The sequence below is a fragment of the Plectropomus leopardus genome, chromosome 11 (genome assembly GCF_026936395.1).
Source record: "Plectropomus leopardus strain MGB_pleo_1.0 chromosome 11, ASM2693639v1, whole genome shotgun sequence".
Classification (NCBI taxonomy): domain Eukaryota; kingdom Metazoa; phylum Chordata; class Actinopteri; order Perciformes; family Serranidae; genus Plectropomus; species Plectropomus leopardus.
In genome coordinates, this window is record NC_142186.1 from 29,265,381 (window position 1) to 29,403,860 (window position 138,480).

At 39.8% G+C, this 138,480-nt stretch overlaps 1 protein-coding gene and 1 long non-coding RNA gene across 2 annotated transcripts; one reads left to right on the forward strand and one right to left on the reverse strand.

The window, feature by feature from the left end:
* Window positions 1-2,777: 2,777 nt before the first annotated feature.
* On the reverse strand, window positions 2,778-31,170 carry dgat1b (diacylglycerol O-acyltransferase 1b). The gene is made up of 17 exons (XM_042489757.2): window positions 30,664-31,170; window positions 28,125-28,212; window positions 27,394-27,434; window positions 26,608-26,693; window positions 20,837-20,889; window positions 19,275-19,380; window positions 12,543-12,671; window positions 11,624-11,692; window positions 10,614-10,717; window positions 9,079-9,117; window positions 8,821-8,862; window positions 8,660-8,704; window positions 7,315-7,427; window positions 6,871-6,936; window positions 5,844-5,931; window positions 5,598-5,660; window positions 2,778-4,153 (listed from the first exon to the last, which is right to left on the reverse strand). The coding sequence occupies exons 1-17, from the start codon at window positions 30,903-30,905 to the stop codon at window positions 4,004-4,006; spliced, it is 1,524 nt and encodes a 507-aa protein (XP_042345691.2). The 5' UTR covers window positions 30,906-31,170; the 3' UTR covers window positions 2,778-4,003.
* Window positions 31,171-32,693: 1,523 nt separating this feature from the next.
* On the forward strand, window positions 32,694-119,147 carry LOC148188300 (uncharacterized). The gene is made up of 4 exons (XR_015778042.1): window positions 32,694-32,813; window positions 34,130-34,266; window positions 84,117-84,194; window positions 119,045-119,147. It is a non-coding gene; the product is annotated as an uncharacterized LOC148188300 (long non-coding RNA).
* Window positions 119,148-138,480: the final 19,333 nt, after the last annotated feature.

Here is a 138,480-nt window from a genome sequence, read left to right on the forward strand (position 1 = left end):
GTCCTGCAGCAAAGGCTTACTTTTTGGCAGCGGTGGCGGTTATGAGGACAGATGTGAGGAATCGATTGCGAGTACAAATAATTGCACACATCCCTCTTGTTGAGATGCAAGCAGAAATAATCACATTGCTTGCTCACATCTCTTGTAAACCGTTACCACAATTTGTGTGCAACAGAGTGAGACTTCGAAGGGTCTGTATGTGACATTCAGAGCATTATTATAGCGGCAAACAACAAAGATAAAAACTGGGTCTAAGATTAGCTCTTACTAGAGTTTAGTAGAATTAAGTTTAAAATGAGTAAATCCAGATTTTTAGAAAATTAAGGAGAGGTCTGTTGCACCATTAAAAACAAATCTTGGTTCAGTAAAACCAACTTAAAACTTTAATTTAAATCAATAAGGACCATGGACTGAGAAATACAACGTTTCCCCATTTACCCCCACTATGTTTTAGTGAGGCTAAAATATCCCCAATACAGTTGCTGCGATCTTTCGCTGGAGCTGGAGTGTGCATAGCAGCAATATCCATGGTGGCCAAAACACCCGTCCAACCAATTGTGACCAGCTCAATTGAAATGCGAGCACATAGACTGGCTGTCACAATTGACAATCATGGTGAGAAATCCCCTTTTTGTATAACTGAATAACTCATTAACACCAAACTTATCATAAAAACAGACTTGAACAAACATCAGGGAGAACTACCTTCAGTGACTGAAACCATCTTTAGGAAAAATGTATTTGGCGTTCCTTTGAGTTTTTAGTTTTATGTCCCATTCACTAACATGTAGGGCGGGCTTTAGGACCTATACTGCAGTCAGACACCAGGGGGCGATCAGGACTGAAAAGTTACACTTTGTTGCACAATGTTATTACAAAAAAGTTATTAGTTAAAAGTTATTACATCATTTAGGTAACTAGTTATTACATTATTAGTTGGCTTAAATAAGGTAATTAAAACATAATAAGTGGAGAGGATAATAGTTTGCACTTACATCAGTATGTGTTGTTTGTATTTTAATGTGTCACATTAATGGTAATTATTTATTTATTATTATATTTATTATTGGCTGCTACAGCGGCTAAGGCAAAAGTTAGCCAATCGGACAGTGAAAATTAGTCACTCATATGGTGAATATCTGTAGTGCGCCTGCGCTTTGGGCCCAATGATGCAGAAATAGAGGGGCAGATCACAGTAATGTTACACATGGAAATCAAACTTTTTTTGGGTTCATGCACCACTGAGCAACTTTCATAGGAATCAGTGAGGCCCTGTCTGTGACGCTGTATCCATTTCTCTTTATACATCTATGATAGAGCCCCTATCATGATCCCTGAATAAAAGGACATAATTTTCACATAATGTGCTGTCTTTTTGCCACAAATAAAATAAATCACCTTATTATTGCACAGTAGGTCAGCATTTCCGAAACCTTGACAATAAACAGTCATATGCTTCTCTCTGGTGAGTCCAAACATGAGCCAGACTCCCACACTAACTTTGCACCCTTTGCTCAAACAGTAGATCAAGTCCTTTTTGGGAAATAATTAATCTTAATTCTTGGAAAAAAAAACAAAAAAGATTTATGGAAAAAATAAAATGTAGGTTTTTGCTGTGAGCTGATTTTCTATATTACATGGTGAATCCTGCAAAACCACGTCTCCACTGTCATCCACACTCTAATCCCCGCTGACGATTGTTTAGCCAAATGTCACACTCTCAGAGCACGTACACACGCCTACAGAAACTTGTGATTTGCCTCAGACTTGCTGTTTAATTCACTGTCAGGCTGACAAAATACAGGTTCCCAGTCCTGTCCTCCCATATCGGGATGACAAATCTACACACACACACAGACGCTGCATGCCACACACACACACACACACACACACACACACACACACACACACACACACACACACACACACACACACACACACACACACACACACACACACACACACACACACACACACACACACACACACACACACACAGCTTGTGGCACAGTTTTGTGCCCTGGCTGAGATGCCCAGTAGCAAAGTAGTAAAAAGATGTTAATCACAGTCTTCAGTTTGAAATTAAGCCTGGTAGGTGGCCTAATTATGATGAATATCACTGACTAATGGTGGTTTTAAGTCATTTAACTCGTGGTGTGTTCAATGTCTGTGAGTGAAACTAATACAAGAGAATGTAAGAATTAAAACTGACTGTATGGACACAGAAAAGGGACAAAACTGGCTGAACAGTAGTGACCTGATCTCAGCATAAGAACGACAAAAAATGGTCACAACATAAAGGGTGAAAAAGGAGATTGAATATGAGCCATGATTTGGGATTAGGGAGGAAGTGAAATATTTTTTGAAGAGTCCCTTTGATGGTTTGACTGCAGCACAAGTTAACTCTTTGAATCCTGGTTTTTCAAAAACCTGAAAAGAAGGCAACAAGCAACTTAAGAAATGGCCCAAAAGTTATGAAAAAATAAGCCTAGAAAAAGAAGTAAACAAAAACAAACAAGAAAACGTCTGTAAGAATGTGATTTATCTATCTATATGAATCTAAACATAATAAAATCAAAAGCCTGATAGACAAAAACACACATACACTTAAAAACAAGACTTGAACAAAACCGAATTCTGAACATTTATTTTTTACACACACACACACACACACACACACACACACACACACACACACACACACACACACACACACACACACACACACACACTGTATTTAAACAATTCAGCAGTTCAGAGAAGCAAAAACACACTAATTCAGTGTGTTTATATCTCTTTATTTCTGTTGTAAAAATAAAATCAATACCAAATAAAATGCTAGCGTGACTGGATGTGTGCTGTATTATTATAATGGCACTTTAGGTAAAAAGAAAAAAACGGACAAACAGTAATGCTGGCCTTTTCATAACTGACAAGTAAAACATCATTTGAAAAAAAATATTGTACATCAATAAAATCCTACCTGCATGCATTCATATCTCTCACTGATGTTCCCTCAGAGCAGACACTTTAAGGCCCCTTTGGCTCACAAAAAGGAAACACAGTAGATCATAAAACTCTATCAAATTTTTACAAAGGCACTTGTTGTCAACTTGACAATTGATAAAATTCAGCCACAGTCATTGTACTGTGCATGTGCACAGCTGAAGAGGCACAGAGCTTCTCTGGTTTAAAAAAAAAAAGAAAAGAGTGCCTTTCTGCAGTACCACAAGCAAAAACCTTTATCAGTTAGACAAACTGGCAGTCAGAAGTTTAAAAGGGTAACTTTTTAACTTTAACTTCAACATTTTTCAACCTAGACCCTATTTTTCCATGTTTGTATGTCTATGTGCTCCATCACTGTCTGGCCAATGAAAGTGTTTATTTTTTCCACAGAGAGGCTCAGATCGTTTTAGTACGTGTCTGAAGTGATTCTTTGCCTTTCGCTTGATCTGATCTGTTTGTTATTGTGTCTAAGTCTCATTCTGAAAACTTAAGAGACATAGTATGCTCCTGCTCAAACAAATAACAGGCAGCCATCAAATTCAAAGGCCACATCCGCATTGCTGGTATCAGCTGAATACTCATCCATGACACTGAAAATCATTAGATAACATGCCACCACAGGAAAACAGTGTCCAGGCTGAAAAATACCAAATTAACCCTTTTAAAAGGCACTGGCAGAAAAATCACCTGAGTGAGATGCTACATGACCTCAAAAGATTTCCCCTGTTAGCTCTTCTTAACTTTCCAAACTTGGAAAAAAATATTTTTCTTTTTATGGAAGAAAAGCTGTTTTATGTAAACCTGCTCTGATCAGGATGTGATCACTTCATCCCGACATGTAGAGTATGATATCCTTTAACCTGCACTGGATGCAAAAAGTACCTTTGTGTTTGTTTGTGTGTACAAGAGACAAAAATAGAGTGAAACAAAGTGACAGAGACTGTAGATATGTATGCTTATGCGTGTGTGTGTGTGTGTGTGTGTGTGTGTGTGTGCATCAGTCAGCCTCCTGCCTGTAGTGCAGGACATAATAGTCGTGGACGTACATCAGGACGGCGAACGGCTGACCAATGATGAGTGAGATCCACACCGCAGCGTTGCCATAGTCGCCACGCAGAAAGCGACTGACAAACCAGGCTAATGGAAGCTGATGAGTAAATAAAAATCGAAAATAAATAAACACAGTGAGTGATTGGGTTTTTAATAACTAATTACAATCTCACATTTTCTGTTTATTTGTTTTTGATTTCTGTTGTCTGAGTTTCAGCTCGCTCTAATGAAAAACAAATTACCAAAGTCAGCAAAGACCAAGAGGCACTTATATTCACTGTGATATATCAAATATGCGCCGTTGTGTTAATGAGGTTATTAATTAGGTTGATGACACTGCAGCCAAGGCCAAACACTGAGAACAGCTTTTAAAATGTCCCACAGGAGTCAAAAAGAACATCATACACGTATCTTTAATCTGACTTTTACTATGACTGGCTGCACAAATAAACTATGCATTAAATGCCTCACTACCTCTTTCCTACTTACACCCATTTCTTTCATCCTTTTCAAACATTAAAGGAATCTTTCACCTGCAAAATGACCATCTGCAAATGAATTACTCGCCCTATGTTACGCTGAATTTGTGAAGAAAACATTATTTTGTCTCGCATGCCTCCAGGATGAACGAAGAATCAAAAAAAATAGCAGACATTCTTCATGAACTGAAGTCACTGGGGTCCGCGTTTAACCACAGCAAAACTAGCAAAAGTCTTTTATATTGTAATATTTTAGCATAAATGTGTGTGTTTGGGAAATACTGAACATACATTTAAAGACGGGAGACTTGGGTTATACTGCACAAGTTGTATGAGAGTTTGCAGACACATGCAGGGTTTCCCACACATTCCTATTTCGGCAGACCGCCACCATAATTAATACATCTGCTGCCACAAATACATTTTCTATTTTTGGAGCTGAACCGTTGAGCTTTCAGAGCACAGAGCGTACTCTGGGCACAGATGGAGCAGCACAACTTCAAGCGCATTGAACATGAAACTTAACCGTTCAGCAGCTGTCCCTCCCATCCATTGATCTGATCAGATCTGATCAGCCCTGAACGGATTGACAGATCAGTTATTCACCCTGCTAGTCACTAACTGCTGCTGAGGAAAAAAAGAGCTTCTGAAGAGCTCCACCTGCTCTGCCTTTAGGGACCTGCAAAATCCACCGTATTTAGAGAGGGATTTAAAAGAAACACACACACACACACACACACACACACACACAAAGGTTTGCTGTTGGAAATGTTGACCCTGTTGACGACAAATTCATGAAATCTTTGCCTTTTTTTCAATTCTCCGTTCTCCATGGAGGTATGCCAGAAAAACGAGTCCTCTTCATGGAGTCAAGGTTACACCAGTGAGAAACTGACAAATAGTTATTTTGCAGGTGAAGTATTCCTTTTAGAAGGATAATCTTGCAAAAACTGTGTACCTCAATCACAGTGCATATTATGCAGTTTAAAATGAAATAATATATGCTGGTTTGTGCCGACCACTGCTGTAAGTGTATCATTTGCAACATGTGTCTGTTCTTACCTGTGCCATCATTCCCATGAAGGCCCAAAGTCTGAACATCCTGAGAGGAACACTCACCAAGTACTGAAACCGAAACACACATGGAAACAAAAATCATTATATAAAACAAATTATGTTCTCTGTGGATTTGTACGAGAACATTTACCTGAGAGAGGATTTTTGAGGACACTGCAGATTTGAGGTACAGTGTATTCTACCTACACTGTCAATATAAACAGAGAAAGTAGTCTTGGTCTCAGCTCTTACCTCATGAAAGAAAGCCGACAAGAAGAAGACAGCTGATTGGCTGACTATTTTACTAAAACCTCTCCTCAGCAGCGGCTTGTAGAAGTGGCTGCAAGACAGATGAAAGAACAGATGTTGAAATGGGAACCAGAACATCAAATAATGTGTCAGTCATTCAGTATGTTTTCTATATGTCAGTGATACTCAACTTACTGCCAGTGGGCCAAATCTGGCCCCTGATAGGATGCCAGGTGACCCCCCAATCATTTTCTAATTTACGATGTAAATGAAAGTGACTCACACTGAGAATTGATTTTGTACTATTAGTATACATGAGGTATCATATTGTATAAAACAGCATCAAAATAAAGCTTGTTTATTGAAAAAAAGTGCCAGTTAAGAATCCCCAGCACCCCGACAGAGGTCCTCGCTAAGCCTAAGCCTGGCCTAAGTATCCTAAAATCCCAGGAATGTCCTAAAATCCTAGAAACATCCTAAAATCCTAGAAATGTCCTAAAATCCTGGAAATGTGCTAGAATCCTTAAAATGTCCTAAAATCCTAGAAATGTTCTAAAAATGCTTGAAATGTGCTAAAATCCAAGAAATATCTTACAATTCTAGAAAGTTCCTAAAATCCAAGAAACGTGTATGGAGCTGCAGAAACGGGCCCCTGTTCTCCTGTCAATTTCTGTTCCCCAAGCAAAGCAAGTACAGAGTCCCTGCTGTATGTTGAAATTTTGCTGATTTTCCCTCCCTGAGAGAAAATTCAAAGTAAACAGGCTCTACAAGCATTTTATTTGCTTTGTCTTGTTTAATCTAACCTCACTGCATTTGCTCCTGCTGCTGTGTTAGCGTATGTGGAACTGGCTGCAGGCGTCGTATTTATTACCAGCACTTACTCTCTCGCAGCCAGATGAATCAATTTCCCAAATACATCAGTGTGCCTTGTTAAGTCTGTCTCCCTGCATCAGACCCGCCACTGTCCCTTGTGTTCACTTCTATAAATTTCATCGCTCCCTCTCAGTGTGTTAGCGTGCGAATAACTCACCGGAGACACCACTTGTGTACGGGGATGTTCCAGTTCTGCCAGAAATATGTCACCGTCTCAGAGTTCCTGAAAGAAAAGTCAGCAAATAAGAGCGCTGGAGCACTGCCTGGTTTAAACATCAGATCTAAGGCAGTTTCATCAATACTGATGCACATGAAAAAGTCTAAAATCTTTATTGTCACGCAGGCAAAGAGTAAATGATGAGTAATTATCCTACAGTACACTGAGTGATGAAATTGATTTACTACTGTCAGAAAAGGTGCGACACATAAAATGACTCCTTCCTCTACTAGTTTTGCAAAGTACTGAAATGATCTACCACCTGCCCTTACATACACATACATATTTTTTCATTCATGACTATGCACACAAATCTATTCCCATACACACAGGTGCAAAGAAATGAAGAACTACATTCATGCACAAACACACACAGACACATACCACCAGTCCTTGTAGAACTGTCTGTCTCCAAAGCGCAGCAGCTCCGCGGTGAAGTTCATTGACGAGTGGAAGAACCAGTAGAAAAACATCAGCCACAGCAGGTGATTAGGAACCTGGAGAAAAGTTAGAGGAATGGAGGGACCCAAATCAATAAGAACAAAATATGATGGAGAGACATTTTAGAGAAGATGTCCAAACTAACTACAAGTAAAAGCCTGATGAAAAACTGAAGCATGTTTTCTAACCACACTCTCGAGTCATTGCGAGCTAAAGCATATTCTCATTACAGTGATTAATCGCTGCAATTAGCCTGACAACAAGCATTGTGTTACTCGCATAATCCCTAAATTGTGTAAAACTAATAGCAGTTACCTACTACAAATGTAATACTAAATTTCAAGCAAATGTCCAAAAAAGACATCTATACTATGTCCACAAAAGACATCTATACTATATCCATAAAAGGCACCTACTCTATGTCCAGAAAAGACATGTATACGTACCTCATATAGATTTCTTTTCTGGACTTAGTAGGTGTCTTTTCTGGATGTCATGTTGGAAATGTAGTATTACGTTACGTTTTTAGAAAATGTATTACATTTGTGGGGTTATTACATTAAAATTGCAGATTGCAGAACATTTTCGGGCTGGTACACATCCTCTAATCGGAGGGTCAGCAGTTCGGTACCTCCTCCAGGCAATATGTCCAAGTATCCATGGACAAGATACTGGACCCTCCTTATTAACTGTACGTGTGTAAGCATGTTGTGGGTTGTGTAGTCAACACAACACTGTTAGTGCAGTCTTATGTTACCTTTCTGGATAACATTAATGTCAAAATATTAGAAACCAAACCCAATAATTAAAAAAATAAAAATTCCATCTTTTATATATATATATATATATATATATATATATATGTATATATGTATATATATATATATATATATAATTTTTTTTTCTTTAACTCTTTTTCATCTGTGTTTTCATGTGTGTAAAAAAAGGAAGGTTTGTGTCAAAATCTATAAATAACTGTAAATGTACTTTTGATTTGTAAAATAATGACACAATAAAGTATCAAAATATTAAAAAAAGAAACCAAACCCAAGCACAGTGTGTCACAGTGCTAGGATAAAGCACTCTTCAGCACCCTGCCATCACTTTTTTTTACCATGTGGACACACACCCTAAATAAATAAATCTGAGTTATAGTTTAAATCCAAAACAAAAGATAACAAAAGTGATGTTTTATTCTGTGCTGGTCATCAACTCATAGCAAACATGAAAAACAGCAAACAGCATGAGTAAAGGTTTCTCCATGTATATATGTTGTGTTTTTACTCACAGCTAATCTTAGAAGTCTCTCAGTCATCCTGCTCAGATCCATGTCCTACAGAGAGGAGAGACGCACAGATCAGCAAACGATTGATAAACTGCATTTTATAGCAGCATAGCAGCATGTTATTTTGTGCAGTATCAGTATCAGTGTTAGTCTGTTTTCCTCACCTCAAGTGGTTTCATGGAGCTCTGAATGATGGGAATCATCCACTGATAGAAAGAAGACAAGAAGTGGTCAGTCATGCACCGTAAACTGTAAATTTTACATATAGGCTTAATTTTTAGAGTCATTTTTCCATAGTACTTCCAATACCAGTCGTACAATCGCAGGAACACTTTATATCATGAAATTCAAATCTTGAAATGTGAATGGAAAGATGAACACAGCACTGCACATCAGTTTAGGTTTAAATTATAAGACTGTACCTGTTGAGTGAGACCAACTAACATCTGGATGAGAAACAGCTGGGGACAAAAACAAACATCAATAAAGTGATTGACTTCATTTCACAGAAATAAATATTCACCAAACACTGACAGAGAATATATGGAGAGCAACATATTAGAAGCAATGAAGCTTTTTGAACTTCTAAGAAACTTTTTCCTAATTTATACATCATTACCTTACAGTAATATACTGTTTAAAACAGAGATGGTTTACATGTCTGATTGACTGCTCAAGTTACTTGACTTGTTGGACTGGTGTCATCATGTCCCCAAAAACTCAGGAATTAACTTTATGGGTAAAATATGATAATAGTTGCTAATAATGATGGCAAAAACTACAAACATAAACCCAATATTTTAAAATATGAACAGGAGTTGAATATATTATAATAAGAATATTTTTTTTCCTTAAACATTCGAACGCGTCTTCATTAATGGACGATCCGCCACCGCTATGTTTGTACAGTCAGGGTTCCCACACATTTTTATTGACAAAAAATTCAAAATTTATCCATGGCTTTTTGAGGACCCATAATAAAATGTAATGACTATTTAAATGGTATAACACAAAGAGAACTGTGCAGTATATGTCATGCCAAATATTAATCATGGTATGAAAATGAAACAGCAGCCTTTAATCTCTAAGGCGATCCACAAAAGATCACCGCAACGACTTCATTACACATATAAATAATCTCCAAAACTTTTAATGAATTTGAATAAATCCATCACTTTTCCAGGCCTGGAAAAGGAGATTGTATAATGCCATGACTTTTGTGGGTTTTCCATAACCGTGCAAACCTTGTACAGTAGCCCAGAATGGACAAACCAAACAATTGCTCAAAACAGGGTTGTATGCAACGAACATGAGACCGCTTTATTCAGTGTTTTTAAATTGCCAGATCCATTTGTTTTGGAGATAAGGAGACCGCGGCGGTTAATTCGGCTCTGGGTTAAAACATCGTGAGCAGGAAAAAAAAGGCGAGCACACATTAAATTATCAGAGAAAAAGGGTGAGCCGCCGTATCCGACATGCCAAACAGCATTGGAGAAACACTGATTTGTAATGTGAAACTGCATTAACTGGTCTGGTTACTTTGGAGAAGAGGAGGCCTTAATAGGATAATTTGTCTCCAGGTAAAAACCACATGAACAATAAAAACTGAAGGAATTCTAACCAGGAGAAATTTCAGCTGGTTGCAATCTGCAATCGTCACTGCTAGCTGCCCCTGAATCTTACACACTGAACCTTTAAATGAGCAAAATAACTCAAAAATCTGTATCCACTATAGAGCAAACATTCGGTTCTTAAAGCTGTGCAGGTGTTCTTTGCTCTTAAGTACTTTTTTTTTTTTTAAAGAGATGCTTGTAAAAATGTGAGAGCAGCGACAAAAACACCCCTGAGCACTCAGATCGATCACGATCAGAAACATGGAGCGGATTTTTGACTTGAACACACAGCTACGGCAAAGGTGTTGTTTTCCAGCTGATGCTGACATGAGATATTTCCTCACCATCTCAAACAGTCTCCTCAGCAGGAAACCCATGCGGATGCTGGGAGAGCGGGGGAAGTTCAGCTCGTAGCACAGAGTCGGAGCAAAGACAAAGTAGTACATGTCTACAGAGACAGAGAGGACGGTGTGATGAGTTAAAGCATGTGACCGAACGAAACATGTAAAACAGAGTAAGTAAGTTTTATTTACATAGCACTTTTTAAAACATGCAGTTACGAAACGCTTCACACTAGGGGTCGTCCATCATGGTTTTTCAGGGCTGATGCCGATTATTAATATTAAATAAGACCGATAATTGATATTTGAACCAATAGGCAATTTACACATTTCATAGCAAGTTACTCATTGCCTTTTTCCCCCAAATTTAGAATATAACAAACTCCCAACACAAAACTTTGCTTAAATGCCTTAAGCAAATGTTTAATCAAAACTGAAACTTTCTACATCATGTACAGCAAGTTCCCTGCAACTCTTTTTTAAAAAGTTCAGTTAAAATTTAAATAAAAATGTATAAATCAAAATAGCTCCTTGAGGTTTTACAAAGCAAAAGTTCCTCCATGCTGATGCTTTCTTTGCATGTATTGCAGACCGCCTTCCCTGGTGTTGGTTGAGTGTAATACGCACACTTTTTCATTAATTAATTTTAATCTGCAATCATAAAAATAAAACGTAGATATAGATAATTGGCAAAATGCCAAATACCAGCTCCGATAATTGGCCAGGCCAATAATCTGTTGACCCCTTGTGCACACACTTAAAATAAATGAGTGAATAAATGACTTGAGTTTTAAGAAATTACAATATGTAACACAGAACAATGAGAGCCAAAACAAACAAGCCCAGAAAACAAAGAAAAACATCACACATGGAGTTGCTCTACAGGAAGGCCTATAAAGGTGGGATTTTAATAGATGTTTAAAACAGCGAAAGGACTCTGCAAATCTGGTAAAAAAAAAAAACAGAGGCAGTGCATATGGTAAAAACAGAACTTGAAAGATGTATTTCAGTACCTCTGATGGTGAGGTTGCCAGGGTAACACACCTCACGATTGCCCCCGTTGAGGTGCTGTGCTGATGGGCCTGAGGGCAGAATTAATACACAAACAAACATGACATTGCAAAGTATTAAGTAGCATTTTATCTAGTTTCTGTGCAGAGTATATTAATAATGCATATATACAAGGCCGCATCTTAGCCATATGTGCCAATTTTGCAGATACTGAAGCTCCAGAAGAAAAGTTAACTTTTTGTCTAACTCTTTCCTCCACAAAGGTAGTTTTTTTTTATATTGGGCATCTGTTTAGGTGTTTAAATTGTGGTTTGTATTATTTTGTTTTATTATTTATTTTTTATACAGAATTTGAAACTCACTCAGACTTATTGTTGTTGTTTATAAACTCAAGAAATGAGAGCTCATTTTTTTCTGAATATTTGAAAGTAAACTGTTATGACATATAAAATTACAGGACTTATTTTTTTCCAATAGTATGTTCCTGAAATAAATAATACAATATGTTTACAGTAATTTGTCATATCATCAAGAATATTGTTATTGCAAAAATACCCTGAAATATCAAGATATTATTTTATGGTCCCAGCCCTGGTTGATACATACAAAAACAGAGAAAATTATTCAAATGTGAATGTTAACATGCAACAATTTCTGTTACACCATCAAAATTTCCACACAGTACTGTGACAGTTCCTGTATGTTTAACAGTCAAACTTCCTTTTTATGTATTAGAGCTGCAGTAATCAGTATCTGACATAAGATGTCACTGTAACAGCATGAGGAAGGAGCTGAGAGTTCATTTTGGGTAAGACCTTTGAAACACACACAGACACTGACCTTAAAAACAACATAGAATTCACCTTCAATCAGGCCTTAAATTTAGTATTGCCAAAATATATTTGTGTGTTTGTGACTTACAAGACAGTGACCGAGCCAGTTTCTTAGCTTTGGCGGTGCTCAGCTCTCTGCACCACATGTTGACATCTTTATAGGAGTAAAGCTTTAAGAAGAGGATGGTGTAACTTCCAAGAGCGAAGGCCCCACCAACTGACATGACACAGAGAGATGATGGTTAACATGGTGATGTGGATAAAGCTGTAATGTCACAATATGTAACCATCTGATATACTGCCTACAATCAAAATCAGAAATTGATTTTTTACCAAGCAGGTTTTCACTTACAGGGAATTTGCTTCTTTAACAGTCACTGTAACAAGTTTTCTTTTTTTGGTGCATACATGAAACATGTTAAGAGGAATAAAAATAAGACAAAGCACCTGAACACTCAAGAGAATATGACAAAGATACAATTTAACAGTCACTGTAACATGACAAAATGAAAAATGTAGCTGTTTTAGAATAAGCTGTACGGTTTGTGCAGGATTTGCAAAAAATATTAAACGGGACGTGCAAAAGTTGGGGGTTTGGGGTCCAGAAGTATGGGAAGATGAGAGGCAGAGATGAGGGAAAGCCAGCTGAGGGAAGAGAAAAGTGAGCAAGAAGGGAAGAGGGCACATAGAGAGATGAGGAGACCAAGAGGAGAGCACACATTACGCCTGTTTTAGAGGTGTTTAGCGCTGTAGGAGATATGAGAGGACATTTTAGTTTTTAGTTGATGCACCTAAAAATAACCTGACAATTAGCTGCACTGGTAACATGCATGCTGCAGTAACATAAAGTTTGACTGATTGATCAAAGATGAAGTGGTGAAAAGTGTGAGATAATAATAATAATAATAAAATATGACTACAACTACTACTACTTATAATAATAATAAATACTATTTGCAAAGAGCTTCTCTTGATCAAAAGTGCCAGATGCAAGAACAAAACAACAGCAACTAAAATTTAAAGCAAAAATGATTGGGCATAAAATCATTAGAAATTGCAGACAGATACAAACATGGATACAGAGCAAAAACATAGAAGAGGTGCAGACAGTGTAAGATCATGGAGCGCAACAGAAAAATGAAGAGAGAGAGATAGAGAGAGAAAGAGAGGGATTTAAAGAGTGGAAAAAGAAAGGGAAGGAGAAAAAGAAAGGTCGTCATCTGATCTTGAACAAACAGCAAAACAAGCCCAGTAAAATAAATCATCTTAGCACAAAGTATGAGAGCAGCCTAACTATGCCAAGGACATTATTATACAGTATAGTCACCATGTTTACCAGTTTGTGTGTGTGTGTGTGTGTGTGTGTGTGTGTGTGTGTGTGTGTGTGTGTGTGTGTGTGCTCATAAAACTGTGTCAGTGTTAGTGTGAGTCAAAAGCAAAAAATACTTGATGTTGGATTAATTAACTTATTCTGACACAGTTTTATGAGTGTGCACGCACGCACACACACATGCACGCACACGCATGCGCGCGCACACACACACACACACACACACACACAGACACAGACACAGACACACACACACACACACACACACACACACACACACACACACACACACACACACACACACACAAGCCAACTGCACAGTTTGCCTACCAGGTCTTTATCAATAATCACCATATGCTTGATAAGCAAAAGGATCATGCTGAATAGAGAGGGGAGACACACACAACAACAAACATATTGCCACACACAGTCATACATGTGCACAAACAAACACACTAATAAAAACTGCCGGTTGTGCCAACAGGGTGAGGTGGAGGTCAGCACACCTGGCATCAAACCACAGCAGATCTTATCCATTAACCATCTGCCTCTCTGGCTCTACGTGGCTTCCAGACAACTAGATTGGCTCCAAAAACTGTAAATAATAATCATAGAAACACAGATAGCTGGAGTGTAAAAAAAAATAACATACCAGAGGAGTCCACCAAAACATAAATTTGTCAGTGAACTCACAACCACTTAAAAGTTTCAAAAATATGACTGTGTTTTTCTCTTTCAGCAGACTCTAGAATGGCAAAGTCATGAAGTGAGGAAACTTCAGGGTTAACTCTGGCTTTTCACTACAAAGCTGGTTCACTTTTTGTAGAGAAAAATCACCATGGTAACTTCTGCTGACAGGTGACCAGATCCGGTTTAGATTGACTTCAGAGGATCAGATCGCAACCTGTCAACACACCGGCCATTGACCAAACAGATCACTGAAAAAACTAGAATTACCGCCTCGTGGTTGTTTGCCTTCGCAGACCGTCAGGCTGCAGTTACACTTTACATCCGTGTCTGTCCAGACTCACGTGTAGTCAAGACAGCAGACTTCAAATACAGATGATGCAGCATATGTTTATGTCATAAAGGAAAAACTTCCCCCAAAGACCCGTTAACAGGGAAAGAATGAACTACAAATGCAAGAACAATGCAAGAACTACAAATTCTACAATATGGATGCTTCACACATCTTCAACCTCACAGCACAGAAGATCTAAACAGGCAGTTTCAACGCTGACCGTGTTTTAACGAGAACGGCCCCACTAACAGAAAGTCTTTCCTTTGTGTTTTTTTGAGAAAAAAAAAGGATAAATAACAGCTATAGTAGTAATACTAAAATAAACCCATCCCACACCTCCCTCAAGGAAAAAAATAAAATAAAATAAAATAAAAACAAAAAAAATATATATATATATATATATATATATATATATATATGTACAATTATATATAATAATTTATTTATTCATTTTTTCCCTGTTAACAGGTCTTTGGGGGAAGTTTTTCCTTTATGACATAAACAAATGATGAGGATGGTGGCTCAGTTTTAATTGTGTAGTTCACTTTATCCCCGCAGTAATATCTGACTGATTTTATACTCTGATTCCATCGCTGCAGCTCAGAATAACATGACACCTGTGTGACAAGAACTGGAGGAAAAAAACAAAAAAAGTTAATTTTTTATCCGATAAAGAATCCACACTTTTAATTGGCTCCAGTGATTATAAATGCAACACTTCAGTCAGACAGACCTCATCAGTTATTAACTACTTCCCCACTCTTTAGGTAGCAGAAACAGTTTGCAAATATTCACTCTATACTTCCGTCATATGAAATTATACTAGCATGTTTTTTTTTTAAGATTTGGTCTTCTTTTTGCATTTGGAAATATTTCTGTTCTCGCTCCTTCCCCTTTTCGCAAGAATGGACAGCCCGATTTGGCGGGGGAGGATGTAGTCTGAACAGACGTACCTCCCTGGCCCTGCTTCCTCTCTCTCTTTCTCACTCGTCCTGCGTACAGACAGTAACCTCTAATCTCACAGTTTATCCCGACCATCCCACAGAATCTCTGCAGCGTGCTTCAGGTATGCCATTAAGGGATATTAACAGCCAGTCCTATATCACAAAACTAGTGTTTCTACACCTTCTTATTCTGTTTTCGGATTTTAGATTATTGTTTTCATTTCACTATGATGAATTTGACTTTTGGCTGTTTCTAAAACAAAACAGTGACACAGGTATTTCATTTATGAGATTCTGGTCATCCAGGGTTAGCAAAGCCAGATAACCAAATGGTGTCATAAGTTTGTTAAACTTGCTTTATTGTACAGGCCTCAGAAGTTACCGACAGATTAAAATCAACCTTCTTCATTCTCTGTGGTAAGATGTGCCTCTCCTCTCTGGGGAGTGCTTTGACCTGAGTAAAAATGTCAAACTTTTTTCATTGGTAGACATGCAGACATAAGCTCATTCAGGTGACATGTTCGTACCTCTGACACACCTCACCCTCAAGCCTGTGCAATATGGATAATCATCTATGTTTGGATCTGAGATGTGACCTTAGATGCCCCAAAAGAAGTGCAATGACTGACAGCACCTGTCTGAATTCTTCTGCTGCGCAGAGAATTTTCTCATTTATCACACTGACTACACTGGCATGCACAAAATATCGTTAAAATAGAATATATTTAATTACTTTTAGTATAGGTTTACATGAATAAGGAAGCTAGTTAATTAAAATTCAATGACTTATGGGGAAAGGGTGGGATTTATTAAATTTTAACTTCTTCTCAATCCTTTTCAGATAAGTAAAGAATGTCATGATGTATTTGGCCGTTTCTTTTGCTTCATATTTTTCACTGTCTGTAATTATTACTCTTTTTTTACTCTGTGTTTATATAATATTTTCTTTTCCTTTTTATATATGTTCAAAATAAATAAAAAAATCTAATCTAAAATGATCAAATCAAAATATAATATATACATGGATAATATTCCACTAACACTCCCGCTAACATGCAGCTGTACATACTGCAATTAACGTGCCAACATGCCATTCATCATGTCGAAATGTAGCAAAGTGAAAAGGCTGGAGCGCCTGGTCGATTATTGGGGCCCATATTTGGCATTTTGCCAACTATCTGTATCAGCGTTTTATTTTATTGATCCCCAAATGATCACTCATTGCCTTCTTTTCCTGTCTGAAAGAAATCAAGCCAATGTGCTCAGGTTTTTTAAGGGTTAATATACAATTGCAGAATAGTGGTTGCATAAGCAGAGTGTTACACTGCATTTTACACCTATTTCAAAACACACCAAATATGCAGGTTTTACTGTAAATGTGGTCTAACTGTATTAATGTGTATAGATGTGTCTCAAACTCAGATAAACTCAGCTGTTCTTTTAATTCTGAACCCAAGAATTCCTTGCAGCGGACACACAATAAGGACATCAAATACGGTGGAAATATTAAAATATTTAAAATAAAGAGTGGAGAACAGTTTCTAGTCCTCACTACAGTATTCCTGAAAGAAAGTTAATACTATTTGAAATTAAACTTAATATCAGATTCCTGCACTCGGATTTATGTAGAATGGCTGAATAACGGTTGCATAAGTAGTGTGCAGAAGATGCAAAAGCTCAGTTTACGTGTGCGCGCGCACACACACACACACACACACACACATATCTGTACATACGCACACACACACATAAACACCTGCCCTCTGTCTCTGCCCTTCCTGTGTGAACAGCAGCGCAGAGAGGAGAGCAGACAGACAGATGGACTGACTCCTTTACTCCTTCACCTCCCAGAGAGAGAACAGATGAGAGGAGAGGAAATATACCAAAACAGGACATGAGCTGAAAATGAAAAACAATCAGCGTCTTGGACCAAATAAACATTGAGATGATTGCCATCATCATCTGTCTGTCTTGTGAATTATGACAAACGTAAAGTTAGAGGTGATGTCCCAACTAAAGCCTGAAGAAAACAGTGTGACTGTTCCAAAAAAATCTGAGCTAAATGTATTATTACTGTGGAACGTTTGTGAGATAAGTGAAAAATACGTCCTAAATATGCATCCTTGTTAGAAGATTTTACTGTAACCGAAATACTCAGTTCACCAGTCTGCCTGGGGAAGACTACTGTTCACATCAGATGTGTGCACTTTTGTAAACATTTTACTACTCCACAATGAGTATTAAAAGACAATATGTTTGCTACGATACATTTTCCCCAATGACAGTCAAATTTCCTGATGAAAACAACTGAATGCCACCTTGAACCTTGATATCATCTTGACTTATTTACCAATCCAAAAAAAAAGTATATCCTTTTTTTTTAAAAAAAAAAAACATAACCAAAGCACATCAGCTGTGTTGGAGAGCCACACCTTACATTACAAAATTAAAGTCATGTTCTCTTGGGGCGCCCAGTGGCTCAGTTGGTAGAGCGGGCCCCCACGTGTCCTCGCCGCACCGGCTGCGGGTTTGATTCTGGTCTCGGCCCTTTGCTGCATGTCACCACTCTCTCTCCTCCTTTCACTCTATGGCTGTCCTATCTCAAATAAATGCAAATGTGCAAAAAAATAATCTTAAAAAAAAAAGAGTCATGTTCTCTAGAACAAATCACCCAAAACAACACCAACAGAAATCATTGTTGGATTTTTTAAAGTTTAAAGTTCCAACAGTTTTTGGACACATCGTGTGTTTTTATACAGGTTTTAGAAATAAAATTCCATGACTTTTCCAAAGGTATATATATATACTTTTTTTGTGAGCACAGATATGGGACTTACTTAAAATGCCCATCTCAAGTAACTAGTAATTATGTAACCTATTACATATCAAAAGTCCTAACAACATACATCAGACAATTTCTGTCAAAACTGCTTCTATAATGTTTTAAATGAACCTTTACAAAGAGTACAATGTGCTGGAGTATCATGTTGTGTACAGTATTGCTAATTTATCACGGCTGAACTGTCATTTGTGGAAGGTGGCCATGGTTTCTGTCAGGCGGCCTGATGAAGACAGGAGAAGGTGACCCTTGGATGACCCTGTGCTGCAAACCACACCTACTTTGGCATCTCTCCTCTCCTGTCTTTTCCTCTCCTCCCCTCTCTTCTCCTCCCTTCTCTTCTCCTCAAAGCCAGCTGGAAATGATCCAGTCATGACCAACTGGTCCATTACCACTAACCGACTCCAATTATGGCTCGGTATAAGGGATGCCTTTTACTGCACTATCAAACTGGTCGACTGTTTCTCTGAAGGGCAAGGGTGTGAATGTCCTCTTAATCTTTATTACGATTACATTATTTTCTGTTTTATACACATGGCAACACTGTTAACTACCAATGGATGGATAATGGTTTGGGTGCATAATACCTGCTACTATTTTAGGCAACTACTTGTCTCCGTTATGAACAGCAGATAGTAGCGAGGCTGCAGAGATGGTATTTTGATAACAGTAAAAAAACATTTTACCTGGGGTCACGGAGGGGACCAGCAGGACCACTGCAGCGGGGAATGTTAGCATGATTGCCATGTTTATGCAATGGACCAGAAGTCCCACAAGTTCAGTGAATGAACCCTGAGCAGAAAGAGAGGAAAAGAGAGTCAGCAGGAGTTCTTTTTTCTGTTTTTTAAGACATCCAGGTTATTTTAATCCATGAAACCTGGAGCAACATCACTTTTCTTGTGCTGCTTTCGGCACCTTTCACAAATATGTGAACCTTTAAACACTGAGCAATTTTGTAGGATTTCTTTCAAAAAAACATGGGAAAAAAGAGCAATGAGCAATGTTCCACAAACTGAAAGAAAGCAGTAGATTTAGAAAATTATTTGTAAAAAGCTAGGGAAAAAATGTCAAGAGGAAAAAAAGAAAAGGCAAGGAAAAACCATACTTATAATTTTCCTAATTAAATATATAAATTTGTTACAGAATTATTATAATTCTCAAGCACTTCTTCCAGGTCATTTATTTGTTTGCTTATTTTTTTGCTTTCTTTTTTACAGGTAATTTTCTTGGACCTTTCACTAATTTCAGTGTCGGCAGTTCAATACGAATATTTGACCATTTGGTTTTTTTTCTCATATAAAGTCTTAAAGGAGCTCAGTCAGACGCTCAGTGTGCCATTCATATAATACAGTAAACAAGCAAACAGCACTAATGACTGCAAATGCGCCACAACAGGTTCGTCCACACTAGATATCAAACAAAAGCCAGAGAGTGTATCGTATGAACTTGCTGTGAGCTGCAAATTCACCTCTTCTTCACCTTATGGTGCGGTCTCGCTCTCCCTCTGTGTCGCTGCCTGCATGTCTGCAACTGCTTGTATCAAAGAGTATGATGAAAGTCAAGAGCGCTCACTCCACAGCAAAATCTGGAGGCCAAAATGTCCCCACTGCACAGCAGAATGACCAGCAAAAGCAAAAAAAGAAAAAAGACTGCTCTTTCAATTAAGGCACTAAGGCGTCTCTAACAGATGATCCCCAATCTGTGATTTTCAAGGGGCAGCCTTAACTAATCTCTTTCTAATTTTTGGGTTTCTTCTTTTGTCGCTCATTGCCTTCTTCCCATATTTTGACAGAAACCAAGCCAATTTACTCAGGTGTCAAGATTAAACCATCATCACCTGACTAACTGTCTTTATTTCATTTTCATTGCGAATAAATGAGAATAAAGCAGCTGAACACAAACACTGTAAGTATTTCTTTGCTTTTGAACAGATCTCTGAAATAAAACAGAACCACATTTCAAGTTATGGTGGCCTACTAAAGTTTTAAAAAGCTCTCAATGTTCCATATTCATGCCAAACAGACAGAGCATAACTAAATATGCCCTAAATGCAGATGGTGAAACTAATTCCTCATTTTACCATTATACATTGGCAGTTGCAACTGGGGAGGGTCAGCTAGTCAGTCAGTTTTAGAGAACAGTTTTAGAAAAATAATCCCTCCTGGGAGTTGTGAAAGTGCTCAGAATTCAACAGTTAAAATCCACAGCGCTCTGATGTTTTAATGCAAGCCAGGGTCTCTCCACTTACCTTCGAAAGCTGCCTTTCTGTGTAGAGAGCCACCAGAATGAACACGTTGGACACTGTTAAAACACAACGAGAGATTCATGTCATTTTCTCTAAAAAAATTCATATGATTTTTTCCCCCTTTGCAGACCAATTTCTGAAGGGTCTCTGCAAGATGGAATGAATCTCAGAAACAGAAAAAAAATTATTTGAAAGAGTGCTGCAGGAATGAGTCCTAAAACCTGGAAATGAATTTGCATTTTAGCACTACCAGTTCCCTCGTCTCTAGGTCAATAGGTTTTGGGTTAGGTGCCTTAAAATAAGGTCTGTGATTGACACAAACTAAAGAGACTTTCGCATTTTGTTTTACGACATTAAACATGACAGAAAATCCCAAGTGGCAACCTCCGAGGCTGAGAAATTAAGCCTATGTGGACTAGCCAAAAAACTGCAGTTCCTCTAATGGCCACCTGAGGCTTGCTCCAAAACAGAGTTATTCCCCATTGATGTTAAAATGCCCAACTTAACAGCAAAATTACTTACGATTTATAGCCTGGTCTGTGAAATTGTGGCTTCTAAAGCTAATTTCAACAACCATGACAGAGTGTGATTTTTTTTTAACTTATCTAACTCACCCAGATTTTTCCAAGTGTTCCTCGGACACATTTCGAGACTCTGGGAAACCGTCCCGGCTAATTTAGCTTTGGAGTAATTTGGGATTATTTTGATTATTTTTATTTTATTTTGTTTGTGAAGCACTGCTTTGCATGACAGGCTGTCAGTGAGGCGTCACTACAATCTGTGAGACAAATCTACCCCTTAATCCTCCACAGCTCCAACCTCCCATCCAAATATGGAAATATGGTCACTATATGGCGCCCCCCCCCTACTCCCCCAGCCCTTCCCAAGAAAAGTGACAGCCAAAAAGTCGAGCATGACATTTCAAAACGACTTGTACCCTTCTCACGAGTTTTGAAGCTTTCACATGTCTTTAAAAAGGCAGTTGATTACAAGTGGCTAAATTAGACCACAGAGATTCAACAGCCTCTTTTTGCATTAACATTTCAAAAACCATAAAAGTAGTGTACCTGTGTGAAGATTATCTTTTTGAATAAAACATGTCAAGTATCACACACTTTTGTTTACCACAGAGCTTATTTTCTGCAATAATCCAACATCCAATGGAAAAATACCACTGGCTTTTTATCCAGGGAACCAGGGTGACGTTAACTTCTTGTTTGGTAGGTCTAAACATCATCCTTGAAGAATTTTATATAGATAATTCTTTTTGAAGCACTTCTGGATAAGATATGTTGGTTTTAAGTCTACTGTGTATGCTGGTTTGGTTTGAAGTTGAGTATTTAAGTGCATTAAGCTTTACACCGCCCTTTTTAGCAAGACCCTGCTGTTTCACACCCACAAACACACACATGATTAACCAGCAACACCTGATGAAAGAAATGAGCCAGCACTAACAGAGCATATGTGTTGCACAGCACACGCCAACTGCTAGTTAGAGTGACAAGGTAATTGAGCATGTGCACACATACACACACTTCAAAAAATGAGAACTTGCTTCATATTTAACAGCTACAATATCCTGATTTTATCAAAAACAAACAAGTTTCACATGCCACATTGTATAATTAAAGCCACAGTTGCTAACTTTAATGAAAATAACTTTGCGTCATTGCTGAAACTGTCACTATATTCTAAGAGTAGTACATGAGACAGACAGTCTGAGAAAAAAATCATGCTCCTCCTCGTCTTCCAACAGCTCCTAATGGCATTTGAAAGAAACTAACGCAGCGCACTGAAAACAACCAATCAGAGCAGAGAAGTCTCAAACGAAGCTGTCAATTGTGTCAATCACTGCTCGTGAACTGCGGTCAAACTAGGCAGCACTGATCAAATATGAATCAAAGTTCTGTACTGCATTGCCTATTTCTTGCCTCAAATGTTTTCACTAACAAGGGAATGTCAAATTCAAGGACTTTCAAGTACTTTTTTTAAATACTTTTTTTCAAGGACAAACTTGTTTTGTTCACCCAACCATTGGATGCAAAAGTGCAAATTTGTTAATGGAGCTAACAGGGCTTAAAATGTATAAGTTAATAATGAACATGTTGTTTTTATTCAGGCACAAGATTGTGCTCAAGGGTTCACACTGCACCAATGTGAGTGTTTTGCAAGCTAGCGAAGCATCCTGGTGACGACTATCTGCTGGAGTTTACCAACCTGTTGGCGCTCCGAGCTCCAACTGCTCATACAGCATTAGAAAAATGCTCTCAGCTTTCTAGTTTAAAAGATTTATCTAATGAAGCGCCCAGTTCTGCGCCATGGGTTTGATTCCAACCTCTGCCCTTTGCTGCATGTCATCACGCTTAAGATGTCCTATCAAAAAAAAGGCAGAAAGCCCACAATATTATCTTAAAAAAATACAAAGAACATAAAAAACCCCGCATTTTTTAATAGTATCTAATAGTAATAATAATATCTAATGTATAATTCATAAAATAATTTATCTGTCTGTTCTCCTCTCAAATATATTGAATAACTTTTTCAACTACCATGTCAATAAACGTTGGATTATTAAGGTATTCCCATACTTGAATCTCTGAGTGTCAAATTAAGGTGCTAACAAATATATTTTAGTGTACTGTTTAGCTGTAAAATGAGAAAGTTTGTAACCCGACCGCCATGTCGGGAATAGTTTAGTACCAAGCACTGCCTGCTGCCAAACCAACTCTCTCAGTTTCAGCAAATATGAAAAAAAATCTTTGTATAAAAGTTACCAACTACAGTTTTAATGTACTTTAATGCACTTTATCATATGTTAATTGTTACCACTAAGCCTGATTCAGCATGGAGCTAATTGGGCTGAATTGTATGTAGACTTTTCTGTTTTGAAAATCTTGCAGCAGTGTCAGATTAAACTGCAGGGTAACTCACTGCTGAATGAACTTAAGGAAACCACTGCTCTGCAGATTGCTTATTACCCTGACTAGACCAGGCTGAGCCACACTGATGGCACATAATTACAGCAATTGTTCCATTTTAAGACCCTAATCAGTGCATTAGCATGTCAATCAATCTAATCTTGAGTGAGCAGATGTGTTAACTGTCACACATTTTGATTATTGGGTCTTATCATTCTGTCATCAGCACATCTATCCATCAGCACTGCCTTCCAAATCAATTTGTTTAATGGTGCAGTCACATGCTTGTTTTTGACTTCATGGTGTATGAAGAGACAAGAGAGAACGAATGTGACGAATACCAGATTTGTCCATAACTAAGCTAATCGTGCAGAAGTGTAAGTGTCATTTACACTGCAAACAAGTCACCGACATTTTTTGAAGTGGACTACTTTGTTACTTTAAGACATTATTTTAGTATAATTTGGTGAAAATGTAATGAAAATAGCTTGCACCAAGAAATGCTTAGAAACAAATCAGAATGCTTTGAGAGATTTATTTGCGCAATAAGAAAAAATACAATGTAATGTAAATATAGAGTAAACAAATGTGCACTGTCCAAGCTAAAAATCAGAATTACTGCCTTGCTCAAAATTTGACATCCCACTTATTATGTCTCCCTGAACGTTGAAATAAAACCCACGCCCTTGGTAGTAGTCTATACATGTCCCTCTGATGTGCTGTTATTTCCCGATGTGGTGCAATGATCTACTAATATCAATCCCCCCCATGACATTGCCTTAAAAATGCTGAATATTAACTGTTTAAAAATCAATTCATTTTTTTTTCGTCTGAGCCGCTTTGTCCCTCCCAATTTTTAAACACAAAATAGGGCTCTCGTGTTCAAGTGAAAACTGTTTTATTCAGATAAAGTAGGCATTGCTCCACCAGGTTTTTGCAAAAAATGTTCATTACAGTTTCATGAGATGCTGTTTTTAGGCAACTGTCACATTTTATCTTAACCCAAACGGCACCTCTACAAAGTAAACAAAAATCACACACAACTGGAGCTATCTGAAATTTCCTCTCAGAAGTTCTTTTAACACGAGGACAACTCACATTTTCAGGGAATATGGACATCACAGCAAATTATGATATTATGAGTTGCAAAAATTTCTGTTATTTAAGCATTTTTTTTCCACTGAAAAAGTCTAAAAGTTTAGTAAAACCCTCTTTTTCTCCAACAGGGCTGCTTATGACATTTTACCCAAATAAGATTCAGTCTGTGTTTATTTTATGTTCTCCATCACACACTTTATCCTACCCAAAGAGCAGAGACCTCAGGAAATGCATATCACACTAATGTCCTTTTTTATCTCTTTTGGAATCGGGCCTGTTGAGCATCTTTGACAAATATCAACGATTGAGCGCAGTCGTGCATCAAACTGGAACAAACAGCTCCATCTAGCACCTGTTCGACACACGTAAACCTTTCATCAGGTATCTACGGAGCAGCTTCGGGCAGAAATTTTGGCAGCAGCAGTAGTGAGATACCTTACATTAGTGTCAGCTTTCCTTTTATTCTGGTCATTCTCAGGCACAGTTACCTAAATGTTAAACTCTTGAGGCTGGTTTTCCAAATTTTACCCATTTAGCTGCCACACACTGTAGACTCCTCATTTACTGTGTGTTGGGGGTTTTGTGTGTGTGTGTGTGTGTGTGTGTGTGTGTGTGTGTGTGTGTGTGAGTTGCTGCAGTGTCTCCAGATTGCCCTCTGGGAATGAGCTGCTTTACTGTCCATGCTACTGTAAACACACTCCCATTCTCACCTGTCTCTTAACCATCGTCAGTGCGGTCATTTACTTTAACTCCATCCATCTCTTCCTCCTCCCTCTCCTCTCGCCCTGTGCCGATGCAGCACTTCACATCTCTCTCTGTCTTCCTTTCCCTCTCCTTCACTCTCCCCCTTTTTTCCAACTTGCCTCATTTTTCCATCCCTGCATTCTCTCCCTCTTCCCATCTGGTTTTTTCTCCCATTTACATCTCCCTCCCCCTACAGCTTCTCTCCTTTCACCCCCACTCATCTCTCTCTCTCCTCTCTTGCTCCCTATTTCTCTCACTCTCTTCCTCTCTCTGCAGCGCAGTGCCAGTGTGCAGTATATAGGGCAGGTGATTGTCCCTCTAGAGACACTGTAAGCTGCACCACTGCAGACTTTCACTGTGATATACCATAAAAATGTATAGCGGAAAACTTTGAATGTAGTATGCTCCTGTGTGTCGCAATGAGGCAGATCACACCACCAAAAAACTTGAAATATGTTAATTATCTACAGTACTGTGCAAAAGTCTTAGGCCGCCTTAAACTTTGTTATTTCAGCAAGGTTATAGTGATCATACAAAATACAACTGATCATACAGCAAAAAAATATGTATGCAGTACTAAAAAGGCAAATATTTCAGAAAAAACAACTTCAATAGGCTAAAGTTGCAAGTATCTAACGTGACCTCCCTTTCCACTGAGCATGTCTTGAACTCACTTCGGCAGACAATATGAGATAATAATCTACTGGTGTATTTACACCAGGTTGCAGTCAAGACAGCAACAACAGCGACATGTCCCAAGCTCAGCATTGGTAGTTTGCGCTTCCTTTTGTTTTGGTTGTACGGTTCAATTTTTCCATTTTTTTTTCATTGTTCTGACTTTTTTGGTGTTTTACATGTTCTCTGTAATCTTTGCTTGCATCTTAATTAAGAAAAAAAAATTAATATATATTAAATGTTAATTTCAGGAAATTCTGCTGTTTAATTTGGCAACTGCGACTGTGTTACTGCTCTCCTAGTAGATGATTTATTGGACAGATGAAAATTTTTACCTACCAATCACCAGGCATGCTGCTGGCCAGCTGTAGGGATCATTCAGAAAGAGGGAAACCACCTGAATGGGGTCCACCAGAACACCGTACCTGACAAACAAAAAGAAAAAATGGCAGATAAAACTAGAATTATCGCCATGTGGTTGTATGTCTCTACAAGCCCGTCAAGTTGCAGTTTTTATCCTTATCTGTCCAGACTCATATGAAGCCAGGATAATAGACAAACATACAAATATGAATGTTGTTGTGAGAAGATACATACTGTAAAATGTGAATGTTTTACACATATCTTCCCCCCGGCAGCACAGAAGATCTATACAACCAGCTCAGTTTCAAGGTGGACACAAGATCAGTGTCACCAATTCAGTATCTGACCAAACGTCTCCCCTTCTGTTCCTGAGTTACTATGTTGAATAATGGCCAGAAAAAGTGCTTTTGCAAAAAATTATGACGTCACAGTGAATCTGACCTTTTAACCTTTTGAACATAAAATGTTATCACTTAATCATCTCATTCTTTTAGACATTTGTGATTTGAAATTACATCATAAGTACATGAATTCTTGAGTAACAGACAGATCATTGTGTTTTGTAAGACTGCAGTGACCTTGACGTTTGACCTCCAAAATTTAATCAGTTGATTGTTGAGTCCAAAAAGACTTTTGTGCCAAATTTGAAGAAATTCCCTCAAGGCGTTCTTGAGACATCGCAATCACGATAATGGGACGGACAACTCAAAAACATAATGCATAAATACAAAATGCTTTTCATAAGAGCCCAGACTTACTCACCTTAACAGGTTTTCTAGGAAGAGCCGAGCGTTACTCAACACCTGCAACACAAAGCAAGAGCTAAAGATATTCACCCAACCGTCTCATGTACGTCTTTCCACAATAACATCCTCTTTTATGTCTGTTTCTTTCATTTGTTCATATTGTCATTCCTACACATTTAATCCAATAAATGCATCCTCCCATATCACCTCTCTCCTCCTCAGTGCTTTTCTGTCTTTTACTGTTGCTCCTCTTTTTCCTACCTCTCCCTATATCTCATCTCTCCTCCTCTTCATCCTCTTCCTCCTCCTCCCCACATGCTTTTTTTTTCTTTTTTTAAATCTCTCCTTCTCGCTTTTCCTCTTTCTAAATGGACTGTAATATCTCATTACCCAGCACAAAGGCTCTATGCCTGGGGATGGGACAGAAGTTCAGTGGGAATGAAGGGAAACCTCCTGCGATGAACACAACGATCTGTGTTCAAAGCCGGGATTAACACAACGGCTTTGCTAGCCTCGTTTCTCTCCATACCCCCTCAATTTCTGTTGCTTCTCCCCGGCACAGAGAAGGAAAGGTGTTGAGCTTCACATAAATAGAGACCCGTTAATGAAACATTTGACAGTAAAGTAACTAAAAGAACATGTGCAGCCTCAACAGATAACAAACAAGAGAGGCCTATTACACTGTAGGAGCTGTTAGCTATGCACTATATACAATGCCAACAGATTAGGAGAAAACTTTTGTCTTACCAGCATGACCACACACCAGTTGAGGATTCCTCTGTAGTTGTTGTAACCACTGGCTGAACTCAGGAGGGACTCCTGTGTCTTATGGCAGCTACAGAAATAAATGACATGGATAAATAGGTGAAACAATCATGAGCTCAAAAGTACAGTTCATCCCAAAATGAAAAAAATAAATATTTTCCTCTCACCTATAGTGCTAATTATCAGTGTAGACTGTTATGGTGTGAGTTGCAGAGTGTTGGAGATATCGGCTGAAGAGATGTCTTCCCTTTCTCCAATATACTGAACTAGGTGGAACTCGGCTTGTGGTGCTAAAAGTGCCATAAAAACTATTGAAAAACTCAACAGAAATGTCTCCTTCCTGAAATCATGACCTTGTTGTGAGCACTTTCATGTAGGAAATATTTTCTTTCAACAAAACTACATATGTGAACCATGCAGAAAAAAAGGGTGCATCTACTGCAGGGGTAAAGGAAAAGTCGCAAAGGGAAACAGAGAATTTAAGTGTGTGTAGACAGATTTGTTTGCTTACACCACCAATGTTGAATACTTAAAACTACAAATAGTACATAATAGTTGCTCATATAGATCTATTAGCAATGTTGATCGGCAAATTTTGGCCTAATAGACCATGTTACCTTCATTATAAAGCTCAAATATGTTTTGCATCTCAGGACAGATTTTTTTTGGGGGGTGGGGGGGGTGAACTGTCTCTTTAAGATTCAATAATTTTCATTTAATTGTGTCATCATATTAATCGTATAAAACATAAAACAATGAATATTAATGGAAATAAACTGTTCTCTTTTATAAACCCACACACTGATTTGATTTGCTGTCAGTTTTAGTAAAAAAGAAATTGATCTAATTTTCAATGGTGTGATTCAACTTAAATCCCTTAATAACACATTACTTTTATTATCTCATTACAGTACACCACAATGAAGTGTTGCTGACTGATTTATTGAACACTAAATATTAACTAGTGCCAATTCAGTTCACAGGATACACTTTGGTTTTATATAACTGGCCTGAGGGGATTAAGCTAACCCACAATCCACCCTGTTCACAGAGCTATTAGACACGCCCCCGATCAACAGCCACAGTCACAGAGACAGACATTCATGGTTTACAGTTAGCCATGCAGGGTAAGGGACTGTTCTTTATTTACCAGAGGAGGGGGGTGGCTGGGGAATGACTTTGTTTGTTTTATTTTTATTTTTACCTCCCAAAAGCTACAAATATTTTTCCTTGAACCTCCTTGAATGACTTAAGGAAAATGCACGACCCTTTCTCCAACCTATATTAGTTAATAGATTTCAAAACTCTTGTCGAGCATGCTGGTTAGTTAGTGCAAACGGTTCATTTTTGCCCAAATTTTAAATGAGACAAGTAGAATTAAGTGATTTTGATGAACTATCACTGGTTTAAGCTCAGATTTGGTGAGCGTTTGTTGCACACAATGTGTTCAAGAACCGTTGGGTATATGATAATCCAAAAACAAATTCTGTTTTGATAGTTTCAGGCTGCAGCATTTATTTATTTTTATTTATTTTATTCAGGCTTTATTTATTTTATTTCCTTTTTTTAGATGTATTGCTTTTAAAAAAAAAAAAATCTTTTAATCTCTGATTTTGCTTTGCTTGTCAAAGCACTTTGTAAACTTAAATATGCTATATAAATGAAGTTATTATTGTTAACACAAAAATAGCCCGTGTTCCTGGAGGGACTGATAAATGGTGTAATTTTGGCAAAATAAGGCAGGTTGATTTCACTTTTTTTTTTTTTTAAGTAAATAGTTTATTTTTAGCAAGATTTTAAATGAGACACTGAATGAAGTACTTTTTGGTGAAATTCTACAATTTTAAGATCAGATTTGGTCATGTTTTTTTCTTCATGAGGCCTTTGTCCCACATAATGTGTTCAATGACCATTGGAAATGTGAAAATCCAATGATAAGGTTGCTTTTTTTTGTTTTTTTACAGTTTCTGGCAATGGTAAATTGTATTATTAATTGAGCAAGAACATGCCACGGGTTAGAAAGTCCCTACCCAGTGCTTGAAAAACATTATTTAACATGCCTGTCCCCTATTTACACCTCCCCTTGATAAATAATGAACAGCCCCTAAAGTTTTTTTTTTCAAAGTCCAGGCTCTGCAGACAGAGGAGGAGGATTGCACCTGTAACTTTGGTTTGTGGCCCGCAAATAAACTAAAAAAATAAGTTTTTGTTAGCTGTCATGGGAATCATGTTCATGAATGAATGGGCGACACGAAGTCAACAAGACTTGTTTCAGTATGACCTAAAGCGACCCTGACGAAGCAGTTAACCCCTCACTGTCTGCTACACATTCAAACCAGCTAACATTACAACTTATTCTGACCAAATAAAGCCTTAAAAATACCAATTTTAAGTAAATGCAGCGTCAGTCATTGGCAGTTTTGAAGCCCTGCTGCAACTTTTGACCGCGAAACAAACAAACATACGGCTCCAAACTTTCCTCAAACGACACCACAGTTTGGTAAGTACAATTTTAACTCACCTCAGTCTCTCTGTTATGTCATTCCTGCGTTTCCTTTTCTCGCTTTTTGATTTAGACCGCGTTGTTTCCAGCGAAGGCTCTCGTTTCTCCTGCTCATTTTGTCCGTCTGTGTCAGCGGTTAACGAGCTCTGAAACGCCGCCGCAGACCTCCCGTTCACCGGCAGCAGGCTCGCGTCTCTCCTCGCTGCAAACGTCGCCCTTCTCCGGAGAGTCGGGGTCCCGGTCGCGTCCAAGTCACCCATAATGACAAAAAAACAACTGTAAAGCTACTTAAAGTTGACTTAAGCAGTTCACCTCTGATGGTAGCATGCCTGTTGCTCGTAGCCCGGGAGAGGGAAGTGGAAGAGCTGCTAAATAATCCGCCCAGAGCTCATGTATGCGCACAGTTTACTCAGGAGGTAGGAGTGTATTCATGACGCCACATGGAGAAAACAGCCGCCCAGTATCGTAACCTGACTGTTGAGCAGTGGAGCTGACAGGTGAGTCAGACCCTGAGGGTTTATTCAAAGAAGAGATATGAGGAACTACCTGTCAGTCTGCCTAAAAGCCTGCCCCCCTCCCAGACTACAGTTTTACACAACAGAACTGTTGTTGTGGTCCTGCACGTTTTAATGCATGATGAGGATAAACGAGTACTCAAGAGTCTGTCAGTTAAAGATTTTCTATAAACTTACTGCTAATAAAAACAGTTTAATATTTCTAACATTGAAAAGTCACGTAAGACACAGTTTTATAGTTTTATATTTTACACACTCAACACAGTATCCTTATTATAATTTAAATTTTTTTTTACAGATTGAGTGGATTTTCTATTTAAGTATTTTACATTTATGTATACACACATACTGAGCATATTGACATACTTTTTTTTTTTTTTTTTTAAGTTTTATTTTCTTATATATACCAGTGTAGGTACTTATTTCTACTGCTATAATTCTCTATGCTGGCATCATAGCAACTGTGAGGAAAAGAAATTCATATAAATCAATAAAGTATTTATTATTATGATTCTGATTCTGTCTGGCGACAAATTATCGACCCTGACGATTACCAGGACTGATATTTGGCATTTACAGATTATCTGTATCTGTACTTTATCAATCAATCAATCAGACGCACACAAACAATAAAAAATAAATTTTGTGATACAGGGACTGTTTGTCATTTTTGAGGGACTGTTGCAAAAAGGGGGAGGCATGTCAAATATTTTTTTTTAGTTATGGGGCGGGACTTATGTAGTTTTTAACGGTTCCTTGCCGGTGATAGCTGAGGCTGGAGACATTATGTAGCTATAGCTAATTTTCCCTATATTGACATGTCGCTGCAGAGGGCCACATCACACTCCTGATACTTCAGAGAGGGGCCTGATTCTCCTGCCTGCAGTGAACACAGAGTTCAATTCAATTCAATTCAAAGTGTTTATTGTCATATGCACAGTATGGAAACATGTTTCCCTGTACAATGAAATTCTTACTTTGCTGTCCACAGAATGCCTAACGTGTAGCAAATATAAAATAAATATGAAATAGAAATTTAGAAATTTACAATAGAACAAATAACACAAGTGTAAAGGCACTAAACAATTTACATCCATATGAGGCCCTGCTGCTTGTTACACTGTCTCCTGATTTATCCTTTATCTCATTATTATCATTATTATTATTATTATTATTATTATTATTTCTATTTTTATTTTTATTTTTATTTTTATTTTTATTTTTATTTTTATTAAAGTTTGTTTTAATGCACTAGTCGCTACCAATAACACAGAGCGATAGATACAGGAGGATTAGACCAATCACAGTGCAGTTTTCTTCAGATGACGTATGGCATACGTAAGCGGATACAAAGCGTTGGCTCGTCTTCCGATTGGTGGACAAGACCGAATCAAATCTCCGACCTCTCTACGGAATCATGGGAAACCAATATGGCGCTTAGCATCGTTGCTAATGTACTTTAATCATCGAAATAGGGATAAAATATAGACGAAAGACACCCAATATCGGATTTATCATTATGTATTTATTGAACAAAAGTCCCGTAAAAACACCCGAGTTCCCAGGCTGGACACCGAGGCTTCTAAAAGAGCTGTTATGCATCGGAGACATCCCTCTGAGCGGCACAGCCGGCAGCTGTCACCGGCGACAAAAGTAAGACGACAAACGGTCTCGAAATTATTAAGACTTTTTTAAATGATACCAATTTTAGAGGGTTAAGAATAGACTATATATCGTAAATCTGGTCTATAATCGTTGTTTAGGATTTTTGAATCAATTCTGAATCGTTAAAAACGAGAATCGAGATTATTTTGTGAATCGTTTTTTTCCCCACCCCTACCAAATGTGGACGCTTACAGCTAAAAAAACCCAAAATACCGAACTTGAGGGTTAAAACGCGAGCACACAAAATAATGGGAGACATCACAGTAGCTAGTTTCATTATTTTATCCAGTTTATGCTCCAAACCTACCAAACTTCATGTGGGTTATTTCGCTAGTGGCAAGAATCTATGAAAGTTTCACACACCTTAGGGTATTAATATCATATAATCCAAGTCAAACCTTATATCTCCTTTATTTGTTTTTGTAGCTGTTTTGCTCTTTTAGGCTCTTTTGTTTTTGTTTTTTTTGTACTGTTTGCTTTGTTTGTGTGCTCAGCTTTAAGTCTAGTCCACCCATCTCCCATTTGTCTTGGGCTGTGTCACATAGTATGTCCTCTTGTTGATTGCTTGTACTGCACTAAAAATAAGTAACTAAAAGAAAGAAAGAAAGAAAACTAAAGTGTCTAATTTGTACCCCTCCATAGTTTTGTATTCTCTAATGAGCATTAGCCTCACTGGTCCACCAGTGTGACTAATATGGACTGTTAGTCTTGTTAAAGATGCAGATCTCTTTTGAGTGTTTGGCCAAAGTACTATAATGAGTTTGGATTTCAGCTATCTTCCCCGAGACTGTGGCAAACAGGATAATTACATCACACTCTGCAAGTTACTCTGTGTGCATAGAAAGCCAAAAGACTGTTTGAAAGCTTTGATTTAACGAGAATGCCCTTTCTGTCTATTCTAGTTCTGTGTGCTTATCCATAGTGAGGTGGGAACTGATCAGTGGCATTGATCCAGGTTTATCAGTCCTTGCTGTCTATAAGGTTGTCTTTTAGAGTAATGAGCCTGTCTGCAGTTGCTGGGATAAGAGACCTTGGGGAGGATCAATAGGAAACTTATGACTAATTGTTTTAACTCCTAAACTACAGTGTTTTCCCCAGACCATTAAAATATATTGAGCTCCATCTCAAGTTGCCTTTTTGGATTTCATTTAGTTTTGGTTTTTTTTGTTTCGTTTGTGGTGATGGTGAAATAATAAAAAGCCAGTAATTCTGTTTCATTATCGAGGGCAAAAACAGCGTAGTTCCTGCGGAGTTTCAGAATTTGGTTGGTTTCTTTTCTAACAATTTGTTTTAATCTTCTTCAGGGAGGCTGAGCGGTATGATTCCACTGAGGAAACGTCTCATCAGCCACGTCAGTGCAACAACTTCCACATTGTTTTTTCAGCCTGCACTACGAGCCAGTAGAGGGATTCCAAGACTTGAATCCTCTTTCAACCTTTTGGTGAGTCATGCCATTGTGTCTTGAGAGTCCTAGTTGCAAAACCTAAAGTCCTTGTTTTGTGAAAACATTCTCTGTGTAACATCCTGTTGATAAGTCAAGATAACACTTTGGAACATATAAGCAAATTAGCTTGATTTCTTTCAAAAGCATGGGAAGAGGGTGACAAGCAACTCAACAAAAAAAGGCCCGAACATTAGCAAGAAATTAGCAGAAGGTTATGAGAAAATTACCTGAAAATTAGCAAAAAAGAAAAGAAAACATAAATAAATAAAAATAAACAAAAAGAAAATTGCCTCAAGAAAGTACTATAAAATGTTGTCTTTCTTGTAACATCATTTTAAATATATAATTAAGAGAATCATAAATATAATTTTATTGGACTTTGATCATGTAATCCCTTTAACTAATTTTGACATTATTTCCTTTTTTTGCCAAGTTGCTCATTAGGTTTTTTCTTGTTTTCTTTTTTTTTTTAGGAATCAAACCAATTTTCTTGGTTTTCAGAGGTTTAATGAAAGGTGTCTGATGCAGCACAAGAAAAGTGATATTTATCCAGGTGTTTGAGGGTTAGAACATTTATTAGAAAATGCATTTGTAAATGAATTTTTATAAATAAGTGACTGATTTTGTCTGTTTTGATGCAAGGTTAAAGCAGCAATCTCGAAGATTTCAGTCCTGGTTGATTTGTTGTGAACGTAGTTACTGGTGGTTACAGCAAATGCAGTTTGACACTGCAGGTCATAGAGTTCTTACTCCTCTGCAGTGCAACATCTTGTTGAAATGGTGCGTTCATTCGAGGTCAGTTTACTGTGTTCATGACATAAGTCGTTATGAACGCCCCCCCATGTAGAATGTATAATCTTGTAAGTGGAAATTTTTGGAAGCTCTGAGTTCCTGAGTGTTTTTTTTGTGTGATATTTTCAGAAATGGCGCAGGCCATTGAATATTATAATTTTAGTTGTTAAAGTTGTTCTTCATAATTTTATGATATGTCTGAGGATAATTAATCTTTTTTACTCTCACACTATTTTATGTGCCTTTGACCTGCAATAAGTGACTCACCCATTAACTTGCTAAAGTGTTTGCCTTGGTAGCATCTGGGTGCTGACATTAGTGTCCATGTTGCCATTGCCAAGCAGCGGTGCTCTCACAGCTTAACCACTTAAGCGCCAAGCATGTCGTGAACGTGTCTTCCCATGTTGTAACTAGGAGCTTACGAGTTCCATGTGAACACAGCAAAATTTGGTCACTTCTGGCTCCAAAAAAACGCCCATTAACTATATCGTCTATGGTTACCTCACTAAGTTGGAAGTGTGCAGCTTGTCGCCTGCAGCTCTTCATCTAACAGCTCACTGTGGCTGCTGCTGACTGCTTCAATTTTCCCTGCGATATTTCAAATGGATCCGCTGTCAAAAAATGCTGAAAATGTCTGTGGTAGTATAGTGCTTATCTCACCAACAAACACATTGACTGTGACTACTAAACAATGAAAGTCAACTCATGTTTTACCAGTTATATGCTTTTAATGTGAAGCTGCAGCAGTAGAAAATCTTCAGTTTGAATAAGCAGTAACTTTTCCACAAATGTTATTGCCAACACCCAGTTCATAAAAATCCAAATGTATAAGTAATGCAGTAAATTCATCAGTGGGCCAAAGGCTCCATCACCTTTGTGTTAACTAATTTGAGGACAGATAGTGACTCGACAGATATCTATTAAAATGAAAATGTTTGAGTTTATTACTTTAAGATGGTTCTGCTGGCAACGTCAGAAAGTTGAAAATATGAATCAAAGTTGAGCTTTTCTTTCCTATAGTGTACTGAGGAAGCCAGTCTGTTGCGTGCGAGTCTGCTAATGCTCCACAGATGAAGTTATTTTTGATAACAGCTAGCCATTTAAAATTTAGAGAATAAGAGGTTTTACCTATGCATTATTCATGCTTTCTGTAGGGCCTCAAAAACTGAAGCTTTCCAAAAGCTCTCTGTCTGAGCTGTGAGAGGAAGGTAGGAACACAACAAATTTCTCTTTTCATGTGTCTCTGTCTCTCTTCCTGCCTTCTGCTATAGAAACATGACCTTTAAATGACCTTTTCCCTATTTAATACTGATTTTGTTTTCTTAGCATGTCTACATTTATCTGTCTAGATACACTATGTGGTCACCTAAACATTGCACCTATATATGACTTTTTGAACATCTTATTCCAGAAAGAGTAATAGCCGTCTGGAGGCTGTTTTGCAGGGCAGATAAGTTCTTCTTCAACATGAAAATCAGAAAACATTTAGTTACTTTTAGTCTTTTTTTAATGTAGGAACACTTGAAGTACACTATGGAACAAAATGTCATTGTATGCTTTTGTATTAAGTAGGAATGTCAACCGATTAATTTTTAAAAATCTATATCAGTCGCTGAACTTCAGTAGTTAATCACGATTTACTCTGATATCACATTTTATTTATTTAATTTATCTAGTACAGTGAATTTCAGGGACAGAGCTTTTATTTTGAAATGCATATTCTATTTATTCTTCCAATATGTTTTTTTTTCTTTGTGCACTAAGCCAACGTGCTGTTTATATTTTGTGAAATAGAATTGAAATTGAGGCAATTTATAATATTTGGACCTCGAACTATTGACTAAGGAGAAACCTAAACCCCATAACTGGACCATTTGGGAACCACTGATTTAGCCCCTTTCCTAACATGACATGGTTGGTACCAGTGGATTCCTTAGGTCTTCTAGTTTCATATGACACCAGTCACATTACTCTAGCTTGGCTGGGATTGCTGGCAATTAACACAGTTTTTGAAAAAGTATTATGTATGGACCTTTGGAGTAATCTGGACAGGCGTGTCCACATACTTTTGGCCACATCTGCCTCTGTGTCTTTCTACTCTGTTGCATTCACATTGTTGCATCTTTCAGTGGGTTAAATTGTTTACATCAGGAGCTACTTAACCGTGCTGGCACTTGCTCAAGGCGAGGTGGGAGAGGAAGAGAGAAGGAGCGTGTGATTGAAAACATTAAGATGTAAGGCAATAGATGGAGAGACAGAGGATAAATATAGAGACGGGGTAACAAGAGAGGAAGAGAATGATGGGGGGTGTACAAAGAGGGAGAAAGAGAGAGATCTCACTTTCTATCTATTAAATATCTCAGTCTCTCTCTCCCTCCATCTGGAGAGGCAGTGGGAGCGAGAGATAGTGTTTGCCCTTGCAGGTTGTAATGAAGCTGTGGAAGGATAGATGACTCACTTTAACACAGGCAGCAGAGAAACACACACTCCAACATCACTCAGCTGACCTGAGTGTGTTTGTGTGTGCATCTGTGTGACAGCCTGTGTGTGTATATGTGTGTTTGATAAGAGTGTGACAAAAGAGACTGATGCTGATTATATAGGAGACTGGATGGAGTGATAAAAGTGCCACTAGATGGACAGGCAGTGACAGAGAGGTATGGGCACACGTGTGTGTTTGTGCTGAGCCTGTACAATTGCATGTGTGCGCACATATATGTGAGTGCACATGTAATGCATGCAAGTGTGCATTTTTCTGTGTATGCGTCCAGCCTCGCTTATAAGTGAAGCACCTATCTGTACACGCACCTGTGAGTGTGTGTATTGGCGTGTGAGGGAGAGAGTGTGCATCATGGAGAGACAGATAGAGGCGTCATCGCGCTGTTAGAGGGCTTGGCACCACGTCAGCACTTCTACAGTTCAGCCAAGGACTCCTGCACACACTGTCCATCCATCTCCACGTGTCTGAGGGAGGGAAAGGGTGAGAGGGGGAGGGAAAGAGATGGACTTCCTGCTAGAGGACTGGAATCAAGAGGAGAGTGTGGAAATAGTAAATAATACCAAACTTCCTCTTGTCAACTAAACTGGAATAGATGTGTTGCATGTACCTACACATATCAAACTGAAAACTCAAACAAGCTGCTGGCAGAGCTGTCCATCCTGATCATGGTCCATTCCAGTGTTTTGGTCCATGCAGCGTGTTGTATCACTGGACTTTTGCTCGGCCATCCCTGGGGAAGAATAACCCGAACGCTTCTCTTTGCTCTCTAGTAGAAAACCAAGGTGTTGGTTTGCATCCTGATGGTAGGGACATGTTCCCACCAATATTTTGGGAGGGCAGAATTGTCCCTACCAATATTTTTCGCATTATCCTCATTCTAACATTTCTGTTTAAACTCGTATACACTGCCTTAGATCCCACAAGTACTATAAGGTCTGGCAACCTCTTTTGTCCTCTTTTGAAACAGAGTTTCCCCTTCCCTTTCTCTCCATTCGCTTCTTTACTCTTTGTGTCTATGGTGAAGATTGGCAAACAAAATGAGAACAATATGCAGTTCAAGCCACAGGCCGAAAGAGTGAATGAGCAGGAAGATCTGGGTGCTGCTTAGACGGAGGGAAATTTACCAGAGTTTATTTACACATATATACATATAATACCCACATTATTGAGATACAAAGCTGGTTGAAAACTGGCAAATAGTCCCTTTAAAGATTTACATCATAATCAAATAACTGATTTTTACCAGTTTATAAATGTTTGAAAATACTGCATTTGACTAGTTTTGAGAGGTAGAGTATTACAAATTAGATTGTCATACTTGAGGAGCTTGTTTATTTTTTTCCATTAACCTTATTCAGCACAACTTCCTTATTTGCATCAGAGCCTCACAGCCAGTCAATAAACATTTTGCTTTCGAGTCAGCTTCAGCAGTTTGGTGTTTATTGAATTTGGACAAACTTATTACAAATATACCTTTAACAGCACTTTAGGAAAAACAGCTCTCAGTCAAACACCTGCCTGTCATTGCCATCATAACGGATCTTGATGAAATACACAACAAACTCACCTCATTATGTGTTAAACAGCACTGTCATTCATGGTTTCCTGTGATGTTAATTACCTGCGTCACACTGGCTGTAAACACATGCAACACTGATAAAGTTGTCAGTTTGAGTGCACTGTAACAAATGTTCCTGTAAAATTATGGTAAACTACTGGCATCCTGGAGTTATTTTATAATGTCAATACCACAAATAGCTTTAACATTATAATACCATTAAATTATCATTGTATTTTACAGTTGAATATGAAGCTCACAGTGTAATACTGGTACCAAAAAGCATCAAGATTTACAGAGTTTTTTGACAAAAGCAATATGTTACAGTGTATATTTCTGCAGATTATTTTACAGTGTTAATATCATAAATTACTGAACATTATATTACCATTAATTTATTACAGTATTTCATAATAAAATATGAGATTTACTGCATAATATTGGCTCTGAAAAGCAAACAGACTTGCAGTGTTTTACTGTATTTTGGAAAAAAAACCTGTGCATTACTGTAAGACTTTGGCATATTCTTACAGCAGTAATATTGCCTCCAAAAAGCTTTAAGATTTACAGTGTTTCACTGTATTTTGAAAAAAAAAACAACCTGCGTACATTACTGTTAGACTTTATCGTATTTTTACAGTAACACTGTAGGAATTGCATCCTGTCAAATGTCATGTTCGTTGTAAACCCCTCACTGTCTACTCCCTGGCATCCAGTGTTGCATTTTATTCTAAAAAGGTGGCAAAACTTTAGTTCAAAGATGATTATATCCAGTATAAGGTTACAATCAGAGTGGTTTACCCCTGTTGTGATATTCATTGGACACATGAAAGAAACAGGCAGAGTTTAATGCCACCTAAAATAGTTTGACTTGCTTCAGAATATTAAAGGGCACAAGTGGGAGTTTGACAGAGAGAGCTGAGAGGGACAAGACAGTTTGTTTTCATCCACATGCATTTTATCTGTGTGTGTGTGTGTGTGTGTGTGTGTGTGTGTGTGTGTGTGTGTGTGTGTGTGTGTGTGTGTGTGTGTGTGTGTGAAGCAGACCATGTGTAACAGCTGGCCTGGGGAAATGTCATTCACCACTCGCTATATGAGCGTGATGTAAAATGTGAATGCTTTTGTATGGGACAGAGTGGAGGCACATTTTATCTGTTTCATTTGTAGCCTCAGTGTTTTTCCTACCGTGAAATAGGTGAGTTTGGACTCCCCGGCTAAAAGAATTTCATCAGATCTGGTTTCAGTGGAGAGCCCTTCAAACCTGCATGCTGTGTGAGCCTGCAGGGTCCATGCAGGAAAAAAATGAGGAGGGTTTGTTGAGGACATTTTTTTGGTGTAAAAACTTAGAGAGGGATTGAGGTTAGCTTGATGGCTGCTTTATGTGTTTGCTTTTGGCCATTTAACAGGAAAATGACTGATTCAGATCAACCTTTACAAACACATTTACAGCCTATAAAGCTCCATATAGCTGTGGGGAACTGCGGTAATTATGTGGGATGCGTCACTATGAGTGACCACTATCATATACAACCTGTCATGTGATGTTGTATTACCATAAAACTTAATATATAAGCATGTCCTAATTAAACGCCTGGTCTTTTTACTAGCCAGGTGTGGCTGCACATTTTGACAAATAAATACCTGTCTCAACTGGCAGCCTGGACTGGTTGCCATGCAGTTCATTTTTTGTAAAAGTTCTTTGGATATGTTGTTGGCTACCCGCTGGATATAACATTAGTTAGATGACACATACACATATAAATGTCTTTTGTCAATTTGGACATGCTACACACACAATTAGCTCAGTAAGATTCCCCAAAACTCAGCCTTTCAGTTTATTTTACTAAAACCATGAGCACTAAAGAAGACTAATATTGTCATAGTAAATGAGAGAAATGCTTGAAAGAGGTTTAAATAAACAACAATTTTGTATTTTCCATCTTAGAGGCTCATATAGGACCAGTATATAACACAGCTTGGTTCTGTGGAAGCATTAGTCAGTTATATCCCTCTGTCTCTGTCAAACACACACACACACACACACACACACACACACACGTCTATGGCAGTTTGCTGATGTGTTGGAGTTGACACTTTTTGCATTCATTAATTTATACTCATGAATTTTCAATGGGGTGTCACGTTATGATGTCATAACGTCTTCCTTTTTTCCGTTGCCATTCATTGTGACACTTTTCCCGTGAGAGCATCACCACAGAAAAAGTCTTTTTTTTTTTGTTTTAAATTGGTTCCCACACAACTGCGATTCACTCCTTTTCAGTTTTTTGAAAAAATCTCACAATATTAGAGTCTCTGAAGTAAAACAATTAATTAATATACATACAATATAAAGTGAATTGATAAATGTGTACATTCTTGATTTGGCTATTTTTTAAAACCTTGTTAGGGTTCTTTATGAAAAACAATAAATAAGGCCACTGGTAGTTGCAGGTAAATGAACCATTTCTACTGTAGCTAGACAGTTGAAACCCCTTTTCCCCCCACAATCTGACAAGTGTGTGGTGATGAAAAAACAGACTGGGATTTATAATGTAAAGATATTCTTTTGAGGCTTCATAAAGTTTTAGGAAGCTTGGGTGAAAACTAATTTAAGTCAATTTCATGTGCATAAACTTTAGCTCACTTCTGACTTGTCAATACCTTAACATGATTATATTCAATGACATCTAAACAAAGAAAACACATGAAAAAAAGGGTCAATTCCTGATATGGGATTGATATGAATGCATATACCCTTCAGAACTTGGGTCTTCAGCAGGGGCCGCTCAGAGTTTCTGTTTTGAGTTTTCTTTTTTCCAAAAATGAAAATCCGAAAATTCTCATTAAGATAAATCCAATATATAATTTGTAATTATAATTTGGTCTTTTCATGAGATGGTTATCACACCATGAAAATCTCACACCTTTGCATCCCTATGGCAGCCCAGAAGCAGCTGGTGGCAACAGCAGTGTATTGCAAAAACCCGTAATGGGGATTGTTGTCGAAGAGATACAGGTCACATACAGATGTGAATAAATTGTATTTTTTAGATCTGCTTTTACTGTCTAACTGATTTTTGAAGTATAGGCGATCAAGGAGTTTGTCTGTCAATGCGAGTTTTCTTAATGTTTGAGGCGGCAGCGAGTCCAGACCGATACAGAGAGTGAAACAGAAGGTTGAGCTCACGTCATCAGGATGGTACTACTTTGTCAGTGTACCTCAGCGTCCACGTATTACACTAAAAGGTACCCATCTGAGTATACTGTTGACGTTCCAGGATGGCGCTACAGTGATGACAACAAATGCCTATGGTGGGAATACGCTGCATGTAATCATAAGGCAACCGATGCGGGGACGTCAACAAAAGCACATGCTGGCTCAGATGGTTAGGTTCAGGCAAAAGAGGCACATGGTTAAGTCTAGAAAAAAACATCACATTCAGGTGGGAATTGAACACCAGACTCCTGCCTGAAAGTCTGGGGTTTGTTGGACCAATCCACCTCCCCTCCCTCCCGCCCGCCCTATTGGGGCCTTCATGCTCCTTATATCGTGTCAATACTGGTAGCATTTCAAGCTGATGCCATTCAGGGGTGCATCATGTGGAAGCGACAGATGGCTTTTGGGCACAGGATCTTTCACTAAAATCACTGCAAAAGCAGTGGCGGTGTTTGATGACTTCGAAATGAGAATGGGCTCCTTACTTGGCCTCTGCATTTTAATATTTGGCCTTGCTCCTTAAATAGAAGTCCTAGAGAATGTATGGTTGTGAAAATTTGTCTCAAGGGCAAGGAAAAGTCATGGAAAAGTTATGAAAATTATCGGTAAATATGAGAATGAACCCTGTTTAGACTTAAATCATTTTGAACATTTGCCCCAGAGATACATATCAGCTCTATGAGGGAACAAACAACACTCTAATCAACTTGTTACCTCCAAATAATTCTCGCTGAAAACTCAACACTCATTAACGCTGTAAAATTCTACACAAGATGCTAATTTGTCAGTTTGTGACACCCATACTAAATAAGATTATCTGATTTCCTAAAACATTGCAGTTTCCTCCTCCCTTTAAATCTAATAGCCCAAAATATGAGGCTACAATGCTTTCACTTTAACCTTTGTACAGGTACAGATAATGTCTCCCGCTTTATCTCCAACACCCTCTGGTCTGTGACTTCAAAATAGGATACCAGTACAACAGTTTTTTTTTTACCTTTTAAAGGGTGCTCAAGGGTAAGCTGTTGGAAATGGGAAAGGTGGGGAAAGATGGAGATTTCAAGGGTTATGAGAAGAGAGGCGAGGCGTCCTTTAGTCACGGGGTTATGAAGCATTTTATCACAGCTTTTCTCTGACTCTGCAGCTCCTCTGACATTATCAACCTCACACTTTGTGAAAGCAAAACTCTGTGAAAAAACTGCAACACTGCAGTCTTCAAACAAACGCCTCAAACGTTTGCAGATTCCAAGCATTTTGTAGCCAAATGTCTTTGTATGCAAATCAGAAATCAATTTGGGTTTTTTGATGAAAGAAAAACTTACAAGTTCAGTGTGGCGGTCTGCTGTTGTTTACATTGTGATCTGGCTTTTAACAGATTCATAATCAAAGGTTTCTCTCTCTGTGCTGTGTCTAACTCCGAGCTGTAATGGAGGAATAAATTGAAGTGCTGAGATTTCAGCATACAATTATGTTTTATCTTCTGCTCATTATTTCACACACACACACACACACACACACACACACACACACACACTGCAAACAGAGTAAGAATGCAGAAGCATATGTACAGTATGTATATGTGCTGACACAAATGTACAGTATGTATCCAGATGCACAGTTTTTAAAGCGTGTGTCCTTAAAAGACTTTGAGAGCATTTTGCTCCAACAATTCTGATGTAATTCACCTCAATTCACTGATTTCTCCACGCTCAGCTCTTTCATAATTACACACTTTTCGCTGCAGACTCAAATTAATTAAAGTAGATCTCCAGTTGTTGTCTGCTCTCTCGCCGGCAGCTGATAAATCACATCACCATCCAGTGATGCGGTCGAGGAGGTGGATATATTGTGACTGTCCTATTATCCATACAGTGAGCTAGTGGTCATGAGCTTGATATATGGATATAGGACAGCTTTACTCTCCAGTATTAGTCGGTAATGTTGGCACAATTTAAGTACTTGTGCTGTCAGTGCTTAGACAGTACAACTGCGGACACGTGGGGGTTGAGGGTGTTGCTATGGATCTGTTTCCGTTTGTTTATTCATTGTAAAATGAAAGGACTGAAAGGATTTTCAGTGAAAAACATAACATACAATACAAAAAAAACAATTACGGTGTGTGTCTCTAGGGCCACGTGTAGTATATTGTTACCCTGAAGTTGAATGTTTGTCATCTGCAGCCATGTTGTTCTGACCCACAATGCCCCTGACCCATGACATCACATTTCCCACAATGCTCTGAACTAGACTGTGGTACTGTTACACTCTGCAATACGTTAAGGCCGTACATAAGAAGCAGTACTACGGATGTGTTCAGTGATCTTTATTTCATCATTATACTAAACTTAAAATTCAACAAATGAAAGTCTGGCATCCTTATTAATCTGCTAGCCACAGATAACTAAGAGATAAGACAGTGCAAAAATAAATATATGAACTCTACATGAGATAGTAAATATGTCATAGCATAAATGTTAATTTTCTACACTATCAACAGCATAACAAGTATTTCTGTACTTATCCATGCCGGCATCAACAAATATATCCAGTTTAAGCATGTGTTGATGCTGCTGTGTTTGTGTTAATGAAGGCAGAAGATGGTGTTTATTTGGAGCTGCTTAATTAGCAGCAACAGTAATGAAGCCACATGGGACAGTGTTGGTATCTGGACGGCCAGGATAGGATGATTATTTAGACTGGATTTGTCCAAGAAGCTGCTCTTTCTTTACACACTACACAAGCTCAGATGCAAAACACATAATATACACACACACACACACACACACACACACACACACACACACACACACACACACACACACACACACACACACACACACGTGCTTGCCTCTCTTGATCTGCTGCCAGAAGAGGTGTGTCTATTAAGACTTCCGTGTGTGTTTTTTGGGCGTGTTTGTTTATTGCTTTGTATTTAAATGTGTATATAGGACTGTGTGTGTGTGTGTGTGTGTGTGTGTGTGTGTATGTATGTGTGTGTGTGTGTGGGCATAGCAGGGATTATTTGCAGCATCTTTATGAAGGGTTTCTTGATTGTAGAGATGTCGCTGCTAACTGCTTCAAATCTGCAGGAATTTAATCTCTTCCTGACTTTCATTCACTTAAGTGTCCCATTAAGTATGAGCCGGCTGGGATTTACGTTACTGTTATTACAGTGAAATATAAACTGATAAATTGTGATGATTCAGAGAAATTTGATGGCAACAACGAAAAACTTTGCTCCGGCAGTAAACACAGTATTAGAGCTCAATCATTTAAATTGGTCCTGGGAGATGCAGGAAGTTAATTCATAAACAGTGGCATCAAACTTCACGTCCATGTGGGTGTTCAGAATAATGAGGACTGTTAAATGTAAGCAGGTCCACTGGTTTATTGCAGAAAGAGAAGAGCTTCTCCCCTAAATTTGACATGAGAAAGTGTGTGTGAATGTGTCTTTTTGCACATTTGCAACTACCTGTATGTGTGAGTGTGTGTTGTGGAAAATGCCAATTTCAGCGTTTCAACTGACGCAGGCTGACAGTGAAGGAGCAGAAACTGCAATGAGACTGACAACACACACTTTCTTCACTTCTACACACACACCTACACCCACACAGACACACCTCACTTATCATGACTATCGTTCTCTCCCTCCTCAGACGCTCACCTAGCCCATTTCTCTCTGTTACGCCTCCGTCTTCACTTTCTTCCCCTTTTTTTCTCTCCTTGCTCCTCCTCTTCTTTACATGTCTCTCCTCTTTTATGTCATTTCTTTTCTTGCTGCCTCTCCTCTCTCCACTCTGCCTAACCCCTCCCTTTTTTGTCTTGCGTCCTCTGCATTGTCCACTTTATTGTTTCTTTATCTCTATCTCTGATTTAATAATAATGGAGGCAACTAACAAGCTCTTTTAAAGGGACCCCAAAATCAAAAATACACATTTTTCCCTTGTTTTCCCTTTTTTGCACCACAAGCTGGGTGCCATCTAGTTCCATTATGTTCAAGAGAAGGCAGACGTCTTTATGGCTGATAACACTGAGCAGCTCACATGAAAACAATCTAGACTGATAAATAGCATCACAGATGTGAGGAAAAATATGTATTTTTGATTTGGGGGTGAACAGTCCTTTTATAAAGTCAAAGTCGTCTCTGTCGTCTCTGTCAGAAGCCAGTTTTCAGACTCATTTTGCAAACACCTTGGGTGTGAAAACTGTAGTCCAAACTGTGATCCAAAAATTGTGATAGCACATACAGATGTGTTTTGGTCCCTTTTCCTGATTAAAATGCTAAGCATCATGGTAACCTGCCTTGCCTTTTGGTAGGTGATATAAAAAGAACAATAAACAGTGTATTTAGGACTTGTGTGACCCTGAAAGTGACCCCAGTTAAGAACGCTGTTAAAGATCAGCTGCACGGTCCCGTGGCTTGAATCATTGGGACTTGAGTGCCTTAGCTAAGAGGAAAGCTCTGCATTACTTTCCCTTGTTCTGCCTTTATTTAGCATACGGCTTGTTTGTTGTGGTTGTGTTTTGTCTCAGCGTAATTACTTTCATTAATATTATGCTTGCACATGTGGAGAATCGCAGATAATTTATTGTCTCAACAGCAAGAAACTCCACTGAGACACGGCTAATTTCACAGATGTTGATTTGTTTTCCTAGTCCCTGTAAGCTCTTTGCATAACATCTATCTGTCTGTCTGTCTTTCTATGTATCTCTGACAGATTACAGTATTTCATTGAATATAATAGCTTGACTTAAGTTCCCTTCAAAGTCTTCAGGTGAACAACATAGACCCATGAGAGCAGCATCCCGATACTATACATCTCTGTCTGCATAGGAGCCATGATTCTGTGCCAAGGTTTATGAGGACGATATCTTAGAATGATTTACAGCCCTCTACAGCACTGCTGTAAAAATCCATGAATCATCAAGGTTTGATTTTATTACCGTCAAGCTGTGAGAGAAGAGTTCACGTCATCGCCTGAGGGTGGAGGTATTGAGCTCTGCATCGTTTTGTCTCTCTCTCTCTTTGTGTTTCTCTCCAACCTGAGGAAACTGCGCTACAAGGTTAACATCTGTAGGAGTCAGGGAGAGAGGGATGCAAGGAGAGGGGAAAACAGCATGAGGGGAGGAGGGGTGAGGGTTGAATGAGGGATAAATTGAGAAAGTAAAGGAGAGGAAGAGGGGGGAGAGAAAGAAAAGGACATTAGGTTGTGTTTCATGGTGGTTACGGATGATATTAAATATATAGACATGGAAAATGGAATAGAAAATAAATGTAATTTAACATAGGGGCAAAGAAATATCGGAGACAGAGCATGAAGAGAGGGATGAAAGACCAGAGCAGAAAGAGTGATGATAGAGAGATGTAAAAAGAAAGAGCTGCTGAAACAAGAGATCAATACTTTACTGTTGGGTGCTGAAATGGTGGTGGCAACTGTCTCCCTGAGTTTCCTCCTTCGTTAGACGCGTGCGCGCACACACACACACACACACACACACACGCACGCACACACACACACACACACACACACACACACACACACACACACACACACACACACACACCAATCCTCCCCTAACAGCCCCATGCCGGAGCTAAAGCACATCGTCGCTCACACACACGTGCTTATAAAGCTCGAGCAGGAGATGGTCTAAAGCTGTTGAGAGGACAGAATTAAAAGACGCCTGCTGAATAAATGTAACAGGTCTTGCCTGTTTCACCTTTAGTCATTATTAATCAAACATCATTTGTAGGGCATTTTTATAGGCAAAAGAGCTTTAAAAGCAAAGTTGGGTTGCAAATGATATTAGATTTTCACGGTATAATAAACCATCTCAGAAACTGTCACGGTTTCATGATTTATGATATTACATTTATTATTATTATTATTATTATTATTATTATTATTGCTGTTATTATTATTAGTAGTTATTACAGGTAGCCTTAAATGAATAAAACAGCAGTTGCTTTTTGTTAAACAAACACTTTTATTATAATTGACTCTTGAGAACGTTTTAAAATGAAATTATGGCTCTCAAGAGGGTAAAGTGATGCACATGTGCAGGAGAGATTCTCCATCTGATTGTATTTTTTTCAATTCAGTAGACAAACAAATGTACACGGTATGATAAGCGTATCCCTGTTGCCACTAATAAGCTTACTAATGAGGTCCTGCAGGTCAGGTTTTGGGTAAGCTTGTTAGAAAATATCGCTGGGTAATAAAGTGACAAAGCAGCACTCTGAGTATGCTATTTATAAGTTACAAAAATGTTCGCACAATATCCCCTGACCACCTCCAGAGGTGTTTTGGATCACAATCCTTCTTTACACGTGTACTGTCTTGTGGTTAAGCACCTTTCGACTGCAATCCAAACACCCAAAGCACATTTTAATGCAGAATGTGAGGGGGGTCTATGATTCTCTGTGATCGGGAATTCATTCCTCATCCTCATCACTTGTCTCCTCTATCCCTCTCTCTACCATGAAGTACGCTCGTGGTGATGCCTTGGGCAAAAGTATGTTTGTGACATACTTCAAAATGCACCTTTCTCTACATTTTATCTCTTAATCCATGTAGCATGTGAAGAAGCAGTGCAGTTTCAAACTGATAATACAGAATGCATCGGCAACGCTGCAAGATGGATTTACTATCCTGCAGAACTGTTTTGTATGTAATACTGATGTGAGGCCCTTATGTTATTGTGCCGAACTAAGCTGGGGTTGGGGATGGGTCATAAAAATGCAAACTTTTCTCTGGGACTTTCCTCTGGGACAGTCCTCTGGAGACATGTATTCGAAGCTGTGTGAACTTTGAGTCATTTTAAGGCACATCCTCGTCATTTCTTTTCTTTTTTTAAATCTAACCATAGCAACTTTTATTGGCTAAAGTGAGCGTCTGTAACTGTTTGTCAAGGATGTAACTTCACTAGCAGGGTGCTTATTCGTAGGATATTATACAAATCATTCTTTGAGAATAAGTTGAATAATAATTCAACTGTGCAATGCACTCTTATACAATTTATACCTATTGTACTCTTGCATTTATATTTAACACATTTGTAGTATGATGCACATTTTTGTAGCTACATAGTTCTTGTATTTTATTATTTGTTATACAACATATCTCTTTCCTATATTTTTATACTTCTCATTTCTTTTTAAACAAAAAATAATTTAACTATGGCTACATACGGGGCTGGGTGATATGGGCTGAAAATTATATTGTGATATTTTTAGGCTATATCTCAATACCCAATATATATATCAGTGTTTTTAAATCTCCTCAAAAGCACTTCAATAATGCAAGAACTAGAAGACAGAATCGGACATTACAATGTTTTAAGCAAATTCCCCCTTTGATGTGACAATATTGTAGTTATGACTATTGCTACTTTAAAAAAAATATTAATCTAATTCCATTTTTGATCAATAATCATTTGTGATGTAGATATAATGACTAAGTGGGTAAAGGCAAGTATTAAAACAAGTAGAGAAAAGTACATCACTTTACTATCATGCAACCTTTAAAATCAGGGTAAAAACCCCAATATAGATTATAATTAAATAACTGCATGTTTGCTTCTTAAATCTAAAGAGGAAAATTTTTTCCTGTTCTTAAATTCAAAGTGCAGTCCTCTTGATAAAGTTTACTGAAATTCACTGAGAAGAACATGCTGACGATAACGGACCCACAGAGCAGATCACCTCATACGCATCCTCTGTCAGAGTGAAGGCAGTCTAACCCTATTAGTCAGTTTGTCCTGTCAATTCATTGCGTCACTATAGCGCAGCTGTGGTTGTATTATTGATCTTAAGCCAGCTGAGAGTTATCCGAGCACACTGAAGCCTCTTACTTCACCGAGTTTACAGTATCTCTCTCTGTCTCATTTGTGCTTTGAAAAAGACTTGAAAGCGAAACACCAACCCATCCTGTCAGAGTTCATGAGCTGGAAAGATGAAGGTCAAAAGCACATACCACCCTCACTGGGCTGCTGTGTGAAAAAATGCCCACCTGTGGAGAGAGCACTTTGGCAGAGTGTCACGGACAATATATTTTAAAACGGAGCAGTCTGACACAAAGTCTACAGTCATTCCTCTACGTCAGGTGTATGAGGTCATTGTGTGTCATCCTTTGTGTTGCAGTGTGCCAAAAAACAAAATCAAAACAGGACTCCAAAATGATTGTTTTTAACGCCAAATTAATGTATTTTTAAATCCAGTTTTGGTCACAGCCAGAACTCAGTGTGCACCTTTTATGAAGTGTATCTATGGGCTTAGCAAATGAACTGGACTGGGTTCTGACTACAAGCTGGTGTTTTGGTTTTGATGGTCAGTATGATCAGATCAGATTGATGCATTAGAGGAGCAGCTGCTGCAGAGGCCAGTGAAAGCAAACTTTCTGTTGCTGCTGTTACATAGGTTAGACACATTGCTGGACTGCTGGTTGAGTGTTTTTTTCTTAACACACAGTTTAATCTAAGGTATGTTGGAAAATCAATAGACATCACTAATGAGAGCGCTGAGACAGAGAGACAAAGCGCTAAAGCGCTCAGTGGCTAAAACCTTTTTATTTGCTTTTCTCACCTCTGTTTCTCTTCTGCACTGAGCTGATCTGCCAATCAGAGTGATTTTATTCCCTAACAGGCTTTACCACTATGCTGAATGGGCCAAAATAAAGGAGAGCCAATGGTGAGGTACAAACCACAAAAACCAGAGTGACAGATGCTCACCAAAGGGCCCGACATTGACGGCTTGGTGTGTCAGAGTTGACTCGGCCAAAGCTGCACACGAAAATTAAACGTTTAAAATGTGGGCATTGATATCTCCTGAAACCAGTCAATCACTTTGGAGTTGAAGGAAGGCTGTGACACTTCCAGGTCGCAACTGAACTACAGAAAAATCATAAAACAAAACATCAAAGATGTAAGACATTAAGTAATGTTAAGGACCTTCAGAGGTAACTTAGACTGATGGATGGCCCTGTCTGTGGGCTCAGATGCAGACTTATAAATTATTTTGCCTCTGAGGAGCGAGTGAAGCAGTCAGTGTGAATGCCGAAGAAGCTGATGCAAAAAATCATAACGCAAAGTGTGGGAAGATTACAGCAACTGAGGAAAAAAATTCTGTTTAGGGAGGTGGCAAATAGAGTTGGGACATAAAATTTACATTTTGAAGTGAGTCGATTTTGTGTTAGTACTTAAAAAACTGTCCCTCTGTGCTCACAAACCTGGACTGGCAGACTGATTAGATCTTAACTTTTTCTGTGCTCACTCAATAGGATTGCAATTAACAAACTTCTGTATTATCTGTCACTCTCACTTAAGAAAAAACTTGAGGACAATATCTATCTGTATCCTGTCTCTTTCCCAAGACAAAAGAGCATCTCTTTATATCAATCTTTGTCTTTACAGGGCATAGACAGACAATAAAAAAACAAATTTTACACATACAGAATCTCAAACAGTTAACTTTTTGATGAAAGAACAGCTACTTCTCTGGGGAAAATGTTTAGACATTATTCTTCCTGTCCTGTGTGTGTGCGTCCATGTGTGTGTTTGTGTGCGCTGATTTGTCTCTTGACAGTGAGTCGTCAGTCCCTGCTGTGCCTTCTGGCTTGATGAGAACATCAAGAGGCCTTTCTGACTCATGGTGGAGTATGAGTGTTTATGAGCATGTGTGTATGTTTTGGTCTGTCTGTCTGTCTCTGTGCCTGTCAGTCTCCTCTAAGTGGATGATGCTTCATACAAATTCCAGATGCTTTTATATAAATCAGTCCAACTTGTTATTTAGGAAGAGCACTTTGTAAGCTGTGAGGAGCTGTAGTTTGATAAATCATTCAGTGCGACTGTATCCTTCTTTGACATTCTTAAAGATAATAAGCCAGAGATACTCAACATGAGGCGTGCGGACCAAATCCAGCCCCTGATAGGGTGCTGCGTGGTCCCCCAACTATTTTCTAATACACAATAAAAATAAAGTGATTCACACTGAGACCTATTTTTGTACTTTTAGTATAATAAAGTGCATAAAACAGCATCAAGATAGAGCTTGTTTATCAAAAAAAGTGCCAGTGGAGGATCCCCCAAAACCCCCAACAGAGGTCCTAGTTAATGTCCTAAAACCCTGAAAATGTCCTAAACTCTGAGAAATGTTTTAAAATCTGAATAATGTCCTAAATTTTATAAATTTCCTAAAATCGTAGAAATGTCTTAACATTCTAGAAATGTACTTATATCTGAAAAACCTTTTAAAATCCTAGAAATGTCTCAAAATCAAAGGAATGTCCTAAAATCAGAAAAAACTTAATCATACAAACTTGCTGAAATTCTAGAAACCATCTGAGAAAGTGTTGAAATCTGAATAATGTCCTTAATCCCAGAAATCTTCTAGAATCCTAGAAATGTCTTTAAAACCCTAAAAACCTCCTAAAATCCTACAGACGCTAAGATTCTAGAAACCCCCTACAATCTGAGAAATGTCCTAAAATCCTAGAAATGTTGTAAAATCCTACTAAATTCTGAGAAATGTTAAAATCGTAGAAAAGTGTATGGGGCTGCTGTGACTGGTCCCTGGCCTCCTGTCATTTTGCACAAGTGTCCTCCAAGCAGAGCAGGTTGAGCATCCCTGTAATCAGCGCATGCAGGAATAAGGTGATGGTTAATATGTCTAATTTAATTTTGGTACAGTTCAGTATTTTGAGCTTGTGAACTGAGAGCATCTGTCTTTGATTTTACATAAATCAAAGCTTTGTTTTCGTTCTTTTTTTTCAGCAAAGCAATAGAACGAGCATAAAAACTGTCAGACTGGGCTGTTGATTCAGGGAGCCATCTGAAATAATGTTAATGTAAAAAATATTGCTTAATGCAGCTTTAATGATGTTGGCTGCCACAATAAGAGACTCCATTTTTCACTTGTGTCCTGAGCTGAGCAAGCTGTTGAGCCATTGCATTAGTTCAGAGCTTCCCTGTGTGTTTCTTTCATTTTAGTCCCGTCTTTTCTCTTTAAACATAATACCCTTGAGAAAGGCTTGCTACTCACCCTAAGACACTACATTTTCCTCTGCAACCTTATCAATTAAAAAAAGGAAAAATAATATACACCACCTACAGTTATTTGCTGTTCTGTAATTCCACGCCATTTATCAATACAAGCCTCTTGCAGGGTGAATTTCCATAAACCTGTAACAGCACTGCTTTATCATTTAATTGGTCCCCGGTGAGAGAGACACCTTAACATGCAAATAACGCAGAAACTTTGAATTAAAAGCAGAAAACACAGGCAGAAAAGCTGCTGAATTCACAAGTGGTTGTCTGACAACTGTGATGCTCTTGCTTAAAGAGTTTTTAATTTTCTTCAGGTTAACAGAACGCCAGAAGTCCAGTATGTGAGGAGATAAGTGCATTTTTTTTCTGGGTGTTGATGATTCTCAGGTTATATTGATTTTACAGCAGCCTGGAACAATACTTGAGTCCTGCAAGGCATCAAAAAGAAAGACACAGAAGTCACAAAGAAAGCAAGCAACAGGCAAAAGCTAGTGTTTGTTTGCAATGTATCATTCCAAGTTAAAACATAGATAAATGTAACATTGCTCTTCCTAGTCCCCGAGATAATCAAATAGACAACATTTAAAGTGACATTTTTATGCCTCTGCACCAGCTTTCTGGGTACTACGTCCGTCCATCCGTCCGTCCCATTCCCATGAACACAATATATCAAGAATCACTATGAGGATATCTTCAAATTTGCCACAAACATTAATTTGCACTCCAAGATTAATTCATTCGATTTTGGTAATCAAAGGTCAAGGTCACAGTTACCTTGTATCCATCTCAGCCTTGTGAGTGTGATATCTTACAAATGCCTTTGGGAAATTTCTTGAAATTTGACTCCGATGTCCACTTGGACTGAAGATAAACTGATTAGCATTTGTTGGTAAAAGGTCAAGGTCACGGTCACCTTGTCTGTCTCATTCTTGTGAGCATGATAATTCAAGAACACCTTGAGGGATTTTTTTCAAATTTGGTACAAACATCCACTTGGACTTAGGGATGAACTGAGTAGAAATTGCTTGTCATAGGTCAAAGGTCAAGGTCACTGTGACCTCACATTTCTCTCATTAGCTCTCATTTGTCTCATAAACATACTATCTCATGAACACCTTGAGGGAACTTCTCAAAATTCAGCAGAAACGCTCACTTGGACTCAACGCTGAATTTAGATTTTAGTGGTCAAAGGTCTCTTTGATCTTGCATCCGTCTCATTCTTGTGACCGTGACATCTCCAGAACACCTTGAGGGAATTTCTTTAATTGAAGAACAACCATAAAATGATTAGATTTTGGTAATCAAACATCAAGGTCACTGTGACCTCACAAAACATGTTTTTGGCCATCACTCAATGGTTAATACACTTATTATGATTAAAATTCACACAGATGTGTAAAAGGATAAAATTCTGATATTTTATATCCCAAAAAGTCAAAGGTCAACTTCACCTTTACATCATAATGTTCTGCATAAAACACTTGCCATTACCCAATATCATAACTGAGAAAATGAAGGGGAGACATTTGGTCATATTATGATTTGGTAACAACAGTCCTGAAAATGCTGAGTGTAAAGATATTTTGTGCTTCTGGGATGAGATGTGTATAAAGCATCTCTGTTTTTAGAGACGCAGTAGGCGCAGAGGCATGCAATCACGGGCGGTGATTCTAGTTCACCCCGTGAACCTGCAGGTCAGAGGAAGACCTTGGGTCATCGTTGCCTTCCAGTGTGACATTGTCACATGTTTTCAGTGCAATGTGTCTAAACGCCTAATATCTGTATTTCTGCTACATGTAACTCGTGATTCTCTATCCCTGAAAGTGACAGTGACTGGTAGGGTTGAGGTTGGATGACTTTGTTGTTTACTCTCCAGGGAGAAGTCCATTTATCATACAGAGAGGAGGAGGTGTTAGTGGGAGTAGTCTGATGACATGGGCTGCTGCCTTACAGAGAACTGCTGTATGTGTATATACTGTGGGGACTTGCAAAAGATGTGTTTGAATAAGTAGTTTTGATAATATTTCGAAAAAGTGATTCAGCAGTGTTACTAAATGCTACAGTCGAGATAAAAAACAAAAAATTGTTTGACGAAGCGGTTCACACACTGAGCACAGTGGAGTTCTTTTTTAGTTTTGACAGATAAACAGGATATCTCAATCTCAGTTTTGCGCAGTGTTTGTTGGTAAAACATACCTGGACTACAATTTTAGTTGCTCAAACTTATGACTCAGGTCAAATAGGACTCCCAATTTCCTGGAGGCCTGCTTAGTGTGTAAATTGGCCCAAAAAAGTAATCATTGTCTGCGATTGATCCCACTAATCCTTTCTGCGATACAGCTGTAGCCAGTGGCATTACTGTCCCAGCAGGAATTGTTTGATTTGTTTCTTTTTTTTCTCCTCTTGCATATAGTTTTCTTTAGATTGCACTGGAAAAAAGTTTTCTTTGGATTTTTAAGGCTGTCACAGTGGTACACATTATACAGTTACCATTATACTTATGGTAATGGTATAGTAACCTGTTAATTTAATCATTCTGTATTTGTTGTACTACCATTTGCAGTCTGTACAATTGCACTGTTATCCGTTAACAAACGTCATTGTGTTGTTACTTTTTCGCTGAGACCAGCAGCACTTAAGGTTACTTTGTCGGTTTGTTGCTCCCATATACAGTATAAATAATGGATTTAGCTACTGTCCCCCACATATGTTTGTGGACTACCTTTTTGAAGCCTCGAGTTTTTCTTTCTTGACCTTGCCATCATGGTTTTCTGCAGCCAGAGGTGACCATATTTGGACGGGAGGTTAGAGCTGTGGAGGAGTGAGGGGTGGATCTGACTCAAAGACTGTAGCAACGGCTCGCAGAGATGTTAGGCGTTACTACAGTTGTAACGCCTCTCATCTATGTGTAAATTTAAGCCTTAAATGCTGCTCCTGACACTGGGATGTCAAAAAAAGCGCATGGTGGGCTTATGTTGGTTATGTTTAAGAAACAAAAGCACATGGTAACCAACAGTGGGACGTCAACAAAAGAACATTGGCCCACTTAGGATTAGGCAACAAAGGCAAGGATGGTTAGGATGAGGCAAAAAGGGCACACGGTAAGGTAAAAATCATATTCACACGGGAAGAGAATACCAACCTCCCACATGAAAGTCCGGCATTTGTCGGACCTATTCACCGCCCCTCCTAAAGGGACGTCAGTACTCTTGACTTATGGTAACGTATCGTAGCGTATCATAACACCATAACTGGTTCTGCACGGCTATATTCTCAGCTCCTGTTCGTTGGTGTATCACACAGCCTCGAAAGGTGACTTTTGGTGTCAGGATCTCACACGGAAATCACTGAAAAAGCGACAGTATTTGACGACTCTGGACTGAGAACGGACCGGCTCGTCACTCGAGTGTGCTCAGTCACATTACATTTAGTCATGTGGTCCGCTTCGTCTAAAAATATTGACGAGTGCAGCTTTAAATTTGCATTTAATTACCTTAGACGGCTGACTTTGTCCCACATGAGGTGTATATTTACTTTTTAAGGCACTTCTTTATTATTTACCTCCACTATATAAAAGCTTTTAATTACATCTTGAATGTGAATGGTATTAACAGGTTTCTGGTAACTTCCACATCAATGCCACATTAGCCCCCAGGGTTAAAGTCAAAGGGTTAACAGAGTACAATAACTCAGCCGCAGTTTGCTGCTGCCACGAGAAAAGAGGCTAAACTACCTGAAGGCAGCCTCTGCTGTGAGTGAAACAGCGTGGAAACCGCTGCTTTAAGAGCATTCACAGTGGTAGAGGTTTAACAGTGTCTTTGATTACCTGTGTGGACAAGGACATGCTGACTTAGTTCTTCTGCGCTCTGACTGATTGGCCCCCACGGACAGATGGACTCACTGATTGGCCCTCGGCATACAGAGCGCAGCAAGCAGGAAGTCCTCATAAAGAGTAAGGGACGTTCAATCTTCCAGCTCCCCAGACAACCACAACCTGCCTTCTGCTGAGCCTTATCTATTTCTTGGGGTTTCTGTTTCTGCCTCTTTTTGTGGCCGTTTGTCTCAGCGTTTAAGCTCTCCCTTCTCTCTTTTCCCACCCCGCTGCTCCCGTCTTCCAATTGTGTTTTTATCTCACTTTCAGTTTGCCTCTCTCTAACTCTGTCTCAGACCTCACACTCTCTCATATCTCTTTCTTTTTTTTAATTTCTTCTCACTTTCTGTCAGCAGCACGGTCCCTTTTCCTTCTTCTCTTTTCTCTTTTCCCTACAGCGGCGTTCAGAAAATTGTCTTCTGTGTGAAACGAGACAGAGGAGATTGGCTGGCAGTATTAGAGCGAGAGTGAGACTCTGTAAGGAGGTTGTAAAAATGACTCCTCCATAGGGAAATACCCACAGCTGTATTAAGATCTCCTTGTCTTTTAAACGCCTCCCATTCTCCAGCTAATTGTTTTGAAGCCAGGCCTGTAAATCCCAAGCGAGATCTGGCACTACTCATTGAATTAGCCCGCAGTTACAGAAATATCTCTCTTTTATCAATCTTTGAAAGCGAAATACATCTTTTCACCCCCCCGTTCCCTACCCCTCCCCCCCTCAATCTGTTACAGTCCTTCTGTATCTCTCCCTCCATTTTCTGCCTCATAAAAAAGCATTTCTGCTTAATTCATTTCACCGAGCAACAGGAAAAGGGACAATGTGACAAAGATTGTGAGGATTCAGATCATGTCACAAGACTTAATCCACTGAGCCACAGGGATTCCTGCTAATACTGCGGTATCAAAATATGCTTACTCAGAACTTATTATTTCTAGAGGTGAACAACCCAAATGGCAGATACCTTCCCTCCTTTCAGACAATTTGTCATCTCTGCCTCTGAATGTATGAAACCAGGGTATAGCTCACCAGTGAGGCCAGGGTTTGTGGGAGACTTTGATTGAAGTTAAAGCTCGAGCCCACTGGAAGCAATTTACTGAAACGCGTCATTTGTGGCTGCTAATCTGAGGCGCGTATGACACTCTGCAGGTGGCAGATTTGAAGTGTCAGCAGCAGTGACGCAGCTTATTTCTCCACAATAACAGGTACCGTTACTGAACAGTTTATGTGAGACAAAGTGCTTTGAAAGTGTGCACAACTTTAACACATTCTCATCCACACACATGAAATACTGCAGCGCCGTCAGTAAACTTTCCAGACCGTTCTCATTCTGAAGTAGTCAAACATCGCTGCTTTTGAAGTGAGTTTTGTATGAGATCCCGACGCCAAAAGCCACCTTTTGAACCGACTAGACAGGACCTGCCCCGACAGCATGATACGAGGACGCAGTGGGACAGACCCTGTGGCGTCCACATGATGGGCAGATTTTTCTATAACTTTGTCGTTTAAATTTTATTAAGGCCAAAAGCTACGCATATTCAAGAGCGGGGCCGCGTTTATGAACAGGCTGTCTGCAAGTTTTCGCCACAATCTGTGATTCAAACTCATCTCTTAATCTTCCACAGCTCCAACCTCTCGAGGCTTCACAGCTGGAGTCCACACACCAGCGGGTGACGTCACGGTAGTTATGTCCATTATTTCTACAATCTATGATGGCATTACAACAAGGCAAGGCACCAATCTGCAGACCAATGTTTGTACATGTGTACACATGAAAAGAACGAAACTAGTCACTCAGGTCCAGCAGTGTACAAAAGAGTAACAAAATAATTACTTACTAAATAAATAAATAAAAGCAAGGAACAACTTTATACCTGAGATTTATGTCTAAAAAAACAGCAGCTTTTTAGCTACCAAACGGATGTTTTTTAACCATCTGTCGGAGCAAGGATTGTGCCACCAAAACTGGGTATTTTAAGGCAAACGTGATAATTTCCTAAACAGTATCCTAACTTTTGTGCCTTAACCTAACCATACACTAACCACAACATTGTTGAAATGTAAAGTATCAACGTATCCTCCAAATAATAATGTACAAAAATAATGTAATCATTGCCATTCTGCCAGTTTGGATTGATAGTTGTTTTACAGGGATTCTAAATGCATGTGTAACTTAAAACTTCTGATATCATGTCCCAAATGAATTTATTTTGATAGCACTTGAGCCCAAGGACAAGAAACTAATTTAATTCAAATTTACTATTAAATTAGTTGGAGACCTTGCTGAAAAAACTTCTAAAAACAGCTTTGCAACACTTAGCCAGCAACCTTGAGCAGTGGTTGTGTACTGAGGAGTCACACCAAGGTGAGGAGACTCTACATCAGGAGGTGGAGACGGTGCCAAGAAAACAACAGAAATGAAGTAAATTGTTGCTTTCTGTACATGAGTCAACTTCAGTGCCGAGCCAACAACCTTGACAAGTTGGTATATTTATACACATAAGTCAAAGTCAGTGTTTACAATGTGAGTCTAAGCCAAGGGGACTTTGGAGTAAAGCGCTGCCATCCGTTTGTATGTAAGTCAAATTAAGCCAAGTTAGTTTGACTGATATGGATATTACTGGGCTGGATATTACCATAGAAGCAAGTTTTTTTCCATATTCATGCTGATTATTTTGGTCTCTTCACACAAAGCAGGATAAAATACTGCCTGCTGAACAGTTAGAAACCAATCATCGGCTTTGATGTGAAGCCTTGGCAGACAGCAAGGGTGAGAGAAGCGAGAGGGGTGGGAAGAGAGAACGAGTGTTAGCGGGGAGAAAGGAGAGCAGAGAGAGAAAAAAGCAGATGAAGGGAACGAGAGAGAAAGTCGGAGAAAAGTGTGTGCGTACTTGAGAAGGACCCAGCCACAGAGTGAGACTGAGAGTTAAAAGAGCGTCCGTTCTGGTCAAGATGAGATGGTTGATTGTGTGTGGAAGGCGTCCAGGAAGTATCTGGAGTGAATTGGAAGTGCTTCCCGTCCTTTGAGAGAGTCTCTTTTAATCATGGCTGTTGGGGCTGTGGGAACCAGCCTCGCCACGGAGAGGACACTGTTAATTAGACGGCATGTTTCTGCACATCCCTGTAGAGTCAACACCCTGCACGGCAATGATTACACTCTCTTTCTGTCTCACAAACACACACAAATCTCACAGTCATGCTCGTTCGCTCGCCCTCAACTTTTTTTCATAAACATGCAAATATACAAATGTCTTACACGCACAAACGCCAGTGTTTTCACGTATACAAACATTCAATGGATGAGCTGTTTTTTCCCAATTTGTGACCGATGTAACCACTGTTCCTCTTCACCAATAACGTTTCTGGCATATGTTAGGCATCCTGATTTTTGGGGGCTTTTCCTCCTGCAACATTGCACAATTATCCCATTTATATGTGTGATGCTCCGGCAATTCAGGCAGCAGGTATGTGGCCTTGTTTTTTTTTTAAACTTGCCTTATGTTGCTGTCGATAACTTGCTCTTTAAAAAAATCTCATTTTCGTCTGTTAACGTGTATTAGAGCTCAAGCAGGCACACACACTGCTAATTGGTGTTCAAGTTAATGAGTCACTTGTGTGCAGATGCTTTTGTACCTGAGATTCACAGTTTGTTGCAGGTGCATCAGAATTAATGTGCTAAACTCTCAAAAGCATCATAAATATCCTCAAGCAGCCTTTTTCCCTCCTTTATAAGTTTGTTAAACATCTACTTGCAAAACCATGAGCTTTTAAATGGTGCTATGGCAGCCTCCACTCTACTAGGAAGGCTTTACATACAGGGTTTCTCTCAGAGACGGTCCACGTGTCCTGGAAGATTGGACAAATGGGAGAAATTCAGATCAAATATTATCTATGTTTACCAAACAGACTCATGGTCATATCTAATTTTTGCCAGCCTATGATAAGTTGGGGCAACATATAAACACAAAGAATTTCTTTCATTTTACAACGTGGGCTAACTGAACACAAGGTAACATCAGCAACAAAATCAGTGTGAAGCATAGACTGTATAAATAATGGATGTCGCTGAAGTTGGTTTGTGGACGGCTGTTCTGAAGCCTTGCGTTCAGCATTTTGGCTGTCACCATCTTGGCTTTTTGAAACTAGAGGTGACCATGTTTGGATCAGAGGTTGGACCTTTGGCAGACTCACCCTTTAATACATGTAATTTCGGGCCTTAATAGAATATAAACTGGTGAGTTCTGAAAAAATTCAAACCTGTGCAGTTGTCATTTATGCCTGTATTTTAGAGATGACTGTTAGGAAGCAACTGGAAATAGCAAGGAAGAGGGATATGTCGTGCAATCAGGATTAAAAGGCTGGAATCAAACCCAGCATACTGTGATCGTGTGGTACGTGCTGTAGCTGCTCAACTACCGGCGCTACGATTGCATCGTTTCTATTGGAATGTCCTAACCGGTCTTGAGTGACACAGTGCTGCACTGCTGAACCTTTAGATGTTTCTTTTTATTCCTGTCACTTGCTTTGAAAACTCTTGAATGGATGAGAAAAGGTTGAGTTATGAATTTGAAATGAAGCGTCTTTCTTACGATATCTCGATATCTGTTTTACTACCAAAACCAAAATGTGGTGTCAACAAAACAACTGGTTTTGTTTTTTGGTGGTCTCAAGCAGTGATGTGAAGCTTGGCAGGCGTCTTGCGAAGGTGTCACACCCACCCTCCACCATCAGCAAACCCCTGCACTTTCTGATGACAGTCACCTCATATACTACGCCACTAAGAAATTTTGATATGATCCGATATCATATCCGATGATATATAATGTATCCATGCTCTGCAAAAACCTACAATGGCAACATTTTCTTCTGGCGACTGGGTTGTAGCAGTTGACCGAAACAATCAGTTTTTCCGTCATTTAGTGTGAAGTGGCTCAGGAGGTAGAGTGGGTCATCAGGCTGTTAGCGGTTTGATCCCCAGCTCCTCCAGTCCACATGTCAATTGACCTTACATTGTAGCTCTCTGCCGTTGTGTGTGTGTGAATGTAAATGACAGGTGAAACTGTAAAGAGCTTTGGATAAAAAGGTGTATTTGCGGTGCATTTACCAACTACTTTTATGCAGTTGAGTAGGAGTAGCAAACAGATGTCAGTCCGTCTGTGTGAGCAGAGCACAAGAGGCCTAACAGCCAGGTATTTGTAGGAGAATATTTTCTTGACAGCATAACAAGTTACAGGTGTCACAAATTATCATACATTTTCATAAACATCTTGCGTCTCTTTTTCTGCAAGTCGGTCTTTTCCTAACCTTGCATCTGTTTTTCTCTGTCTTCTTGTGAGGCACGCACAGATCCTCTTTCTCTCAGCTGCTCCGATGAAGCCATCACTATTTGTCTCCATCCAAAGTCAGCTGTCTGAACAACTAGTCAGGCAAGACTTGGAGAATTACATTCATCTACGGTGGTAATTCACACCGTCTCTCTTTGTCCGTGTGTCTCTGTCTTCCTATCTCTGCATCTCACCATCTTTCTGTCTCAGTCTGTGTGTGTGTGTGTGTGTGTGTGTGTGTGTGTGTGTGTGTGTGTGTGTGTGTGTGTTTCCCCCCATTTCTCTCCCTCTAAACGACTTTTGCAGCAGAACAGTTTATTTATAGGGCCAATTAAATCTGGAGGAGACTCTGTGGGCTTTGGTGGAAAATACATCTAAAAAAGCAGAATAGTTTTACATTTTATAATCTTGAAGGCCTGCAAGAGCTGTAAACTGCCTGTCATGTTGGGTAGATAGATTGTATTTGATCTCAGAGAAACACGGAAGGGGGAAAGAAAAATGGAAAAGATAGGAGAGAGAGGGAGGGGGCAACAGAGAAAGAGAAACATGACTGTGTAGGAGTGAATCTTTTCTTAATTTTGTGAGTCTTTTCAGGAGTCCCGGGAGAGTAGACAGCAGGTAAATGACATTTTCTGCAGGAAAGAAAAGGAGAGGAGAGAGAAGAAGGATGAGATTAACTCCAGCAAAGAGCACACTAACTACACAATGCAGCTGCTTTTACACTCACAATCTAATTTTATCTGTACGTGACTCAGATCTTCGGGGGGGAGAACATGACGTTAGTTTAGGTACTTAACTAATCATCGTGCTCAGAAGCTGAAGAGGCTGTTTTCTCTGGCACTGACTCTGAGAGGTCTGACAGCTGTTTGCAAACACATGAAGTACTGATGCACAGGTCAAAACAATGAAACTCGTGTGATTCAACATTATGTTCAAACACCACAAACGTCTTAAAATAATGTATGAGCAAGACAATAAGAATCAGCTCAGCCTTTTCAGTGAGATCTCTGTCTGTGCCTTTATGAACCTGAAACAGCTGTTCATGCTGTGCATTACCATACCGGCCACATCAGCAAAAAGGAGGTTTTCTCAAGTGAGGAAGCTCAACCGTCCGCCTCAGTCGCAAAACACTGGAAAGTAGAAGTACTGCAAATAGCTAGGGCTGTAGACTTCTGGTCGCTTGGTCAATTTATGTGGTGGACATACTCTTCTATGACCAAATCCTCATGGGTCAGTGTTACTTTAATAAGGCCGTGCATCCACCACACTGTTTCTTGTCCCGGCTGCAAATGGCAACTGTTGTTTTGCAGTACTTGTATTTGTCCTCTGTGACCAGGAAGAGTCAGAGGTCAGAAAAAACAAAATTTTCGGCTTATAGCATCCCTGGCTGAATGACAGTCTAACTATTCAACAAGTTGAATGAGCTATTTAGATTTAAGGAGCAGGGTCCTTATGGAGATCACCATGTTATAACACCATGTTTATACTGTAGCCCAGAACTGACAAACAAATCACAGGCTCCATAGGCCAGTTTTAATGGTTTCATGTCAGCCACCTCAGTGAGCAGCCCCTCTGCCACGAGTAGCATCAAACTGCTTTACTAGTGTTTTTACTAGTAACTGCCAAACTGCCTTAATTTCTGGATCTTAAGTTTTCAGCAGAAAAAGTTAAGAACAGATCAGCAGGTGCCAAACAGAAACGTGGAGTTTCTTTAAAACATGAAACTCCTTTATTCAGTTTTACTATTTATTTTGGAGAGGAAGAGACGACTGCTAATTTGGGTCACGATAAAAACCTCCTGAACTTCTGTATCAGAAATAAGGTGACACACATTCGATTATCAAAGAACAAGATGTGCATTCCTTTGGAGGCACTGGGTGAGCGGCCTGTCTGCAGCGTGCCAAACAGCAGAGAAAATAACACTCATTTGCCTGGCAGTGGTTTTATGAGCTTGAATCACTGGGACTGTTTTTGTTTTGTTTTTTAGCAAATGTCACCTCTTCAGGTAATTCTGCTCCCAGTAAAAACCTCCTGAACAACGAGAAATCCAAAACAGGACTTCACACTTGTCACATGGGAGCAGTTGCAGCTGGATGTAGTCTGCAGTCCTCCCCACTAGATGGCACTAAATTCTACACACTGTTCCTTTAAAGGGCAACACTTAATAAAAAAAAATTGAACCACTTGGCGTTATTTTCTATCAAAGACATAACCCCTACTCATTTAAGTTGCCCTCAGGTTTCGCTTGTGCTGGCTTAAATTCTGCTCCAAAGCCATATGACAAGGCCAACACCGCTAAACGCTGTCAGTGCATCAAGGCTGTAAAGCGGCGGACTCGAAGAGAAACTCGCGGCAGAACTTGCCCTCAAAGCCAACAGCAGCCCCAGAGCCAGACCCTGACAACATGACTGATGCTAGCTGGCAGCCGGCTTCACACTCCCACTGTTAGAGAGGCAGAAAGATAGAGAGAGACAGCGGGGAGAGATGAATGATTCGGGTCAGTGTCAGAACAGGATTGATTTGGATCAGAACCAAAACCACTGATGGCTTATTGAGACAGAGAGATGGATGGAGCGATGGAGAAGGAATGACTAATAGATTTTAGATACAGGATGTCAAGCTGCCAGTTGGCTTCTGCTGGACGAAGGAGGTCATCGGAGGGGGAGGGGGGTGTGTATAGCATGATGACTGGATGGCTAAATACCCCCCCCACACACACACACACACATCTTACAGCCTTGGCTGCCAGTCAGATTTGGACCTGATGCTTTTTAAATGCTGCAATATACCACATAATTAGTTACACACCATGATTAGGACATTACATCTTGTGTACAATAGAGAATGGCAGAAAGGTTCAGAGAGATGGTTTCTGATGTGCACTCAAACTCCTAGTGCTGTAAGTACATGGTAGGTGCCTCATCCCGCTGCGCCACAGAGCATCCCGTCTATTGTCTGACCATTGTCCGTTCTGCATTGTCCTCTGCAGCGGCCAAATGCCCAGAGCCACTGAACACAACACTGGACACAATGGACGGACGCAGAGAGGAGCCGAGACTTGGCAGAAAGGAGTTGCACACACACTCGCAAACACACAATAAACACACATACGGTATGCAAAACGCACATATGGCTCACATGCTCATACACACTCAGACATGCACGTATTGTACACACACATTCATGGGCATAAACACACAGCTGCTCAAAGGCTCAAAGCTGGCATAACAATGGCAGGCAGAGAGGGCCAGACTCGTATACAAGCCCCTATGGGGTTGGATGGGGTTCACACACACACTACACACGCGTACACACACACACAGAACAAGGGCCTACATCCCGCAGGCGGAGAGTAGAGAAACAGAGAGGGACAGTCCACAGTCAGAGGATCACAATATAAAAGACAGACACAAGAGAGGGGATGACAAAAATGATGTTGATGTGGGGAAAAAAGACCGAGAGAACGATATCAGCTCCACGGAGAGAGAGAGTAGCAGTGTCCGGTGGGAAAGTGCTCTTCCTGTATGTTTCTGTAGCTCAGACAGTTTCAGAAAAAAACACACTGGTGTCAAGTGAATTATATCATGAAAGAAGGGAAAGTTGTACTCTCATGGGAAGCATCTGGTCCTCCTGTCTGATAGGAAGTTAGGGATAAGGCAAGTTGAGCAAACATTTCTTGGTCCTGCATGTTTTTGATGTTTGGGGCAGTGACAGAATAACTTGCCGCTGTTTTGCAGCAAAATCAACAGTGGCAGCTTTGAAAGGCACAGCCAGGTTGCCACAAGGAAATGTTGGCATCGTGCATGTCTGCAAACCATGTGTACGTTCCATTTGTGTCATAACATTGTTTCTAAAGTGACGTAGTGTATGAGCTGACTTTGTCATTGGGAGTTGGATCGGATGTTGGATGGTGTAACACTGTAAGATGCCTGCCTAAGTTAAGTAAGTCTAAGTTATAGACCACTGCAGACCTGTATTTGAGACCAACGGACAACAAAACCAGCTGTTTTTTAGTGACACATTGTTGTGTTTCCAGCGGCTTTATAGTCCTTAAATCTGGATGCTAATTAGTGTCTTTTCATTATTTTTCCAGCAGCTTTTCAGCCCTGAAACACTGGTGTTTTTTAGCGTCCTATTACTGTCTTTCCATGTGTTTCACCCCCAGATGTGGTCGCTTTTCTGTCACCTTTAACGGTTTTTCCAGCAGCTTTTATCCCCTTAATGTGGGTGTTATTAAGCAACCCACCACCATTCTTCCCAGTGCTTTTTTGCATCCTGTCACTGCTTTTTTGCATCTTTTTAGCCTTCTAAGCATTTTTTTTATTGTTAGCCATCCATCATTGATTTTTCGGCGGCTTTTTAGCCACCAAGTGGTTTTTCCTCTACAGAGACATTGGTGAATTTCCAGTAGAGATTTGCAACCAAAACCAGGTATTTTAAGTCAAAACATGATGATCATAACAAACCTAACTACACCTTAACAAACGAAATAAAGACACTTTTAAAAGAAACGTTTCAACATATTAGTTTCAACACATCTGCTACAAAATATTGCACAATTGTAACCTATACATGGTTTGAAGACACGTAAAATACCAACACGTTTTCTGGTGACTGGGTGAAAAACACCATGGTTTTGTTCATGCAGCTGCAGTTGGCTATTACAGACCGGAAAGTCAAAGTGCATTTTGAATTTCATGAAGAGAGGAGCCAAGCTGTTGACCGACACAGAAAAATGTGAAAGGTTAATGCATGAGTAATACCGGCTATCAGCTGCAGCTGGTAATCTCACCATGTAAGACTGACTTTTGTCACCACAGCTGGCATGCACACACGTGTTTCACACTGGCTGGTTTGGCATCAGTCAAGGTTGCACCAGCTCCTTTTAAAATTATTGTCAGGGAGATGTGCAGACAAGAATCATGATAATGGCATGTGCAGTGTTGTAATATGAATTTAATTGTCTCAATACAAGCTTGATGACTGAGAATACAAGATAAATCACTTAGTGAGCTTGTCTTTTTTTGGCAGTGCTGTAGGAACACCATCAGCGTCACTACACATGACCAAACTGAGAAACTGTTCCTGAATAATTAAAGTGCAACATGTAAGATTGAACTGAACAGCGTGACTGATGGGCTTTTGGCATCTGCAACCAAAAGCGAGAGACTGTGTTTGTGGGTGAGAGTGTGTTTGTCTGTGTGTGACAGAGGGAGTGTGCACATGTGTATTCAGGTGTGTACTCATCGAGCAGAGTGGCAGTGCTAAAATATGTGGTCACATGAGGGAAGCACTGAGAGAGAATGCACAAAGGATGAGTTTTAAAATGCAATGTTGGATAACTGCACTCCGCCACTGTCATGAGGCTCAACATGTTTCCACACGAAAGGAAAAGCACAGAAAAAAGTGTTGAGCATTAAAGGCACTGGTCACCCCAAAATCCAATATTTTTCCTCTTCCCTGTCGTGCTATTTTCACTCTAGATTGTTTTGGTGTGAGTTGCAGAGTGTTGGAGATATCAGCTGTAGAGAAGTCTGACTTCTCTCTAATATAATGGGACTAGATGACACTCAGTTTGTGGTGCTTAAAGAACAATAAAAAAAAAACATCTGAAAAACTCAAGAGCAATTTTTCTTCAGAAATCCCGGTTACTCAAGATAATCCAGACCTTTTTGTTTCATAGTAACTTTTTTCTCTCTATCAAACTACACCTGCAGACTGTATCACTGCACAGAAGGAAGTGTGCATCCACTCATGGACGAGAGGCTTGTGCTCATGACAGCACAATATATTAACATTAATGCCGTCTTCCTCAGTTGAGCTTTAATGTTTGCCAACCCAGTGGTGCTAGTCAAGCTATGTGGATGCACATGCTGTTGGGTTGGTGGGTGTAGTTTGGTAAAAAGAAAATAGTCCCGACATGAAACTGCTCACAAAAAGGTCTGTGGATTATCTTGAGTAACCGTGTCATGATTTCTGGAAAGAGACATTGCTGTTGAGTTTTTTAAAGCCGAGTGACTCCACTATATTGCAGTGAAGGCAGACATCTGTACGGCAGATATCTCCAACACTTTGCAACTCACACCAAAACAATCTATAGTGACAAACAGCTCACAGGTAAGAGACATTTTTTTATTTCTGATTTTAGGGTGAACTGTCCCTTTTGAAATTATTGTTTAAAATGCAACATGCATTACCTCCTCCTTGCCTTGAAAAAAGTGTTGAAAAATGAACCAAAAAAAGAAGCACATTTCTTGGAACAAGCAGTCATTAACCTCAGTGGCTAAGTCAACACTCTGCAGCTGCTTCACAGCAAAAGGCTTTTAATGGCTCACTGGAGGAAAGTTAATTGTGAAGCAACTTTAAGAACTGTCAAGTTTGTTGCAGCTCTTGAAACAGATCATTGCAACATCAAAAAACGTATTTAAAAAAACGTCTCTCTCGGTGTTCCCAACATGACCACACACACAGGTCACCAAAGCTTGATTGAGGGCAGGGGCCTATGGAGGAATGTGATTAGTTTGTTAAACCTGAAAATGCAAATATGTAGTTTCAATAAAGCAAGAGGTTTTCTTCCTGGGGAAGTTGCAGGATATTGAAGCACTACTCATTCTGTTGCAAGTGATGTTTCTTCAGTATTACAGTTAAAAGGATACATTTCAATTGATTTTCAACCAGCTTTATATCAAAACAATGTGGGTAGTATGTGTAAATGAACTGTGGTAAACCTAAATCTAACCAGCACCCAGATCTCTCAAGAGAAACTTTGGCAAGACTATGTCAGATGGTGCAAATTAATACAAAACACGTCATCCGGTGTTTGTATCAGTCTTTACTTCTGTATTTTTTATTGCCCACTACCTATGCCGCCTCTGTGGACACAAAGAGTATATAAGAGGATCAAGAGACAGACCCACCCCTCTCTCACTCAAACTCCAGCCTGTTCTCATCACAGTTGTCAAATACTGATGTTTTAGTACTGTTTTTGTTGTAAAATCCTGACACCAAAAGCCACCTTTTGTGCCCACATGATATGCTACTGGACAGCGTCAGCTGAGAAAGTGGCCGGACAGTGCAGTTCCTGATGTTGATATACGCACCTGCTGCGGTAGCATGATATGCAGATGGTCAGTGTTAGTTGTCAATGAGCCAGACGAAACCTGTCGCGTCCGCATGATATGCTGCTTGAAGGCAGCAGATCTAAACACTTCTGGTAATGACCTAATGTAAGAAGCATGAAGGTTCCTACAGGGCAGGCGGAGGGGGCGGTGGCTAGATCCAACAAACTGTGGACTTTCATGCGGGAGGTCGTCATTCACTTCCTATCCGAATGTGATGTATTTATTCTACACCTTACCATGTGCCCTTTTTGCTTAACCTAACCATCAATGTCAGCTTGTGTTTTTGTAGACATCCTGGTGTCGGTTGCAATGTGCTGTTGACATCACCATAGCAGCTTCCAACAGGAGACGCAGAAGGATACCTTGAGCGTAATATGTAGACACATAAGTCCTCTGCAAAGTGGCAGTACGTGACGACTTGGGACAAGAACGTGTTGCAAACTGGGACCGAAATACAATCAAATGGTAAAATAAGGCAGTGCTGATCGATATAAACCAAGATTGTGTTACTGGACTGCCTATTTGTTGCTTAAAATGTATTCAGAAACATATTTTAGTGCCCCTTTTAGCCATAAAAGCAAGAGTTCGTGAACAGGAAGTGGGCGCTGTACTGCTTCCTGCACAGTGAAAATAGAAGCTGTAAAACAGTGATCTAACAGTAAAACTCAGCAGCGCTGATCAAATGCAAACTGAGATTCTGTTATTCTGTTGCATATTTCTCATCTAAAATGTTTTACATGTTTTAGCTTACTTTTTCACTGTAATACAAGATTTTTGACAAGTTTCTTCACAGCCGACTGCTATTGTTTTGCATGTACAAGTTTGCATTACATCACCACCCAGTGGTAGTGTGTATTGGTCCGGTGCGGCGCAGTGCATTCTGGTAGTCGTAAGTTTTCTCCCTCTTAAGTAAACGTGTCCTTTTTCTATGTACTCTGGTCATGTAGCACCAATTGCAAAAGTATTCGCATCTTTCTACTGAAAAGGCATCCCAGTGTTATTAAAAGGCAATCTTTCCAGCAGTGATAGACTTCTTAAAGTGTGTGGCATTACATCCGCACCTACATCAGACCACCAGTCTGCTCTGTGTACATGTGAACATTTCATGCTTCCAGTTCATCTGCTGTACAGTATATCTGCTCAGAGAATTCGAGACACTTTCCCCGCAGATAAAACAAACAAATTGCAAGACAACAAGCTTGAGGCCAGGGCTTCAAAAGATAGTGTCAGGGAAGAAATATTTTTGTGTGTGTGTGTGTGTGTTTGTATGAGAATGTGTGCACGCTTTTGTGTATAAACAGTATACCATCACAGATGCAGGAAGACACAAAGACAGACTCTCTCCATCACTTACAGGAAGCATTACCGTCTTACTGTTAGCGACCATGATTGTGTCCAGTAAATATCAGTGTGTGTTTTTTTGTGTGTGTATGTGTGTGCTGTATTCTCCGTAATAGTGGTATCTATTAATGTGTATGTTTCTAGATCCCTCTTGCCATCAATACATGCATCACTTCTCTCTGTGGGACATCGTTAGTGACCCTGGTAACAGTTAAAAATGAATTTTTCCACCTGACAGATGTTAGAATAAATCGCTTTTTCCTCTTTACACTTTCAACACAAACCTGCATTTTGCAAACGGGGTCAGAGTGAAGGTTTGCAGGATCATCTTCTTTCTGTCTTTTTTCTACCTGCCAGTCTTCCTGCCTCTGCATCTGTCCTTCTGTCTGTCTCTCCCCACCTCTTTTCTCCCTGCCTGTCTGCCTGTTAGCGACAGCAGCTGTGCAGGGATACATCTAGCAGGAAATTCTCTGTCTTGACTAGCTGTCTTCTTGCCTGACAGCAGAGAAGCTGAGAGCCGAAGAATCAGGAAGCAGCTTTTATCTTGTCTGTCTCCTGCCTTTTGCTCCCAACTCCCAACTCCGCTTCTGAGAGGAGACGCTGAGAGAGAGACAGAGAGGGAAAGGGGGAGGAGGAGTGGTGAGGGGGGATAAAAGCAGGACAGAGTGGGGGAATGATATTACACAGAGAGGAATGAAAGAAAGAGAAAGCGAGACAGAAAGCTGATGCCGGAGTCTCTCTAAGAAAACGCTATTTCTCTCTCCGTCTGTCTTCCTCTCCCTCTCTGTTTCTCTGGCTGTTTTGATGTATTCAGACAAACCCACAGTGCTCCGATGGTGAAACAGGCGTGCAGACACAACACAACAGATGAAGAGTGTCAGCTGGTGGTTAGAGGCTCACACATGCTGCTTATCTCTCTCTTTCTCTTCCCCAACTGCATTCTCACTCTCTCTTTCCTCTCAAATCTTTTGTCTCGCTCTTGTTCCTCCTCTTCTCCCTCCCTCCCGGCTTAGCCGTTGGAGTGAACTTGAGATCAATCATCGCCCAAACATTTGATCGCCGGCAGAAGATCGCCAGGCGGGGATGTATAGACTGTTGCAGCTGAGCCATTAACACACAGCCGCTTCCGTACTTATTCGGGCTGTAAGGAATCCCCGTCTCGAGTGGTTTTGTAACACTTGAGTTATTATTTAATCATGCTGTAGTGCAATGCAGAAACACGTTAACTGGAGCTTCTGTTGTGTTGCAAATGGTTGCATGAGTGTGTTAATCATACTCAGTCACAGTTCATGGCAGCATATTACATATTCAACATATTTTCAGTGGGAGTGACGCTCAGGAGGCCTCATTCTTTTCCAAAACAAAAAATAATATTAATGGGGCGCCAGTTACTCAGGTGGTAGAGCAGGTGCCCCATGTCCTCGCTGAGCGGCCGCGGGCTCGATTCCAACTTCTGCCCGTTGCTGCATGTTATCCCCACTCTGTGCCCCTTTCAGGATAAGCAAAAATAAGCCTTGGGCTTCGACCTCTTCATTTTTTGGTTACTGAATGAAAAAACTGTGTGAAACAAACTGTTTCATGTAACTGATTTTTTTTTTAAATTCATAATAATAATAATAATAAGGGACCCCATGTTTTAAAAATTTATGCAGTTTTCTCAGTTTTTATAATTTGTTTTGTTAGTTTTAGTATATGCAGGTTATGTGACTTATTTGTACCATTTATTCCCCCTTTTTCCTCCTTTATATTTCAGCTACTATGTTACATGCAAACTGAGACTCACCACATGTACTGTATGCTCATTTGGGTCACCTGAAGGACACTAAAACATTACTAGATGCTCTGGCTTTTGCCAAAATCAAACCTGTCACCTTTTGACTGGCCCCAGACCACCACACCATTATATACACCATGTGCTGACACCATGCATTTTTCTATCAGCAAACATTGTCTGCAATAAGAAGCATAACATGTTTCCTGTGGTATGTAATTCTCCATTCATGTGTGTTGAAAATGACAAATAGTTTTAAGGAGCACGCTGGCTTCATAATGCCTGGCTGAGATTTAGAGCCACTCTAATCTTCAGTCAGCACTTCTGACAGACATTTAATGCTTTTATTGCACTGTGGTGTGGCTGAAAATGGCTGCATTATTGTATTCACCAGACACAAAGATGTATGCACATATGCAGGAACACACACTCACATGCACAGACTCAGTACAATAATGACCTTGACTAAGTAGCACTCCAAATTGTAAGTGACTTTTAGAGCACTCCTCTGCTTTTCCCTGCATTTGCCTCAGCTGCACTCCCTCTGCACACTACAGTCTTTCACAGCGGCCTGTGTGTGTGTCTCTGTGTGTGTGTGTGTGTGTGTGTGTGTGTGTGTTTGTGTGAGAGAGAGAAAGAGAGGGAGACTCATCATTGTTTTATCAGGACACAAATTTTGCTCAAGCTTTATGGACAAAACAGAAAGCAGGTGGGGCCTCATTGTGGATGAGGAACCTCAAGGGCCTATAGGCGCCTACTGTGAGATGACTGCTAATCTGCTATTAATGGAGACAAGTATAATTCATCACAACAAAGACTGAGATATTCACAAGCATGACAACTCCTATTATGTTTTAAAAAATATAGCCTTGCAGGACAAGTACTGTGGGGTAACGTCTTGGTAATAGCACTGTTCAGTTTGTAGTAAGGGGCTGAGGTGCGTGACTTTTATTTTGCAACGCCAGTCAGCATTTGAGCGCGGCCACTGACTTCAGCCACGTATATGTACACGTATGCAGAAATCAGAAGATGTTAATACAATGCTTCCCATACACAATATGCTGTTGCGCTCACTCCTGCTCATGGAGGGAGATGTAATATTTGACATCTTGTGTTTAAAAATTGTGACTCTAACATTGCTTATGAACAAGTAGAACAGAGATACAGTGTAAAATCTGACAAATCTGATTGCCTTGAAAAATGTAAGTTAATATAACTTTTAGTGTTAATTTATGTATACTTTATATCTAATTGTTAAGTTTACTTAAAATTTTCTTATATTTACTTGATCATGTGAAGAAGTAATCAATAAAAGCATAAGGAGATAATGACGGGCTGACCTGCTCAAGTTCAGACCCTCGTTACTGGCTTTTAAATAAAATGTAACTTTTATGTTTCCAGGTAATAATATACATATTTACCCATTTGATTATTTATCTAATATGCTAATGGTTGCTCTGGCCGACTCAACAGCACAGGACATTATTTTATTTCTTCACCTCTTAATATCTCAAATAGCTTTATTTCAGATTGTTGCCCACATGTTGGAACTTGTGCTTGTCTGGATCCAACCTGCAATGAAAGAGGCTTTTTTTTTATGGGGCTGTAAAGATATATGAGGTTGAGAATGAGTCTTGCTAGTGATTTGACGAGAGCAGAAATGTCTGTGGAACAAGGCCAAACTTCAAGGAGAACTTTGACAAGAGATGGGATGTTCCTGACCTCGCTGCACATGGTCAACGCAGAGTCCTCCAACCAAATGTGAGAGTGATTCCTGCCGTATAATCAGTACTACTGTTTGTAAAATTGCAGGTCAGTGTTTTCAGGTAGGGACACGTGTGTGTTTGTGTGTGTATGTGTGTGTGTGTTTGTGTGTGTCCATCTGTGCATGTACATGTGTGTGTCAGCATGTGCTCTTTGTACATCTGTTCATTTACTCAATGCTAGTGTGTGTGTTGTGCTCTTGTCTTTGTAATGTGCCTGCATTTGTGTGTGTGTGTGTGTGTGTGTGTGTGTGTGTGTGTGTGTGTGTGTGTGTGTGTGTGTGTGTATGCATTGGGGTCACTGGTAATTTGAAGTGTGAACGCTTGGTTTCTCCCCAGCATGATGATTTCCTCTGTCAGCAAACTGTGAGCTGGAAAATAGACCCGTATTATGATGAGATTAACTTTAACGGTCAAGGATTCCAGATCTTTCCAGCAAAGTCACTGAAGATTAGGACGTTCAATGACGCTTTTCTCCGCTCCGCACTTGTGCAGCTTTCGGCTGTGTTCAGTTCAGTTGAGTCCTCGGCTGTTTTCTTTGCTCTGTTGAGTTCTCCTCTCATCTCTTCTGTGTAGATTTCATTTTGTGCTGTCTTACAGTAGGTGGCAGATTAGCTGCCTGCCAGAGACAAACAGCCAGAACAATTGTATGTTTAATGCTTGATGCTGACAGAAGCGTGTATTCCCCAACTGGCTCGGAGCAGGAATACATCACACCTGCACCTGTAAGTATACTGCAGCATGCCAATAAAATACACCGATCAGCCAAAACATTAAAACCACTGGTGGATGCCACCTAACACGCTCCACCCACCCAAAAACCACGGCAGACCGTCCCCCCCTCATTGCAAGAACACCCCAGCCCTCTGGCAGGACAGCGCACCACGACACACCATAAAAACTGCTCAGCAATGGTTTGAGGAATGTGACAAAGACAATGATGTGCCGACCTGGCCTCTAAATTACTCAGATTACAATCTGATCGAGCACCATGGGACTAAGGTTGTTGCTTGGCTTCAGGTGTTTCTTTTCTGGGGAGTAACCCCTTTTGACTTCACGATACATTTTTGGTACAGTTGATACCATGCAGCGCACCGAGGAGGAGAGATTCTGCACCCTAGGGCTCTGAGATAACATAATCTCCCCCTTCTGCTCTGAGGTGGTGAATTTGCAGCCTAAAGAAATTTAATAGAACATAATTTCTGGCTTTTGCCTGATATCTAGTGACAGCAAAAATGTTGCACATTTCTGATCTGACAATCGCGCAGTTAGCTTATTTACTATGTATTTTACGTGGATGCGTGACTGTCCCAGTAAATGTCAGGCTGAGTCTATTCAAACCTTAAAATCTAAAATTAGATATTTAAAAAAAACCTGAATCATCAAACATTTATATTGAATCTGATGTGACTGACATAATTCTGAGTCGGCTGCAGCCGACTTGTACCATCGACTTGGTACCGAAGTATCAGTTCTTGTGACATCCCTAATGGGACCTCTGGTGAGTCCCACCCCCCGATTACCATTTCACTCTGAACAAATTACCCCGACACCCACATCCTTTCTTGTATGTATAATAATAAAAAGTATGTAACATGTTACGCCTGGGAAATAACTTTCTAAACAGTTTAATTGGTCATTAAAAAGCTCTACAATCTAAACGAGAATACTTTTTGTTAAAGGTGCAATATGTTCATTTCTGAGAAACCTTCCCCAAACTGTAATTTAACCCTCAGGTGTATTAGAGAAAGATAGAGGTTCTCAGCATAATGTAAAGCCAAATTTTAATTATTGAATCTGCTCCTCCACATACCGCTGGTGTGCTCACACTATTAAAGATCTGAAATGTCAATTTATTTAACATGTGCTCTAACAACTCTGATATCAAAGTGAGTCTTGAATTACTGGAATATGGACACAGCTCGTGCGTTTCATCTTATTATGAGCGAAAAAAGGAAAAAGAGCTGTATTTGTCTTTTCTTTGCCGATACGGCGGATAAGGAAGATTAAAGACGTCTTGTCCTGACAACTCGAGAGAACAATCTGACAAGACTTAACAAAACCCATCACAGAAAGGTAGAACTTCAAACAGAATCAAAACCTGCAGACGATGAAGGAGAGATGCAAACACACCACCTCGGGCTCCGTCTCTCTGCCTGCGTGCCTGTCTGTCTGCCTCCATACCTGGCTGTCTGTCAATCTGTCTACCCTTCACTCTACCTGTGGTACAAAGTGGCATCTATCCTCCCGCATCACGGCTGCTGCACCAACTGCAGCCGATTCTTCCCCTCATGTTGCAAATTAGAGATCAGCTGTCATGTTGTCATTAAAAAGCTGTTTCTCGTTCAGCTGCTCCGTATTACCCACCAAACATCGCAATTCCCACATCTCCGCTGTGTACTGCACAATAAAGTAAAAAACATCTTTAAATAGCACTTTGACATCGAGTCAGATGTAACAACTGTAGGGTTTGATTAGCATCGGTGTGTGTGTGTGTGTGTGTGTGTGTGTGTGTGTGTGTGTGTTTGTTTGTGTGCTGCGAGCACAAAGGTGTGTTGGTGTAATTGACAGTTAGATGGTGGACAAGCTGTCACAGCTCTTTGCTCCTCTATTTCCTATGGACTGATTATTAAAGAGCTGTTATCTCTCTCTCCCAAACACACACACACACACACACACACACACACACACACACACACACACACACACACACACATGGAGGATGTGATGGTGACTGCTGTGTAATACTGTACATCACACTCCAAGCTCTGTCATCACAACCACTTTAATTAGAACTTGGGAGAAGTGTGTGTGTGTGTGTGTGTGTGTGTGTGTGTGTGTGTGTGTGTGTGTGTGTTCTCGTGCTGTGATTTTCCATCCAGTCTAATCAAATTTGCAGTAATCAAGTGTGTCGCCGACAGAAGAGATGCAAACTTTACTTTTATCTCAGAGGCATATAATTACAATGGCCACATCTTGTTTTTTTAGTGTTTTATACAAAGCCCACTTTTTGTTTTTTAATATTGCACCGCTAACAGCTTTCCTTCTCCTGAATCCATTAGACCGAACATATTTATGGTGCATTCATATTTCAAAGGCAAACTGAAGACATGTTTAGATGTACACTAGAGATATACAAACTGTTTAACCCTTTGAAACCCGAGCAAATTGGCTTGATTTCTTTCAATAACATGGTAAGAGGGCAATAAGCAAATTAACAAGAAATGGCCGAAAAATTTGCCAGTAACTAGGAAAAACGTATAAGAAAGTGAAGGAAAAGGGAAAAAAAGCAAACAACAAGAAAACAACCTTTAAAAAGTGCTAAAATAAAAATTAAATACATTTTTTTTTTCTGTAACATAATTTTAACTATTAAGAGAATGATAACTATATCTTTCTGGACATCTTTCCCTGGGTTTTTGACAATATCTAATCATTTTCCCAGCTAATTTCACGTTATTTCACCTTTTGTCAACAATTTTTTACTGTTTGCAGGTCATGTTTTTTTAAAAGACATCAAATCAATTCTAAAGATTTTAATGTTATTAAAAGGCATCTGAATGCAGCACAAGAAAACGGATGTCGATCCAGGTGTTAAAGGGTTAACATACTGTAAGTTGCAGTTATAACAGTTACATGTTTTTGCTCAAGGGACCGTTGTTCAGTGTACCGTGGTGTGTTGGAGGAGCTAATGAGCACGTTAGTTGAATAAGCTGCTAATATTGTCACTGCCAGAGTGTATTTGTCACATTCAGCCAGTGTGTGTATTGAACAAGAACATGATATAGATATAGATTTTCAAAATAAAGGATTAAACTCCATCGTTGGTCATTTAATTAGTAGATTGAATCAGACTGATGGATCATTACACCCCTAATGGTTAGCAGCGAAGACAATTATGCTACTAGAGTGTAGTGTTGTAGTACTGTAGTACCGTTCTTGAGACCCGTTTTAGAGGGTCTTGTTGGTCTTGGTCTTGTTTTGGAATCCAGCGCATTTTGACTCTGTCTTGTCTCAGTCTCGGACATAGCGGACTCAGGATATTTAATAGAGACCAGTCAAGGCCACACTGGATTTATTTGTTACTGGATACCATTACTGGGATTGGATGTAAAACTTTCATCTCAAAATTCAGCCAATCACCTAAGTTATCAGTAATATTGATTTCAGCTTCTCAGTGTTTGTATTTGTTCATAGAAATCAGAGGAAAATTGTTTACACACACACACACACACACACACACACACACACACATACGTATACATATATGTATATATAGTCTTGGTCTTGGTCTCGCTCAGGTCTTGTTCTTTCTGGATGTTTTGATAACTTTAACAACTGTGAAACTTTGAACACAAATCTACGCTCACAGCAGCTCGTCCTCTGCAAAGGAGCAGACCTTATCATGTTTTAACTATCACATGGTGAGCGCAAGATGACTAAAAGGACTTATTTTCCTTGGACACTTTGTAAGCTCCTTGTTTTTATTTGTGCGTTCAGCATTGTGGCTGTCAACAACTTAGTGTGCATAATTTACAATAAACTGATGTAAGTTATTGTGTTAATCTTTAGTTTGAAATGCAGCGTGTCGCATTTCTTTTCTTGCCCTTTTAAAACACCTAACAGATTTCCCTGCCTTGTTCTGTCTCCAACATCAGAAGCTCGAGCACAGCCTTGCATGTTGCGCTATGTGTCTGTAATTCCCACCGACAACTGTGTTAATGGATGACAATAGCAGAGAGGAGAGCGCCATATGTCTGAGCCTGGGGCAGCACGGAGAATGGCAGGGCACACAAAGACAAACGGAGGCGGGGGGGCGAGTGAAGAGATGGAAGGAAAGGGAGGAACGAGAAAGAGGGCTGATGGGGGAAAAAGAAGAGAAATGGGGAAATGTGAGGTTGAAGGGGGGAGCAAAGGCCCGGAGAGATGGGAGGAATGGGGAGAAGATGACACGGAGGGAAGGGGAAAGAAAAAGAATTAAAGAAAGAGGCAAAGGGCAGAGGAGAAAGAGACAAGGGGAGAAAAAGATGCAAAATTTAAACAAACTAACGGAGAAAAGAAAGGAAAAATGTAGAGAAGACAGGACAGGGTTTTCTTCCTTCACATGCTGTTTTCATCTGCATCTAAATATCAACAATCACTCTGGGATCATTTCAGTTGTGGCCAGCGGCTCTTAAGTGGTTGATAGTTGGAACAAATGTGCTTCCTGACTCGCCTGATCTGAGAGAGCCGTATAGTGCTGCCACGATCCTGTCGGACTCCAGCACTGAGCATTTTGGCTCGTAAACATAGATGCTCACATGCCTCTGAGGGGATAAACTGTTTTATTACAGTTTGCAAGACGTTAGCACAGATTTACAGCTTTTTAAGAGTTATTGTTTGTGTCATTTATTTATTTCCAATAGCATGTTTTTAATTTTCTTTCATTTTTGTTTTTCTGATTTGCTTTTAGTTGTTATTTTTCTATGTAAAACTACATAGATAACAATACACATATATTTTCTTTATAATGGCATTGATAATTCACCTAGCTGCTTTTGTTATTGAGTTTTTTTTCCCCAGAAGTCGTTTTGCGTGTTTTTTTACGCTCACAAAAAATTATTTTCAAATTTAAAGATGCCTCTTTCCCTATGTAAGTCTACGGAGAAACATCTTACTGGGCCAGTGTGCATCACATGACTGATTCAAATGGTGTAATTCCACTTTTGGCCACTATTAAAGTAAAATTTGCATCAGAGCCTGGCACATTTCCTGTGGGTTTGGTTTGTACCAAAGAATAATTATTACTAAATTACTTTAAGAACTTAGTTTATCAGACTCTGTTTCTAATCATTTTTTAATTTGACTGTCACAATTAATTTTATAGCAGGGAAACTCAACATGCTTTGCTTGGGGGCCTTTTTTTCCAAAAGGACAGGAGGCCGAATCACAGCAGCCCCATACATGTCTGTAGGATTTTAGAACATTACTAGGGTTTTATGACTTTTCTTGGATTTTGAAACATTTCTAGGATTTTAAGACATTTCTAGGATTTCAGGACATTTCTAGGGTTTTAGGATTTTTCCTCGGATTTCAAGAAATTTCTTGGCTTGTAGGACTTTTCTTTGATTTTAGTACATATGGGGTTTATCAAGGACCTCTGCTAGGGGATGTGGGGGATCCTGCATTGGCACTCTCTTTGATAAACAAGCTTTGTTTTATGCACTTTGTCACCCTACTTGTAGTACAAAAACAATTCCCAGTGTGAATCACTTCTTTTCTGTTGTGAATTAGGAAATGGTTTGAAGGCCACTCAGCACCTATCGGGGGCCAGATTTGGCCCGCACTGTAAGTGGAGTATTACTGTTTTATAGCATCACACAACAACAGTATCAATATAGTTTGAAATAGATTTACATTTGAACAAGGTTATAAAACTCCCAGAATTTGAAACTGTCTTGATATTTGATGCTACCATTTAGGTTGCAGAATGATTTTTTATGTTAGAGAAAAGTTATAGTGTTATTCAAATTGCATTCATTTTCCTGTAAGATATTTTGTTGGACTGCTAGATTTGAGGTTTTTAACTGTAACAAAGAGTGAACTGTTTTGTTGCTCCTCCTAAAAGTGACTTGTGTTTTACATTTTTTTTTATTTTGCTTTTGCTTTGCTGAATGTAATGCACTACATTCCTGTTACTTGAGTGGAACAAGCTCTTGCATTAATTTTATTTTGGAGAGACTTTATATCAGACTGTAAAACACAGATTACCATTTAAGACTGGGCTATTTTTTGTTGGGGAATAATGTCCTGCAGCATTTTTTGGATGTTATTTTCGATAAATTTGTTGTTATATTAATTGACTAATAAAAAAAAATAGTAGTTAGATCAATTAAAAAAATTATCGATAGATTAATCGATTAATCGAAAAAATTATTTATAGAGTAATCGATAAAAAAATAGGTGCAGTTAGGTGCAGCCCTACTCCCATTCTGAATAAGTTTGGATTACAGTTTTGGTGGTGTCAGTCTGTAATGGCTTCTGATCAGAAGTACATCTCATCTCAGCTGCCAGAGCTACACTTCTGTCTTCATGAAAATCTCAACTTTTCTCTCTCTGTCTCATCTCCTTTCATCCTCCCATCTCCTCCTCTTTCAACTTCCTGTGTTACTCTTGTCCTGCCGCATCCAATCGCACACAAACTCACACATCCACATACACTCGGCTTTATCTCTTCACTTACAGCTCCAAATTATGGAGTTAAGCGGTCCATTAACAGGAAGAAGAGAGGGAGCCAGCATGTCAAATATCAGACAGGACAGCTTGAGAGAAGTGGAGGGGACAAAAGAGGAGAGGAGAGGAGGGGAGGAGGAGAGGAGAAGAGGAGGGGACATCCTATTGAAATGGAAATGGAACAGGCCAATTAAAACATTTCACTGGGAGCTTGTTTGCATCTCCAGCTCAGCTCACACAGATTATATATACAGCACATTATGGAGTAATGAATATGTATAAATTGAACTCCTCAATTATCACACCACCACTGGGTCTCAATTAATACACTATACTTCTCAATCATAATTTAAATGAGTGTATTTCTCGCTTGTGATGTAAAAGCATTCACCTTTAAATGACATCACACTGAGACTGAAAACTGATCCCACACAGAGCGTGTTTATCCATTTAACAATATCCAAGCACAGGATATACTGCTGGCTTGTCAGTTTCAGTGTAAACAAATAGACGTATTATTTTTGAATAACACAGATGTGTATGCAGTCAAGAGCACATGAGAGAATAATATACAAATCCTACATTCCTGTAGTGTTAACTCCTTATATGTTAATACACCTTTGGAATCATTACTGACTGCAAGTGAATGTAAATAATAAGTGTAACCTGTGAATGCCTAATTATTTTATACACCTGGGACTTGACAATGCTGTACCGCAAACCAACAGCTAGTTGCTGCTTAATTATTGCAGAAGCTGAGAAGGCTTTTTCTAGCTGCAGAAGAGAGATGTTGAAACAAGCAGGCTGACATTTTTCTAATCCACTTTAAATCTAGTAAATGTTTTTGGGAACAACACTAGAGTACCCCAGTAATGAGTCCTAAAACCCGTAAATCACTCAGCATTTCAGCACCTCTGGTTCCCTAGATGCCTGAAAAAAGGTTAACACAAACTGAAGGTACTTTCACGTTTTATAACGACATAAAATACGTCAGTAAATACCCCACTAAAAAGGCAGTGGTTAACAAGTGGCTAAATGACACCAAAGAATGTCATCAAGCCAAACTGTGCCGAGCACGACTTTACAGCGTTGAAGCAGCGGCAATGTGATATCTAACGTTAGCTATTTACTTCTGGCGATTACATTTAGGCTTCAAAATCTTGAAAGTGGTGTTGATTTGTGAAGATTATATTGGTGAATAAACGATCCAAAATCCACTGGACAGATCCCATAGTCTTTTTGACGAGGAAAGCAGGATGATGTTGGCCTTCAGGTTGGCTTACAGAAAACCGTCATTCCTGGGGTGCACAATTGAAGCATTTTATAACGTTCCAATAAAGCCCGTCCCTCCATGTTAGTGAATGGGACATGGGCCAAACTAAAACCTCAAAATAGGTGTGCGCATAAACTGCTTAAAGAATGTGACCATTTGCAGCCCAGACCATCTCTGAATGTGATAAGAGCAATCGGATCTCAAGACACATTGAGGACACATTAATTACATGTACACCTGTGCTTAGAGGCGTCCACTTGTGATCAGATCACCCGAGACACATGTTGGGTAGGCGTTGGTTGGTCTACCGCTGCCTCGATCAGCCATTATGTAAAAATAGGATCTTAAAGATGCGTTGCTGTACAGGCAGTAGTGAAGGTGGCGGCATCACTGGTGTAGGAGTGAGATGTGGTCAGATGATGATTAGATGATGGTTTTCATCCAGCCCGTTATCACTCTGACCTTATCAAATAGCGCTGCTCTGTCAGTGCTTTTGGCGCGTGATGCCATATGCCACGTCGGACAGAAACCGCGCTCAGACAGCACCTGTGGCGCTGTTAATATACACTGGCAGACATCTGCATGGTGGAGCATAGAGAGGTTAGCAAAGTAAATCCTGCCTCTAGCTTCTGCTCCACGCTGTGTTTTTACATAGAGGGTGCCGTTAGTCTTCCTAAAAGGCTGAAAGATGCACCAGTGGGATATAAAGACACTCCTGTTGCCCACCTCACTTCAGCCTTTAGTTCGGGCATCGAAGGGCAAGAAGTCTCAAAGGACCTCATTTACTGTCAGTAAAGGAATTGTGTTACAGCGCTGTCGCTCTGAGAAAAGACAAAAAATGTTGACAAATTTATAAGCAACATAAACAAGTACTCAGCACACACTGTCTCTCTCTTTCTCCTCCCTCTCTCCCATGTGTTTTTTCTGTGTGTGCCCACCAGTGCCCCCTGTCCCTTTGAAACCACGGGTTTCATGACTTCATACATGAGCCTGAAGCTTTATGTGAGGCTGAAATTTGCACAAAAGCAGCCAGAAATACTCATGAACTCCTCTCGCCCAACAGATTCTGCCAGAAGCTCAGCCTTTGAATCAGATGGTCATCTTGCCTCCATTGCAACAAAAAAGGCCCCTTTGGACTTTGGTGAGTCTATGACACAGTCCAGTATTTCACTAACTGGAGAAGACAGTTTGAAAGAGCTGTGTTCTCGTGTTTGCCTTTGCAGATTGAAAAAATCAACCATGTTTCAGTACTTACCCTAGAGTATGGCTGCACAACTTAGTCGTTTTAATGTAATTAGGGTTTAAAGTTACACCTTAATTAAGGCGAGCCACTTTAAATGACAGGTGGTTGTGTTCCATTGAAAAGCTGCTACCATGGCAGTATTGCGTGGTTATGTAACGTATGTCAAACGGTGCTGAGCAAACTCTGTTTTCATTGATTGGTTTTAAGCCAAGGCCCAACTAAAGACTGGTACTGTACGTTAGACTGTACGTTACATTAACGTGTTCATTAATGCACATCACCGGCACTGCTGCTGGTCATGCGGCACATCCACACCATAAAATTGCACTCAAACCTGTATAAATGTGAATTTCAATGTAAATATCAATATATATCTTGCACTCCAACCATTCTTGTATATACTTTAATTCCATGGTTCTGTTTCTTGCACTGTTACACTGTGACTTGTGTTACTTGTTTTGTTTTGCACTGTAAGACTCGTACTTCTTATATTTTATATTTTATATTTGTATCTTCTATTTTATCTGTTTTTTTCTATATTTATGTTGCACCAACCCACCAGAACAAATTCCTCGTATTGTGTTAACTATACCTGGCAATAAATCTTTTTCTGATTCTGATTCTGATTCTAAAGAAGAAAATATCAGCTAAGTGTATGATATATTAGGAATATTTTCACAGCTTTACCTCGCCCGTACCGACAGGGATTTGAAAACACCAGACTCCATTGAGAAAAACATTCAAAACAGTAATTTTACTCCGCCAAATGGTGAGCTAAAGTGGTGCAAATAGTCAGATATAGTGTACTCTTAAACTGATATTGATTTTCGTTAGGTGGCTAGAATATGTGTCGCTGCGACCCCGTCAACAGCAGTACATTTCTCAGCTTCTCTGCTGGTAGATTTGGTTCGTCAGCGACATTAGCAAAGCAATAAAATAAGTTCAACAGAAATGTAAGATTTGTCGGACCACCGTGTTTAACTCTATATCTTTATATGTTACAGTCACGACTGAAAATGACCACAGAAATAAACAAGTTTGCAGAATGTACATATTTCCGCAATTCAAAGAGTAGCCAGTTTTCTACCTGGAAATGACTTTTGTTGTTAGAACAACATCACGGTGATTCTGTTTATAGCTGATGTTTTACTGCATTTCCAGTTCATGAAAGATAATTTTAACATTTTGGTCACCATGAATTTGTGTGTGTGAATAGATGAATGTGACTTGTAGTATAATAGCGTTTTTAGTGTTCAAAAATGACTAGAAAAGCACTATACAAGTGCAGGACCATAATAATGATAATAAGAATAATACGTTACGCTTTACAAAAGAAACATAGAGGGAACGAAAAAAAGAAATAAGAGCCAGACACAAGGTGAAGAGTAAAAACAGATAAGATAATGTTTAAAAAATGTCATTAAACATAGTAAAATAACTAAAAAGCAATTCTAAGAAAGAGGGTTTATAAAAGTGATTTTAAAGATGAGAGGATTTGTGGTCCTGATCTCCTCAGACAGGTCATTCCAAAGTCTAAGTCCGAAATTTGGCCACTTCTGGCTCCAAAAATTAAAGATGGCAACGGCCAAAACGCCAAACCGGAGTCCACAATCCAGTGGGTGATGTCACGGTGGCTACGCTCATTATTTTTTTCATTCTGTGGTGTGCACCCTGCCTTTCACCCAATGTGTGCTGCAATAGTTTCAGCCTCTGCAACTCTGCACATACTGTAATGCAGTCATGAATAGATATGGAATATGTTGTCCATGTGACGGTCGCTGTCCTACAACTGGAGCATTCACTCTCATACATTACATGTGATCTCTGGCTCTGTGGTATTCTGTTTTGAATGATGAATCCCCCCCCTAGTGCATTTTTATGCATTTCTAAACCTTAACCCCGAAGCAACAGGTGCTTGGAAAGGTAGACACGCAAGGCTAAAACTGCATGAGATCTTGTTGTATTTTTACTCTGACAGTAAAATAAGTAAACTTGTTTCTTGTCTTGACTTGTAAATGTTTCTAGGAGTGAGATGGTGGATTAAAAAAATCAAATGCTGCAAGTATCTATCTTATGAAGCTCAGACAAAATGCACATGGCTCCTGTAAACACTTTATCTATCCAGTATGTACTGTTGCTGTGTGTACTGTTGTTGTGCCTATAGAGTCGGTTTCAGCCTCGGTTCTAACAAGGTTTGTTTTTGTAATATAGACAACAGTTTAAATTAGAGCACTTAATATAAACTGATGGTTAGCATTCATTATGACAACTCTTGCATAGGACTGCTGGTGGGAGAAAGCTGAAAACTGCTTGAATAAACATGTAGTGGGGATGTATGTAATAGCATCCAGTCTGAGTCAGTCTGAGAGAAAATAATGCAGCCATGAGTTTCTGGTAGTGCTGAGACCTCTGCTCTCTGTCTCCCACTCTGACAGCCTCTTAGATGAATGCTTTCTGCTTTCTGGAGCTGACTTTGTTGTTTTCCCAGGCAGCCATGTGCAACTAGGCTAATGAGTACATTTAGCTGTAAAATGCTGAGGTAACACTTTCATCACACTGAGCGTGTGTGAATGTGTGCGTGCACGCAGCAGTGGAGTTGTGTATGCATGTGTGTATATCATCTGTTTATTAAGGTCACAGCCAGAGATTGAAGTTTGAGCTGAAAAAACTAATTAGAGACTCATCCTGCTCCTTGCATCACACCTTTCTAGTCTCAACCGTCTCTCCTTCCATGCATTCTTCTGTCTATAACTCGCCTCACTCCTTTGTGTCTCTTTCTGTCCAACATCTCCCACTGTCTTCCTGGCTGCCTCACTGTTTCTTCCCCTTTTGAATATTGTCCCTCCCTTCCATCCTTCTGTTCCTCTTTTCTTGTCTCATTTCATTGTCCTCCTGTTTTTTTTTCAAAGCATTTAATGAACTTCTTAGGGCTATAAAAAGAAAGTAAGAAGAAATGCAGTTCCTCTAATGGCCACACGAGGCTGAAAAAAGTGAGTCAATCCCCATAGACTTCAATGTAAAATTGGTCTTCTTTACAGCATAACTAAATGTGTTTACAACCTGGTACAAAAATGGGTTTGGTCTCCATAGCTAATTTCGCCCTTCATGAAGACTATAAGGTGTAATATTTGTTCTATAACTCATCTGTTTACATTTTAGTCTTAAAGTTGTGTATAATTAAGGGCTTGGCAATTTCGAGTGAACCTGCCGACCATTGACAAGCACTACTTTGAATAATTTGACTTAGTAAGATTTCAGTCAGACTAACATGTTTATATTCATTTTAAAAGTCCAGTTTCAGTCGGACTAACACGAGAATTTGACTTTATCTAACATCATGTAAATGTACTGACTGAAAAATCTGAACAGAGGAGGGTGGGGATGTGGACATACTCCAGCTGTTTTTTAAGGGCTGTTGTTGTTTCTCAAGCTGTCGACAATCTGTTCTCAATCATTTTGAAATTCACTGGGTAAACAAAACTTTTGTTGCTGCAGTAAAAAGTCAGGAATTAGATGATTTTTTTTTGTTTACAATGCTAAGTGGACAGTAACTGGACGACACATCCACAGTGTAAGTGTCAAGAATTTTGATTAAATTCTCTCCAACTCTGTTTTTAAAACCTTCATGTCAAAGTCTCACACAGATGATATTTTTGGCGAGTGTATCTGCAGGAGCTTGAGTGACGTGAGCAGTTTCTGCTCTTCAGCTCAAAGAAAAAAAGAAACTACTCGAGGCAGTGACTTTGGCCCTGCTGAGCTTTCCTCTGCCCCTCTGAGTGAGTCATCACAGAAAAAATATGACTGGGATGGATTTGCAGATAGTCTGTGCAAAAATTATCTGCAATTGTCCGATACAATTCCAAGTCTGAGTAACACATTCAAAAAATAATTGACAGAGAACTTGTTTCTCTGGAGTTGTTAACAGCAGTATGATTGTGCTTTTTAAAGGTTTGCCTGTAATCAGTGAGAGAAAACACCGAACTGAAAGAAGACTGTTTACTTTCATTAAACTTAGAGGACAAAGGAGGGGTTTGTTTCAGTTCTTCAGTCAGTGCACTGCTGCAGTGAAACAAAAAGAGAGAGTTGCTTGTTTGTGCACTTTGTGTTGTTAGGCTAATTATTTAGATTTCTAATCTAGCATTAGTCAGGCCACATCCTCACTTTTTCTTGTCCTGGTGGGTCTGCTTCTCTGCTCTGCTGATGCCTGTCCTCGAGCATCTGTTCAGTACTGCAGGAAGAATGTTTCCCCCCGTCACTCTGCACTTGTTTTTCGCAATTACGAGTTATAGAAATCCTAGCAGGGGCATATGAGCTTTTAATTTCTCATCACTCATTATTACACCAGATTTCATCGCCAGGAAGAAATTAAATGCAACAGAGTTAATCAACAAAGAATTGGTACAAAACAAGTTGTGAACATGAAACAGTGAGTGTGAATGATTGTCTTAGCAGAGATGTTCACTCAGCTGCAGAGTGATGATGAGGACACGTTTTCAGAATATAATGAAATATTTAGTATCTTGCATGGGGTTGTGTGATATTGAAATTCCCCTACTGACAATATCACTTGATTGAACCAACAATATACAAAGTTAGCATTCATAAAAAGACAAAGAGAGGCACACATAGATATAAACATCTATAGACTGGTGACACATGTGCTGCAATACAGTTAGTCACCACGAAGTGATATTTTACACAAGCGCATACTGAGATCAATAAATCAGATCGATCAGCTGATGAGGTTATATAATTCAACAACACGTGTAACTGCCCTCAAACAATCTTGATGGAGTTGACTGCCACGTTTATATTATGTTGCCTAAATAATAGCAAAGGTTAGGGCTACACTGGTTATAATGCACAGTGCCAGACGTATGCTAGCGTATTTTGTTTTTGTTTTGTGTTTTGTTTTCTATGTATCTTTGTCTTACTATGATATGCTTATACTGAACACAGAACAAAATGACTAACGGAGATTGCATATCCGAATATCTTTCTGTTACATTGTGCATGTGAGGTCCATTATCGTGGCCGACCAATACCGTGTTAAACAGCAGTCTCGTCTATCGCCTAAGCCTCTTTTAAAGTAGCATGTTAACTCTTTGAAATGTAGAACGTCATTTTTCTTATTCTGACGCCGTTTAGGAGTACTGAAACTTTTGAACCCTAAAAAAAAATGTTTAATTTCTTTCTTGGAAAGAGGGCAGTGAGCAATGTCCCACAAATTGCAAGGAATAGAAATTATTTTTAAAAATCTGGTGAAAATGCCCAGAGAACTATATTTATGATTATCATAATTATGTAATTGAAATTATTTTACAGACTTATTCTAGAATTTTTAAACAGTTTTTTTTAGTTAATGTTGTTATTTTACTTTACTTTTCTTTTTTTTGTTCCTTTTTTTTCTTTTTTTTCTATTTGTGCTAATATTCAAGTAATATCTTTTTAATTTGTTCTTACCAGTGTTTGAATAGATTCTTATTAAATTGCTAATTGCCCTCTTTGCATGTTTTTGAAACAAATGAACCCGATTTGTCCAAGTTTCAAAGGATTAATACAATTTGGGGTGTGTATTCATTTCACACTTTATTGTATTATGTAAACTAATCCACTTCAGTGTCATTTACAGATATCAGACAAATGCAGATCATCTGTTTTGCAAATATTAGCGTCTCTCCCAACACTTAACCACCTCCTGCAGGGGTCATTGCATCTGCTAAGAGAAAGGCGAACCAATTACAAGGAAGTTTTGTGTTCAGCAAACCATGAAAATGCCACATCACATCATGCAAACCCAAGGAACAGATGTTATTTTACCCCAAATGAACTACTTCTTTTGGGAGCACGAATGAGAGTAGCTTTACCGCATTGACCTCTAAAACACAAAACATGCTCTAACAAGTCTGTGGAGGTAACATTATTCCAGTCAGGAAAGCAGCGCTGAGGTTGTCTGCAAAATGGTACAGGTGTTTCAACAACATGTCAGGTTAGGATTCAGACGCTCTCTAACAGAGCATGTCGTCTCACACAGATGAAACAAACACAAACACGCGTAAAGGCACGTTTTCCTAATTGTAGTTCAACAATGATTGCCGTTTCCAGATGAACGCTGTAGTATGTAGAGCATCCAAATGCCAGGCTCCGCTCGGAGTACATGTTTGTTGTTGTTGTTTTTATTTATTTATTTTTGTCTTGTTGTCAGTTGTTGTAGCGCTGAGTTTATTTACCCCCAGCTGCCAAAACAAAGGAACTGCGGCTAAACAGTGCATATGCAGAGGTTGTTATCACTGCTAATACAATAATAATAGGCATTATGTAGATTTGTCCTTTTCCCCTCCTGTAATTTGTCTTTCTTTTTAAACCATTGACACACATAATTTTTCATTCTCCCTGTTCTTTTCTGTTTCAATACGAGGAGCATTTTAGGTTAAAGGCTTGTTTCTCATAAAGAGAGCTGTTGTAAAATGGCCAGAAAAGACATTAATCAGCGTAACTATGCAAGTATTCCCACATCTACTGTAAGATTGGCTTTATGTTGTTAGTTTTGTCAGCCACTCCCCATCTCCTCTTTCTGCTTTTCCATCTTCTGTCTCCCACTGTTTTCCGCACTGCTCCTCTTTCCTCTCATTTCCACCCCTCTAATCATACACTTGTATCTCTCTTGTGTGCATTTGAGGAGGAGGGAGGGGCAGCTATAGTAATAAGACCATTAATCACTGAGAATAATTCTCTGCAAAATCAGCCAACCTTGTTGAATTTGACAGCCACCATATTGGATCTATAGTGTGCCACATAATATACGGTCAGATAAGAAGCTTTGAGTGTGACCCGTGAGGGCTTTTTGCTTTATTCTGCACATTTATGAAAGTCTTTGTCCAAATATATTGTAATTTTTCGTTGCATTTTGTTTGGTTCCTTTTTTATTTTTTTGTCTTCCTTTTGGGACAACGATTGACAAAAACCTTGTCTAAGGACAAAAAAATTCCAGAATAATGTTTTATTGAACATCATAATCCCAAACTGTTCAGATCTTACACATACTGCTTCTCTAAAACCCAAACTCCTTCCAGAGCGTCATGGCTGCCAGTTCCATCCTTGTAAAACAAACCATATGGCCGCTATAGGGGCTGATGCAGCAACTTCAACAGCAGCTTATGAAATGAAAGCCGTTCTTCCGTTAAAGTCAACTCTAATCAATCTTGTCGTCTTGTCTTTAAGTGTTGGCCTTCGTAGGGTCTTTGACAATATGGGAGTCTTTGGGCCCTATTTCAGTGATGTATAGTGCATGGTCTAGGGGCCTTCAACGTTATTTTAGGGCAAGGATCCCCAAAGAGAGATTTTATCATATTTCGTCTTGACCTGTATTTGCATTTCAGGTGGGTGAGAAAAGAAATTTCACTTCCACAAACATACAATGTTGCAAAAGGCAAAATATGTTGGATTCATGTTAATGTTTATTTTCAGACATATTTTACATTTCGAAAAAAAAAACTTTGTAGAAATGATCAAACAATAATTCACGGCCCCCTCTGCAGTACCTCTAAGGACCATCAATGGGTCAAGGATCCCCTGATGAATAACCGCGGCCTAAAGTGCATTTAGGGCAATTCCAACTCTACTTTTGCTACTTAATGTAAAGCACAAAGGGTAAAGGGATTGTATTTAGTCCCTTGATTAATCATAGGCATGTTTTAGGTGTAACACCAGTTCAACCAATCAGCGTGTCTTCTGGAGAAGTAAGCGGTTTTCTGCTAAGAGTAATGCAATAAGAGCTAATGTCACTGCAGCAAATATCATGGGATGTTTAAGCAGCAGTTACAAACATGACAGAACAAACAGAACTAAACTTTAACTAAATTTCAGGAAGGTATGAAATATTACATACCACCTGAGTCTACTGTGCGCCACCTTGTGGAGGATGTAAAAGAGGTCTTTGATTGTGTTATTTAAAACCTAAAGGCAACCCAAGATTTAGAAAGACATGTTCCAGATATGTTCATTCTTGGTTACCGAGTCTAATTTCCCCAGTCTTGACTCATCTTGTAAGATTCGACCTATTGTACAGGTGGTGTTTAGTTTTAAACAGTGCAGCATCGTTGCATCATCAAGGCTGTTTTTTCCAACCTTGATCAATGGCTCATGAGAACTTGTATCGGCAAATTAGCTATTGATTTACATAATCATAGCGGAGCCCGCCCACTGCAACCCTCGGAGGCAGAGGAGCAGATGCTGCTCATCTCCATCAAATGTGTTTAACTACGGAAAATGATATTAATCAAACATTTAAACTGTGGTGGTGCTTTAAAGCCTCATGTGTGATATGAGACGGAAAATAAACGTTTCATATAAACTTTCTCTGCTGCCTTAAACAAAGTGTCACATCACATATTGTTTCAGGGGGCTTTTTTTTCTGGTCGGTACCCACATGAGCTGTTTTAATGAGCTTGGTTCCCAAACGGAAATGTTTCAAAAACCCCTGTGTAGGGGATTAATAACTTTAGAGGAGAGAGCTGATAATTCTGGAAAGTGTGTGTGGTTGGGTGTGTGTTGTACAAACTTTTGTCACTAAAAGCATGCCTATATGTGTGTGTGGTTTTTTTTTTTGTTTTTTTTTTTAAATTCAGCTGTGTCTGTGTAGGTCTGTCTGGGGCGCACCATCCATAATATTATTGTTACTATGGAAAGGGCAATGTCACGCATGTTCACAGGCAGACACACACACACACACACACACACGGTGCAATAATGTTACACATGAAGGGTGTCAGTAATGGGATTCTGGTCAGGCCAGTGTGACCATGCTGTACTGAGCTAAGGTCATTGATACCATATCAGGAGCTGAGAGAGAAACGGAGAGTGAGTTTGAGGTGGGAGAGGAAAACAAAGGAAGGAAACAAAAGCATAAAGAAAAGGGATGTTTTTGAACAAATTGTCATTTAGCTGTTAGTTGGTGTTGATTTTCTGCTGCAGTCTAGTTCCACACATGCAGCGAGCACCGCAGCCCTCGAGTGTCATCAGATACACGCGCTTTTTTCTCTTTTGTCCTCTCCACTAACATTTTCAACTCCTTTACATCTACTTCCTCTCCTCACATGCTTTCTCTCTCCAACTCCTCTCCTCTTCCAACATTTGGTCTCCTCTCCTCTCCTCTTTTCTTCTCTCCTATCTATTTTGTCCTCCCTCCTTTCCGCTATCTTCTTTCCTCCTCTCTTCTTTTCCTCTCCATCCTTTCTTCTGTCTTCTTTTCTCTTCCTCTCCTCTCCTCTCGTCTCCTCTCCTCTCGTCTCCTCTCGTCTCCTCTCCTCTCCTCTCGTCTCCTCTCGTCTCCTCTCCTCTCCTCTCCTCTCCTCTCCTCTCCTCTCCTCTCCTCTCACACCTCCTTAGACGGGGCTATTTTCTGCCTGTCAGGCAGTTTGCAGACAGGCACTGTTTTTCCACCCTGGTGAGACTCTTTTCGGTACGTGTGTCTGAGTGTGCGCACACACTGTACGAGTGGCCATGTGATTCATGTTTACATTTGTGTCTATGACTGTGTGTGTGTGTGTGTGTGTGTGTGTGTGTGTTTGTGTGTGTGTGTGTGTGTGTGTGTGTGTGTGTGTGTGTGTGCAACACAGAATTGCAGCATATTTTTGTAAGTGGCCATTTGCTTCCTGTGCCTGTATACCTGCATGTGTGTGTGTGTGTGTGTGTGTGTGTGTGTGTGTGTGTGTGTGTGTGTGCGCGCACATGTACGTGTGTGTTCCCCTGTTGTGACAGTGTTGAAATCCAAGCTGACATCCCCTTCTCCCTGCAACAGCATATGCCCCTCAGCAAGACCACTGGGAGGCTACAGAGAGAGAGAAAGAGGGAGGGAGGAGGCGGAGGAGTGGGGGTGAGAGTGAGAGGGCAGAGATAGAGGGACGGGGCGATGGGTAACGGGTGACGAGAGGTAGAAAAGGATGGAAAGAGAGATGTGATAGAGGGAATTAAAGGAGAGAAACAGCCAAAGAGGAAGAGAGAGAGAAACAGGAAGAGAGCCACAGACTGAGACCAAGACGGAGGGAGAGAAAGCACCCCCACTGCGTTCCTTTTCAGTCCTGCTAGCGTTGGCATGTGTTAAATGTAAAGCTGCTGGCTGACTCACCACGCTACCAGCTCATAGTCAGCACTCTCTACTGCTCTTGTCTGACAGAGACAGAGGGAGAGAGAAAGGCTACCAGCTTAGATTCAACACTGTCAACGACGCAGGGGGAGAAAACAGAGGGAGAGGCCACCAGTAAATTACCAAAACTGCCTTCCTCTTGATCTGCTTCTAAAAAGGCTTTTTAAAAACACAATCAGTGTTAAAGCAAACATTTGTGCCGTAGGTTCTTTACCAGAGATATTCAGTGCATTAATAGGCAAATATTTAAATCCAAAGCCTCAAGCTCAGTGTAGTATATCTTCAGTAAAACTGAATAAATCATTAGCTAAATGCCTACAAGCACTAAACGACCAACACGTTGTCATCCCAACTCGTCACATGGTGCTGCTATTTCAGTGACCTTCTGCATCCACTTGTGACGTATTAGGTCCTGATGCTGTGTAGGCTCCAGGATGCTGTTACTGGGATGTAAACAAATGCACGTGGTGGGATGAAGCAGCATGGCCTGTATGTTTACACAACAGCGCAGACCGTCACGATGGTTGGGATTAGGCAGCAAAGTCACAGACGGTTCGGTGTTAGCAAAAGAGGCACATGGTAATGTGTAGTAAACAAAACTCACATCCACACAGGAAGCCAACTCCAGACTCCTGCACAAAAGTCAGTTGATTGGGGACGCTCGTGGTTCACCTCGTGGAGCTGGCGCCCTATGCAGCCGCGGGTTCGACTCCGGCCTGCGGATCATTGCTGCATGTCATCCCCCCCTCTCCCCCTTTAGAGCAAAGGCTGTCCTAACTCCAATGAAGGCAAAAAGCAAAAAAAGTCAGTTGTTAGCTTAACCCCACCTGCCTGCCATATAAGCACACCTTATATTACGTTGTTACTGGCAGCGAATTTACCCGACTCTGTCCTCCAGCGTTTCATGTGCACATCATCGGCTCCATCTGACCGTATTCTCTGAACTGAACTACAGAAAAAAAATAGGTCATAACATCATAATTAATGTTGTTTTCCTCTGTGTTTGACAGGTGATACAATTGAGGAAACAAATGAAAATTGGTCAGTGACTACATTTAAAGAGTTTTAACAGTTTTCAACAATACCTACAAGTAACAGCATTTTTTATAAAAAGTGCATATTATAAATATACAAGCTTTTGACACAGGGAACGTGAGGTCGTTTTTTTAACAACAATTTTATAAATTTTTCACATATTTAGAAAACAGATACAACATGTAACATACACAAAAACAGCCATAGACCATCCATCCAGACAGTAACAAAAAAGTAAAGACAGAATAGAGCAAAAAATTTAAAAACAGGGCACCCCACTTCCTTTTCTTAAAGGGAACATGAGGCCTGTCCGTTATCTATACCAACAAAACAATTTCTTTGGATTGTCCTAAATCGGATAGATTACTATTTTTAAGACGGTGCGTCATCTTACACTCAGATGAAATTAATAACTTGTGGTGTAACAAGTCTGTTTCTCTGTATGACTCAAATGTCTCTTGGGCCTGTTTGGAAGATCATAATAAAAATGTCTCTGAAAGGGAAAGAATAAAAAGGTAGATGTGGGTGGGGATGTGGGGGTTGGGTTGATAGTCGCTCTGCGTTTAAGTCGGTTTTATAAAAACACCTTTTATATCTTTTGCTCAATTCCCACTGGACAGAAGCACATGAAAGATGTACAGTACGCTTTCCTGGTATTTTAAGGCCCTTTTAATGAAAGCCGTATATAATGTACTGTAGTATGTCAGTAAGTGAAGCATGAGGGGGGATGTGTTAGCGATCAGTCATATGTGGCAGTACTTCTCACATTTTTAGCTGTTATTTATTCTCGTCTCAACTGAGCGCATGCCTACTTTTTGAGTACACAGACAATACGGAGCTTTATAATACAAAATATTTTGCTCAAGGGCACCTGAACACACTGGCACCGAGAATTTCTTGGTTGGTGTTTTACTAATGTGAAATGTATTCCTATACGACCACAAAATTATTATAGAATAACGTTTTACCTGTTAAATGTTAAAGTTTTTGGTAGACCGTAGTTTTAGTTTCTGATTACATAATAACAATTTGATAAGGGTCAAATCATTTTTTTTAAAACACACTCTACCAAATGGTTGATTTGGCCTTTTACGGGAAAGGTGGTGAAGCCCAGCTTATGAAATTAAAATTGACTATTTGCTAAAATGTGGCTGAACTTCTGATTCTTCATTATTGTTAAATGGTACTTTTAATGAATGAAATGATTTCTTAAGTTTAAATTTTCACTGTCTGTAGCCATGCTCTACCGAACAGTTGAAATGGCCATTCATGGTTAAGGTAGTGATGTTAACACACAGAATTTGCTTCTTCTTTTTTTAAATTAACTAAAAAAAAGGATAAATATTCACTGTTGTTTATACCATAACTATAATATTATAACATCATATATGTGATGAAAGAAATTAAATCATAATGATTTTTTTACCATTTCTGGGAAGTTTTCAAAGTAGCGTAATGGTAAATATCTAGAACACATTTGTGGAAATAATACTTATTTCGATAAGTATATTCTGATGATGTGTTGGTATACTAACATTTTACAAGCATTATAACAGTGCATGGCTTGTAATTTTGAGTGTTGCCATTACAATGAACAGCCATTGCAACCATTTGGAATAGGTCTATATTAAAAAAAAAAAAGAAGAGGTATGTTAAAACAATAAACAATGATTTTTTAATTATAGCCCCAAGGACATAAAAAATGTAAAGAAAAAAATCCATTTCTTTTTTCCTGCTAAGAGCTTTAAGGGGTTAATGCAATGCAGCCACCAACAGCTGTATTTCCATATTGGCACAGAGAGGAACATATGAGTGATTTTCTTTTTTTTTTTTCAACATGCAGAACCATTTCAATAAACTGCAGTTTAACGGTGCAGTGAAATGTCTTTGTTGGAGGTGAAGAAACGGGGGGTTGAAGGAGAGACTGTGAGGGGGCTGGTTTACTGTGTACATAATAATATAGTGTGCATATGTGCATGAAGGTGATCCAGTCATGTTATAATGTATTCAGTGGCCTTGGACAGGATACATATAGAATAAGAACAAGACCAGATTGACTTTAATTGGATTAGAAACATCACACAGTGTTTTTATTTATGTAGAGATGAAAGAGTAAATAACAAAATTAAATTGTACATATGTTAGCTCATCCAAGCCAAGCAGCACAGTGAAAAACAATGTATGTTTTACTGTGAAATGTTCACTGCTTTGACCTCTGTTTTCTACTCTTTCTTCTTCTCCCACCTCCTCCTCTCCTCCGTCTGCCTGTTTTTCGTCGTTTCAGCACGTCGAAACACTTTTCACTACAGTACCTGCTGATCAGGAGCCTTGATGACCGTACTGGATGTAAAATGATTTCCCTTGCATTTTTTTTCCCGACATCAGTAAATTGCCATGATGGTAGTGTAGGCTGTTTTCTGGAACCGACTGCATAGGCAAGGTGATGAATTCACCGCACTGAGCATACGGCACGACTGATGATGAAGCTGTCCAGAGGCAGAAAACAATTCTAGTGTGATCTATAAATATGGACTTTGAAATGGCTGTTTGTTGAGAGCACTGTGTTAAACGGTTTGGTTCACCCAAATAACAAAAAACACATTCTCCTGCTAGGTTTTGAAATATCTCACACCAAAATTTCTGACTCAACCGCAAAACAATGGAGCTAACCTCCTGAAAGTTTTGTTTGGGTCCCTTTAGCCCAGTTCAGACCAATGATTCGAGATGAGACGAACCGTTACAGAACGATGCAGAGGACAGTCGCAGCGGTGTGAGCTGGCCAGTCTCAGCTTGACTCAAGCGACTCAACTCTGGTTTTAGGACAGAGCCAACAGCCAGTTGGCTTGTAGCAAAGTGGCATCCGAGTCAATTAGAAACTTGTCAGCAGACGGCGTCTTCGTCTGCTGTGGCATTCTCTGACAACAGTCCTCCGTCTACACTGAGCCCAAATTCGCTTCATTTACACCCCTGTGGCAGCTGACACATATGTTTCTCTCCGTCCTCACCGCGTGTCATTGCTGCTCTCTGTATGTGCATTTATGGCAAACATATACTCATTGAATGGTTAATCAGCGCTGGTTATTTCAATTATTGTGGCAACTTTGTTAGGAATATGGTCCATCTGAAGCTCCGGTCATGCTGTTAATGTTTTTGCAGTTTCATCACTATTAGAACTGCACTTGTAGCAAGTATCGTTTTTGATACTGAAGCTGCAAATTATATTAAGCTACAAAGTAAGCCCAAAAATCTGGACATTACAACGGAATCAGAGAGAGTTGTTGCTAGAGAAAGCAGGTTTCCACAACATCACAGACCAGCGCTTTGCAGACAGGTGCAAAATTCGGCTTGTCTTGTTCCAAGTCTTTGGTCGTAGCTGGACCTTCGTGTTTCTCGTTGGAACGTATGTTAATGTAGGAGCTGACCGGAGGAAAACAGGGACAACAGCTGTTGCCCCAGCAACAGAATAGCAATGAAACCACAATCACTTTCGGTTAGACAACTGTCAATCGTTTGGAATAACAGAGAGATGTGAAATTGGGAAACTTGTTTGTTTCTAATGTCATTTTCAGCATTAACTGTAGTGTTAAAGTTATAGTGAAACAGCAGTGGTCTAACCCGTGATGTTTTTGCTGTGCTTTTGAGCATCACGTTGCTGCATTTTCAGCAGTGTTTCGGGCCGTTTCGAGTGGTCATTGTGTAAGCAACTAAGGTGATTTTTTATGAACACATCACTGGTTAGGGGGTAGTTTCTAGCAACATACCTCTGCATTTCCCACTGCGTTGTGCAGCCTTTCCAGCAGCCATTTGGGGATGAAAACAGGGTAATTTTTAACCATAAATTGCTGCATTTCAAGCAGCATTTTGAGTCTTTTGAAGCAGCCATTATGCAATCAAAAGAGGATCATTTCTGCAAACATACTGTTGCATTTAATGCAGCGTTTTGAGGCTTTTACAGTGGCCACTGTGCAACCACAACAGGATGTTTTTTAACTACACATGGCTGCATTTTAAGTGGTGTTTATGATACCACAACAGGATGTTTTTTAGTGACACATCACTGCATTTCAAGTGGCGTTTGCGCTAAAACAACAGGGTGTCATTTAGCGATACACTGCTGCATTTCCAGCAGCGTTTTGCAGCTTTTCTAGAGGCCATTGTGTGACCAAAACAGGGTGTTTTTTTTTTAGCAACATCACAGTGTTTTCAGCGGCCGTTGTGTGAGTATTTTGAGTCAAAACATGATCTCCTCATAACCAAGTGTTTTTTGTGCCCAAATATGAACATACGTTAGCGTTGTCGAAATGTAAAGTTTCAACACATTTCTGCACTGTAACCTACAAACGGTGGTTTGAAGAATCATACAATGGCAATCATTAGTGTGTGTGCACTTAACAGTGTTTGGACACAACATTTCTCCTTCCTTTCTCACTCTGTTTGACAAAGCTGCTCGTGATCTTCAAACCCCCTTCAACAAAGCTCTGTTCTCGTGAGGCCTGATCCCTCCTAACCCCCTGTCTCACTCTCTCTCTCCCTCCTGTCTCTCTCTCTCTTCCCCCCTTCAGCTATCTGTCTCTCTCTCTCCCCCTCCCTCTGTCTCCCTCTGCTGCTCTCTCCTTTGCCCTCCCCTCTCTCTTTGTTCCAGGGATCAAACGAGTATCTCTCTCGTCCATGCTCCGTCACCTGGGAGAACACACACACGCTCACGCACATTCACACTCATTCTGGCCCTTCTCCTTTAGTTTGTAGCAGCGCTCATGTTCCTGTTCATGATTTTAGAGCAGTCATGGTCAAAGAATGAGCTCACCTTTCAACTCACCTATTGCTTTGGATCAAAGAAGAGAGAGAGGGGAAAGGAGCAGAAACACAAAGAGCAAAGCGGAACAATGTCAGACAGGACAGATTAAAACAGAAAAGAGTTTCACTGAATTGAACTGAAATGACCATGATAAAGATCAGAGCCAGCTCAGAGTGAAAAAGAAAATCAAGTGAATGTTAAAGCCCTTGTGGAATTGCCTTAAGATGCAATTCCTCCAAAAAACTTCTGAATGAATTTTAAAGATAAAGAATACCTCAAGTCAAGGTTTTTGGGAGACAGTTTTAGGTTTTGTTGTTGAGATGCTGAAGACATAAATAACACGGATTTGACTATAAAACAATAACAAAAACTTGATTAAAAAGATGAACTTAATGATAATGAAAAATTTTAAAATTCCTTTTAAGTAATGTAGCAAAAGTTCTTGGATCAAATTGATTTTTACAAGTAGTCAACTTAAAAATGTGTGTTCATAATCATGGTGGTAGTCCATAACACACCAATGGATGTAGAGACACCAAGGCAAGCTGCAGACCTGTTTGACACCAACAAACAACAAAACTAATATGATTTAGCAAGTTTTTTTTGTGTTTCTAGCAGCTTTGTAGGCACCAAACGTGGGTATTTTGTAGTGATCCAACACTTTGTCTTCAAGTCGCTTTTCAGGCATGATTAAGCATTTTGATTTTTACCAAGAAATCACTGATTTTCCTGCCAAGATAGTGGCCTGAAAAGCAGGCTACTTTTTTTTTACAAAGATATTGCTGCTTTTTCTGCAGTGATAGTGACACAAAAATTTGCTTTTCCTGTCAGGATCGTGGCATGAAAAGCTGTTGTTTTTTACTGAGACAACACTGCTTTTCCTGTCGGGACAGTGGCTCGAAAAGCAGTTGTCTCATACAATTTCTGCTTTTCCTGCTGTGATGGTGGCGCAAGAAGCTATTTCTGCTTTCCTGCCAGTTAGTGACACGAAAAAAAAAATAAATTCTGTTTTACTGAGATATTTCTGCTTTTCCTTCCAGGATCGTAGAAACAGAAGCAGATGTGTTTTACCAAGATATTGCTGCTTTTCCTGCTGGTATAGTGGCTACAAAAGCAGTTGTTTTTTTACGGGGACGTGATGTTTTTCCTTCCAGACTAGTGGTATGGAACATGGTTGTTTTTTTACAGAGGCATTGCTACTATTCCTGCTGGGATAGTGACACGGAAAGTGGTTGTTTTCTGTCAAGACATCGCTGTTTTTCCTGCTGGGATAGTGACCAGAAAAGCAGTTGGGTTTTACGGAGATACTGTTGCTTTACCTGCCAGGATTTTGCCAAACTTGTTATTTAAAGCCAAAACGTGATCTGAAGTTTTTTTGTGCTTCAATATAATCACACAAACAAAGCGCAGCTTAAATGTTACGTTTCAGCGGACTGGCTGCATCATAATATGCAGTTGTAACATATGAATGGTTTGCAGAAACATACATTTTTTTCTGCCGTTGGAAAATTGTTGGTCCCCTCACGGAGTGACCCGTGTTGCCAAAGTCGAGAGAAACTTTTACCCGTGTGGTTTCTCAACCAACCTCCCCACAGATACCTCCCAGTTGTCTCGATCTGTCCAGTCTGGTTTAGGCCCGGTTCGGCTCAGCCCAGTTCCCATCCTCTGCAGCATAGTTTGGTTTAATCCGGTCCTGTCCGGCTGGGAACTGAACAGGTGGCATGTGACAGCAGGTATGAGCTGACATCAAAGGATCCAGAGAGAGGAAGTGTAAGAGACGCAGGGAGAGAAAGGGAGCAAAGACAGATCTGTAGACAAAAAAATGTTTTTTGGGAGAAAGAAAAGAATCAGAAACACTGAGGACAGCGATGATATGTTATCGTGTGAATGACAAAGAATTTGAAGGAGAGAAAGATGAGTAAATCGGGAGTGTGTGTGCAGTGGTCGGTGAGGTTGGGGTTGGTGGGTGTGACAGAGGGTTTGGTGCTTGTCTCTAGACCAACAGCTTGTGTGCTTAACTCCGGTGAATACCAATTGTTCTGCACTGATAAAAGTCCACTGCAAAACTCCCAAAATAAAATGTGTCTCTTTATCGCTCCCTCTTTCTCTGTCTTTGTCTCCCTCTCACTTTCAGTACAGTTTCACTTCAAATCATTAAACTTTCTTTGTGTGTGTGTGTGTGCGCGTGTGTGTGTGTGTGCGTGTGAAAGCAAACTTTGACTGTACTTTTCTTTACAGACTTTACTTTTATGAGCTCTTAGTCCCTCTCCAAAGCAATGAATGCACACTTGCAGTTTTGTAATTAAACCACAGATACTCAACTTGTGGCCCGCTGGCCAAATCTGGCCCCCCGACCATTTTCTAATTCACAATAAAAATTAAGCGATTCACACTGAGATTTGTGTTTGTGCCTTTAGTATACATAAGGTGCCAGAGTGCATAAAACAGCTTCAAAATAGAGCCTGTTTATCAAAAAAAGTGCCAGCGGAGGATCCCCCGCACCCTGCGACTGTTGTCCTGGCTGAGGCTCTTATGTCCTAAAATCCTACATATGTCCAAAAATCTTAGAAATGTCTTAAAATTCTAGAAACATCCTAAAATCCTACAAATGTCCTAAAATACTTGAAAAATCTTAAAATACTAGTAACATCCTGTAGGCCTGCAAATGTCCTAAAATCCTACAAATGTTCTAAAATCCTAGAAACATGCAAATATCCTAGATATTACCTAAAATCCTGGAAATTTCTTGAAACCCTAAAAAAGTCCTAAAAATCCCAGAAATGTCCTAAAATCCTAGTAACATCCTAAAATCTGTCCTAAAATCCTTGAAATATCCTAAAATCCTAGAAATGTCCCAAGTCCTAGTACCACGTATGGGGCTGCTGCATTGGCCCCTGGCCTCCTGTCATTTTGTGAAAGTGGCCCCCAAGCAAAGCAAGTTTAGTATCCCTGATTTAGACTCTACGTACACACTTTTTTCCTCCACACACACTTTCAGCCCTATAGGCGGCTCTCTACAGATGATGTCAGGTGAATGTGGACATTGTTTAACGAGCCCTGGGACCGGGAAAGAGGGAGGTAGAGGAGGGATGGGACAATAGGAGAGAGAGGGAGGGGGGTTGAGGTAGAGAAGGATACGGGGGAGATGTGGGCAGAGGAGGAGGGGGAAGCTGGAAGAGAAAGGATGAGGAGAAAGGGATGGAAATCCGTCAGAGGAAGGAGAATCAGGAGGACAAGACAAAAAGCGCAGAGGAGAGAGGACAGGCGAGTGGAGGACATGTGGTCACAGGAGGGAGGTGGAAGAGGGGGAGAAAGTCATGAGGGAAGGAAGGAGAGAAACATAGGGGAAATGTATGTGACTTGTAGCCTGAGGACAAGAGAGAAAGGGATGAAATAAAGAGGAGTGGAGACAAAAAGGAGAAAGAAAGCAGAATAGAGAGAGTGTCGCTTATAGAAACCTTCAAACAAGGTGAGAAAGAGATGAGAAGGAGGTGAAGGGGAGAGGATGATCCCTCCTCCCTCTGACCTCCCCTTCCTCTCTCCTCCTCCTCTCTCGCCGTGTAACGTTAGACTACTGGGAGGGAAAATCTCCAAAGTCAGCTCTTCTCTCAGCTTTTCTCTCTTTTCGCATTATGTCATGTTATTCTTGCTCACAAAATGGAAAACGCTTCAGACCTCACTCCTCCTAATTAAACACATTTCTGCCTCAGTAAGTTGCCGATTCTATTCAAACTATCTCCTTTTTTAAAACTCGAGCCATGATCAAAGTCGCAATTTTTTTTCCTTTTTTTTGCTGCGCTGTTGATCCACGCTGAGTGGAAATTTGTAAAACGCTTGCTTCTTTTTTTTTTTTTTTCCCCACATTTTGATCCAGGAAGGGCCTGACATCCAATTGTCTGACAGAAAGGAATTTTCTATAACAATAGATCCAATTATGCACCATAATACAGTGTGGCTTTCAAGATGAATCCTCTGCACAAAAAGCTGTTGCACTTCTGCAGCAGGATTTAAGTCAAAGAGATGTGAGGTGTGACCACTATATCTAGGTATCTATATCCGCTCTTTGTTCTGCTGCTCTCTCAGCAACTCTATCGTAATGGTCATTGAATCCAACGTGGACAGACAGTTGCACGCCAGCGACAAAGGTCACCGTGTGTGTCGTCTAATGTGGAATCTATCCACCCTCGAGCGGCGAGTGCGGCTCATATTCTTCTGCTTACTCTGCTCTCCTTTGCCTCAGAGCATCAAGTCTTCCCCTCTGTTCATTTAAGTCCTGAAAATAAACTGTCACTCAGTCCATCAGCCCGTGTGTGCCTGCCTTGTGTGTTTCTGTGTGTGTGTGTGTGTGTGTGTGTGTGTGTGTGTGTGTGTGTGTGTGTGTGTGTGTGTGTGAATGTGGGTGTGGTTTGGGAGTTGTATGTGCACATTGAGGTGTTGTGGCTTGTGTATATATATTTATATATATGTGTGTGTGTGTGTGTGTGTGTGTGTGTGTGTGTGTGTGTGTGTGTGTGCGAAGCTGTCAATTTGTCTTGCCCAGCTCCATCCAAAAAGACAGACAGCCCATTGAGGCGTATGCTGCAGAGAAAAATAACAACTCCAACTGACAAACATACTTTAGTCAGCGGGCAAACACACACGCTGAGACGTAGACGAGGTTTCGCATTTAAATCGAAGATATAGTTTCGTTTTTGTGCTTAATGTTCTTTTTCTGTGTGAAATCGTCACTTGAGTTTGTTTTATAGTTGTTAATTTAAAGTATTGATCAATGCTGCACTGAATGGGAGACAGACTCTCCCTTAAGGGGGGCAGACTGCAGTTGCACTACAGCGTAAACAAATCTGGACCAAAATCAGCTGCAGAGGGCAGCATTTAATACCCGTAAATACTGACCTGCTTATCATGTTGCTGTGAGGGGGTCAAGAAGGGCATTTAAGGTCATATGAAGCCTTGCAGTATGACTCTCTGTGTGTGTGTTTGTGTGTGTGTGTGTGTGTGTTGCCTAATAGTGGAATAAAATCTATAGTTTAAGAAGGGTTTGCCTCAAAGCTGCTCATGTCTATCTGAGATAAACCATTACCATCGTTAACCGTCGCTGGATAAAACACGTAACGTTTACATCAGAAGTTTTCTGTTTTCATACAGTACTTAGTGCATTCAGTTTTTAAAAAAAATATTTTTTTTAGAGAGTTTAAAACTGGTTAGTCAAATTATTTTCTCCACATGGAGCTAATTTATTCATGCACTGATTCGTGATATGATATGAAAAAGTCTGACAGTGAGGAAGAGCTTTTGTTCTTGTTCTTATTACTCTGTCATTTTGTCTCAGCTGTTATTAGCTGACAAGTGCTTTTTTCTTTCTTTTATTATGTAAAATAATATATATATATATATATATATATATATTGTACTCTTCATAATATCAAATGGCAAAAATTAAGACAGCTTTAAAGCAGTTAAATCACCAATCCAGACTGCAAATATATATTTTGTTTTTGACCCCTACACGACAGTGCATTGCTTAGTTTCCATGTTGGACTCCAGCCTGCTTCTCCATATTAGGGGCATGCGGACTGACCAACTCGTTTATACAAACTCGTCAATTAGTGCCGCTCTGTCAGTGCTTTTGGCGTATGAGCGTGACGTCAAAAGCCACCTTCTGTGTCCAACTGGTACGCAGCTGGACAGCGTCACATCAGAACGCACTGGGTGGCGTTGTCATTATACGCTGGCGTGTGTGTGTTTTTTATTACACTTTACCATGTGGCTCTTTTGTCCAAACCATCCATGACTTTTTCGACTAAACCATTGTGACAGTCTGCGCCGTTGCGTAAACATAAGGGCCATGCTGCTTCATCCCACCATGTGCATTTGTCGATATTATGATAACAACATCCCGGAGCGTAAACAGCTGACGCAGAAGGATACCTAAAAGGTCGTAAGTAGACGCAGAACCATAAACACAAACAGAGCGGCACCATGTGACGAATCAGGATGAGAACGTGTTAGAGTGACATCTACTGTATAAAATATACTGACGATGCATAAGAACCACATACAACCCCAGTTCAAAATATCTAAATAATCTCTAAAACACAAACTGTTCTTTTCAACTATACTGCTTAACTGCGTGTACATAATTTGCATCCTAAAAATGGAAAATAAGTCAACTAAGTCTTAGAATAATCAGCCAACATGGACTCACACTTGAACACCAGACTCCTGCGTGAAACCCCTGTGCTTGTTAACTCCATCCACGAACTAAGTCACTCTCTATACATCACCTTACAGTACATTTCTAATGTTTTTTTTCTTTTATTATAAATTTGCTACAAAGATTGGCTTCTACTAGCCCTAACCATGACCTCCTTACCCAAAACCTAACTGTTTATGACCTTGATGCATCAGTGGGACCAGTAATAGCCAATAGAAGCACTCGGTGAGATCTTTAATATCATGTCCAAGGACTGGGTGTAAATAGCCAAATAGCTGCAGGGTGATTATTCTCACCTTTGTGCAGAGCTACACTGTCATTTATAATATTTTTTTTTTTATTGCTAACATCTGTGACATGTAATAAGGATTTGACTTTCTCTCCGTCTTCTTTAGATAAATGAGAAACATACAAAAGCGGCGGGTGGGATGTGAAGACCAAAGTTCATTAAACTACGATGTATTTCTTTCACAACATCAAAGCAGACGTATAGCCTACAGTGGCGAGGTTAACTCTGCAGTAGCAGCGTGGGAAACTTTCAAGAGTAAGAAGATAGTGCATGAAGGCAATATCAAAGGCCTAATGCACAGAGTTTATTATGCATGTGAAGTTGCCCGCTGCATGTGTTATTGTTCTCAGAGGAGGAAGAGCAAGAAACTTAACCTCAAGTTGTGGTCAATAATGTCTGCTTCCAAATCACCTGGAAAATGAACCTAATAAATTGCATTATATTAAATAGAGTTTGGTGTAGCACTGACATATTTGCTCCCAGTGCTGCATTGATCTCTATTTGCTGCTTGACTTTTCCCTGAGGGGCCTTTAATTAATTTTTATTGTGTGCAAACTGATACAGAGTAGAAACTCTGTTTATTTGACCTGCGTCTTTTGTAACATTTACTTCCTAAGAAACACAAATCATGGAAGAGCATTAAAAGAATATAAGAGGTATTAATCTCTCTGCGGTCTCCTCTTCTAATATTCATCTGTTTCCTCTCTCTAACATCTTCTGCTCTCTAACGTTGTTCCTCTTTATTTTCTGCTTACCTCTCAGTGTCTCCTCTACCTCTCTCTCTCTGTTTCTCTCGCTCTCCACTTCCTGCTCCCCACCTGTCCACAGCAGCACGGAAAAGCTGCGAACACGAGCTAAATTATGAATTGTTTCTATAGGCAGCTACACCTGTAGTGAGCCACTCTGCAGTGAATGATGAAAACAAAAGCAATAAATCAAGGCAAATCCACAAGTCAGAGGCAATAGTCCTGTAGAAATGTTCCACAGTCATCTCTCTAGAGATCGCTGTGCCACTGAAACAACCTCTCATGCTTTCTGATAGCTTCAGCAGTCTAATGTTACAGGCAGGCAGGCTGGTTTTACTAATATTGCTAGGCACTGAAAAAGAAAGATACTACCTACAAAACTATTTGTCTGTGAAATTCACCACTACTTTTTGAATGAAATGACCACAAGTCTATAACAATTATTGGTTTAAATACATACATTAAGGGTCCTACCTTACACCTGGCACAAAGTGACGTAAAGCAACGCACAGTGCAGAACAACTGTCATCCCAACTCATCGTTAATGTCATGTACACATGACACATTAACCTGCTGCGTCTGTTATTGACGTTCGGGGACGACGTACACCTGTTGCATGCATCTTTTAAAAATAAACTTCCTTTTTCACTGGAAATGTACAATGTCCGCTTGTTAGATGCAAACAGACTTCTTCAGAATAAACTGAGTATTTATGTTTATTTCCTATATACAACCTCATAGCCTTTTAAGCCTCACTGATTAATACGCTGTTTAAGTTGCAAAGCGGAGTTGGACACGCCCGAAATGCACTTGCGTCATGCATTTTAGTTCATGCTCTATGGATTGTTTAAATAGGGGCCATGAATCAAAATTTAGCTTTAATTTTCCTTATTACATATTATTACATTTCCTGCATTTAGGATTTAATGACATAAAAAGTGCTCATCCCAGTTTCTCCAAGTGCTCTGAATACTTCCTTCTGTTCAAATAGGTTTGGTGTATTTTAAGTATTCAAAAAGCATTCAGCTGCTGTATTACTGAGGTTTTCAGGAGAAGCCAGGTATGAATATTAAAATCATCAGAGGCTGGCAGTGTTTGTGGATTGTAAACACATCTGTCACTACTGTTTAATTGGTAAACAAGTCTGACCGCTTTCTGTTTGTTTGTAAACAACCATGTCCCTGCATGATATGAAAGGTCATTAAAACAACCTGTCTACTACTCTGTCTACTCTATCCGCACCTCTCTGTGGTGTTTCATTTACATTTAAATTATAGGTCCAGAGATGATGCTTTTATCCACCGGCATTTGCAGTGAAACAAACTTATCAAGTGCAAAGCCCAGTCGTTTGACCTTAGAGACAAGTACTTGGAGAAAAAACAGAGGGAGGGAAGATGAAATGGGAGAGGCTGATGCGATTGAGCAAGAAGATGGGGATGTGAGGAGTTGGGTTTTGAGCTTATGGGACACAAGCAACAAATTAATTCAGGTGTCTAGACCAGAAAGTCAAAAAGTTATTCTGCTATTGTTTTGTCAAGAGGGAGACAAGTGGAGGCTGGGTGGATGGATGACCATGCTGCGGCAGGGAAGCAGGAGCTCAGCAGCCAGTGGGAGCAGAAAACAGCAGGAGGTATGTGGGATGGAGAGATCTGAAACATGATGAAGCCAGGACCTTTCATACATGTTGCACAGATTTAAACATTGGGTCCAAAAAGAAGTTTTCTTTCTTTTTCGTTGTCTTTTTCCTCCAAAATAATGTGCTACGTCTCAAGTCACTTTTTTGTTTTAGAATGCTTTTCAATAAACCCAGACCTAAACTTTCACACGTTGCTTTCAATCAAAGGTTAATAACTGAACCATAAATGTCCAGAAGCTTCTAAAGATCGCCAAGTTACATTTTGGGCAAATTTGTGATCATGTCAGAAAGTCTTTGCCTTTATAAATCTACCTTGTATGCTATATATAAATGCAAAATGTTTAGAAAAAAATGAATGACATTAAAAGTTAACTCTAAATTTTTAAACCTGGACTCCATTTTCCCATTGATTTGTGTCAAAGTGACTAATCCTAATTTTAAATTAGTCCATTGAGCAGAAGACCGTAACCAGGAACTGCAAATCAGTGCAATGTTATCACTTCAATTTATGTCCATTAGAAAGTGATGCCCTGATATCTGAAATCATTATTGTTAAACCAGACTATATTTTAATTAAAGTCATTTCATCATCGTACAACACGCTTCAGTCACAGTCGACAGACTCAGATTGATGCTCACAAAAGCCGTCTTGGTCCGTCTTTTTACTGTTTCAGCAATCACAAACTCTGGTTTGGTTGAAATTAGTCATAATTTCACCCAGTTAGAGGTAAAAAATATGCTGGCTCTAAAGTTGCTTAAATCAGTTTTAAACTGATTAAAAAAAGGTCCACCTCTGCAGGGGTCCTTAACATTGTCAGACAATTAACAATCCTGTCAGAAGCAAAAACAAGCTCTTCTAGCAGAATTAAATTGACGGAGCTCAAATGCCCAAAGTGGTTACATTGTAGCAGGTTCACACCTGCAGCAGTTTGGCTCAATACTGGACCAATTTCAAAAATGGTTCTCCCAATTAGTCACTTAGACACAAAAAAACGTGAAAATAGGGTCCAGGTCAGAAAATGTAAAGTTACCCTTTAACTCTTGATGGTAGATGTGCACACAATATTTTTTTCTGTTGAATATTTCATAGCTACACAGGGAATATTTAAAAAACAATATATCATAGAAGTAATTTGCAGTAAGAGAAATACCAAGATAAAGGCTGGGTGCATTGTTCAGAAAGGTTTTAAACTGTTCTCAGGATTGATTCTTTTCTTGATTTTTATTCACTTTGTTCAAATTTCCACAACAAATTAGGAATGCAGCCAAAACAGTGAGACCGTGATAAATTCTCACCTCTGATGAGAAAATAAGTCTGTTATCCAGGTCTGTTATAATATAATAGTTCTTCCGTCACACAGAAACCTGAACAGAGGGAATGTAGTTTCTCACCCCAGGGCTCAGGCCAATTTGAACCACATTAGTGCTCTTGTCGTGTGGGGACCCAAACTGAGAGAACGTGGTTGCTCGGCCTGAGATGCAGGCCAGATGAAATATCCTGGAACAAACAGGATTAGGAAGCATCCATCAAGCAGTGAAATTCAGTTCATTCTCTGCAGTTGCGGTCCAGACAATAGTCTTTGTATCCTCAGATATCCTCAACCTTGAACTGCTGTTATTTATATACAGTGTCAGTAATAATCCAGTTCAGTATATGCGCAGTAAGTATTTTAAATTTGTAGTTGTGCGTGTATGTCAATCCCCTGGGAAGACTCCATAATGAGTAACGGGACGGAAGCAGCACGAGAGTCTGTCAACACTGAACTGTTTGCATGTTTGAGAGTTTTACTGTGTGTGCACAGGCGAAATGGCAGCATATTTTATAAGCGGATGTATTGTTTCACTTTGTGTGTGCGTGCTTTCGTGTGTGTGTATGTGTGTGTGTGTGTGTCAGAGTGGCAGTGATCCATTGACCTGACAGCTCTTCCTGAGGGAGTGCACACATCCCTGTCATTACTGCAGTACCCACTGCTGATTGACTGCTTTCAGCACCACTCAGGAGATGTCAGTCAGTCAGTCAGTCAGTCACACTGTTGATTTCAAGCCAAAGTCAACACACTTGAGTGGTGCTGACAGCACCGACTGGCCATTGATGATTTATGAAGTCCGTTTTATTACCGCAGTTTTACTCCTACCTGTAGAATCAGAATTTCTAACTATGGCATCATGGTGCAGAAAAAAAATAGTCAATAAATCTTGAACTTTAATAGAAGCCAAAAATGACAAGAGTTAATCAGGAATTCCCTGCTCAACCAGTCATAAAATAAATGGGACCATAAAAATGTCAATTATTTATTTCAGTCCACTTGATTTTTTTGTGGATGCTACACCTAAAGAATTATTGCATTTGAGAAACCTCCTCACACAGCAGCTGAAAGCACAGGATCAGTTTCTATAGCAGTACGAATCATGAGATACACAGTAGAAAAACTGTTTATTGTAGGATTTTCATTTCTTACAACATTGGTTTCGCCATGGGTGGATTATGAGACAGTGGGCTCCTGGGCATGAAAGGCCTATTAGGCCTATTAGAAGTGGGCATATAAGGAGGTTGAATGCTTCAGTTTACCTATTGCTAAGCCCCACCCTTGAATGCCATGAGCCAATCACATTTCATGCAGCTACATGCAGCTGATGTGCATGAGGTAAATGCAACACTGATAGGAGGTATATACGAGTCTCGTTTCAATTAAGCTGTGTGGCACACAAAGAAGAAAAACAAACAAGGACGTCTACATTTGTTATGAGGTAAGGTAACATAGTGTTAGCAAACTTTGCTGTAAAGTATATAAAACCTCGTACATTATGTTGCAACATTGTGTATTACGTCACCTTGCTGCAAACTCTGTGAAGTAACGTTAGCTTAAGTTAGCTAGTAGCCGCTAACATTGTGGCCAACTTCAGCTTCATAACGTTAGCTCATCATGTCACACGTTCAACTTAATCTCAGTATTTTTGTTCTTACACGACTGGACATCAGTTTTAACTGTTGCAAAAGGTTTTTAATTAAAGCCCATCCAACTGAAAACCATTAACTTAGCTGCAATGTTACAAAGAAAGCAAAGGCTGGCTAATGCTAACACCAGGACATAGTGAAGACCCTTTTGATGGCTGAAATAAAGAGCTTCTGTCCCCAAAAGTTTTGTATGGCATCTTTGGAAATGTCTTTGACACTGACGGCCGTCACTGTCAGTTTAGGCAGTGGGCTAATTAGGCTACTGTGGGCGGGATTTAGCGATAGGTCAATTCACATGTTGGGTATGGAATAAAACAGAAAAAAGGGTTTCATTGAAATACTCTATACTGGTATCACTTTAAGGGTACTGGTATCTTAAATTTTTTAAACAATACCCAACCGTCGTTACAGTAATAGTTTGTGACAAACCATGGTTCACTCTTCTCTTAGACACATTTGCAGTGATTATGTCTCCTGCTTTGGACACAGATGATTATTCAATTCAATTCAATTTTATTTATAAAGACCATTATCACAACACAGTTTGCCTCTGTTCTCCTCACATCGTCTAAGGGGATAAAAAAGGGGATAAAAAATGGTAGAAACCTCAGGAAGAGCGACTGAAGAGGGATCCCTCTTACAGGACGGACAGACATGCAATAGATGTTGTAAATAACAATTAAATTACAGTAATGGCAAAGAGTAAAGAGAAAGAGAGAGGAGGAGAGAAGCACAGCAAGAATGGTAATAATAGCATATCATATAACAATAGTGATAGATATAAAATTACTAAATTATTCAAATTACTTAGTACTGGCTCATATTACAGATGCTTCCAGGCTGAGATTTTGTTTTATTTAGTTCATTTTATCAAACACATATGAGACTGACTGCAGTAATATAACTCCCTTAAATCTTGACATCACAGGCATCATTTGTTAAGTATTTTCCTCTTGATGAACAAAACATAGAAATGTCATTTTGATGGTTCTCGCCTGTGCAGTTTAGGATTTTACTGCTTAATTGGATAGCAGCTGTAAATATTCAAAAGACAGACAGCTGGTTTTCACGTCTTATCTTATGAGCGTTTATCATTAAAGGCCCCACACACCCTTTTGTTGTGGCCATATAAATCCATATTTTTTTTAATTACACATCTACTGTACTGCATTGAGAAATCTATTTGATGCCAGAATGTAAACTGGGACTAAAATAGAGAAAAAGAAAAGGAGTCAAAAATAGTGCAGCTCACACCCAATGAGAATGCAGCCGTTTAAACTTCTTTTTTTACAAGGTTCTGATCAACAGCTTATGACACAGGTTATTAAGCACAGAAAGTTATCACACACACACACACACACACACACACACACACACACTGTTTTTGAACTCCAGCCTTGTAAAGGATTGTTCTGCTCGGCACCTTCACATCTGATTAATTGACTTGTCAGCACAGTATTTTTATCCTGCTCCCCTTTGTACGTGTGTGTGTGCGTGCGTGCGTGCGTGCGTGCGTGCGTGCATGTGTGTGTGTGTGACCATGTGCAAGAGAGTCTTTATGCGTGTGCATGTGTGTGGTTGCATGTGTGTCTGCAGTCCTTCCTAGTGTCCTCTCTGTACTGGTGTTACTCCCTAGGCACTATGGCAACCCAATCTATAGAAATGTGTGTGTGTGTGTGTGTGTTTTGTGTGTACTTGTGTGTACTTGTGTCCTCGTAGGCACATGAGCCAGTCTGTGTGCGCATTTCCTTCGGGGATTTTCCTGCTGTGTGCTGGACTCTGATTGGCCGGCGCCTGTGGGCACTTCCTGGTCTCTTCCTGTCCTTAAGGTGTGTGTGAGCGTGTGCATGCGTGCATGTGTGTGTGTGTGTGTAATAGAGATAGCTGGCTAGTAAAAAGAGGAAGAACATGATCAATATATGATTTTTGTAGCACTGTCATTAACTGGTGAATTCAGTGAATCCCTCCTCATGAATGAGAGCTGAGAGCTTGTTAACTGGGAGATTTTGGAGAGACAGTTTGGAACAAAAATGGAGAGTGAAACAGAAAGCAGAGGGAAAGATGCTGAGACTGGACAAAGAGAGTGAGAGCGAAAAATTAAGCCTTTACTGTATTGACTCTCCATCACCTTGACAAAATGCCGTTATCATAATCCACCCTAAGCTATAAGTCACATTGAAGCCTTCTGTGAACATTATGTTTGGGACAAACACGAATGTACTCACAATTTGTTCTTGGAGATTTAAAGGTCACACGACCAATTAAACATATCAATTTCCTGTCAGGAGTTTCACCGAAAGGTCAAGAGTGTCTGAATTAGGGGGATATATTTGCAGAAATTTATATTATGATATAATAAGTTTATTTTCTTTACTGAATAATCACCTGAAAATAAGACTAGTTGTGTTTATGTTACCTTAGAATGAGACGTTTATATCTACATCAGGAGCTGGTCCTCATCCACAAAATCCCCCGCCATTTTTCCTCAGCAGCCCACAACAGCTCAACAAAACAGCGGCTCTAGATAGGCGTATTTCTGTTTTCACGTATTCCCCTGTAATTAGCAGCCGCTCAGCGACAACAGCATCAGAAAAACACTGATTTGTTGTGTAAAGCTGCATTATTTTGTGATTTACAGGTTTAAATCACCAGGTATGTTGGTTTTGGAGAGAAGGAGTCCTCATAAGATACGATACGATACCATACCATACCATACCATACGATACGATACGATACGATACGATACGATACGATATGATACAAGATAACGCTTCAAAAATTCATATGTTACAGCAGCTCAAGAGTCAAAAGCAAGAGAAAAATACAAAAAAGTGATTTTAGTTCTCAAAAAGTATAAAAAATATTACAAAATTACAAATTAGATCAAATAAAAATAAAATTATATAAAATGAATATAGCTGGAGAAACTCTGATTTGCGGTGTAATTTATTTAGTGTTTCCACCAGTTTTATTCACCTGCTGATGGTAAAAACCTCCTCAACAATGAACCGAACATAGGTGAGCCTTACACAGGAGGTGAGTGGGAACTAATTAGAAGTAAATATTTTAAACCTGAAATCGATATGGGTCGATAAGAAGTTGCTGTATTTGTTATCTATTGGAAAATTTTTTACAGAACAGCCTCAAAATTGAGTTTCACATTTTTTGTTGTCTCATGAACCCACATTAATTATAATATACAATCTAATAATAAAATACAATTTAATTTGAATGTTTTTAATAAAAAATATATATGTTAAAGTACATGGGATATATTATTTAGTTTTTGTTTTTAAGCATGGTGGTATTTCATTGGTATTGGTAATAACTACTAAATTTCTGCTATAATAATATGCCTATTTGAAGTACAGTCTTGTCGTGATAGTGACTCCCTGCAGACTCCCCTCTGTCTGTTCCTCACTTTTTGTCAATCATTATGGATTCAAGCAGTAAACATTCACACTGCTGAACACGCCACAGACTCTGCAGCAGCTCCAGTGGTGCTTTTATACAACTGACCTGCAGACAGCAACTAGAGAGGAGAGATCCTCCCTACAGAGATCAATAAAGTATCACATTGCTTCTTATTTACTGTTCTTATGCTGCAACATCTTTGACATATTTTGCAGCCTCATATGTTTTATACCGATGTAGATGAAATGTGATAGTAAGACATCACAGACCAGTGACTATCTCTCATACAGTGTTAGCACAGGTGGCTAAGACTGGGTACTTTTAATATAAATATACGCTCATTCTAAATCTGATGCCACACATTTCAAAAACGTTGGAGCATTTTTGACACCGTGTCACATCATCTTGTCCTGTAACAACACTCAGTAAGCTTTTGGGACACTGAGGACGCTAATTGTTGATGTTTTGAAAGTATTTTTTTCCCATTCTTGCTTAAAACACAACTGATGAAGGTACTTCGCAGTCCGGGGGCTTCATTGTTGTATTTTGCATTTCATAATGATCCATACATTTTCAATAGGAGACAGAATTGGACGTTGGGCTAGGCAATCTAGTACCTGTTCTCTTTTACAAGAAAGCTACGCTACTGTTATGCATGCAGAATATGGTTTGGTGTCGTCTCGTTGCAGTAAGCATTGATGTCCCTGAAAATGATGGCATCTGGATGGCAGCGTCTATTGCTACGAAACCTGTATGTACGTACCTTTCAGCATGTACGGCGCCTTCACAGATGTGATCTTTGCACTGGTAACATCTAGATGGTCTCTTTCCTCTTTAGAATGGGTGACACAACATCCATGATTTCCTCACAAAAACTTGTCAGGCTACAGCACACTTTTTCACTTTTCCATATCTTAGTCTATGACTATGTCTGAAGAGCTGAGGCCCAGAGAAGTTGTGTGGGCAAAGTACGGCATTCTGATTTTATTAATGTTTGAAGTAGCGTCCCAAGTTTTATGGAATTGGCTCATTTGTCTCTCTTCATGTTTTTTGTTAGCAAAGAATAATATAAAAAACATGTAACAAGCTGCTCGAGTTTAAGTGAAATGATATACATTGCATTTAGTTCCATAAGTAAATATCTTCACAGACTGATACATTTTTAAACGTGTGTAGTTGGTTGTGACGGGGTTTTATCGTTTTGTTGGACCATAATGAAGAACGAACAAAAGGGCTTAGAAACTAACGTAACGCATACGTAAGAATGCTGAGATGATTCGTTTATTCATCAACTTAGGGAATTTGAGGACCCAGTGTTTGAGCTTGACCCATATTAGAGATTCCCATCAGGATGTCTCAGCTGCATTGATTTTTAATATTGCTTTTTTCTCTCGTACGTCCCCAGACTGTATGGAAGTTTAGTGCTGAAAATTAAAGTATAGTCATCTCAGTAGTGCGGCCATGAATCAACTCCTAGCAGACCCACTTATGTCTGTTCCTACTTTCTGTCAATCTTAACTGAGTGCGACTCAGCTGCAGTGGAAAGCTTTTCATGTTGTCATGTTGACTTTAGTTAACAAAATCATTGACACAATTTGAAGCAGAATTGTGTACCTGGTCACTGGTGAAGGCTTCGCAGCCGTTGGCTACAATCAAAGCCAAGTTTCACCAGTAACAATAGTTTGTTAAATGTCCCATCGGCATTAATTAATTGGCCAAACCAAAACATCTGTCGACCTCTTGTAAGCGGTTCTTTATAATAAAATAACCATTGTACTACACATCTGCCACTTTATACAACCATAAAACACACAGAGGAGGCTTTGCTTTTAATTTTATCCCAGTTGCAGTAGTTTCACTTCACCTGAGTCAGTGTGCATTGATGTACACATGGACTGAATCATTTACGAATTTGGGGTAAATAATGTAAACAGTTCTATGATCTAGAGTTTTTTGCTTGAAAAAAAAAAAAATATTTGGGGTTGAGGAGGGAAAATGTGTGCTGTTGGTATCATAGTGCACCACAGCTAATAAAAAACATTACTAAAGAGTGATAGGGCCCTTTAAAAAAGTTTTTATATTTTCACATTTAATGTGATTCTCACTGAGATGGAAGAAAAGACATCAATCAGTGTGTCTTCGTCTCCACAGTGGAGGGCAAAAGTTTGTTCTAAATACTTCTGTTCTCTGGCTGTGACTGCAGACACAGTAGGCAACACTTTCCACCATGCAGCACTGGCAGAGATCACCGTCGTTAGACTATTAAAAACAATAAACATCTGCTTTTCTGTCTACCACATATTGCCACAATGTGTTGCAGCATTAGCTAATTAAAATCTTCTCTGTACACACACAAGCTTCCATGCAAACACTCTTGATTACACAAACTTGCTCAGTCGACTTGGAGGAATTAGCACAAGCGCGTGTACACACACACATGAAATATAGACAAACATTAAAGAGTTTTAGGAAATTAAGAGAAACCCATAAAGAACTTCAAAACTCCAATTCCCAACCTCCCACTGGGGCAATCCTAGCACTTTTCTTGCCTTCAGAACCAATCAGGAAAGAGCTAAATGAGCCTCAGTCATCAGAGGACTGACTGATTGGTTTGCGGCTTTGAGGAGGAGATAGGCACCCTCAGAGAAACACATTCTGATAAAAACCTCAAGCAACACTTTTCAGTTTGACGCCACATGTTGAAAAAGTTTGTTTACGCAGGCTGATAGAGAGCTGAGTCACATGAGTGCATTGAACAGAAACAGCAAGGCTGCTATATAAACTCAAGCAGTCTCTGACTGTAACTGCTAATTTGTCTGCATTCACTACACTGACATTAGCTCTGCAGTCTCCTCCCTTCAGGTTGCCACATCCTCATCACAGGAAAGTGTGATGTTTTCACCGTGTCACATGCAGCCACCAAAAACAAATGAAACTGAGTAAACTCCCTAAGCAGGGAGGGTTTTTTTTTTTTTGCAAATAGCGTGAAACAAAATTAATTTCCGGTAAAACCCCACAACTACTTCTGAATCTACTAATTCTACTGATAGCACTCTTAGTCAGAAAGGCAAGGCAGTGTATGCAGTTTAAATGTATGCAGGCCAATGAAATGAGAAAGATGTCCACTGAAAAATAATCTGCAGTGTTTTTGCAGCTCAAAGGCGAGTCTCTTTTTGCTATTACATTCTTGTTTGCTGTAAAATCAAGCAGGAACCTCCAGGGCGGAAAATGTAGCATCAAAGTGCCAAAAACTGCAGTTCCTCTAATGACCACTTGAGGCTGGCACCAGAGGCAACTCAATTTCAGTAGACCTCTATGTAAAAATGCCTACAGTTACAGCTGAAGTTAACATGTTTACACCCTGGGGCGGATACAGTTTTGGTTTCTATAGCTAATTTCTACATTCATGACAACTATATAGAGGTTCATTTTTATATAACTCACCCATTTACATTTTATTAAGGCTCAATGTTTTGCAAAATTAAAGCTTTGAATAACCGGCTGTTTGCTTCTCCACAGCTCCACCCTCTCGCCCAAATATGGTCACTTCTGCCTCCAACAAACCAACATGGCAATGGCCAAAATCCCAGAGCTGAAACTTGAAAATCCACAAATCAGTGGGTGACATCACAGTAAGTACGTCCGTTATTTTACAGTCCAAGTGTAAAATACAAAATTTTGTTTATTCAAAATCAACATCCCTCCAGGATTTCACAGGCTTTTCGGGGGATAGTTGAGTCCTAAAATGCTTGATTTAACAGTCTGAATTTGATGCATGTTACCAAAGTTTTAGGTGTTTTTTGCACTAAATTGGGGGAGCAAGTGAAAATTGCAGAGGTCAATCCTAAAAAAAAATCAGGCAGCTTGTTCCCAATAAATATAAAATCGCACTGAGTTTGTGATTTATACTACACTAAGGTTACCTCTAACAATGCATATTTAATCTTACCCACCTTGGATTTTTTAGCACTTGGATAGATCTCAATAGATCTGGATGCACCCGTGTAATGGTGTTTTTTCTTGCCTGCTGTACTGTATACATGTCTGCATCCTCAGAAGCAGAAACACCAAAGTGACTTTATGCAAAGGACTGCTATGTTTGGTGAAACTCATAAGAAACTACAGTGATTGATCAAATCTGCAGAAAATGTGCAGTGATTGGACAAAATTGCAATGTTGCACAGAGATTACAGTTACATTGGTTGAATTTATGTTAATTGCGATCACAACATCGCAACATCCTGAGGGTACAGGTTTATTTACTGCCTGACTAATATAATAGCCTAGACTTTAACATCAATTAGTTACAGTAAAGAGGATGAATCTTAGCAAAACAACAGTAAATAAAGAATATCAGGTCACATAAGTAGTATATAGCATTATATATACTGTATGGACAATAACAGTGTATTAATTATATTATATTATTATTATTATAAATATTTCCCCCATTCCTAAGTCTACATCCTCTTTGGGTACCAATACATACTGTTCCTCTTCTATCTACGATCTTCAATGTAATATTGACACAAGTGAATTTTATCAAAAACAAGTCATTTTCAATTATTTATGCAATTGTAGATTCATGTTCAAAAACAAGTGTTTGTGTGTGAGCACCGTTGCTAGATGATGGTGAAACCAGCCAGTCGGACACTCCTTGACCAAAAGCAAAATATGGGAAACAACCTTGACTGTCTCTCTCTCTCTCTATTTGTGTGTGTGTGTGTGTGTGTGTGTGTGTGTGTGTGTGTGTGTGTGGTGTGTGTGTGTGTGTGTGTGTGTGTGTGTGTGTGTGTGTGTGTGTGTGTGTGAGTGCGTGAGTCTGTGTGTGTGTCAGGCTTGAGTCACCTCTTTTAGCCATCAGTGCTTTATAACACTTCCTGTGATGCTGTTTAAGACTAATGAAAATCTTTTTGCTGCCACATTTCTTTATAAAAACTGATTTTTTCTTACTTCCAAAATGTTTTAAATTTGTTGCTATAGAGCATGCACAATCTTTACATTAGACATAAAGAAAACAGCAAGTCAACACTGTTGGGAGGTTTTCAGTGAGCGTTCATCTGCACGCAGGTTAGAGAGAGGGACATCGAGAATGAAGCAGAGACACACAAGACACGAGCATGCTTTGAGTGAATTATAGATGACCTGTGTTGTCTGCCTGTGCTTAACTACAGTAGCTTTAGTTCTTTACCTGTCTGTGTGTGAACCATCCTCCATCTGAAGGCTTCAGGTTCAAGTAGTGAACATTCACGCTGCTGAGCAAGATACTGCATCTGCAGGTGCATTTATACGACTGACCTGCACTCTGGAGTGCCTGCAGACAGCGACTAGAGAGGAGAGATCCTCCCTACAGAGATCAATAAAGTATCACATTGCTTCTTATTTACTGTTCTTATGCTGCAACATCTGTGACACATTTTGCTGCCTCAGGTGTTTTGTACCTATGTAGATGAAATGTGATAGTAAGACTGGGGATGTCGGTTTCAGTTAAATTTGCCATCAATAGCCCGACACCCATTAACCATTAACTATGCAGTAAATTCTTATGAGGAAAAAGTGAAATTACATTAATTACAAGAAGCCTTTCCTTTTAGTGTGGCGCTTCACTCATTGAGCTTTAGCGTCTCATTTCATAGCACTGTCTATTCAGAGATGGTCAAATTTTATTGTTTGCGATGTAAATGCATTTTATTTTATTTTATGTTAATTTTGTTGACAGAGCCAGCCAGTTGTGCTTAAATGCAGAAACACAGTGCCCACTGGTCACCCTCCAGTCGTCACTGGCTTGCTTTGGCCACTCTGCACTGTGCACCACCCAGGTCAGGTGGGAGGGAAGTAAGCTCAGCATAAAAAGCAAGCAAGATGCACAAAATAAATATTGCACATGTCCCAAAGTTATTGCACATTTGTCCAAAAGTCCACATTTGAAACGTCTCAGTATTACCAGGTTTTGACCTATCAGCTCGACTCAGAGAACAGGCAAGTAAAGCAAAGGTTCAGTCACTTGTGGTCTAAAACAGGCAGAGAGCAGGGATGCTGAACTAGAATCAGCTTGACATTGTGTCACCATTAGTGTTGTTCCTGAGGTAATTTTAGTATTTGTTGTAGTTTGATTTTACATGTTAGTTACTGAGTAGGTTCAGTGCTTGGAATCCAGATGAATTAGTGTTGTGTTTAGTCTGCGAATGTTGAGCAGAGGTTAGCGGGGCTGTTACTTTGAGGTGTTAGCAAGCAGAATCAGTATGTGGACTCCTGTCATATTAGCACGATTGGCGAAGTTAGAATGGATGTTTTCCCTCCCTGGGTGCTCCTGGGAGGATAAACAGGCCATCCATAATTAACAGCCGCTCCGCCTGCATTCTGATCCACTCTGCTTTAAAAAGAACAACTGTCACCATCGGTTAGAGAGGGAGAGAGGGGGAGCAACAGAGGAAGTGTGGGAGAGACACAGACACGGAGATGGGGAGATCACGCTCAGGCGAAGATTCCCTCGCTGGATTTGACAGACACCTACACACACTTACACGTACTGTACAAAACACACATGCACATAGACACATGTACGGTTCAGAACATGCAGGCATCAGGTATAGAAACAGACAAACACCATGCAATCGCTTGCACACACACACACACACACACACACACACACACACACACACACACACACACACACACACACACACAAAATAAATCTTCATGTGGCCTCTTACTCACACCCAGAACAGCACACTCATTTTGCTTCTGGCTCTGGGATGAGCAGTGAATGGCTTTATAATGTATTTAGTGAGAATACTTTAAACAGTGAAAACAGGAAGCTTCCACTTTATGCTGCTCCTGATACAAGAATACATTTATCAGGAGGTTTTTAAGACTTCAATATATCAGTATATCCCCCTGCTGTACATCCCACTCAGTGTAAACCAAGTTTAAACAGCAGCCTGTTAGTTTTAGTGGAGTTTGTGTCACATCCTCTTAAGCTTATTGAAGCATTTTAACTACTGTCTCACAAAAACTGATGATTTGATCTGAAGCCAGACGTGTTGGAAATAGACACCTGTCACCTGACAGTGAGTTTGTCTGTCAGTTTGTGGGCTCTATGATAGCTAACCATCATTTGGATAACTTGCATTGTTTTGATAATGGTGTTACACTGATCTTGTTTGTTGGTAAAGCCAGCAGGAGTGCAATAGCCAGTGTGGTTTATGGACTGCATGTTCATGAAATCACAGAAGTAATCCCTTTTGATTCAGTAATAAATAAGATTGTTCATCCTCCAATCATTCTGTGTGATCACTAGAAAAAAATGGTGGCATTGTACGTTTCTGCAAACCTAGGATACGTTACATTTGTATGTTATTATGTAGCAGTGACGATCGAGTAATCCCTCAAACTTTACAATTCAACAATGCTATGGCTAATGTGTGGTTAGGTTTAGGCACCAAAAACCACTTGGCTACGGTTAGGAAAAGATCATGTTTTGGCTCAAAATGCTAAATGAAAATACAAGAAAACTACTTAAAAATTGGCAAAACAAACAAACAACAGCAACACAACAGCATGAAAGTTAAAAAAAAACAACAGACCGATAAGGAAATGACCTGAAAACTACTTAAAATTATGGTAATTCTGGTAAATTTAAATATATAATAATTGCAATTAAAATATAGTCCTCTGACATTTTTCAGAGCTTTTTGGTTATGATTTTATATAGATATATAGATATATAGATATATATACACTAATTTCTTACAATTTGCTGGACGTGTCTTTTGCCCTTTTATCCCATGTTGTTCAAAGAAATCAAACAGATTGCTCAGGGTTCACAGCTTTAAAAAGGTGTCTGAGAGCAGTCTGATGTCGATCCAGGTTTTATTTAGGATATATATATATATATATATATATACATACATACATACATATACATACCCACACACTGTATGAGGCACTTCTGAGTTTATTTGCATACTTTAACACAGTTTCACATGCTACGTTTGGTTTTCAGCCTATTTATAATGTATGTGTGTCGTTGTGTGAGATGCACGCGTCAGAATCGAGGACAGTTGTCGTGGGGACCAGACTGATAGTGGAACAACAACAGTTGATTGTACTGAATGTTTCTGGCAAGAAAAGTAGTACTCTTCCTTTGTGTCTTCCCTCTTCCCTCCTCTTTCCTCTCTGCCATCTCTCCTGTATCTCCCCCTCTTCTCCTCTCTTCTGCTTTCCCCGATTGTGTTTTCTCCCTCCTCTCTTCCTTCTTTTTGCCAAATCTCTTCCTCCTTCACTCTGGTCTCTTCCCTTTCCTTCTCCCCCCTCCTTTGCAAATCTATATGCAATCATCCCACTGCAGCAGTCTAATTTAAATGTGGAACAAATGTTGTGACAGACTAAAGCTGGATAGAAGTCCTTATCCGCAGAGTGAGAACTGAATTATCCTGCTTGACTGAGCTGCTGACACACACACATTGAGAGGCAAAGAGGGAGAGAGACTGAGAGACAGAGAGAGAGGGCACAAGTCTCATCTGAATTAAACCAACCTTTCTGTCTGTCTATTAGTCACCCTGGAAGCCAGTAATTCCTTAATTCTACTATGGAGAGACATTCACACATATTCTTTGACTTGAGTTTGTCTGTTGAGATTCTTCTCCCCTCCGTGGTCCCCCTGAGCCACCAGGACACCTGTTGAAGAAAACTGAGAAGCATACTAAAGCGATTTAGTTACTTTTGTAAAGTTAGATGACTTGCAAGAGACAGATAAATGTCCCATTAAATAGTATCATTACTTTATAGTAAGCTTTAAACAAAATGTATATCAGATGTTTGAACAGTGTCTGAAATGACTGAATTATTTATTGGACAGTGAGGCTGAAGAGCGCAAGGACTCGTTTCCACCAAAGCGTTTTTTTTGTCCAGCTGAAAACGCCAGGCAATCATCAGCTGGGAGCGTTTGAAATCATTTTGGAGACACAGTGTTTTTTTCAGCAGCAAGCTTTGGTTGTGTCGGTCACCATAATATGGAATATCTGTCAAAGTAAACATGTTTGCACAAGCGAGAGTAACTGCTTTGGATGAGGAGAAGGCTAAAACATTCAGGAAGAGAGGACCGACCCACCAGTCTGTGTGGGTTCATAGGGGAAAACATTGTTTAGACTATACGTTTTATATCAACAGATTTCTCCTCCGTTGTTGTTGTTCAGCGCTTGTACATGTCAGATGTGCTGGTTTGTCTTCATGATTTCTGTCCTCCTACCACTGTGACGAGATGGCTAAAGTGACAGTGATGAGTATGCTGTTTTTACCCAAAGTTGAAAAATGTTCAACTCTCTGCACTCTGAAAAAAAGGGAAAAAAAAACAAACACCCAACTGACAGTGCTCAGTATTTTGTAATTTTTGTGTGACTTAGAAATATTACTATTTTGTACGTGTCTGGGTAGTAAGACACATGACACACTGTATGTGAGGAAAAAACAGGCATGACCTGTTGTTTTGTGACTGCGTAGTGCAAAGTGGTGGTAAAGAGCAAGCTGAACACACACATGCACTAAAATGCATAAGCGGCTGCGGCTTACAGTGACAAATCACGGAGAAGCTCAGATCACAACACACACAGAGGTTGCTCGACTTCATTCTCGACTCAGTACACCATTACTCAGCAATATCTTTACACAGAAAATAGTGGTTTGCTACTATAGTAAAGAGTAACTAAACCCCCAAACCACTTTATTCAGTCAAAAAGCAATATATATTGGTGTTTAGTAGTGTTGTTTGATTCAGGTCCAACTCTTGTATTAAAATTCTACATATTGTGTTATAAATATGCATTCTGACTGCCCTGTAAGGGTTCAAACTTGGCTATTGCATTTTGCTATTGGCTGATCCTGGTAGCAGGAGCCTGCTGTCATAACCAAGCACGCCCCCTGTCGCTGCCCCGTCACTGCCCTCTCACCAACCAACTTTGTGTGTGTGCAGGGGGCAGGGAGGTGCTGTGGATCAAGAGGCGGCACTATTTGGTGACTGGGCGTGTCTTAGCCCCCCATCCCAGTCCTGCCCATTTTTGAGACTTTTTTCACAGTCAAGGGTTGCGTACAAAACATTTAAAGAAGAATTTTTACTTTCCTCCTAGCTTTTCAGATCATAAAATAAAGTTCTCTTGAGAGTGCCACCTTTGTTGATTAGGAACTGTTCACAAACTGAGGAGCAAGACAAGACAGGGCTGGCATCATGACACATGTCCTGTCACATATGGACTTGTATATATTACGAAAGACATATATGTAACGTAACATCAAACATTGATACAGGGAAATAGTTAAGCATGTTTTCCGATTTTCACATTGTCCTGCCAACCAGTGGAGTCAAATACAGCAGAGGGATGGTGCTTTTTGGGAGCATTCCATAGTGTTTACTCTTGCTAATAGAAACCAGTTTCCAAAAGAGGTTCTAAAAAACAACAATAACTTCCCCAAAAAAGATTATCTTGCACCAAAATGGGTCCCAGCAAAGCTTGCTCTAATTGTTCACTGCAGACAAAACAGTTGTTTATCAGAGAATCCGTGTTGTCGCAAGCCAAAGTGTTTTTATTTTGGGTCATTCAGCCTGGATGATCCAGATTGCTGCTGTTACAATAACAACACATCAATGTTTAATAGTCTGCAATGCAGAGATAACGCTTCCGATAGTCACACTAAAATCTGTGTGTGTGAGTGTGTGTGTGTGTTTTTTTTTTCATTTGTGCATGTCAATGACAAATAGAGACAGAGAAAGAAAGATGGGGAGTGAGAGGGAAACCATGGGGGTATTGGGAATATATACGTTAAAATATATCCATATAACCCCGTTTCCATTAATAATGTTTTACTTCTACAAACATCCTCAGACTCAGACTGTTATTTCTGGTCATCCCTGAGCTGCACGCCAATCCTGTTTCATAACAATTTGATTTATTCTTCCAACTGGGACAATGATAAGAAAGCTGATAGTGCTGCCAAATCCTCAAAGAGCGGACTACAGAAGACACAACATGAAACATTCAGCTGAAATTGGCAACTGTTTTTTTAGTGTAAATAAATCAATTAGATGTACAGTGCCTGGAATAAAACACATTTTCCAAGGCTATGGGCCCATTTTCTGGTTCAGAGCTGCTGGTGCTGCTACGAAATGGAGCTCATTTGGGTGTAAAAACCAAACAAGGACATTTTATTTCCATAAACTGGGACTGGAACTAGTGATTATCACCATGTTTCAGGAAGTATGGGTCAAATTGAATACCGTCACTGTGAATACTGCAGTGGATTGCAAATCTAAATATCCCCTGTTTAACAATAGATGCACCAACAGTAAATATACAGCAATGCATGGCGCTTAGTCGGGACAAACAATAAATGAGTCTGTCAACACGTCAGTATTTACAAGATACTTTATCTAATGTTTAGCATACTGGGATCATAGACTATGGATGGTCTACAATGTCACCTAACAGTTTTCTCACTGTTATTTTAGGTCAATTGGGGGAATTTGAACAAGACATAAAACAGACTGTTCTCACGCACTGTGTGTATGTTTTCACAAACAGTCACGCACCGAAATTTCTACATATCCCATATAGTGGTGAGGCAGTAATTGGTGCATAACCCACATATTTCAGAAGGCTGTGATCATGTTATTAAAGCACTGGCAGAGTAAAGTGGTCTTTAGCTGTCCAGTGAGGAGACAGGTTGGGGTGGTGGATGTGTCTCAAAACACAGGACTTTTCCCAGGAGTCTGGTGTTCGACACCATGTGAACTTTAAGTCATTTTATGATACATTGATACTATGTTTTTTTCTAAACCTAACCATAGTCACTGTACTTGTCTGAAGACATCCAACCATGTTTCTTCTCTTAAACGTCTGTAACTTTATGTCAATTAAATAACTTTATGTTAAGAACATAACGTCATTCATGGGGCGCTAATTAGTAGCATATACAAGCCTTTGTGTGAGGATACGTTGCCCAAAGAAAACACTATCACATCATTTCTAGGGCTGCCATCTTCCTGTCAGCAAATAAGATGACATTCACTGATAGCAGTGGCCGATGCTTTTCTGTGGTGTCACATCATTTCTGTGGAAGCTACAGAGAAGGGCTCGATACTAATGGCATGTTAGAGACTATAGAAAGCGTGTTTGGGACGAACAGAGATCTTCCCTGGGACACCTTCGGTCACTTTTGGAGTGACTGAGGGGCCGTTTACACAGCAACCGGCCTTGCATAAAATGTAAAACTTTTAAATGCAACCCCTTCTTGTGGCCGTGTAAACTGGCAATGCGCAGTTCCTGTGAGAACAGTGACTTCAAGGCTGCACTTCACACATGCGCGTGGTGCTCTTCTGTGGTCAGTCATTACGAAGTTACACCACGAACCACCGGCCTGGCATTCACACTACAGCGTTTTCAGTTGTTTTTGTGGATCTATGTACACGAGGATCGTTTTCACAATGTTCTCATATGAATGTGGTTTTTTTTTTTAAATGCAAAGGAAAGGCTTTTCCATTTTTAGCAGGGCCACTCTCATCTAAAGGTGGCCTGAGGTTACACTTTTACTCCAGTAATGCCACATTGTGAACAACAGATCTGTGTTGACATCTGCAGGAGAGCGAGTTAGCGTTAGCTGTTAGCAACTGGTGGCTAAAACTTACAACCAACGGAGGTTGCACTGAGTTACGTTGTGATGCGTTCAAGCTCTCTTCAGCAAAAATTAGCATTGGGTAAAGGTAAATTATAATTATATGATAATGTGTTGAAATGTAAAATTTAGTTTTTGACTAGAGACTTGAATAAATTCAGCTGTTTGAAGGAGAAATTTGTTGATGTTTTCACAGCAATATAAAATAGATATTAGACAGGGAATTATATATCATATAAAGCAAAAAGGCTTTCATTGGCAGTTATCCTTTTTTGTTTTCCATGTGGAAGGTTTTATCAAAGGTTGTTTCATAAGGTTGTATGATCGAATTTGTGCTCATTCAAATGTTGTGTAAGGAAGGGCTGAATGACTTTTAAAATGTTCAGGTTTTTTGTGTTATTGTGAAGATTTCCCTGTTTTCCTGGCACAAAAGGAGAAATAATTAACAACAAAAACAAATGAAACAACAAAACATTGGCACTGGTTATTAGCTATTGGCTGTCGGTTTGGGTATTAGTCCAGAATGTCACAATCATGCATCCCTACCTGTAGGAATACCTTACATTATCCATGTATGCTTGCTGTTGTGTGTGTGTCTTTGTCTGTGTGTGTGTGTGTGTGTGTGTGTGTGTGTGTGTGTGTGTGTGTGTGTGTGAGTGTGAGTGTGTGTGTGTGTGTGTGTGTGTAAATGTCAGATTCAGGCACGCTACTTTTAGATCTGAGTCGTGTTTGTGAAATTATTCCAAACTCTGTGGCTGATTCTGTTGCCGTGCTGTTACCTTTGTATGCCCTAAGGCACACACACAGACACACAGGTGACTGTTGCTTTATGCCATGTTGTTCTCCCCAAGGCAATCACAGAGCCGTGACACACACACACACACACACACACACACACACACACACACACACACACACACTTCTGCTTTTAACTCTTTCCACACTGACAGGCGATCATGCTGACAGTCTATTATCTGCCTGTCCATGTATCATTGCTGCATCCCAGTGGTGTTCACTATTTTGGTGGCACATTTAAGAAAAACAACAAGATTTGCAGGCAAAACTGAATTGACCCAAATTGGTTTAGCTTAGAGGGGGAAAAAAACATAAGCTCATTAAATTTAATTTTAGTCATTTGCTGTTGATGTGGACTAGATTTCAAGGAAAGACTTAAACTACCTCCTGCATTTTTGTGGTGTCTTTTACCGTTTCAGACAATTGTTAAGGACACTTAAAGAGGTTAGGGTGCTACTGTTTGAAATATAGACTCATAATTCAGCCAAAAACATTAAAATCTTCTTTTTTTATTTGCTCCTCTTCCTTTCCATCTGTTCGGTCATTCTTTATATCTTTGGCATCTCTGTTTTTTGCCAGTAAATTCAATTTCATTTGATCTTCCCCTCCTTGTTTGTGTGTGTGACCATGACTAACAGGTCACTGCTGTTCAGCACTGCAGCCAATCCCTTTAGGTCCTCGTCGCTGCTGCTTGTTTAGCGACCTTGACAGCCTTTCTCTGTCCCTCTGAGTCGCACTATTCCCCCTCTCCACTCCTCCCCTCCCCTCCATCTTTCTCATCCGCCTCTTTAATGCCTTTTTTTGTTCTTTTCCCCTTTTTCTTTCCCTCTGATCTCCTCTGCTCTCTGTTCTTGCTCTTGTCCTGGTCTTTCCTCTTTGCTCCGTGTTTAGCAACCTTGACAGCCTTTTTCCATCCCTCTAGGTCAAATCATCCCTCCTCGCTCTGTCCCTTCTCGTTCCTCTCTTTCATGGCATCGCTTCACAATTTTTCTTTTCTCTCCCTTCTACTGCCCTCCTCCATTGCTTCCCATTCACAACCTGTGATCTATGTCAGTGTGTTAGGGTGTAACAAAGGCGGATAAAAATTCAGCGCAGTTTCCACTAAAATGTGTCAGGAGTCAGCAGATGTTACCTGTATTTCTTTAGCCTTCAAGTTGATGCTGCAGATTAATACTTTAACGGACATTCGGATGCTTTTAGAGGTCAGTGATAGCAGTGCAGGTGGAAATCGTTGTGACTTCTTTTTTTCCCTCTGCAGCAGTTAGAGGAGTTTGCGTTGCTGGTTGGATAACTTATCAGACAATCTGGTCAGAGCTGATCAGGCTGATGGATGAGACGAACAGTTGCTGCAGACTTTTAGACCCAGCAAAATAATTGGTTAAGTGTAATGGGCCTGACATTCTGCTGCTCCATCTGTGCCCAGATTACGCTCTGCACTCCGAGAGTGTTGTGCAGTCATTAACTGAACAATGTATGTACTCCAATAGTACTCCTAATTAACAGTCTTGCTCCAAAAATATGAAATCATTATGTTGTGGCAGATGTTTTAATCATACCGAGCTGCCACAAATACACAAATGTGTGAGAAACTCTGCATTTGAGTGAGTTTACTGCGTGCTTTTGTCCCAAAGGTGTCTCAGGGGACATTGTTGTTCTCCCCAAACATGTTTTTTTATTGTCACCTGAAAGATGTTTGTCTAGAGCACTGGTTTTTAGCCTGTGCAAAACTTTTGTGACACAACAAAAAGCATCTGCCACTGCCATCCGTTAATGTCATCTTATTGCAGATGGCAGTCAACAAGGTGAATATCAGCCGATAGTGATGTTCAGCAGATAAATCGGTGCATCCCTAAAGAATTTCAACAATATTAATGTGACAGTCCATTGACTAATGCCAGTAATGTACAGGTTGGATCATTTCTCTGAGGAAAAAAATAATCAAACCTACTGAAAAACATCCTGAAGTGACACAACGCTGTTTGATTACCGTATCGCATTGTGATGGAACTTTTAACTGTTTTATTGTCTCCAGCTACTGCAGCGTTCATCCTTTGTTTGCTCTGTCAAGGTTACATGTGTTGTCCTACACGACATGAACACAGCCTGTTTCATCCATTGCACCTGCAGCCACTTGTTTCCTACAGTGTCATGCGTTTGATTATTTGAGAACAATCGTTATGAGACACGACTTTGTTAAGACTGCCGTGACTGAGCTTCACTTCTAGCGAGTGTTATGACTCCTACTTGGAAATAAACTCTGAAATCACTTCCAACATCGTCTAGTGTAAGATCAGCATGAGCCAGCAAACTCTTTGACTCACCTCCTCCCATTTGTCTCTCTCCTCCCCCATGCCCTCTCCATCCCTCCCCCTCTCCCCTCTCCAGCTTCCCCACATCCCCTTTCTCACATCTTATCCTCTCTTTCTATTTGTACCTCTTTTCTTCTCCCACTTCCTCCCTCTCTCTATCTACCTCCTTTCTTCTCACTTACCCGCTCTTCCTCTGCCTCTCCCCTCCTCTTTCTCTCGCCCGTCTCCTAATCCCTCCTCTCCACCCTAATTTAAACTCTTTGAAGCCTTCAATAAGGCTCCATAATAAGCTTCTCCCTCTTCAGGCAAGGCAAGGGAGCAGCCTCCCAGTTGCATTCTGCCGCTGTGTGAGTGCTGGCGTGTTTGTGTGTGTGTTCTCTGTTTATTAGCGTCTCTGCTTGTGAGCTTTCATGCCTGTGTTTGTGCATGTAACGTGTGTGTGTGTGTGAGTGTGTGAGTAGTGTGAACCTAAACGCTGAGCAGAGAGCCGTGAGGGGAACAGAGGAGCATATTGTGGAACATATCAGAATACGACTCCACTGCAGATTAGACTGTATAAGTAGGTTATTGATGCAAACCGTTCCGCAACAGTTAGAATTCAGTTACATGTTTTTGAATTGAATCGAATTGAATTTGAGTTCCTCATTAGGGACGGCGTCGAAGCCTAAATGAATGCTTTGACCAATTCTCCAACATGAAATCAAGATATACAGAGGATGCCCCAGATTGGTCCACTTTAAATGATTGCACTTCTGGAAAAAGCAAACCTCTGAGTCCTTTTCCTCATACTGGATCTCCACAGGTTTGTCTGCTAGCTTCCATCAGAAAAACCAACATGTTGTCATCCTAAATCGCATATTGCCATTTTGTCAGGCGACTTGCATGTCTTTATGTAATGCTCTGGTTATGTTTCTGCGTCTGATATTTGTGTTACGGGATGTAAACAAATGCACACGCTAGCACGGATTGTTAGGATTAGGCAAAAGACGCATATTGTAAGGTGGATTGTAAGGTAACATTTGAAAACCTAAACTAGCTAAAAGTCAGCAGAAGGGAAGCTTACAAACCAGTGAGTTGATTTCCAAATCCTGATGAGTGACTTAGAGCCACATGCCATCACCATCCAAAGCCAACCACAAAAAGCACCACAAAGACTTGCAAACTGCACACAAGAGCCTACATTTTGCAATTTAGTATCAAAATTAAGCCTGCATTTAGCAATTTTTTCTCAAATTTAGCTGAGCTGACAGAGAGGCGATTGGAAACGTCTGTGCCATATATGGTGTCATTGGTTAGGAATTTAGCAGGTTAATTTCCCATACTGTAATATTCGTTAAGCTACAATAGATTAGAAACTGGTTTTAGCACAAACACACACACTGAAAAACTGGCATAAAGCCTTTAGCACTGCTCCTACACAAACAAATAATAAAACACACAACATGTGCTCACATACACATATTCAAAGAGACCATAAACATACTCTGCTTACTGCACACACACACACACAAACACACACAAACACACATCCTGCTGCATGGGTTTATCTTCATGATGATAGTAATCAGTGTGAAGCCCACTGGCTACAGCAGCAGACTGCTTGGTAGTCATTACTGTTAGCTTAACTGTTTACACCCGTTAATCAAATTAGCAAGTCTCACACACACACGCATGCACACACACAGAATTGCACATGCACAAACATGCATACGAATATAAAGAGATGCACTCAGTTGAAACACACTCGTGTACACACACACACACACACACACACACACACACACACACACACACAGGGGATGTAAACATGGAGAAGGGCTCAGAGTTCCATCTGAGATTAATTATCTGTCCTACAGCAGAGACACAGGCAGAGACAGAGAGGTGGAGGGAGAGAGGAAGAGAGATCTCCACTCTTGTGTAGGTAGAGAGATATAAATGAGATGAATACAGAGAGGAGGAAGAAGAAGAGACGTGGGGAGCCGGTGGGTGGCAGACAGAAAGAGAGGAACGAAGACGTATGCAGGAGTTGAACTTCTACCTCTTATCTTAAAAGTGAAATCTCAGAGTACTCTTAAGTATCCAAACACATAACAAACACACAGTGACAACCAGAGCAGGGAGCCTGGAGGCTATAAGAGAGCTTTTAATATCTACTTGCGTCTGCATGTGTTGTCTTCAGGCCAATGTTTTCAGGCAATGATGATGGGAAGTTGTGTTGCCAGTAAGAATAGAGTGGCAATAGATCAATAGGTATGATACAGTGGGCTCTGGGTATCAATATATAATAAAAATAGGGATAATAGTTGGTTGGAGTAGCCCACATACATTACATCAAAAACTGACCATGTAGCAGCAGCTATCATTCATCAGCCATTACAGTAAGTTAAAGCAGTTAAAGCAGCTGAGTTGTGTCTCTTCCAAAGGCAGCAACAACTGAAGCTCAAAGACGTTTTGAGTTTTTTAAGGCAGACACTAGATTTCAGATTTTTCACTGTGTCGGAGCCAAACACTCAAGATGACTGGCAGGTGCTGTGGCATGAACTTAACAGTGTACCTCCTGCCTAGAGGCTGAAAGTTGGATATTTTAGCTTTTAGGGAGTCGCAGAGTGACCAGGATTCAATTATGTTGGACTGACTTCTCGAAAGTAACTTAAACCATAAGAACAGAATAACAGTAGAACAGATATGAAACTGTTTGCCATGGTTATTTGAGTAGTACGAAAAAAAATGGCAACCATTGTTAATTGTCATGGTGGCATCACATGTCTGTGGGGCTGTGAAGTGTGTCACATCAGCCCATCCTCATTCAGAAGTTGTCAAATATCGCCGAGATTTTGGAGTAAGATTGTAATCTACCTCAGCAGCAATGATACATGGACAGGCGACAACAGTTGAGAGTGCGGCCAAATGAAACCTGTCCTGTCCACATGATATGCCGCTGGACAGAGTCAGGTTAAAACGTTGCAGGTAACGACATAATATAAGTTACACAAAGGTCCTTAATGGGTTGGCAGGAGGTGAGGTGGATGGATCGAAAAATCCTGTGCTTTTTACGCGTGAATCCAATGTTCTCTTCCCATTTCAATGTGTTCTTTTTCTCTATACCTTACCAATGTACCCTTTTTGCCTACACCTAATCATCTAAGCATGTGCTTTTGTTGGCGTTCTGGGGTTGGTCGAGGTAGAAGTCCACTGACAAAGTGGGGATATGTGACGACTTGGGATGTGAACGTGTTGGAACCTAACCACCAGGCTCCCTCACTCCTGTTTCTCTTTTTGTGTGCTGAGCTGAACTACAGATCAGAGTGATTTAATTCACTGATGGCCTCCGCCGACTCAGATTCAACATGCTAAATCGGTTGAAAAATAGCTGACAAGGGCCACTGCTTCAGGACACAGCATAAAAACTAGGGGGACAGACGTTCACTGATGACCCAGAATTGATCAGTGGCTAACCATCGTCTTGGTGTGTCAGGGCCTGTAGGTCGTCTTCAGGATAGTGGATTCAGGAGTTACAGCTCGGTAAGAGAAACAGGCCTGATGGGTTTAAAAAGAACAACTCCCAACGAGGCTAAAACCAAAGCAAGCTAATCTCTGGCAGAGCAGAGAGTTGTCCCGCAGTGAAAGATGCAGAGAAAGAAAAAAGGAGATACACACACACTGACAGTTTGAATGCAATTGTATTTTTATTACTGTACACCTGTGCATCACTATAGTCTGCGATAACCAATAGATGCATAATACATTACAAAAAAAAAACCTGTGCGTCAGCATAATGTGAAGAAAAATGAGAACATTCGTCACAGCTCGTCAGCGTTTTATCAGGAGCTTTGTACCACGCACTCGCAGAGAAATAATCAGTTTGGCAAGTAACTCAATCCAATAACAAAAACAGAATTTAGGCTTTCTATTTTTTCTTCAGCTTTCCAAAAGCAAGGAAATGAGAAATGGGTTTTAATTGTTTCACGATTAGCAAAAAAAAGGAAGAGAATAAGAGGAAACAATTAGGCACATCTCCAGTGATGTCACCGTCTCCAAGATGGTGATGCATCAGTTTGCATATTGGAAGTTTTTCAAAAGAGAAAACTCTGGCTGACTGTTACACTGTTTCCCACTCTATACTGAAATTTGTCCGTAAGATTAATGGAGAATGGGAGACTCTGTGTGTGTGTGTGTGTGTGTGTGTGTGTGTGTGTGTGTGTGTGTGTGTGTGTGTGTGTGTGTGTGTGTGTGTGTGGGTGGGCTGTGCATTCATGCTGTGCAATGCAAGTGTGTTTGCATCTTTGTGCGTGTGATTTACCCTGTATGTGGTTTCCTTATAACGAGACACTGAGAGGATGAGACTAACTAAAGCTGCGAGATTAGCACGCAGCCATCTACTCTGTGATCCCATTTTACAACAGCCCTACACCGGCTTTATCATGGCTATACATTATGAATACACACTTGACTGTTTAGACACACACACACTCAGAGACAGATTAGCAGGCAGCCATTCATTTCTGATCCAATCTCTCAATCCACGATTTCCTGCAGTGACTTTTAGTGAGGTTGCCACACTGACGGCTAAATTGATTTCAGTAATCCATTGTGTGCACAGATTATACGACAAGTGTTCATGAACAGGCAAATGACTAACCTGCCTCCTGAAGTATAAAGGGAAATATATGAGTAATTCTAAACTTGATGTCTGCAACTTTGAAAACTCCCTGATTTGATGTTTAAAATGAAGTTTAACTTCACTATTTATCTGTATTCCTCGTACATGCACAATGGTGCACTTTTGGAGATCACTTCAAAGGTTTAATGGATACAAAGTAAGTAAAAAAAAAAATGTCTAAGTACTTGCTGTTAATTTAAGAGCTCAAACTAGGACCAATAAGTGGTTGGACTTTTAAAGTGTCTGTAGCTGTATCAGTCATTGAAATTTTTTGAAAATACACCGAAACACCAAACCGTTATCAAAGGACTTGCAGCGACAAAGGCTGTCTTTTGTCACCGGACATCGCATGTGTCGCCAAAAAGTGCTCTTGTTCACCACAAAGAGCAAACGGCCAAGTAGCACATACCTTCTACACCTGCATGAGAGGAAACAAGGCTCTTAACTAGGAGGCGACTGTAGTCTGCACATTGGTCACAAAGGATGTTTACCGTTTGCGAGCAAACAATAGCACAAATAATTATAAACCGTTTCTGCTAAAGAGCTAAATGGCTCTGGGCCCAGGGACTGTTAGTCTGCAACCAAGTTTTACTTTTGTATTGATAAGTTAGTTTAGGCTGTTCCCACAAACTGTCCCGCACATTTTGAAAGGCAATGATCATGTGACTAATTTTCTCACGCGAGTAAGCAAGGATGCAGTCATGAGCAATCTCGTGAGGAGGCACGTTGCGATTGTGGATTGACAATTAAAACGCAGACTTTCCTCAGGAGACGTGTTTGAAACTGTGTGAACTTTAAATCATTTTCAGATATGTCCTCACCATGTTTCTTTTCCTAAATATAGCCACAGTGACTTTACATGCCTAAACCTTAACTTTCATTAACGTCAATTATGTGATTCTTGGGGCACTAGTTTGTAGGATTTCATACGAATCGTTTGTTGAGGATACGTTGGATGTTTGGACTGTTTTTTTACTTTTTGTTAATGTTTGCCATTGTCTATAGTTGCCATAGGCAATCGATTGTCCCCCTGGGGGACAGATAAAGTTAATGATTGGTCAGCGTTTCTAAAGTGATGCAGTATATGAGCTGACCTTGTTAATGGGAGGAAGAGGGGATGGTGGATGGCCTGACACTTAATTGAGACACCTTATTTGCAGACCGCTGCAGACTACAGTTTGGGAGCAACGAAATACTGTGCTTTGTGCTGTTGTTGTGAGACTAAAACTAGGTATTTTGAGTCAAAACCTGATCTTTTTCTAACCATAACCAAGTGCTTTTGAGCTTAAACCTAACCACGCTAACCACAGCGTTATTAATGTCAGGAAATGTAGAGTTTCAATGTTGCCACTGCATAATAATGTACAAATGAAATGCATTCGTGGTTTGCAGAAACATAAATGTCAACATGTATTTCTGTTGATTGGGCTGTCGTAAAAATCCCCAAATTTGTTTGAGATTGTAAATTGCTGCTGAGAATTTATTGGTAGTAATGTTTGAGTTGGGATAAGAAGTTTGGGTATTTGAGAATTTGAACACCACACTTCTTCATGGAGGTTGTTTCTGGTTTGAAGAAAAAAACAAATGTTTAATAGATTTTAATAGTCTTAGTCCATTGCAGCTGAGATGAAGCAGAAGATGTGAAGCAGATCTCTTACTGGGTCATTAGTGAGTTATAGAGTTTTATTCTTGCTCTTGTTTTTTTTTTTGAATATCAACTGATGTGATCACTACTGAATATAAACATCTATAACAACAAATAGTTTCACACCCTATATTTTATTTGCACACTTACATGTGTCTACTTTTATTTCCCCTCAGACCATGAACAGTAAAATCCAGAGCATGTGCTTTAATAAATGGTTAATATCTTGAAAGAATAATTTCCCAGTGATTATTAAATTTGGGACAAACATCCCCCTTTTTCAGGAGTGTCTGCAAAATGCATGGTGGGGGTTACTGCTTGTGTAACCACAGCTATCACACATTCACATATGCATGAATGCACACAAGCATAAGCACACGGATGAGTGTATACACAGAGACTATAAACTCACACACACTCACAAACATAGACTGCAGAAAGTCAGAACCCCTGCCAAGCTTTGAGAAAACAGACAGGGGGGGAGAAAGGTAAAGAATGGATGAGAAACAAGACAAAAATGCTGGATAAAACACAAGAAGAGGGAACCAGAGGCAGGAAACGGAGACAAAGACAGAGAGGTAAATCCAGGAAAACAGCATAAAGAGACAGAGATGGTGCGGAGAATACAGAGAAAGGAGGAGTTAGACAGGGACAACACAATAGAGAAGAATTAGAAACTAAAACCTGGAGCAAATCAAAGAGCGATGAAATGATACAGTTAAGATTACAGAGTGATATTGGTGCCTACATACAGCACTATTAGGTTCTCACAGCAATTTCTAATTTAACAACGTTGTGCTGTTCAGGAACAACTAAGAGCTGCCTCCCTTTTGAGTGTCCACTGACTTATGACCCAGACAAACTGGCATCAAAGTGCTACTGG

Coding starts and splice junctions, on each gene's coding strand:
- dgat1b (XM_042489757.2), bottom strand. CDS start 30,905: ATGGGTGACTTGGACGCGACCGGGACCCCGACTCTCCGGAGAAGGGCG. Junction 12,672..19,274: donor GGTCCCCTCCGTGACCCCAG/GTAAAATGTTTT, acceptor GTGTCATGTCAG/TTGGTGGGGCCTTCGCTCTT. Junction 6,937..7,314: donor CAGTTCTACAAGGACTGGTG/GTATGTGTCTGT, acceptor CTTTTCTTTCAG/GAACTCTGAGACGGTGACAT.